The sequence below is a fragment of the Ambystoma mexicanum genome, chromosome 14 (assembly GCF_040938575.1).
Source record: "Ambystoma mexicanum isolate Mex_15411 chromosome 14, UKY_AmexF1_1, whole genome shotgun sequence".
Classification (NCBI taxonomy): domain Eukaryota; kingdom Metazoa; phylum Chordata; class Amphibia; order Caudata; family Ambystomatidae; genus Ambystoma; species Ambystoma mexicanum.
Window position 1 is genome coordinate 200,984,128 of NC_090940.1, and position 144,179 is coordinate 201,128,306.

The 144,179-nt window shown below is 44.6% G+C and overlaps 1 protein-coding gene across 2 annotated transcripts; it reads right to left on the reverse strand.

The window, feature by feature from the left end:
* Nucleotides 1-14,000: 14,000 nt before the first annotated feature.
* Nucleotides 14,001-117,443, reverse strand: SIX4 (SIX homeobox 4). Of its 2 annotated transcripts, none has more exons than XM_069638922.1 (3): nt 116,672-117,443; nt 92,605-93,239; nt 14,001-16,814 (listed from the first exon to the last, which is right to left on the reverse strand). In XM_069638922.1, the coding sequence occupies exons 1-3, from the start codon at nt 117,319-117,321 to the stop codon at nt 16,006-16,008; spliced, it is 2,094 nt and encodes a 697-aa protein (XP_069495023.1). In that variant the 5' UTR covers nt 117,322-117,443; the 3' UTR covers nt 14,001-16,005. The 2 variants fall into 2 exon arrangements, with proteins under 2 accessions (XP_069495023.1, XP_069495022.1); XM_069638921.1 differs by lacking the exon at nt 14,001-16,814 and adding an exon at nt 39,878-40,988.
* Nucleotides 117,444-144,179: the final 26,736 nt, after the last annotated feature.

Genomic DNA, 144,179 nt, shown 5'->3' on the forward strand with positions numbered 1-144,179 from the left:
TTCGACTGAAGGCTTACCGGAGCTGCTCCCTCTACCCTAGTGTCCAAAGGTCGAGCAACGCCCTGACCTGTTCAACTAGCGGTGAGTAACAGCACCTTGGGATTGGGTGTGCGTTGTCAGAGGATTGGGCTTCCGGATTTCGGTTGCAGCTTCGTAGGGGCAAGTGGTCTAGCTCTGGGGTGCAGGTGCTGGTTGCGTATTAACCATGGGGTTCTGTACCAGACCATAGAGGTAGTGAGACAGAGAATCGGGAGGGTGGCTTGCCCGTGACTCTGGATCAATTTCAGGGCTTTCTTGGCTGGTAATGCGGGCTGGGGCGGAGGCGAGGTTGGTGGGTCACGTAAGGGAGTATTTAGTATTTTAGCAAGTAATGCACTTTTTTCTTTTGACAGAATAAAGTGGCTTGCTTTGTTGTGGAACCCAAGTCGTCAGATCAAATAAAAAAAGAATGCTAATGCCTATGCCCAACAACAACCCCACACGACCTACACTAGCACACATCTGCTGTGCATCCACAATCTTGAAGTTATATGGGAAAGATATTTTTACATTTAAATTATAGGTTCTTATTAGGGTGACATGACTAATCATGTCCCTCGATATACAGTGACACCCCACAATTCTGGGCAAGAAAACAGATAGTGAGTTCTAAAAAATCTCTATTTAAATTTAAATAATTAAATTAAGCTATTTAAAGATGGTCTGCAGTTTTATACCAATTCAATCACTACAATGTTATATACTCAAACAATTAGTCAGCAAAACAAACTTTTACCAACCTACTTGAATCTTACTAATAATATCAATTCACACAAGCATTCATTTCCATAATCAATGATATGTAAATATCATCTATATTTATAAAAGTGAAAATGTGTGGGTTTGTGGCTTGGTGAAGCGTTGTTCCTTATACAATTCTACACTGGTTCACCAATCTGCACCAAATTATGCATAATTACCTGTTAGGTCCCTCTGGACAATACTGGCTAAATGGCAATTGGACACCCCACCCCATTCCCTGAATTTCAGCAAAAATGTGGCATGCTTGTTGGCATAAAGCAATTACAAGAGGGGTTTCCCTGCCACAACAAAGGAACTAAGGATTCTTTCAGAATGTCCAAGTAAATTAAAAGAGTCCACCGTTGTGTGTCAAAATGCCTTCTTCTGTCCCTAACGTAACTAACCGAAAGAAGTAGTGGATCTTCTTGGTCCAGAGGAATGGCTCGCTAGCAGTCTCACCTCCCTGGCCTCATGTGAAGGGGCTCTGCCTCGGGAGAAGTGACGACATCCAAGGATCCCTCGCGGCAGTTTTCAATGAACACGTGTACTTTTCATTTTATTCACCTTCAGCTCTACAAGTTTGAGCGGGAGATGTAATATTCTCCAGTAAGAGGTACCATGTTAAAGCACCCTTGCTCTTTCACATTACACACAAGTCTGCCTCTGCGTTTCAGGGTTTTAACACTTTGTAGAGTTTTCTTTGAATAGGATAAATTCTCTGTGCTTATTTTGATTGGACAAATACCAGACTCCCACTGCTGCAAACGTGCATGATGTCTCGTTACAAAATAGCATGCAATCATTCTATGTCAGCATGAGCCAAGGATTCCATTTTAAATGGTTTACAATAGCACTCTGCATTTTTGTAGCACCAAATGCATTGTGTTTCCCAATACAAAAAACAATGGGCTTTAAGCAAATAGCGTCTCTCTTGATTTTCAGTTTAAATGGGATCAATAGGGCACTATATTTACCATTGCACCTTTATTTTTGTTAGATTAACATTCCTCTTGGCTAAAGTACTCTATTCTCTAGATTTACTATTGACAGTATTATGGGCAATTTGGATTTATAGTGGGGTTTCTATACTTTCATTTTAAATGTTGCTTCTTATTTTTGGAGAATCAGCTGGGACCCAAACAGTCTGAAATTACTCCATCACAAGGTAGGTTTTCAGCTGCCAGTCTGAAAACCAATTTCCAATATTCATTTTGCATTTTTAAAGCGCACTGCAGCCCTTAGGCATTGAGGCGCTGTGAGAAGGCTTAGGAAGGCTTGATTCAGGGTTACATGAATGCGGCCCCAGAAGAAACTTGGAAACAGAAACTAGTTACGGTTAACAATGGACATTTTCATGACAGTTTCAAGACAATTAGGCAAAAAAACAGTACATTGTCAAAATCATGTTACAGTACACATAACATAAGTTGTTAGACAAAGAGTCTAGTTTTGATGGCCTTCCTGAAGGTTGCATGGGAGTCAATCCCCCTGATGGAAGGGAGTTCCAAAGCATGTCCGCCATGTTGGGGAAGCTTGAACCGCCCGCTCTCACTCTGCGGGTAGAAGGTACAATGATTCTGTTGGTATAGGCCGCTCTGGTGGGCCTAATGGAAGTGTGCAGGCTGATCCTTTGAGCTAGGTAAGGTGGAGCACGGCCGTGCAGGCACTTGTGCGCCAGGGCGAGTGTTTTGAAGGTAATTCTCTCCTTGATGGGGAGCCAGTGGACCTTCCTCCTGACCTCGGAGATGTGGTCACGTCTTGAGATGCCTGTTGCGGCCCTGAGGGCATTATTCTGTGCTAGTTGTAGTTTGGCCAGGTTTTTCTGGGAGGTGCCTACCAAGAGGGCATTGCAGTAGTTCAGCCTTGACCCAATTATTGCCGTAGCTATGGTGAGGCAGTTTGATTGGGAAAGATAAGGTCTGGCTGCATTGAGAAGTTTAGAGTGGTACGCTGCAGAAGAGGAAATTGCGTTGACCTGTGTATTCACGGATAGGTCAGGTTCAATGTATACGCCCAGCGTCTTGATGACTTTGGAAACAGCGATAGGGATGTCATCTACTGTGAAGGATTGGTATTGTTCATCTAGTTTCCCCAAGGTGGAGGGGGGCCCCAATAAGCAGGAGTTCTGTTTTCTCGCTGTTGAAGCAAAGCCAGTTTTTAGCCATCCAGGATTGGATTGTGGAGTAAATGGCATTGAGGGTTTTGAGGTCAGATATATAGTCACCAGAGAGGGGGATCAGCACCTGGGTGTCATCAGCATAATTAGTCTATGAGATGCCCAGTGCGTCAAGAATTTTGAATAGTGGCCTAGTGAATAGATTATAGAGTGTGGGAGCTATGCACGATCCCTGTGGGACCCCACACTTGATGAGGCTTGTATGGGCTAATAGTCTCACCCTGAATGGCTTCTGCCTCCTGCCTGCCTGGAAATCAGTAAATCAGATGTTTCAGCTCTGCTCCAGTTGTATCCAGAAATATTAATCTCCTAAAAGTAACAACTTGTTAATGGCAGATTTGGATACAGAATTGGAGAAGGCCTCCTTTGTCACCACTAGATTAGGTGGTCAGCATATTACTTGGATGTCAAACGCTAACGAGTTAATGATGTTTGATTGCACAAGAATAGGCATCCAAGTGATGCTTGTGGCCTTTGCTAATTATGCAAATAATAATGCCTACTGATAAATCCACAAAAACAAAATGTACAGTTTACAATCTCAAAGAAATCAGTCCGCTTTGTATGGACAGTGAATAATGAGCGATTAAAGTTGACAGATTAATATATTTTGGGTTACCAATACCGAGTATGCCGTTAAAATATAATCTCTGGAAAAGCAATTATGGTAGCTGTTCAATTAAGGAAAATGTATAATAAATATGGAAAATGTTCTCCGATTCCCCAGGTTAAATACTATGAAGGGACAATAGTGCCACAACTTATATATGGGTTTGAAATGTTGATGACTTGCGGTTTGGGCTGCCTGGATAAGTTGGAAGACCTAATTCGGAGAAGGGCTCTTGATGTACCAAACTCTACCCCAACAGCGTTCATAACATTTGAGTTGGGTCTGAAATCTTTGACAGCAAGAGTGAACTGGAAATTTCTGTCTTTGCTACAAAAAATAGCAGATTCTCTAGAGAAATCACTTTATGAGGATCTAAAGGTGCTCTTGAATACCTGCTGTAATGGTTCAATTAATCAATTGAAAGAATATTGATTGAATATATTAAATGAAATGGACTGTACGGTGAAGGATCTCATAGCTATTCCTAGTAGGATTAAAGTGGCTTTGTATAGAGCAGACCGGTCTTTAACAATGGAGGTGTTACATGGCTACAGCTCCGTATCTCACTTAAAGTTTCAACATAAAATATTAGGTGAGATAGCCTCTCATTTGGCTAGCTTTCCTATCCCCTTTGCTCATAACATCCTACTTAGATTTCATACACATGTATTGCCGGAAAGGGAAATCTTGACAAAGTTCTTATTCCAAGTGAGCACATTTCTTTCTGACATTGTAGGAACAAAGATGAAAAAGAAACTTGCCAACATAACATATGTTACTCACTTGTCCTGCAACTTTTTTCTTCTGTATGCTTTAGCTTAGAAAGTTTGTGCATAATATTTATTATATGGACGAGGATAGTTTGTGGCAAAAATGTATTGGTCTCGATTCCACATTAGTGTGTTTAGCCGTTTGGAATTCTATTAATAATTTGAAAGTCTATCATATTTGATGGAACTGGATTTTGTATCCTTTTAGCCAGGACATTAATGTATCCTGTGTGGTTATAATTGATAAAAAAAAAGTGTTTATATCCATGTTCTTGGTCTTATATGGCATATGTGAACTAATTGCATGATGAATTTCTTTTTATTTGATCATATGTTGCATATAAATGTATTTCGTTTTCTAAGAGTTGAACTTTCTTACGTTAATTGTAAAGGTTGTAGTAATTTAACCACATACAACAATAAAAAGTAATACTTTAGATCTGTGTGGCAGCTATTTCATAATCATCTACCCCTCACCATTGTTTAATTGCAATACATTTGGATTAAGATGTGCTAGTTTATTAAGAACACTATTCTGTAGATCAGAATACACAATTTTACATGCGGAATGCACCATGTACATGTGTATTGGCAGAGATTATTTGTTCCATTTACGTTTGTTTCTTCTTAATCAAGCATTTTATATAAGATAATTTTTTTTATGAACTGCATTGTGTTTCAAATTGATAGGAGCTTTCACTGTAAAGATATGAATTATTTAATGAATACATTTTGGGAGTAAAATACAACATATGTAAACTTTCCTATTGAGTTTATATGTGAAGAAATGCTAACTTTGTCCAACAGCGGTCACTGTTGATACATCCCATGTACATTCTCCTTCATGAGGTTACTACATTTCTAAGCTAGTTTCTTTTTTGCTTGTTCACGGAAATCCCATGACATTAGCTAGATGGATTTTAGGAGAGACCTGAATTTGATATATGTGACGGATCTTTTTGTACTTTTTCCATTAGCCAGTATCAGGGAAAGTTTATGGGCAAAACTAGTTTGATGAATCCGTGCCTTATCAGGCTTCATGGAGTAGAGAAATTAATACCCAGCCATCCATTTTACAAAAGTGTGAACCAATGCAATACTTTTTACAGCTCTGATGTCAAGTTAAATAAAACAAATATTCTTTATTTTTCAAGGTGAAGTGAACTGCATGGCAAGATACAATGGAACTTTGAATTATGTTCGATTATGATACACAAGCACTTCTGCTATTGCACATGTGGAAATACTGGAATTGTTCATTTTAGGTTTGTGGGTGGGACAAAGACTGATATGCAAATGGATAATTCTCCTCTATGAAGGATGCAGTGAACATAAACGTGGCTGTAGACCCTCCACCAAAGTGGTCAGTAGAGGGGCTCCGCACTCCTTTTCAAATTTGTAAAACGTGGCATTTCATCCTAAGTAACCAAGGGTAATCCAGACGTGGACCCCTTGCTCACTGTGCCTTAAAGAGGCTCAGCTTCACCTCAATAAAGCCCAACAAGGCCAAAACACATGTGTGGGGTTGCTGATGGTACTCTTGTTAAGAGGAGAGTTGACTAGCATTTGAGCGCTGGACTCCTCTTGCGGGTGGGAGAAAGACTGATAGGCAAATGGATATTTATCCTCTGAAGGGTTCAGTGAGCTAAAACGTGGTTGTAGACCATCCAGAGTGGTAGAAATTCCATAGAGCAGGGTATTTGACCCATGTCCATTCTCAGTAGAGGGGCTCCCACACTCCTTTGTAGGTCTTTAAACCCAGCTGGCTACAATAGTCACTGCATCTTAATGCAGTAGTGACTCCCAGGTTACTGCTTGCCTTGCCCAGCCCATTTCCTTTACTCCCTTCCCCTACTTGATTTGCGGTCCCTTCTCAGTTTCTCTCCTTTCCCATCCCTCACCCATAGGAAGGCCTTCCTCCCTTTAGTCCTGTGTCTTGTGCTCTTCTCCCCCATCCTGTTTCATGCCTGGACTCCTGTCACATCATTAGTCTCCTGGATCATCCCTGTGTCTTGTGCTCATCTCCTCCTTCCCGTTTCCTACCAGGATTCCTATGTCATGTCATTTGTCTCCTAGATCATCTTGGGCACCTGTGAAGACATCTTAGACCTCCCAAATCAGTGCTTGCACTGTACCTACACTAAGTAATTTGTGCGAGAGTGTTCCATTTTGTAGGGAGCATGTCCCTGTCATCCCTGGGTCTCAAACTCCCACTGGCAGTCTGGTTCTGTCCTCTGCACAGCTTGTTCAACTGGAAGAGAGCAGCACTCTGGATCCCAACAGGACCGTTACCCAGCGCAGCTGAGACACGCAGCTTGACAAATGCCTGCAAGCTCAAACACAGAAAATCCTTTTCTTGACAACCCAGGCCGAGAATCCACTCATCTGGTGTGCCAAGACCAACAGAACATGGCTTTCAACATCCTGGTATCTAATCACAACAATACTACATTTTAGGGCTGCATGTCCAACTTTTTTTTAAAAGCTTTCACGTGTCACTTTTTTGGTGCTGTACTTATTTGTCATGTTCTTTGCTTATGTTAAGTGTCGTACTTAAGGATTTGGGCTCATTTTTTTTATTTATGCCACATGTCTTCTCACATACTTTTGGGATTTAGTAAGCATGGGGTGGCTTATTATTGGTGCAGTTTCGGCAACATTTTGTCTAGGATTAGTGCCCCCCATCAAATGGGCCCTAGGATTGTTGTTTTGGGGAATCACATAAAACTTTTTTGTGTGATATAATCCACCTTCTGCAGTACTAATGTTTTCCCTTGCGTACGTTCATTGTCTTGGATCTAAAATTTCAGAATAGCGTGGCACTTGCTCTCCTCATGGCCCAGTGGGAGACCTCAGTTAGCAAGCCTAAACTGACAGAAAAAGATTACATAATTACTCATTCCACCCAGCCACAGTGACCAGAAGGTACCCAAACACTGCACGGAAAGGTTAAAGAAAATCACCTGACTTTTCCCTGCTCCTCCACTCAGTGACATACAGGGTTGGCAGAAAAAATAAAAACAACCCGAGTAAGATGTTGACAAGGAGCAATCTTTGGTCCCATGTACACGTCATACCTAAATCCTGCTACTGATTCACCCAGTCAACGCTGACATTTAATTTTCGGTAAATAAAGTAGAATTGTCTAGGGCAGCCACTAGAAGATAGACTATACAATGCATCTAAATAGAAAATGAATTCACACATTTCAAAAATATCGATCAATAGTGTAAACCGGGCTGATGAATGATGAATTTCCAGGGGGCTCGGAGTTCTGGGCTGTGGTGATGGATGGACACGATGTCAGGATTCACTGGATGATTGAGGCTGGTTTTCGTTGGAAAGGAACATTGGGTTCTCTCAAAGCAGTTGAAGGGGCAGAGGAGGTTTTGATCCAATATTGTATTACCATCTCTCCAAATTGCAAACTTATATGGTGGATATTTCAGATTCTGTGGTGCAAGCCAGGAAAAGCCTCTTTTCCCCCGAGATGGGCAAATTAAATCACCTCTGGTGTGGATCACCCTGCAATTGGTGCGTTAAGCATAGAGTTGAGATTTACTCTACTTTAAGAAACTCTGTCCTGTTGCACACAAATTCATGGACAAGTCATTTCTGCTTTTATTAGTAATCATGTGTTGGTTTGAAGGGTTAATACTACTTTTAGCACATCTCAGATGTATCTCCAGTGAAGACCCTAAAGATGGGTGACATGCAGTCTGGAAGAGGATGCCTTGATCTAGTTTTTTCAGGGATCACTTTAGGGTCGGAGTAGCAGCCCTGGCTTGGTTATACAGTTTGGAGTTCACTAAAATGGGAGCACTCCATGAGACAGATGTTTGGTTTATAAATCCCAGCCCTGCTACTAGTCAAAACACTAGGTTTAAGCTGTGGGCATAACAGGTTTTTCGGCTCAATTTATTTAAACCCAGGATGTGCTGGTTGTCAAGAATTCTGGAGGGAGCCTGTGGCCAGATTTTCATGTCTCGCATGATTAAATCCACTATGAGATGGGGAACAAGTTGTGCATGTTTGAAGAGCATACGCTTGGCGATATGCATGTTCCATTCTGGTTGGCGATAGAATGTGGCAAAGACAAAAGAGGACTACTCACCCGTGTGATTTCAAAAGTGGACATTGCGTTTGAGGTCAGGGACATAACTTTTGTAATAGAAGAGCTGGCTTACAAACCCCAAGTTCCACTGGCCTGCCTGACCACCTTCCTCTCTGATCGACCCTCCCAGGTCCAACTTGGGTCCTTCCTATCATCTATCTTCCTCTCTACCTGTCGTGTTCCCCAGGCGTCTAAACCTCTCGCCCTGGCTTTTCAACCAATACTTGGCAACTCTCGCCCACTGCAGTGCCATTTTCTGCTCAAATTTCCAGTGCTACGCTGATGACAACTCATTTTCAGGCTGCCCTCGGCCACCTCCTCTCCCTCTCTCATCTCAGACTGCCTAACTGCCATTCAAGATTGGTGTGCCGCCAATGATTTTTCTCTGAATGCCAGCAAGACAGAGATCCTCTTCATCGGCACACCTTCACCATCCTTTCCCCTCACTCTCTGGCCGGCCTCCCGTGGCCCCCCTCCTACCGCCACCTGTGAGGCTAAGAACCTCAGGGTCATCTTTGACTCCACACTTTCCTTCTCCGCCCACATCTCCTCAGAGGTACTCTGCCTTTCCTCTCCTTCCCCCAGAAGCTCACAGTCTCCCAAGCACTGGTTCTCTCTCTAGGTTCGACTACTGTAACAGCCTCTTTCTAAATCTACCTGCCTCTACTCTCCGCCCTCTGCAACTAATCCAGAACATGACTGCGAGACTTGTCCTTTGTCTCACGCCCTGGGATCGTATCTCTCCAGCTCTGAAATCTCGCCATTGGCTCCCAGTGGATGCAAGGATTAAATTCAAAACCCCATGCATTGCCCACAAGGCTTTCTGGGTTTTGGGTCCAAAATACCTTCAGCTATCCCTCCGCAAATACCTCCCCTCTCGAGCTCTTCGCCTCCTCTACCTCCAACTTCCTCAGGGTCAGTCGTTTTTCAAAGAAATGAGCTTGGGGTAGATCTCGGTCTTCGGCTGGGGCCTCCCTCTGGAACAGCCTCCCTGCCACCCTAAAACTTGAGAACCATCTCCGGTACCGGAAGCACCTCAAAACCTTCCTCTTTGCTTCGGCCTTCGCTCCCCCCCTCTTCCCCTGCTGATCTGCTCTCTCTTGGCACTGTGCACCCAACCACCCTCTGTCCCCTGGGCCCAGGTACCTGCTTACCCTGCCACCCGGCACTGCCTCCTGGTCACCTCTTGCACTGGGGACTGTATCTGTACCCATACAGTCCCCCATACCCACTTTTTTCTTCTTTTCTGCACTTATCAGACTTACCCAGTCTGCTGCCTTAAACACAGCACTTGCCACTTGCTGGCTGCACTACCACTGTTTATTGCCTCTATTATTTATTTGTATTTATTATTTATTTGTTCTCTCTGCTCCGCACTTCCACTCTCCCCCTTCCATGCACTTGTTCCCCTTTCCCAGTCCCATGCACTTGCGCGGTCTCAATGTCATTGGGAATAGTAAGATTGTTGTTTTTGTCTCCCTTGTTCCCACTCCCTTGCCTTGTCGCGCTCTGAAACACTTGTGTACGAGCGCAATACAAATAAATCATCATATCACTATCACATCATTTCAGTTTTGACATAAATTGAAGCTGGTTGGTTCCATGCTTGCAATCACATGCTTTCAAGGGTGAAGGTGAGCAATCTTTTCCAGTTGTGAATGTGTACAGCGTGTTTGCTGATCTTGTATAAGGGGGGGTTCCCACTAATGGGCCTTGTGCAACTGTGGTAATGTCAATATCTTGGATGGTCCCTGGGTCTAAGGCAGGAGATTATGGAGCATCAAGATGTATGAATGGAGGGGTGGGCATAAGGGTGATGGGTTACTGAGGGCAGGGTGTGACAGTGGACGCCATTCGAAACCTTGTTGATACACCCTTGATTATAGTTTTCAGGCCTTCGTGTGCTTGATGGGCCAGTTTATGGGTAGCAATGGGTCTGGAAGCCTTGGGGGTGATGAGATGATTTGAGTGGGAAAAAGAGACCCCATGGCAGGAAAACATCACATGGGAGAAGCAGTAGTGGGTGTTCATTCCTTTTCTTTTAGGTAATCAAATCATAGTCAAAGTCTGTGCTGGTATGGGTCATGATTTTTACGTTGACGGCAAGGAAAGCTTTCAGCATCTGCTGCCATTATGGCTAGCTTCAGTCCAGCAGGAGTTATTTGTAAGATTGACAGCTTATTTCTAAAGTGCAGGAGAAGTCGGTAATGAAACAGAAGGGGTCAGTTGTCTCATTTTAGTGATTAAGTAGGTGCCAGCTATCAAGCTTTCTGGTTTAAGGGTTAGTCTGGTCTTATCTCGTTACAGCGTTTGACATCATGGATGGTAGGCATTGTGAAGGGGAGATGCAAGGCTTCAGAATGAGTCAAGCTAAAGCACAGGGGTGAAAGGGATTGGAACAGATTAATGGCCGAAATTCCTGAAGTGGCAGAATTAGTGGCCAATTCCTGATAAGGGCAAAGATGCTGCTTTTAAATGAGAAATTCTCAGGACATCGTGGCATGAGACTTTAGCTTTCGGTGAGCAATGCAGGAGCTCTCCAATAACGTCCTTCATTGTGAAGAGACCAGCATTTTGTACACCGAAGTTGGTCAGCCAAGGCCCATTATCTTCAGTGATCAACCAGAGATCCTCCAGTCCAAAGCCCACTACAGGTGCGTCAGTTCCAACATTATCATTGTGGGAACCCTCCCAATATGAGAGCTAGAGTTCCATTCCAGTATGATTTCAGTCAGAACTATGCCTCTGAAAGGAATTTAAGCTTCTTATACAAACGGGACTGAATGCTTTGGCTGTGAATATCTATCTAGTATTGATATAGTGCAGCTTTCACCAAAGGCATCATGGCGCTTAAAGAACACCAACAGGCAGGATACAAGATTACATAAGCCAGGCTTTGAATTGATTAAAAATCAGAAATACCTTGAAGGGACACAGGAAGCAAGTTCCACAGTTTGAGGCCCGCCACGGAGAAGGAAAGGCCACCACAACTTTCCTGATTAAACAGCAAGAAGAAAAGCAGAATGCAGTGCCCGCCAAGGGTGGTAGGCTGAAATTTCTTCTGCAGAGAAAGACATAATTTTCCATGATAGGCACAATGAATGATAGAGAGATTTGAATTCAATGCGAGCTATGATGGGAAGCCAACGGGGGTCATGTCTAGCAGTTGTAACCCAAGAGCCATACAGAATAGCCTTGGCATGGCAGACAGCATTCTGCAACACCAGAATGCGGTTGAGTAGATGGGAAAGCTGTACCAACAACACTACGTTGCAGTAGTCAAGGCTGCCGTTAATGGAAGCAGCTATGACACAGGCATGAAAACTATTTGGAATGTATGGCATTATTTTCTTCAACTGTTTTGAAGAATCCAGCACTACAAATAGAACTAACCTGAGCCTGCATTAATAAAGAAGCCAAGATTTTAATGCTGATTTTTTTACTGTTTGAGATGGGATTGGTAAAGGCCCCAAGGTCGATGGCTAAAAGCAAGTTATCCAAGCGCTGAGGAACCCAATGGGCCTACCCACCAGGACTTCAGTCTTGCCAATTTTGGTTCATATAATCGCCCACGGCTTCAAGACAGGATCTTAAGCATACAGCTGTTCCTTCACGTTACAAATCGAGATGGAGTAAAAGCTGGGTGCAATCCGCATAGTGAAAAAAAAGCTGTGGAAAGGAATTAGGCACGCCAAAGGCTGAATATAGATGTAAAAGGTAACCAAGACAGAGCAGAGCACTGTGGACTCCACAAGAAACTGCAACTGGAGACTAAGAAACAGATTGGAAATGCGATGCCAAAAAGGCCTGGAACCATTTGAGTACCAAACCAGTAATACCTGCCTCCAAGAGTCTGGTTAAAAGTGTACTATGTACAATGGTATCAAAGGCGGTAAGATAGGTCTAACAAAAAAAAGACCCAGCACTATTGATACCAGCAGCGATTCAGGGCCCATAATAGGGCGAAAACCTAGTTGAAAAGGATCAAGAACATGACGGTCTTCTAAAACGGACCTAAGTTGAGGTGTAACCACTGCCTTTTTCAATTTCATAAAAAAGGAAGCAGGGAAATGGGGTGATAATTAGAAAGCTGGGAAGCATCTAGAATATGTATATATTTTTTAACAATGGCATCACCAGCACATGTTTTCAAGATGATGGAATTTGGCCATATTAAGAGATGTGTTTATCAACTCTGCTAGAATCGTAACAATAGAGTAGCTTATAGCAGAATATCATCAAGCGGAGAAGCTGATTTAAGCCCCATCGTAGCTAAAGCAGTATCCGAACCATTCCTCAACTGAAAGGAGTCAAAGGATAGTGAGTCAGGGCATTTTGCAGAAGGCGGTGAATGAGCAGAAACACAATCAACATAGCATGATTTGACCCAATGGTCTCAATTTTATTAACAAAGAAATTAGACAAATTATTGCAAATGTTTTGTGAGGTTGCAACTGTAGGGGCCAGTCGCGTAGAAGGAAATCTTTGACTGTTTGAAATAACTGCTTAGGAGTATTGGCTGCAGATTGAATGACTTCAGCGTGATAACACCGTTCCGCCTCTTTCAGCACATTATGATAAATGGCTAGCTATTGCTTGAACAATGCCAAAAGCGAGTGATCATTACGTTCCAAATTTACTATAGAACGTATGGCACGAAGTTCGGCATATCAGAGGTGTGCTGCTTTGGTTAATCAAGGTTAATTGTTACAATTCTGAAAACTGTCAATGTAGCTTTGTTATTCATTCAGACCTGTAGGTGCTGCTGGCCTTTAGTGCACTAGCTAGTTTTGCGCATTCAATATATTTAAATACGAATGCAAGGTCCGGTAAATTTAAGGATAAAAAGTGCTGCCATAAGACAAGTATGCAAACCAGTTCTGTGTGCATCTGTTTTTTAATTATTGTGCCGTCTGCCCTTTTTTGTAATTCTTTCCATCAGAGATTAGCATGCTCGCTGCATCATTATCCTTCAAGCTAGCACCACCTCCCCCCATGTCCTGTGCGGTCCTGTAGGAGAATTAAGACTCCTAATGAACGATATGATCAGCCTGCTAGAGAGGATGCGAACAGTGTAGGTCTGTAAGTAGAGGGAGAGAGATCATGTTCCAGTAAGGCCTGCGGATGGCGAATTGTGGGGTTGCGTGGGGGGTAGTAAGAATGGATGTAGGGGGATGTAAAGGACAAGTTAACTCTGTCTTTGGCTTGTAAGGGGAGGTAGCTCAAGGGTCAGCTTGTGTGTGTAAGTGAGTAGCCTGGAGCATGACTGAGCATCCTGGCTTTGGCAAAGGGACCACTGGCCATGCCTAGTTGTCCTGCCGCATATGGCCATCCTTTTGGGGGAAGGTGTACCCCAAAACAGTTAGATTCATTTTAAATTTGATGGGACGGCTAACACATAAAAACCTATAACATTAAAAGATCACACACAGGGTTTTTGCTTTGCAAATATTACACACTCAAACAAGCACAACAGCAATCTCACAAATTCAACCCTTGTGGCCTCCAGTCTAGTGTTTTTTTCACAAAAAGTATGACTTTATAAAAATGTACATTTCATACAGATATTTTTATTACATAATATTCACAGAGTCTCCAGAAAACCGTTGCATATCTGTACTACACAAGCTGTGTATAAATATAGTTTTATTTGATAGAGTTTAGAAAAATAAGTTCATTAAATTTCAGAATACAATAAAAACATTTGTCCAGTCACACAAAAGTAAATCTTACAGTACAAACAGACATACATACTTTAGATCTTTGGTTTGGGTAAGTAACCACGAGCATGTTTTGCAACATCCTGTGCTCGATTGTGTAACAGTGCAGCAATGTGTTCTGGATACGCATAATGAAACCAACCAATTCAGCTCAAATTGCTTTTCTGTTCTAAGGCACAATTAAATTTACAGTAGACAGAAAAAGACAAATAGGACTAATTCTAGACAAACATGCAACAAAATACGTCACTTCCCTTTTATTGTGAATCTCAAAAGATTGACATGCTATATAGATGCTATATAATAATTCTGAGTTTGGAAGTATTTTGTTCTTTTTCAGAAATATAAGATGTAATTGATTGTTTGCGAATGTCTATTAAACACTAGGTTCTGAAAGTGAATGTATATTGAAATCATCTCTACACCATCTAACTCCAATTGGGGTAAAAACAAAAGTAAAAGATCTTTGTTCGTGATAAAGATTATGAAGATAAACACCGTCTAAATTTCAAATATGCCCGCATGGGCTCAGGCCAAAATATTCAACATGGTGTTCAACACCTATAGACAACCACTTGCATACCAAAAGCTATGTGGTTACTTCATTTAAAGGATCAGAACATCAGTAGTGCAAAAGAAGAGATTAGTGTCACTTCAGATTTCTTACAACGGTATCGAGTATCAAAAATACGAATGGCAATAAAACGGGATAAAGGGGTTAAATGGAGTATGTTTTTCAAACTATAGACACAAAATATACGCCGAGCTTCCAAAGCAGTGTAAAGCATGAATGATTTCAAACACACGTCAGATGATACAACCACATCAAATACACTGGTTTTCAGTCTTAGCATTCCAGCATGAACTTGTGCAGCAACTCCTGTATACCTGAAAAGTTTTACTTGATCTGGTATTTGATCAAAAAGGTACATTGGTTTTGATTTTGTCATGCTTTTGGATTATGTGCTTTTTTGAACCAAGGACAAAAAAAAGGCCACTGGGAGGAAAGGCACAGGGAATTCATAAAATGTTTAACAATACAACTAAACTGACCTAACCAAATATATATTTTTTTAAAAAGACATCAAAGCTTCCAATACAAGCACATAATCTGCGCTCACGTGGTTTCAGTGTCAATGGCATTTAAAACCCAACTAGAATTGACCAGGCAAAATTATTTTCTTTTAAAAACAAGACAACACTTCCTTGTTCAAATATTGAAACAGACCTATGCATAAATAACAAATATAAATCAATGCTCACTTCAAAAAAATGCCAAATAAAATAACTGACCACGTACATTCATTTATTAATAAAAACTTCAGGGTTACTCAATAACTTTCACTGGTGGATGTTGGCAAAAGAAAATCCAAAATTTGCACAACAAAAAACTAAGTACCTACATCTTACACAAAGGAAAAAGGACTAGTACATTTGATATCTAAACAATGATTAAAAAATAAAGGGGTGCTTATGAGGTATTCTTGTACGTCATTGTAACTTTGCACTGCCTGCTGTGAGGACACATTATCAGTGTATTGCATATTAATTCTGTAGTGTTTATACCACAAGGATGCCTCTCACTGATACTTTAAGTGACTCTCGCATGGCATACTACTGGAGGTTTGCGCTGTATTCTTCATGCAACTACCTCCCATATAGTAAACAAATGGTGAATGGAGAAACTACAAATCATACGGTTTACTTTTGTAAATCACATTTTGTAATAAAGCATTAGAAAATAAAACATTTCTGATCATCCGCAAATGTTTTGCATCGAGTCATGTTCTAGAAGGACTTGGAAACGTACTCTGTTCCCAAATCCCAGAGCACTGTCACATCTCCTGCATTTCTTCGTCCATGTGAACATTATGGAGTTTGGCAAGCTTTTTTTTGTCGCTGTCCAGGTCTCCACAGACAGTGTTTACCATGCTACTGATAACATAAGAAGGCTTGGAATCGGATAGAACTAGGTTACCATTCGTAGATGTACACTGAGAAATGGTCGAGAAATCCTCCTTAAGACCGGGAGAGGACTGATGACCCAACATGTGGTGTCTGCCGACTTCCTGATGAATATGTCCAGGGGGGTGGCTGCCATCATCTCCAGAGGCAGAACCTATTTCACTAACTGTGGGTTGTCCCGTAGAAACTGACAGTGCATTCTGGCCGGTGATGAAAGAACAGTTTTGAAGAGCTGCATAGTTTGCGTTGCTGATGGATATCACAGTAGGTGCACTCGTTACAGGTACTGCAGGCATAGACTGATCAAGTGTCATGCAATGGTTTCCAGTAACAGAGTTCAGCTCCCCGATGCTGTTTAGCAAAGATGGTGGGCCTAACGAGAAGTTCTGCGACGTACCATTGACATAGGCTGCAGCCATGGATTGAAAGCTCCCGTCAGAAGATAGGTTAACATTCCCTTGTGCATGTTGGCTGACTGGCATCAACTGCGAAAAGAGGAGGCTTCTCTCCAACGCGTGTTGCTTGATTGATCCCAATGTCTGCCCTGGATTTGGAACGGTGTAAACCACTGTGTTGGATGGAAGCGTGCCGAGGAATACCTTTCCTTGCTGTGCTGTTGTCAAAGAGTCACTTGTATACGTTACCCCATCTGACGTGCCAGGATTAATTGAAATATTACCTGTGGAGGAAGGTAGATTTTGGTTAATATTGTGTTCAAGGCACAATGCAAACAGAGTCAACACAATACAGTGATTTTACTTCCAGGAACTCGCGTATGGTTGTATACATGAACAACAGACACATCAAAACACTGATAACAGCGTGTACAGATCAGGATCATCTTTATAGCTGGTTGATTAACAGAAGAAAACTTTAAAATCCTGTATCGAAAATAGAATGTCCATAGCTTCCACTTGAATCATATTTTTTGGGCATATTATTTCTGATTTCTAACCCCTAAATAGATCTAGAAATAAAGGCATGGATACCTCAACCTTTCGAGCTTAGTCCCAGTACCTAAGAGACTAGCAATGCCTGTTAATACAGCAAAAAAGCCAAATGAATCAAGAATTTAAAAAACGAAATGGTAGAAACAAATACATAGAATTTGTTTTTGACACTATGCCAGGATGAACAGCTTTAAAGTAAATTAAATGAGGTTCCTATATTGTGCTTCATGTTGGAGTCCAGTCTCTAAACACTGGTCTGCGATTCGAACCTTTGCTGCTTGCTTACTTGCTTCCTGAATGGCCAAGGGGACCCTGGTTGTTACCCAAATAAGAGCCAGAGACAGCCGCCACTCCTTGTAGATCATCCACAAGACTATAAGGCAAGGCCAGGATCCAGCACATGAAAATGGCCTGTTGCCTGACTGGGAACCAGGGGAGGACAAGGAGGGCGGGCGTGGTGTGCTCTCTGGGACCAAGGGCAGGCGGAGCCTAGCTGCTGTGTTTTGGGCCCGTCTGAGCTTTCCGAGTTGGTATGCAGGGGTGTCCAGGTCGAGTGAGTTAGCGTAGTCTAGGCGGGAGAGGACGATAGCTATTATTGCTGCGACTCTGTACGTGTAGGAGAGGTAATTTAAGATGAGTCTGAAAATACAAAAGGTGCAGATAGCAAGATTTGGATACAGAGTTGATGAGATGTTAAAGCATCAGATCAGCATCCATACTGCATACCAGGTACTTGACTAAGTTGGGTGCTGCAGGAGGAGAGCCTAGAGAGGACGACCAAGGGGTGGGTTGGGGAGGAGAGACATCCTTCAGATCATGATTTCAGTTTTTCCAGGGTTGTGTAGGGGGTGGTTAGTCGTCATCCATTGGTCAATTTCTGAGGTACAAGGCAAGGTAGGGAGGAGGGAAGGCAGAGGTCCTCAGGGTCTTGAAGTTGATCTGGATGTCATCTGCATACTTGTAGCAAGTTAGATCGTGAGCGAATAAGATAAGGGAGGGAGGCTCAGTTAGAGGTTGAAAAGTAGGTACACTGTTGGTGACTGGGTGGGTGAACAAGGTGAATCGAGGGAGAATGGTTATTTGTGACCGGTTAGCGAGGAAAGAGGAAATCCACCTTAATGCTGTCTCTCTAATGCCGAGCAAGTGCAGTTTGTCTGTGAGGATGCTGTGTTCAACGGTGTCAAGGGTGTGCAGCACAGCCTTCTGAGTCTGCGGCTCTTTTAAGGTCACCCCAGATGGAGCATAGGGACGATTCGGTTCCTCAGAGTGGAACATTAATTGCCACCAAGCTCACCACATTTAAGTCACATACTAGCCAATTTGCAGTATATGCTTCCATTTACCCCCAAAATACACAAATAGGACGTCCTATTTGCAAGATAGCTTCCAAACATGCATATCTTAACCAGCTGAAACACCCACCATGCCCTCCCCAAGACTGGCCCAGAATATCTTCAACACAAACTCACCAGTTACCAACCCAACAGAAACCTACGATCAGGCACTGAACTCTCCTCATGGTCCCACCCTTCAGGTCACTAGAGTAGGGGGATCCTCCGTCTACGGCCAAGCCCCATCAATCTGGAACTCAAATCCCCTTAGCATCTGTTTCTTAGAGGATCACCCCGCCTTCCTCAAGACCTGGCTTGCCCTCGACCCCCGCATGCTGACAAACCCATGCCACACTACGGTTTATTCAATCACTTGTCAGATAGGCAGAGGCAGCAAAAAACCCCTCATGAAATGTACTGAACGACGGAGAATAAACTCCAGCAGACCACAGGACACAGTCCGCCCCACATCTACGAAATCAAGAAACCACCCAGAACACACGGGTACGTATCGCACTCCATATTGATTGATGATAGCCGAAGGCACGGCCACCCACCCGCACACTTCTGCGATCGTACAATTTTCTAAGAGACAATGCACATCACCTCTGCAATAAGAATGCAGCTTTATCCCACGACAAACATTTGGTCTAGCTAGACACATTATGAGTCTTCTACTCTGTCGACTACCTCACAGCCTACATCCACATGCCAGCTCGACAGGAGTAGCTAACAGGGACTTGGCAACCCCTACCTACCTTAATATTGGCCAAAAAGAATACACACATTCTAAACTCCGCAGACGAATTTCCCACCCCTTGGATTTCTGTCCCCAGAGGGCATTCACCTGCATTGCTTTGAGACCATACCAATGGGGAAAGGTGCTATACAAATAACATCCATTACAAGCACTTTGCCCCTGAGCTATCTTAACGGCCGATTACCTCATTCATTGGTGAGAGCAAGGAGTATACAATATCTTTTTTAATGGTCAACAGAGCTGGTGGTCGAGACAACAATCAAAGGTCATCAAAAGACGAGGGACAAAGTCACAATAAAATGTCATTGGCTAGGAGTGCAGTAATTCAACAGGTAGCGCAGAGAATTGGTGATGTCACAGGACGGACATAATGAGTGTCTGGATGCTGTCCAATGCAGTTCACTTGGGCTAGAAGGTTTGTTTCTGCAGTTGGCCCTCCTCACCCATGTCACACAAATCCAGGTCTACCAACAAAGGACACAAACAAAAACCCATCTTTGCACTTAAGGTTTTATTGCAAGTGTAGCATATTTATTCCAAGTGTTAGCATACCAGACAATTCTCGTGCCCACATCCAGATCTTCTGAAAAAGGGAGAAATCAAGCACAATGGCCGCACTTTAAAGACACAGAAGAATTTAGTCTTGCTTAGGACCTGAAACCACACTGAATATGTACAGAGACACTTAATGTTGTCAAATTTGCAGCACATGTACCTATTTTTCAGTTTTACATCAATATGACATGACAAAAGTAGTATTTGGCATGGCAGCGGGTCTCCGTTTTATGTATCACACAAGCAGTGGCAATTCATCATGGGGTTACAATTTAGGCTGTGTTATGAAGTACTTGTTGTGTATGCTTGGAATACGGATGCGAGGCTGTGGAATGTTTGCTGTTGAAGGTAGTGTCAAGGTTCCAGCTCAGGTCAGTTGAGCCTGGGTGATGGGACCCAGTGGCTCTGCGTTATAACAGCTTGTTGTAACTTGTAATAAAGCTTATGTTAAGAAGCTACAGAAGTTACATTATTTCAGGTCCTTACTCTCCCACTTAGCCGAAGGAATGTATGAAAAGTGAATGTTTCTTACTGTTACAATAGAGTACTGGAAATCCAGACAACCAACATACAAAAATGTATTCAGGTTCAGATCACGGAAAGGTGGGTTCAAGGACATTTTTGATATCCAGGTTTTCTAGTTTTCTATATATATTTCCATAAAGGCCATAGAATGCTTCCCATCTGAACACATTAACAAATTCGCCAAAAATAGGAATGCTAAGAAAGGAGTCCAGGTCGGCTTCCCAAAAAGGTTGCAGACAGTTTTCCAAAGCAGCATGTGAGCTGCGCTGCACTTTACCCATAGGGATATCCCACTGATGAGCACTCTCCCTAGGCTGTAGCCTCCGACAGCATTCAAAATAGGTCAATGGAAGCCAACAGCAAGGAAGCTTATTATTAAGGAAAGGTCAAGAGAAATGTCTTTACGAGTAAAGAGGATGTGGGTAAAATACATACCAGGTGAAAATAGCCCGCATCAGAGTTGTGGTGGTGAGAGTGCATATAAAGAATATTTAACATTCCTTAACAGTCACCAGCACTGTTAAGCTATTAAGAACATTGCTTTTCAATGTTAGACACTCCCCTTCACTCTAGAGTTGGCATGTACTCCCAGGTGAGGACAGTCGGTCAGACCAGAGAACAATGTTATGCAGCGATGGGCTACAACCAGGTCACGAACGTTATACTCCTGGGCCCGACCAGCTCCTCTTCATCCCACTGTTACACGTATCCCATGATGCAACGTTGCCCCCGCCCTCCTTTCTTGGCAGGGTGGGAGAGAAGGGCTCTCTAAAGCTGTAGTGTTCATCTTCACCACGTAGCAGCCAATAGGTGCAAGATATGCAGGGACCATTCCTCTGCAAAGGGCCAGGGAGCGAATAAGTCAAGCCCCTCTACAGCACTTTTGGAGTCGGTGGGAGTGAAGTCTACACCGCCAAGAGCTGCATTGTAATCAGAGAAGTTCAGGATCCAAGGCTGCCAAGATTCCACCAGGTTTGGCTTTGTGCAACTGTATGTTGGCTTTACTCTGAAAAAAGTAATCTCATTAAGCACAGAAATGCGATAAAACGTTGACTTTCTCATAAAAAAACAGACCTTGTTCCTTACGAACAAAGAAATAAAATCAACAAGTACTGAAATCATAAAATGTTAAGTGCAAAGGCGATACCATCTCATTAACAAAGATTTAGTGCTGCATGCCTGGCAACCCCCGCACCTGGGGACTGTGTCTGTATCCCTACAGTCCTGTCTGCACTTACCCATGCACTTGCTGGCCGTTACTTCTTGTTATCATCTATTCCCTTGTACTGCACTGTCCCAGCCCCTTCCCATGCACTTGCACGATCTGAATGACACCTGGCCTAGTAGGGTCGTTGTCTGTCGTCCCTTTGTTCCCATCCCTTGCCTCGTCGCGCCTTGACACACTTGTGTATAGGCGTGTTATAAATGCCATATCATATCATGCATCTGCACCTGCCGGGTGTGCTTCAAAGCACCAGTGTGTGCTGGACCAGGAGTAAAAAGCCATGCTAATAGTTGGTAGCCAAATGGTTGCTGCAGAGGTCCAGCTTCCATTAAAGGGTTTCCCATTCCTGGTTTGTGTAAACTAAACAAATGAGACCTAGAACTGTCAAGGTTATTACATTTCTGCAGTTTCAACTTCTTGAGTTCCATACTGGCATTTTTCTTAGTCCAAAGGGAAGAATGGAAAACTCCCCAAAACGAAATATTTCATTTGAGGTGCCAAGTGCATTTCTGATCCATCCTCTCCTCGCAAAGACGAAACGAATGAGCCAAAAAAAGTAACCATCTCAGTCGTTTTGGGAAAGCATTTCATTTCAGGTTTTAAATCCAGTTAGAGTTTTACTGCAAAGCAGAAAGTGGCACTTGCGGCCCCAGATTTCCGTCTCATCACGAGAAGCGGGTAATCTTGTGTCACCGGAGCCCCGCAAGAGTCATTAACCCATCGGTTTTCCTGCAAAATAGTTGGTTTAAATAATATTTTGGTTTAAATAAAATACACTTGGTTAGATTGTACAATATCGGGCTTACACTTTAGTTAATCCCGTTGTTTTTAGGAAAGAATAAAAAAGGGAAATATGTATTTTCACTTTGCCAGCAATTGTGGATTTCTCCTAGACAAACATTATGCATTTAGTCTAGAAACGGGAGGAGTCGCACTAGACATCAGTGTTGATGCCAAACTTTTCACAGGGTTCGAGTACATCCTATGCAATATTTCAACCCATCCTCTACCCAATGACCATTTAAGAGGTCCTTGCTTCGTTTACATCCCGGCACAAATATCTTATGTTGGATCCTTATGTAATGCGGTGTACATTCCGTTGTCAACCACCTGCCCAATAATACAGGAAATGTTTGTATGGATTTTCATAGAGATGTAATTATAATTTGGATTTCTACTTAGACAACTCGTATCTCAAAATATGATTTTAAAATCATAGCAAATTAATGTTTTTGACAACTGGGATATATGTATTTAACTCCCAGAAATGGCAAATCCTGTATTGGGGTGAGACTAGATCATTTGCTTCCCTATAGCACGCCATGAGCGATTTTTCCCCAAGACGTGTAATAGCTGCTATGGGTACCCATTTCTGACCTTGGAAGTAGAAAAGAGTTCAATCGGCAGCCTTCATCCAGCAGCTCGTAATCAATTAAAACGTGGGTGGGCAAAATGCTGTCACAGCCATCTTGGCACCCTGAAACATGAAGTATTCTGAGAATCCATGGAGAAGACTCTTCAACCTCATCACCCAGAGGACTGGGCGATGGACCCTGTACCAGTAGCCATCATACCATTTGGCTGAATGTTTGTCCTTTCCGCACCTGAAAAACTGCTCTAAAATGTAGTATATTGACTCTAATTTAAAGAACGGCCTAATTAGACCCTTCAAGTCCCCTGCCGGTACTTCCCTTTTTTTGTCCCAAAAAAGAAAAACCAATGATCTCCGTCCTTGTCTAGATTACAGAGGCCTTAACCAGGTAACTAGAAAGGATAAATATCTGCTTCCTTTAATAGCAGACATTTAGGAGGTCTTACAAGGTGCTGTGCTGTGCTGTTCACTAAGTTGGATTTACAAGGGGTGTACCATCTCATCCAAATAAGATCCGGTCACGAGTGGATGGCGGCCTTCCGTATGCCTTTCGGACACTTCGAATACCTTGTTATGCCGTTTGGCCTAATGAACGCTCCTGCTGTATTCCCGCGGTTTAGGGACCAGGTTTCTTCTGATATGCTCTTTCATCATCTCATTGTTTATCTAGACTATATACTTATATTCTCCCGCAAAATAGAAGAACATCAAGAGCATGTCTAACATGCTCTTAACAGACCTTCGTGACAATCACCTATTGGCTAAACCCAAGAAATGTCAATTCCATTGCATCTCCATTCAGTACCTGGGTTTTGTAATTAGTCCACTTGGAATTGATATGGATCCAAGTAAGGTCTCTGCCATCACTTCCTGACAACAACCTATTTCAGTGAAACAAATAACCATTTTTGGGAATGTCAAATGTCTATGGGAAACGTATCCCCAATTTCTTCGATATAGCCCTACCCATCACCCATTTTATGAGAAAATACTTTCTGTATGTTTGGTCACTTGAGCAGGAAAAAGCCTTTCAACATCTTAAGAAACTGTTCACTGAAGCACCTATTCTATGTCAACTAGACACCTAAATACACTATAGTAGAAACAGACGCCTCAGAGGCGGCCAGTGGGGCAGTATTGAAACAGACCCAAGAAAATGATGAGGAACAAAGTTGCATATTAGTCTAGAACTCTTTCGGATAGCGAAAGACATTACTCCGTTCTAGAAAAGGAGTTGTTGGGCATTCGGCAGGCATTTCTTGATTGGCGTCACCTACTTCTTGGCTCCACTTATCCAGTTCAGATCAGGACAGACCACCGAAACCTGCAAGTAGTACATTCCATGGAGTGTTGCAATATTCAACAAGCCTGATGGGCATATTTCTTTTTGCCCAGTTTCAATTCAATCAACTGTATTCCTGGTTCATAGAACATTCTGTTGGATGCATTATCTAGACGACCCGATCATCTGGATACTCTACCTATTGCTTATCACACGATTCTGTAGAAAAAGGTTTTCATCCATCACACAGAACGATTTCTTCAACAAGTACGTGACGACTCAGTGCAGTCTTGAGAATGGCAAGATTTCCCTTTTTCGAATCGAGAAAAAAAGGTGGGGTTTTGTTCAAAGAAAGGCCACTCTACTTATCATTGACAGACACCTGGGAGGCTGCTCCTCATATGCATCATGATTCCTTGCTTACCGGTCACAAGGGCATTACAACAACCCTACAGACCCTTCATGCACAATTCTGGTGGCCTGACAGGTTACAATCTTAAAGCAATCACGTTAGTTCCTGTGCGTTATGTGCCTGGAACAAAACAACTACGGACAGACCTGTTGGCTTACTACATCAACCCCTACATCACACAAAACCCTGGGAAGCGATAGCCACAGATTCTATTGTAGATGTAACCATCCCCCCCCCCCCACCAAAGGTTGCACAACCATTATGATCACGATTGACTTTATCCAGAATGGCTCATTTCGCCGCACTAGCCTAAATACCATCCGCAGCTGAAATGGCAACAGTATTCTTCATGGAGATTTTTTGACTACATGGCCTGCCTTCTTCCATTATTTCGAACCGTGGCAATCAGTAGACCTCTAGATTGTGGTCACAAGTCTGCAGTCTGCTGGGAGTAAAAAGAGCTATGTCCTCAGTTTATCATCCTCAAAGAACAGCATCACAGAAAGAGTAAATCAGACTCTCAAGAAACGTATTCAATGTGTCACTAAAGTGCTTGATGACTGGGTGTCTGATACCCGTTGTGGAATTTGCAACAACACAATACATTCCTCTTTATAAACCAGTCCTTTCCATTGTTCCTATGGGTTCCACCTGTCTGTATTCCCTTCCGTAATACATACACAATGTGATGTTCCCACGGTGGACAAGTGAATAGATGATCGGACTTCAGTACACAAACAAGCCAAAGAAAAACTGGAACATTCCAGGGAATCAAGCAAGAGATTTGCTGATAACAAATGGAAGGACGGTCCTTCTTATGATGTCAGATTTGGTATGGCTTTCTTTTAAATATCTTGTCCGACATCTCGGTCCTAGCAAATTGCCTTCCAGTATTAAGGTCCGCTCACAATCAAGAAACAGATCAATCATGTTGCCTTTCGTCCGTTTGCCTCAGTCTTGGTAAAGGATCCATCCAGTCTTCCACATATCCCTTTTGAAACCATACCTCTCCACATCTACCTTGGCTCAAGCGCCGACTCTGGTGATTTCTAAACATCAGCAACTTGAATATGAGGGGTCTCGAATTTGTGATTTACGATACCGGAGGGGTCGTCTGAAATACCTGGTAGAGTGGAAAGGGTCCACACCCAGAGAACGATCTTGGAAGCCAGTCTCCTATATTCATGCTCCCATCCTTCAACAATTTCATATTTTACATCCTGGCAAGCCGGGTGGTTTTGCAGGGGGCATACTGTCATGTGCTACCGTCCTTGGTTGCTGTGGTCGTCCTGGAGAATAACACCACTGTTGTCAGGTGCCATTCCCTCCCTCCACCCCCCAAACATGGCACCCTCCCCTTCTATCTGGCAACGTACAGTGCGCTCTAGTCTTTGACTGCACACAAACGCTGAATTCTGCTTCCAGGTTTCGTAGGATATACTCTGCCTGCAAACACAAGACCTTGCGTCTCAAAGCATGGTAAACCTTTGCCTTGCTCAGCGCTATTGTGCCCTTTTCATGTTGGTTTCTTGTTCTAGTCCACTTTTCCCTGTCCGTGCCTTTTTCTTGCCCTGGAAACTTTCTGGATTTGAGATCGCCCTCCATCTTGCCATCCTGGTTTTCCCCCTCCTTTTCTACTCCTTTAGGATCCAGATTTGTACTTTTGGAAATACAGTGGATATTTAGACAGTGTTTTTTGTCAACCACATCATAATGGAGGTTCGGTCTGGACAACTACTTCTGAAGAGCTGCAAACTTGCACAGAGTTTCCATCCCCCCCACCCCCCAACAGGTGTTTTTTTCCCTGTATTCTGGCTTTCTACTCTGAAAGTCACCCAGCCTGGGTGTCCGGAGAGTCTCAGCCCTACCGGCACGACCCCCGTTCCAGACAAGTCTTGCCAAGGACTGCCTGCTAGTAGGTCATCGCAGAAGAAATCTCAGGTGAGATCTACGCTTGAATCGGACATCCTCTGGCAGCATCCTTGGTGGGTCTTAGGCCTGGCCGAACCCAGCTTGGACCGGTGGACCATGTAATGTAGTTATTATGGCCTTACTAACCACAAATGAATACAAACGAGAGTGCACAACATAAGGTACAAAATTCCCCTAAATTAAGGGCATAGTATTATCAACATATGTAGAAGATGCCAAGAAGCCAATATACCCAACACAAGATCATTGGTATATACTATAAATGTAATCAAACCGTAAATCTGTTGGAGGCTTCTTGCACTCCAATTGGGAATATTTTGTGAAAAGTTGTTAGTATATACACTCAATATCACAAACACAATTTTAGAACATTTGAAAAAAATAATCCTTTTAGAAATGTAACACGCATCTAGTAATCACAATATCAGGACAGATATACAGAATATAATTCTAAAAAGTGACAAATATTTCAATAACATTCCATATACAATACATAATCCCAAAACCAAATAGATTTAAAGTCTCTCAAACTCAGATGAAACTCACATTCCCTAGACTTCCAAGGCCACTGGCCTGAACAAAGTGGTTTGGGCAACGCTGTCCAGCTCTGCAGGGCTAGTGGTACACCATGGACCCACCAAGTCTACTTGAGATGGCCAGATTACAACCAAAAAAAGAAGCTCCTGCCCCAGGCCAACTGTGGGTGGCAGGGCGGGTGGAGATCGTCACAACGGGGCCAAACACCCTGCCTTCGGCAAAGAAGAAATTGGTGCACGGCTATGCCTGGTGGGCCCATAAGCCTACTTGTGGTCACTGGGGCATGGCCAAAGGACTTAACCTGGCTAAAGTAGTCAATGGGCACACCTTGTGACTGCAGGCCCAAACCAGTGTGCATATCCAGTAGCTTGGAGTGCTCACTGGTGCATGGCAACAGGTCATGCCCTGTGGTACTCTAGATATGAGTGTATAACATTTATACTGTAATACAATACAAAGTAAAATGCTGTCAAACATATGCTATGGCTGTAGCACAAAACAACAAAACCACCAATTTACCAGCCATGGTTCCTAATGCAATCACTAGAACAACTTGGTCACCATAGAACAACTATGTCAACACAAATAACTACATTGCTAACGGACCACATGGAACAAAAACAGCTAACGAAAAACAAGTCACTCCAGACAGCATAGGGCCCCCCACCTGAACTAATTAATGATGGCCATTTTCCAGTCAGTGACCCAATGCTCGGGGAGGACCCTTTGACAGTGATCCCAATGGCCCCCACCCTCCAAATGGGGTCAAAAGGTGCATATTGCAATCCTTTGGTGAGCTCCCTTGCCTTCCCTACAGTGCAGATGACCAGAAACAGACTTCAATTCAACCAGTGTGGCCTGCAGACACTATGGCGGAAGTGGCCCTTTTGGCCAATTTCCTGGGGGAGTGGGGGGATATTGTACCCCTCGGGGACCACATTACCTTGGCAAGGATTGTGGAGGGGCTATGGACAAACATATGCCCTTTAAAAATGGTTTGTGGCATAGCTGCCCATAATTGTTGCACTTCTGGTCATGTCTGTGATCTCAAATAGTACCATCAACCCCAACTGGACAGATTTACACCCAATCACCGAAGGATGAAAAGTCACATCAGATGCAAGGTGCTCAAAGTTTTGGCACAAATCCATCCAGCAATTTTGGCCATAAGATTAGCACAAAATCTGTCCTATGAGAAATTGCAAAGAAAGCGAGGCATTTGGAACTCACTCTCGTGTGCCCGTACCGTCCACCTTATCACACCTCCAACATTTAATCTCTGAATTGTTTTGACTCAAATTTTTGGGGAACGCATTGTGAACATTTGTCAAATGGCACTAAAATGATAAGCATCTCAACAGCACTGCTCCATGGGAAATCAAATGTGGCCATAACTACAGGGTTTACCCAGCAATCTTGAAAATATAAATTAGGTGGAGAAAATGTACTAAAAAGAAAGGTTATAGTTGCAGCTTAAAACAGAACCACACAAAAGCCCCATTTATGATTTCTAAAGCCAACACAACTAATCCACAGCCATTATGAAACAACCATAACTTGTCTATCAGTAGCAGAGTTAGGGGAGTTTTATATGCCAATGGAGAGAAGTTATGATTTATTTAGAAAACCTAGCACGCACATTTTGGGGGTTGGGGCAAAGTCTATTGAAGCAGGTATTCATCATCTTAACAATCAGGTTGTTACCAACGTCAAAATACTAATCCCACAAGTAAGGTGACTGAGAATGCACATTCTTTAATACAAAAGTGGTACCACCATGGGCTGCTGGATGATGAAGAAAGACCGTTTTAAATAGACAACAAAATTCGACGATTTACTTTCTTCCGAAAGTCCACAAACCATTTAACAAGTTACCTTAGATGAGACCGATTGTATCAGGAATATGATGGACCACAGAAACAATGTCAGAGTTCATTGATAAACATCTGATTGAATGCGTCACTAAATTGGAATCCTACACCAGAGACTCAATGCATATTTTGAATATTCTCAATTATATTAACTAATTGTTTATTAGTGACTTATGAGGTCAAGGCACTGTATACATCAATTCAACACGATTTGGCACTTATCACAGTTGGCTTTTGGCTTCAGCAGAAATCCACATCACACTTCACATTTTGTGAAATGATTATTGAAATGTTGGAATTTGCTTTGACCAATTACTGTTTTCTTTTTGATGGAGAATTATCAAGTGGGCGAGCGGAGACTCCTTAACATTTTATATGGAAAGAGATGCACACTGCATTATTCGAATCCATGATTTGGTTACAATACCACTAACAAGAAAACATTAGCGGATACTAATCTCTCAGTAACAATCTCTAGACCTGCACCTACGCTAAGGGTCCACCACATGCACCACTAATAACCAGGTTAAGTATAAAACACTGGCTTTACAGTAAACAGGAGTGCTCGCTATTCACTGCCACCCCTCCCCCCCATTACTGACAATGTTATTTGTATCCACAGCACATCTAGTCTGAAAAAGTACCCTTTGATACGAGGTACCTGTATTGTTACTGCTGCCATCATTTGGCATCGCTCACAACGTGGTTAGTTTTAATAGTGATTTCCTACACCCTGAGAAATGCAGATTAGAGACATGCTCTGTGGAGTTGAGCTCTAAAGGGCCTTGTTCTTACCCTATGATTTAGACACATATTTGGGTTACTGGACTATGACAAACATTGCATTTCTTATGGTGTCCCCATTCTAGAGTGTGTTTACACTGGTATTAGCGTCTGCATGCAGTCTGGGAGCAGTTTTGGGGAAATCGCACCAAGAAGTTGCCTGTTTCACCGTAGTGACGTTTGCATTTTCAGAAGCTGGGATAGCAGCCTCAATAGATAATAGGGACACTCCAATTGTAGTTTTTTTCTGTTCCCTGTGTCCGTTTGTCCTTCTCTCATACGCCTATGAACATGCATATTAATTTTATCATTTTTATTAATGAATTGATGTTACCGTATCATGGCCATTTTTTATATGTGGTGGACTTGTAACAGACTAATGTAAGAACAACATTTCCATAAAATTGATTACAACACATCGCATCAGTTAACAGATGTTATGATTTATGTTACGATTATGTAAGATCCATTATTTTCCGATGGATGACACCAACAGCCCCGAGGAAGGGGACCAATTCTCAAAACACGCGTCGGATCATTCAGTTTACTTGGTGTTAAGGTTGATATAGTTGCCCTTGATTCATTAATACAATTGGTTTCATTCATGGTTGAATTCTGGATATTTGATTGCATGTAACACTATTTGGGCATTGGCGCATTACAGATTTTAATACAATTCATTCATTTTGGCGGTTTGTTTTGCAATGCAACCAGAATGCTTAATAAAGTTGAATTTCATTTGTTTGTCAATTATATATAAATTATACTTCTGCAGTATGTTAGGCATGACTGCGGAACTCAAGCCAATAGAGGGGCCCACTCGGCATGGCCCACAGCCATGCCAAGTGCCTACTTTGATGAGGCAGGATTGCTGGTATGCCCCAATCACTCCACTTTGACTGGGGCAGGACGAGAGTCTGAGCCACCTAATAGGTCCACAGGGAAGCCCTAAGGCACCCAATGGGGCCCCTTGGTATGGCCCACAGGCCATGCCCTAGGGCATTATTTCAGGGTGTGGCCATTAGCCCTGCGCCAGAATGATGCACACTGGCCTGCAGCCAAGTTTGTTGCTTCAATGACTTGTGGCAAACCGACTACCAAGCAGGTCCATAGCCCACAGACCATTGCAGTGGTCTTAGGACCGCCACAAAAACTGCATTACAAAATATTGGAATATATTATATTCTCCTGGGGCCACTCTAACACTCCTTTGGTTCTGGGTGACACAAAGAGAGCAGCACCACTACTCTTTCCTTTTGCAACTCAGATTCTGACCAACACACACAACGCAAGAGTGCCCAAATGGACTCTGCCTAAAAATAGTTTGCCCTTGTACACAAACTAGATTGGCTATCATTCAAAGAACAAACCTGGTTGCTATTTACTGGTTCTGCTGACCAGGGTACTCCAACGAGGAAGACCATGGTCCCAGACCTAAAGTAGCCAAACTATGCGAGTCCAATGAATGCACCATTCGCCCTTTAAAATATTTGTGTTTTCTTAACAGTCTTATAACTCAGCCCCCACCCCCAAAAGCTACACAAAATGCTTTCCAAAAAAGCAAAATGTTCAGACTGGTCTACATTTTTTGGACCGTTTTTTGAAGTTTCAGTCAGCATGAGATAGAATCGTGTAGGCCACCCAAAAAAGAAAAAAAAACAGCGCTTTTCCTATGGGGAGTCCAACCAAGTCTATCACCGACCTGCAATACATTAATGTAGCTGTCTGTGGGTGGGTGTATGTGTGCATGTACATCGATCAATCACACTCGAAGAATAATTTTGATAGCACAAACCTAGGTCACAAACCTAGGTCGGGAGCAACGGAGCACTGTACAGGTGACAGAGCAAAGCGTTGGTAGAGTGATTTCAACAAGTCGTATGTATCATAATTGGTAATTTATAACGTGCTTAATACCAAAGAGGTTTCTGAGCGTGGACCCGGGGGCACAAACCTAGGTCGGGAGCAACAGAGCACTGTACAGGTGACAGAGCAAAGCGTTGGTAGAGTGATTTCAACAAGTCGTATGTATCATAATTGGTAATTTATAACGTGCTTAATACCAAAGAGGTTTCTAAGTGTGGACCCGGGATTCAAATCTGTGTTGCTCTGCATCGTCTTGCTTCCAAGGCGAGCATGTTGCCACTGAGCTATAGTCGTCAAGAAAATAGTAGTCAGAATTATCAGAGTACAATATAGCGATAGGGGTGTGCACAAGATGGCCAGAATCTAGGTTGCACCAGGGCAATCTAGGATGGAATTAGGGACTAGAGAGTAACAGTACAGTTTCCTAGTTCTCCTTTAAAGTCAGTCTAGTTTCCGGTCTGATAAGTCTTACTGCGAGAAGATGTGCCAATTGATGTTTTTATTCTGGCCGTCAGGTAGGCTGGCACATTTGTGTTGGTTGCTTGTAGGTGAGGCATGCAGTTTTCCGATCCCAATTGAGATGGGGAACCAGTGTAATTCTTGCAAGATGGGGTTGATGTGTCAAATTTCCTAGAGCCAGTGATGAGGCAAGCAGCAGTGTGATGGGCCACTTTTAAGGAGGGGGCAGGTGAACAGCCAATTACATTTCCTTTAGCATCAAGATAAATTCGGCAGGGTTAGTCTTTTTCACCAAAGAAATAAGAGTTGCAAATGGGGCAACTTTGAATATGTGCGGCCAACAAAACTAGGTAGGACTGACAAAAAGAAAATCTCACTTGGGAGTATGGAAATTCCCCCTCAGGACCATTTCAAGAACTTTAGTGCCTTTTATGGACATTCCATCAGTAACACTGGTCTGAGAAGGTCTTAATTCCCAGCACATGAAGACGGAGACCCATGTCGATTCACATAGTGGAAGGATTGGGATCACAGAATCCACAACCAAAATGGTCAAACGTCTGGCGAAATACACTGTGAAAGATGAAACTCCGAGCCTCATTTCACACAAATGATGAAACCAGATGAAAATGAGATATTCAAGAAGGGCACCAATATTCGAAACTCCCAAGTGATGCTAAAGGCCAGAAAAGAGCAAAAATCGCAGAAGTCACATGGCAGAGAAAAATGCACAATACAACTGCCTAAGGCAATACTCCAACTTTGGATGCTGAATCGTCCAGTAGGTGCGGGAGATACCCAACCAGAGACAGGTCCCTTTAGATTTCATCAATAAAATCAGATGCCTACATCGAGCCAAAAGGCAAATTACAGGGCAGTGATGCCTATTCCAAGGATGAGGAAAAAGAGGCGTCAAGAGGAAGGGATGCAGCGAACAGAGGTAAGGGAGGGATGAAAACAAAATCAAGTACACGCAAAAGGTTTGTCTGAGGATAAGACTGGAAGAACCCGCTACCAATGCCGCAATAGTGGAAGCACTTGTCACCGCGATATTTTTCATTTTTCCTCAAGAGTCATCACTCTGGAGAAAACGTCAGTGTTTACGTTGTGACTGTCATACTGGCCAGCAAAACCAGTTGATTATGAGGACACAGATTTTTCCAGGTCGGTCGTATGCTAAAGTTGAAAAATATTTTCCTGGAAGGACATTTGTGCAGAAGACAAAAACACCTAGTCAATGGATTTTACAAAGGTAGATCGTATCACATTGAAGGATACCATGAAACGAGATGCACTGATTTCTGGAATTCGTTCTTGTGATCGGTTTTAAGAAATAGAAACTAATCTAGCAACGGCAAGTCAGTTTAATAAAAAAGAGCCAAATAAATGTATGCCGGCTAATCCTAGGAGGCTATACTGACATTCTACAAAAATGTAGAAAGTGGTCTAAACGTTTGACAAAAAATATGATCTGCATTACATCTTGTCCCGATAAATAAGTTCAGCCGTAGCATTACCCAGTGAAGTGGAGAGCATAGGCTGATGAGCAGTGTTGGTAATCCTTAACATCTAGAATTTACGAGGAGGTGGAATGACAGGTCACTAAAGTAAACTAGGTCAGAATCCCAATCCTCACATCTCGGGAGATTAATATGATACCAATGGAAGGACTAAGAATACAATTCATTATCCAAGAAGAATTATTTCTCTGACACCCTCCTTATGCCACATGGCTTTCATGCCTGCAGATTATCCTTGTACCATCCTTTTGCCTCTTATTAGCAACACATTGAATTTGTCCTAGGATTCTTCCATTATATTCTTCACAATAATGTGTTAATGTAAAAAGTATACATTTCCAACAGCTACGATGGATGGAGATAAGGGCACAGTTTGCTCCCCTGTTTGCAAACATTATGTTGGGATAAGATGAGGAGATACACAGGAGGCAGACCTATATTAGTTTCCGGATAATTAGCCGGCACATATCTATAAATGATATCTTTATGATATAGTTGGCTTATTTTAAAGTTCTCATCTAATATTTAGACATCCTAAACAATGAATAGAACAATCATACAATAATTACATGCACGTCAACTTATGCTCTGTATATCATCTTGTGTCCTTGTGGAAAACAAGAAGTAGTATTTACCATCTGGCCTTTAAAGATTCTAACAGGAGAATACATTTGAGCCATTGAGAAAAGAAACAACACAAACAGTTGCTACACACAAGATCGTCACAGTGTAGTAACTGGATTCAAGTTTTTTTATGTTAACACTGAAATGTTAAACACCAATGTAAAGGAGCTGCTTTCAAGACAGATAGAAAACTGTTGGATATTGAGATTTTCTTTTGTTTTCATTGTGGCCAACATTTTTTTGATACTAATAATACTTACAATATTTTGGTCACTCTTGGTCTTCTGTCAATAGATGCCATTATGGTTCCACTCGCCAACTTTTGGTGGGGTTTGTCTTAAATTATGATCCCATGCACATTTTTCTGCAAGTAATATTTAAATATGCCCATTCAGGAGCAAGATTATCGGTGACCCATTTTGGTGACCGAATATTTTATACAGGCTTCTCTCGTTCTGGATGCAGACTTGTAATGTTCAATTCTTGATAATAAAACACAATAAGTAACTCCTTAAACACAGTTTCCAAGTAACACGAGGTGGGGGGAGGAGTTTAAGAGGGGGGTCTCTTCCCATTGTTCTTCTCTTCAACTCAAAAGATTATAGTGTCAAGTCTGGTGCACTATCCTGCCAGATTTGACTATAGACCTTGGAATCCCAGAAATGTTTTTTGTTTGGTAGTGGGTCCTCGACTCGTCGTCTAGCCGCTCGCAACTCTCTTTTTTACATAAGTCCCACGACCCTCTGGGTTGTCTCTTGGTCACCCCAACATGTTCTGTAGATTCTCTCTTTTATGTGGGTCCCTGACCCCTTTATCTTATCTCAGGCTCTCCCCGACTTGCTCGGCGCCCCAGCCCCTTGACTATAGTCCCTTCCATCTTGTAGGGGTCCTTGACCCATGTGTTTTGATTTTGCCCAACCTCATGTGGGCCCCAGACCCTACTATGCTTTATTTGCAGGCTCTCTCCCCTTGCTTCACTCAATGTCCAACAGATCTGGTGTACTCTCCTGCCAGATACCGGTCCACATAGGATATTTTGTAAAGTTCGTTCCAGCTTCTACAGTTGGTTTGTTACCCCTTTCTGCCTCCCTGGATATTGGTATGTGTAAATGTAATTGGTTATTTATAACGCGCTTAATACCCAGAGGTTCCTAAGCATGGAGCCGGGGATCGAACCTGTGTTGCTCCACGTCGTCATGCTTCCAAGGCGAGCGTGTTGCTCCTGGGCTATCCTCCTGAGACAAATGTGTCTTTCTTATGTGGTGCCCTCAGCATCCCACCAGCTGGCCTGACCCTTTCCCTACCATGGGGAAATGACGCGGTCTCCGAACTGTCCTGGGAGTGAAGTGGGGCTTCCGCATTCAGAGTCCTGCTCTCAATGGCTCTGCAGTGGTACGTGCGTCCTCGCCTGCGCATCTTTCTCTCGCTTAGGCTTTGCCGGTTGGGTTTCCTAACTCCCTGACACATTCCTGCTCCATGCTGCTGCTGGAGACACTCGTCCCTTCTCAACATTGCGTCTTGTTCTCTTCTCCTCGGGTCTTTCACCACGTGACCAGTGTCTGGTACCTCGCTCCTCCAGGGCTGGCTTGACAAGGTGCACATTCCTTCCTTGCTTTTTAATCACCAGAGTGGTCTTTAGTAGACTGTACCACACATGTTTTTTCCACAGTGAACTTTTGCCTCCTTGTCTGAGGATCTTCATGTGAGTGATTTTATGCACTACAACTGGGATAGCCACCCTCATCCTCGTCCCAGTATGATCTGTATGAATGGAATCCTCTAGTCTACAGAGAAACAGAGGTGTGGGGAACCACAGGGAATTGAGTGGGGTGAAAGGAAAGAGGGGACAGAAATGAAGGTGGTGAATACCACATTCTCCTAAGGCTATCGTCACAGGCCCCATGGAGGGCTTCCCTCCCCATGAGATCCACCCGCTGAGTAGCGGCCTCACCTCCCTAGCCTCATGGAAAGGGGCTTCCCCCATGGAAGCAGTGACAATACCCTGAGATTCGTCATAATACACATGCTGCTCTAGAAATTCATCACTGCATTTAAATCTGCAGCTTCATACTAATGCACCAGCGCCTTGCCTTTTTCTGGCTTTAGATTTGCGCTGCACTTTAGATTTCCCCATGATGAATAGCATGTTGAGCGTATCAGCGTGTAGTCCGGACGAGTGTGTAGACCAGATGAGTATCAAATGAGCGTACCGAACAGATGTGTATAGAGAGCGGTTAAGTATACAGAACAGATGAGTGCGTAGGCAGACAGGAGTACATGCACTGGGTAGACTGAAGTGCGTGCGCAAGAAGGACAGGAGTGCACACGTATGGAACACATGAGAGCATGCGTGAGACACACCGGAGAATGAAGGACAGTCTTGAGCACGCAAGGTGAACCAGAGTACATGAATATGTCGAGCAGGCATGAATGTGTAGGACAATCTTGAACGCCTGAAATGAACAAAAATGCATAGAACGGACCCGCCCGCACGGAACTGCGTGACATACATAATATGTTTTGGAATACAGGGTACATTCGAAAGAGCATACATCATAACACACCCCACGCTTACTCTCTCCCTTACACCACCACTCAACTAGAACACAGTGATACTATGACACCATTCGGTATAACTGTTCTCATAACTACATCTCCCGCTTACTCCACAGCACTCTAAGTAAACATTGCTGGTTTCACACCCCCCAGCCAGGCGTTCTCCTCAGGCCTAACGCAGCCACACTCGTCCTGGATAAAGCCGGCCTGAGCGAACACATACTCCTGATCTCTCAACCACCACACCTACCGCTAAGAAACAGCTACCACTTGAATTCCGCCCCAGCTGCACACATACCTGGTGCGCACACACACTTTTTGACTCTCTCTTCTCTCTCTACTGACCGAACTTCGGTTCCCAAGGGCGTTCAACCTACGAGCGCCTTCAGACCATACCAATGGTATATAAGGCGCTATATAAATGCAAAATAACATAACATGTGTCCATTAGAAGAGGGATTACCAACCATTTTTGGACAATGAGCAAAATGTGCATGTAAAAATGAAACTGTGAGCAACATCCAAACCTCAAAATGAACAGATAGATAGGTGTTCGGGTGTTTGCAAAAGGAGTTCAACAAACGCTATAAACGTAATAAGTTTAATTTAAAGAAAAAAAAAGGATATGTTCAGTTCAATAACTAAAATCTAGGACAGGTTTATTTGCAATGGTTTGTAAATTCATTTGCCATTAGGTTGATTTCTGTAGGGTTAGGATTTCTTCCTAAGTAAAGAATTGAAAATTGAATTTCAAATCAGCAATTTTGAATATGTGACCAGCAAAATTAACAGCGTTGGCTGAAAAAGCAGGTTATTGGGGAGTGTTTGGGTCCTCCCGAATAACATATGCAACTTTTGCTGCAAAGCCTGCATTGCTATATACATTTGGTCAGTCATATTAGGCACAATTTAATAGAATTAAAATAAAATCACTTTACGGGTTTCGTCACGCCCAAAGGAATTTACAGGGAACTTTAATGGCAAACCATGCATTTTCAGCCCATGATATTGAATTGAACCAGAATGCCAATATAGGGCAACATATATGCCTTTCATAAAAAAAAAACAAATAGCCACTATTAGGTGCATAATTTAATTTGGCATACCAACTTATCCCTCCACTCAGTTTTTAAAAACTGGTTTGCCCCTCTATCAACCCTGAATTGAAACAGCTTCCACATGAGTTGATTTTCATCTTGGACGGTCCGGGCTGAATTGCCACCTGGAAGCTAGCTATTAATAGCCTACATTTTCATAGAATATTCCCCTCATGGCATATTTCCACTCTTACTTAGATATGCATTGATCACATTGACCGCCATAGATTGTTTTAAGCAACTAGACATTATTGAATGTCCAACTATGAGAGAGAAACATTTGCTGTTCTTGCAAGTGCATTTATTAAATCTTAATCAAGAAGTTGCAAGCCTGCAACTAAACCTTGTTGAATTGCCAAATTTTGGTAAATATCAAAACATGTCATTTCTTTCAGCTACATGGATTCAATTTTTGTAAAAAAAAAAAAAAAAAAAATTGCAAGTCCATCTACTCTTAGGGCAATGCTTTAAGAAATCATTAGCACCCTCAGCGGGAAAGTCAGCCACTCGGCAGGTACGGATCGTGCGCTGAAAATGCTAATCTAAGCAAGCGTTCCAAGCCGCCTGATGGCCGGTTCCCCTGCCCGCTATCTCCCCCTCACCCCACCGACCCAGCTGTAATGTTTCCCCACACCCCCCAATCACCAATTACCCGATGGCGGCGGGTGCTACTGCAGCAGCTTCTGCAGCTTCTGTCCCTGCTTTGTTTGTCCACCATGGAAATGGAAGAGGGGCTCCGTATGGAGCCCCACCTTCCTATTCCATGGTGGCCATGTTTGTAAAGTATTTTCTCTGTGAACAGTATGCCCAGAGGCAAAACGTTCGCAGGAATAAAAAGCTTCCAATAAAAAAAAATATATACATTTGGATCTGTGTAGGTTTGCTAATGTCGATATGCCCTTCGGTGAGGGACCCCTCTCTGCACTCGGGCCCTTGACTTGGGCGGCTGCCGTTCCCTGTAGTGTCGGTACGCAAACGAGGGGTATATCGCCTCAATATTAATCAGACTGCCACCTCTGAAGGAGCAGACTAGGATTCAGTAAGTATCTGGGAGGAGATGCTGCAATTAATGGATCCAGTACATCTGACATTTTTCATGCTTTTGACCGTAATTCCTCAACAAGGGGAATGAACACCTTTTCAAAATGACAGTTATGATGTTTCTTATTACAATTAACTTTAACTTCTGGCAGACTTCCCCATAAATAAGTAATACTAGATCATGTATCTTACGTTACATTGTTTAGTAAGCATTACCCATTCTTGGGCTGTTTTGCAGATGGTCACTCCGTTCCAGAGACCCACTTCTTTGCTAAAGGCCAAACCGCATCTTCTGTCTGAACCCACCAGTGGGGGTTAAGCCAGGACTCAATGGTCTTTTTTTCAACAATCTAAGGTCATGGCACAATTCTGAAAATGTTACTGAACACTATTTTCCAAATTCTAAATGCGGGCAATTTAGCCTTTTGCTGCCTACACAAATCTTTCCTCCAACTTGTCAACTTCCTTGGAACCCTTCGAAAAGGAAACAGAAGAAAATGAAAGTAGGGCGGTTTAAATCCTTTGTAGCAGAAAATGTCCGAAGGATCCCTCTCTTTTACTTTCCCGCAGGATTCTAAATAGCTTGCTAAAATTGTATATCAAAGAGTGTGACAATGTTGCGGTAACTTCGAATAACAAAGAAACGTCAAAAAGCTGTCCAGGTCATACAAGCAACCTTCTGCTGCAGCCACATATATAAACGTTTCAATTGAACGGAAGGGGCCCTGCCAGGGACACCATCGTGGATCAAGGAGGAGGAAAGAATATTTGGACGGAGGGTAAGAAATTGAGCTATGAGGCAGCTGTTGGTGGTGGATAAAGGGTTGGGAGTTCTCCACTCTGCACTTTCTTTCCAGGATCCAGCTAATACACAACAGGGACTAGAAAACTTAATGGAAATGTATTGAGAGCCACATGTGCTACAAATACTAGCATTTGAATTACCAGCAGACCATGTAAACACATCTGATTAATGCTACACCTAGTGAGGCATTCAAATCACATATAATTCATAGTTAAAATTTAGTGAATACAGAAACATGATTTTAGATCAGTTCTAAATTTTATTAAAATGCTAAAAGTTATAACAGATGAAAAGAAATGGAGGCTGTCAGACATGCTACTCTTCAGCTCTCTGCATGAACGCTTCCTCTTGTTGTATTTTGCTCCGTGGAGTAGATTACAGGAGCACCAGTTTGAGTGGGCGTTAACACAGAGGGTAGACTTGGGTCACCTTTGCTCTCCCTTCATATCCCTCAATTGACAAGGTTTCAGACTCAGCTTCCCTCGGCACATGAGGGGGTTGGAGGCAGCGTGCCCACAGACGTCTCAAGCACTTGCAGCACTCTCCCTAAAACGTCACTGACATTGATCATCTCTCTATGGAGGCCGCGTAGGTCAGTTGCCATATTGCTGTGGAGGTCATTTAAACTCTTTAATCTTTCATCTATACAGCTCATCTGACTCGCAAACTGTTCTTGTTGCTGCCTTTGATTTTCTATTCTCTTTTCTTCCAACTCAAGAAGATCAGCAAGACCAATGGGACGAGAAGATCGGTGAATGCGGAAAGAGCGCCTTTTGTTCCTTCTACTTCCCTTTGAATGCCGTTTTGAAGCATAAGAAACTGGAGATACCTTGTTTGGAGCAAAGGAGTCTGGAGACGAAATGGACCATACACTACTATCAGAAAGTAGAGACATATCTTGTAATGGGGCATCTTTCAATGGTACCTGATGGGTTTGTACTTGCTCTGTGTCGAGTACAGTACCGCCAGTAAAATCCAATGTGAAACAAGGACTTCTTGATGTCTTGGTGTCCTGTAATTTGGCCCGAGAATGGTGATCATCCATCTTTACCAAATGTTGAATGGCAGGATTCCTGTTTGTGGTGCACGTTCTAACACATGCAGGACTTGAAGAGGTGTGGGTGTCATTTACAATGGATGGAGAGGATGCATTAGATGTGGCATTGGCCAACTTCATTTTCTTCTTGCTAGGACTTTCCTTGAAACTTATCTTTGAAGAGCATGCAGCAAATTCATTCCGTCGACTAGATTTATCTCGACCTGGGGACACAGCAAAGGCTTTACCGGGTAGGATTTGTTGCTGCTCTATAGGGGAGTTGGTCATTGATGAGGATACTGATCTTTGCAGTCCTATGAAGGAAAAGAAAATGGTTTAGAAATGAATACCACCATATATACTTGACCATTTAAAATCACAGTTACTGTACCCCAAGCACTTACTTAGAGGAGCAGAAGGTAGATCCCCCATAATGGCTCTGGACCCTGTAGACATCTGGGCTACTGCAGAGGGCCGGGGGAAGAAAACTGGACCATCTCGCGGATAGACGAGAAAGGGCGCGGTATGGAGGCTTCACTTACTTGTCCTCACCCAAATACGCGATTTTCCAACGTGCTCTAAAGGGTGAAAATTGGAAAAAAGGGGTGGGAATTTAAACGTCAGTCAAATACCATTGGTAATCTGGATTGAAAATGTTGGTTTGTAAAGTGAAGTATTGTAATGAACATTTAGTGTTCTTTTAAAGGAGGTTAGATGGACTCCTGTTGTCTTACCTTTATTTGTGGTGCCTCTTCCTTTTGTGCACCGATGCTATGAATCATCCATTTTGCCCTCCCCCTGAGGTGAGGACATGCCTCCTGGTTCTTGTTCATACCCTAGTTTATTCTTGTATGGTCACATCATCTTAACATTGCTGGGCTTCCCGGGTAAGATGTGCGGTCAATAGCTCCTGCAGTAGCCCAGAATATTTGTACGAGGATCCAGTTCCTTACGGGAGATTTAGTTTTTCTACCAAACTGCTCCCTTTGAGGACACTAAAAAAAGTAAAAAAAATACAATAACCCCTCACAAGTACATTCATTTCTCAAATATTTGCTCATTTTCCCTCCTCTGACTTTACGTGGAATGACTGAAAAGATGAACAAATCCAATTAGAAGATTGCTTATTGTTGTCATGTTATGGGCTGGTCCCGTTTTCAGATCTTTAGGCAAAGAAACACTTAAAATCCTCTTAACTTACTCCTGGGCACCAGAACAACTTGAGGTTCGACGTCTAGTATGCTGTGAAAGCAGCAATCGTACAGAAATCTCCCCCACGCCCCAGATCAAATGAAAAGACCAAGATGAGAAGAACATCGTGGCCTGCAACACATCAGACTAGAGGCAATGCCTTAAAATGAGCTGCCTCCAACAACATACTTAGGCGCATTTTAGAAACATGATGTGCTTCCCTACCCAGGCTCCAAATTATAAAAATAAAAAGTCCTATCCAGTTTCCAGGATATTTGAGTAAGAATGCATGCATGCCTTTCACATATAAAACATTTTTTTTCATTATTCGGACACACTTAACTTGCATACAAAAAAAGGATTTCATGGGCTCTACTACGCCAGTTTAAGGTGCACTATTACCTCTAAAAGGTCCACTGCAAAAGAAGATGCCAATTACCAATTGTTAAGGGTCAAGAGAACGAACTGGCAAAGTGGCATTTTCCCCATAGTAGCTAAAAATTGAGGTCTACACCAAAATGTGACTTATTAGCTCTGAATGGTATATGACCCAAATCAAAAAGAATCAAAGTTTTTAAAAAATTCACAAAAGCTTGTGACCATTAATTCGATTCAGAACAAAAAGCAGACCACTGAAACAAAAAAACAGTAACCACTTGACTGCATGGAATTAAAGAATTTATTGTGAACTTAAGGTAGGGATTTACCTGTGGGCTGGGAATAAAGGGCGTTTAGTTGGTTCTGAGCTACCCTCAAAATCATTACAATATTGTGCTGCAACATGCCGACTCAAGCCTAGCTTCTGTCGGAGTATATGCTCATTTTGTTTGAATCTTTTAGATGGTAACCTTGAGAGAACAACTACACGCCCCCGTAAATTGCATTTGCATGCAGTCAAATGGGGATCTGCCAACAGGGCCCCTCAAAGTACCAGGACACACACTGTCCTGGTTGTGAACAGACCCCGTACAGAAAACATTTGTAAAACCCCAGAAACAGTGAAGAGTCTGAGGGATGAAGCTTGTGGGCCTGCACATTTTTTAAAATATGGGGATAGCACAAATTAAAGTGAAAGGGTCTATAGAAAAGCACGTCCTGGCCACACCACCTAGGACCATGACCAAGTACATGAGTAAAGGACCTAAAGCCCTGCATATCTTCCCTTCTGCACCAATCAATACGCTCTGTCCCCATCACAGGTAAGGATGTTTAGGGACAACAAACATGCACAGGCCTTGAGAACTCAGGGGAAGGGAGAATTAAGCAGGATAAGTTATTGGACAATAATGAAAACGATCATAGCTTTGTTCCCCTCAATGGATCACTAAGCCACTAAACTATGAAGCCAGGGATTAAAAATGTCTGGGAACTATTTGGCTGCTGCTACTAAATCTCGGGTAGTTTCACTAGCTGGAGCTAATTTGACATCAAGATAACTGCTGCCATACAAATTACATATGTGGCACTACCTGTGTTGGTCATTTGGGATTCATGTAGACATGCATCATATTTTGAATTGAGCTTCGCTTGTTTAAATAACGTGATAGTCAACTTGTCTTATTTTGTTAATATTTACAATACTTCAAAGTCATTCATTGACCAAATGGATGATACTTAACAGATATCCATTTGGCCACTATGTTTTAACTGTGCATAATTTTAAAAACTATATTAGGAAGCTTTCACTTTTTTACAGAAATACATTTGGAGTCTTAGATGGTACTCAACAACAAAGATCAAAAGCTTAGTTCTGTTTGATGGAAAATGCAACATTGCTTTAATAACGTGGTAGCTACAGCTGTTATATATACATATATATCAAAATTGGTTTGTGGCTTGGCGAAGCGTTGTTCCTTGTACAATTCCACACAGTTTTACCAATCTGCACCAAATGTTCTGTAGTTACCAGTTAGGACCCTCCGGACATTACTGGCTACATGACATTTAGACACCCCACCTCTTTCCCTGGATTTCAGCACCTTCACACATAAGACAGTTGCCTGAAATCGGCAAAACATCAATGAGGTCGTACAAGGATCGGTCTCAACATGAAGAACAAACCTCAAAAAACATGTTTAAAGGCCCTAGGATGCACGGTTTCTGAGATATTTACACCACAATACACAGCAACGAACTGCACCATGCCAGCAGGGTGGGGAGAAAGCACAGACTGTCCCAGAATGCAGCAGCACGCAAACTCTCGGCATAACCCCCCCGCCCACACCCAACCCCCCCCCTCCACCATCTCCCCATCCGCAAACGTCTGCTCTGGGGTACATCAGCCAGCCACACGTGCCCATTTCCAGTGCAGTTTACTTCAGAGTGCAAAGCACATCAAGTGGTAAGCGAATCGGAACAGCGACCTAAAGGATCATTGATTTTCAACCATTGAGAGTGTTGTCGTGTCTGTCCACAGAACCCGTTTGGAGAACGGGTACTTTTTCCTCTTATGCATACACAAAATGGGTATTCTCCACTACCAATTGGCTAGCCATAATGGTCTCTTTGCAAGTAAGAAAAGATGAGTAAGTTTAGAAATGGCTAGTAGCTTGCTACTTGAAATTGGGATTGGGACAGATCCTTGAAGTTGCGTCAACTGGAAACAAAACTGATCATTCATTGACTTTGAAACTAAAGCCAAAAGAGAGAGGCCATAATATTGACGAGGAGATCTACACTTTTATGGGACTTGGACTATGAAATCTTCAAGATGGACATTTGCCTGTGCTTATTTTTCTTGGTTTTTACCTTAGAGTTTTCCTCCATTTTATTTTTTATCAATTCTTTTTTGAGGTTGTGATTGTTTTGGGGCATAGGTTATATGGTGGGTGCATTTTGTATCCACCATGATATACTTACAACTTTATGCATTTTCGCCCCTTGAATATGAATGCTATTAATAGCTACAGAATAACGTGTTTTGCCATATTGGCTCATCGGGAGGATTCATGTAAGTTTGTAGGGTATCCATAGGATTACTTTTATTTTAATTTCTTGGGTTGTCAATATTTCTATCACTACTGTTATGTCTTCATTGATGCGATTCTGGCCAATTATCATCGGGCATGAACTTATTTTGAGATTTAAGTGTTTCTCATAATGCTCTACCGTGTGCAGGTGCACCCCTGGTGGAATGTGGATAAAAGGTACTCCATCTGTGAATATTAAAACATGTATGTTGGAATTTATTGTGCGACAAGAAGTGATCAGGACAGAATCACGAGGATAAGATGTTTTGAGAAGTCAAACAAGTTAATCTTTCAAAAAATGTGATAAAGACACAAAGATAAACGAATGCTGATGCAAAGTTGAGAAATCGGGATTCATAACGGAATCCATAATAAAAATACATGAATAACTGTGCCTATAAAAGATAATGAAATATGGTTTCCTTTATAAGATGTGTGAATACAGATCTCTTTGGCTTGAAAGCTACTTGTATCTTAAAGCGGCAGGACTCTTGCTTTTCTTCATCAGATAATGAACGGTACAGATGGATTTCTGAGGCATGAACACGCAGCCACAGATCTGAATATCTGAGTTACAGCGCCTTTCATCCATTTAATCTTTAATTGAGAAAACTGAACTGCACCTACAGTTATGGACAGAATGGGAGAAAGAAAAAAGAAAGGATAAGCAAATCTCACCCATGGAAAGTTATTTAGCCCACATATCCTTATAAGTAGACCTCACAGGGCAAGTAGCGGTGCATCGCTGGCTTTGGCCATGCAAGATTGTTCCGCCAATTATTCTGCATAGTTGCACCACAAAGGATTCAAAAAAGTTAGCTCATTTTAACGAAAACATCACGCACCCCCACAAACTGTTACAGCATTCTAAGTTGAGCTAACAGGTCATGGCATATTAATTATAAGAAGACCCAATGTATTGGAAGTGGCAAGGGGTTGCCCTTGGTGGAGGAAACATTCACCAATTGCATATTTTTAAGGGTGGCTGAAAAAATAGAGAGACACCAAAAATGATTGATGGTAAGGAGTCGATCATAACCACTGGTGTTGGATTGGCAGCTTCCATTTCATCGTTTTTCAGCCATCTGCATCAGGAGAACAGAAATAGGCAAAACGAGTTGATGATGGCATCCACTCGAAGCAGTCCATCCAGGACTACAATGCTGCATCCCCTGCACACAGGAATACAAACATCCCCAGGCACGTATTAGGTTTCCTGAAGTCATCAGTTAGGAGCTACTATATTGTCGTGCAACACTAGCAGGATCCTATGCACCGCTAGTCTTCCGAAGGGTTGGCACCTCTACCCCTCATTGGCGCCTCAAGAGACACGTCCACATATCCGGGATCGCTGTCTTCGCCTACAACCGTGGACGTGGGCCACCATCATCTCATGAGACAACAGACACACGGAGCAACGCGTCCAACTCCACGCATGCGCACTACCCTCATTTCCTGGGCAACCACTGCTGCCGGCATCCAGCCTCACTCCGGCAGTGGTCTATAAGAACTACGCACTCACAATAGTCGCATCTTAACGCAGTAGCGACTTTCGGTTTTTCGCTGCCTTGGCCCTTCATCCCCTTGCTGCTCGTTCTTCTGCCTGTTACCTCCAGAATTGTGCCCTTCCTTCCTTTGGTGGGGGTTCCTCACGATGTTGGTCCCTGTATCTTGCTCCCCCATACCCCTCCTTGATTTCCTGCTCGACTCTTGCTTCTCGATTTACCCGGACACCTGTATAACAAGCTTGGACCGCCTAGACCATCGCTTGAACTGTCCCTATCCAACGTTAATTCTGGGAGGTAGTCCCATGGTGTAGGGAGCAGGCCCCGTCACCTCCGGGTTCCAATCTCCTGTGGGTCAATTGGGTCCAGCTCTTTGCACTGCACCGCCTATTTCACTAGAAGAAAGCACACCCTGGACCCCAACAAAAGAAGTATCCAGCACAGGCATGTGGCACACCTGGACATGTAGTCCTTAAGGCACACCAAGAAAAGGGCTCATATCTGGCCATGGAGCCTCCCACTTCGGAGGTGGAGGGGGTCAGAAACAGAGTAAATTTAGAAAACTTAGCACAGGTAACTATACAATGGGGTTTTATATTTAAAGGACGTATTAGGCTACCAAATACCACTGTATCATGTTGCCTGCCACCCCCAATCCCTGCCCACCCCCCGCACTCCCCAAGAGTTATCCCTCTTGAAGGCACAAACCGCCCTTAAGGCAATCCAAAAAGAGGTTACCTAGGCAGGGACAGTACTTTTAGTGAGGCTGCGATCCTTTATGGGCAATAATACACGGGTGCAGGTATTCTGGGGCCAGCTCCAAAAATTACCTTCCACTTCAATTTGGCAACATTGGGGTTCATAAGTGGTAGGCCGTACAAGGTGGTGAAGCCGGACAGTCGAGTTAATAGATCTAAGCCCATAATTTTCCTTTTACAAGGTCAGAAAGACAGTCTCGGGAGGATAGCTCAGGGGCAACGTGCTCGCCTTGGAAGCAAGACAAGGAGCACCACAGGTTCGATCCCCGGGTCCGCGCTTCGAAACCTCTGGGTATTAAGCGCGTTATAAATAACATAAATCTGGTCATTTAAGGCATAATTGCCATTAGCACCCAGAGAGAATGTCCGGGGGACAAACAGTCTTTTTTTGGAGTGGAAAGCTTGTTTACTCAAATCTGCAAGGCTTTTTTCCACTGCAAAAATATCTATATAATAAAAACTACAGAAAGGCTGTCACAGAAATGCCAGAGGGGAGCCCTTAGAAGAGTGGCATTTCCATATCCAAGGCAGGCTAGGATTAAGGCAGAGGTACCAATGGCAGGCGATTATGGACTAGAAGCAGGAAAAGCTACCAAAATGTGTTTCAATTCATGTTTTTGTTTTAAAGCACAGACCTAGCTCGAGAGTAGCAGAGCGTTTGGGCTGCCATCTTTTAACATTAGAGCAGTACTGCGAGTTGCAGGGACCAGTATGGGCGTCCAATGGAATGAGTACTTGCTCAGGCATTGTTGAAAGCCTTTTTTTGCGAAATTGGATAATTATGGGAGCATAGCCGACACCAGGATCGCGTTACAGAAATCCAGTTCGAGGTCAGTTTGGATAACGCGTGGTGTAGAGACCGGGTGGGTTGCAGGTTAACAAGGGCTGTGAGCAACCCAATTGGCTGCGCCACTAGTGCCAACTGCTAACATATGGGAGAAAGTGCTGCCCATTGTACGAGAAAGCTATTACAAGTCGCAGCGAAGTTGCTTTATAGTCCTGGAACGAGGCGAGTTGCAATGGTCTGTGTATGGGGTTCTTTCGCTCATGGGCGTGTTGCAGAAAGTTGCCGGTTTCATGGTTTAAAATAAATATGCAGACCGAGTCTTGCTCTCCCATGTTAAACACAATGCCACATAGAGTAAAGGTCTACTCCATGCTAGTAGCTTGCTACTTGCAATTGGGATGGGCACAGATCCAGAACGGAGCAGGTTCGCTTGGAAGGCTTATGCAGCATAATTCTCTAACCCCCTCCCCCACAACCTCCACCCCCCCCCCCCAAGCCCCTTTAACAGAGCATCCTATGTATGCATTCCTGATGTAGCTCCGCGTAACATGAGGAGAGTCTTTACCAGTCTGTATTTTATGCATATTCTTTATCAGGCACTGACTGTAACTAGCACCTAGATACCGGAGGGTTTTGGGGGCGCTGTAAATAAATGCCAAATAAATAAAATGAGTAACCGTCAAAAGTCAGAAAATAGGGAGCAAACAAAGTCATGCATTGTGGGAGAGTCAACCTTAATTTAAAATGCCTTAGATGTTGTCTCAAACTGGCATAGTTGATCCACTTTGAAGAAATAGGTTTTACTAACTTTCAAAAAATCACCAAAAGGAGGCTGCTATAGCAACATGCTGCCACCACGTCAGTTGCGTTTACTGGCTACTGTTCTTGCCATCGATTCTGGCTTGCCTGGCTGGCTTACAAGTCTTCTAGTCGCGCCTACTGCCATGTGCTGGCCATTCCACCCTCCCGGCCCTACGTCCTGGCGAAGCTGTGCGGTCATGTTCTAGTTTCGGCAATTTAAACAGCTGGCAACAGGGCAAACTTTCAGCGGCCGGCCGGCCGGCTCCACGGCAGGGTCAATGCGGGCATTTCACATCTTCAGTGCAAACGGCGAGGAGCCCGAGACAAAAGCCACAGTGTGTGGTGTGGTGAGGTGGGTGGGTGGGCGGGCGGACGGACGGTTATTCTTGGATCGAACAATCAGTGTAATGGGGACCAGACGAAGCCAAGGCCTCTCTGCTCGTGCCCTCCGCTCTGTTCCTGTCCAGAGTTTTGCTTTGCTGCCTTAGGTCATTTCGCGCTGGGACTGGAGTTTGGCTTCCATCTCTGCTGCACGAGCTGGTATGTTCACTTCTTCTCGACGCTTAAACGTGTGGGGCTGCATTTAACTTTGCACTTTTATCTGGGTCGAAGAGTACAAAAAAGTCGTTCATCTGCACCCAGGGCTCAAGTTCTAAAAAAAGAAGGGGGGGGGGAAAGTGGTTTTGACACGCATTGGGGAGTGATGTCATGTCAAAGTGAGCATATCCTAAGTGAAATGTGCAAATGTCATCCCACTTGCCCTTCACAGGACAAATGAGCATTCGCCAAGAGAAGAGATGTTCCCATTACATGGCTGCCCAAGTAGAATAGTTACGCACCTTGTAAATGCTAAAATCTTTAAAACATGCCCTGTGTGAATGTCATTGGATACTTTACTGCTCCTTTTTCCTGCATCTTGTGCCTAAATGTCTCCCTTGCAACTCCAGGACCACAGTGAGAATACCAGCCGGGGGACAGCCACTTCAAGCAGGAGTAATGTTTTTTTTTTAAATGTTTTAAAACATTAAACACTGGGGGGGAGGAAGTGCCGTACACCCATGTGGTCCCTCGACTTGTGCCCTCTCTGGACCTCACTGCCCTGATCAATACGCACCCACCCCTCCTCCGTAATATCAACCCCATACATGGGACCAGCCTTTCCTCATTCCACCCATCCCTGTGTGTTACAACTGTACTACAAAAGACTGAAACAGTGAAAGAAAATGCATCTAAACGACCACTATCACCTTCAGTCATTGTCCCCCACAGCATACAGTTTTACATGCCTCTCCTTTATGATCCCCAACAATTCATACCTCTGGAGACATGAAAGACTAAGCCACCTGTGATGAGCCGGATGGTGTCATCACTTCTTTCCAAGAGGTAGCCTCTCCTCATGTGGCCGGGGGACGGCAGCCTCTACCTGATCCTGACGTGAGACAGGGAGCAAGACAAGCGTATGCCAGAGCGGGGAGAGGAGCGGCGAGAGTTGGGGACACCAACGCTTACCAAAGCATGACCGATACAGAGTGGGGCACATACAGAGGTCACCAAAGCCACCTAATAACGGTGAGCCAGAGAAAGCAAAAAGGGGATACCGGGCGCTTCACGGCATGGACCGCATAGACACCCAGAAGGGAGAGCTCTACACCAAGGCAGTGAACAAGGGAGCTGGGACATCGTGAAAACCACAAAGTGGACGAAAGTGAATTTTGGGCAACCAAGTGTTGTACGAGTCTGGGACCCACACCTATTACCACATATGGTGTAAAAAGAATTCTCAACAAAGACTCATACCATTTGAGAGATTGTCCTGGCAGGAGAATACACCACGACAACAGTGAGAGTGAACAGTGCAATTAGACCTGGCAAAATATATCAAGCGTCCTGCAAGTCTGGGACCCGCAACCATAAGTGCAATTGTTGAACCATACTATCTCAAGGAAGAATCATACCCTTAAGAGATATTGTCCTGGAATGGGGAGTATACCAGGACATATGAGAGAGTGAAATAGACATTGGAGAAACCTGGCAGGAGGGTATACCAGGTGTTTTGCGAGTCAGAGAATCCGAAGGAAGATTCATGCCCTCAGGATTTTGAACTGCAATGAATGTGGAAAAGACCTGGGGAAGGGAGTCACTTTGCATGGAGTGATTTCCAACACCAAGAAGAGGGGGTTATCCTCTTGGGCTACAAAGAACATGGCTATTCTTTTTAACTTTTGTTTAGCTGGAGAGAAAACCTGGGAAAGGAAGTCATTCCCTGGAACTGTGAACATTGTCAGTTTTAAACCTTTGAATTATACCTTCCTTTTCATTGAACTTGAATATTTGTGCACTTTTCAAGCCAAAGAAAATACACAGATTACCTTTAGATTGAGAGGGCTAGCATAGGAGTTCCGATACATGACATTTTTGCTTAGGACATCTTGACACAGGACATGCCCTTAGTTTTTGGTTGAGGGAGGGAAATAGCTCCTAGATTAGGAACAATGAAGCATTTTCCAACCCCTTTATTATTTGAATAAACTAGGGGATTCCTACATTATTTATGCTTTTCTCTAGTGAAAGAGAACGTGGCCTCCACTGTGCCAACTTAGGTTGAAAGCATATTGGAAACATTTTTCAAAAAAAGGTAGCAGGCACCCCTCTCCAGCATGATAACCTGTTCTGAGATGAGAGTTTGCAGCACACACTTTTTGCTCACTGTACCTTTCACAGAGGAGAAATATCCATTTGCATATCAGTCTTTGTCCCGCTCACATGGGCAGTCCAGCACCGAAATGCTATGGCAATTCCCTTCTGAACAATAGTACCAACAGCAACCCCAGACATGCGTTTCAGCCTTGTTGGGCCTCATCAGTGAAGTGGAGCTGTGCCTCTCTGAGCACAGTGAGCAGGGAGTCCATGTCTTGGTTGCCCCAGGTAACTCAGTGTGACCAACCCCAAGTTCCTTGCTAACATTTTTCAAAAAAGGTAGCAGGCGCCCCTCTCCTGTCAGTTTGGAACCTTTGAATTATACCCTTTTGTTGAACTTGAATATTTGTGCACTTTTCAAGTAAAAGACAATACCCATATCACCTTGAGAATGAGAGGGCTAGGCTAGGTTTTCAGATAAAGGACATTTTTGTTTAGGACATCTTGACACAGGACAGGCCCTTAGTTTTTGGTTGAGCAGGAGAATACCTCCTAGATTAGGAACAGTGAATCATTTCCAACCCCTTTATTATTTAAATAAAACATTAATAGCAATCATCATGAGTCCTCTGTGTCCTTGTCTCATTCCTGGATCCTCACACACCCTCCCAACCCCCCTATTTATCCACAAACACAGCAGTGCCTGCAGCAATTTCATGTTAAGTGGTGGTTTAAATACAATAGAGACACGAGCTTTGAGGGGGCTCAGAAAAAAGCTTTTTGTCCCAAGCAGGCTACTGGAGTCAACAACTGCAATAAAGGTCAATTCCCCGCTCCGTAAGGGGGGGCCGCAAATATCACAGGTGTCCTTCAGCATGCCGCCCAGGAACGGTTCTCAGCCGACAAAAAGTAAAGGAACGGTGCATGATATTACCAAAACGTAGAGGAACATGAAACCCTTTAGTTCCTGCCCACTTCCACCTCTGATTTTAATTAACTTAACAGAACTGCTATGGGATCCCTACATTATTTCAGTTTATAAAGTCAAATTATGCTTTTCTCTAGTGAAAGAATGTGGCCTCCACTGTGCCAATCTAGGTTGAAAGCATATGGGAAGCATGTTTTATTGAACAGGCAAGTCAAATTTGGAATTAAAGTAGGCCCGATCATAATAAAAGTGCCTACCGCTATTAGATATAGTGCATTAGAATGTTTGTGGCTAAAAAAATAAAAATCAATGTGAGTCCTTATCCGTTAATTTGAGTTACACTAGAAGGTGAAAATTGAATTTCACCTGAAAGATATTAAAATATAAACCTTTTCCCATCAAACTGGTGCAAACAATATAACATCCACCATTATTCGACCAGGTTTAGGTAACAGAAGCGTGAAAGGGATAAAGATCATGTGACGGCCACTGCATATAACTTGACTCTCATGACGGATGTCTCTGATATTTTCCAAACAAAATGTGACGATGGACATGGCTAGTGAGCGGGAAAGAAAGATACAATTTTCTCTGATACAGTGGACATGGCCAAAGTTCTGTGCTCGCTGGCCAGAGATGAAGTCCCTGGCTAGTGGGACCGAAAGACTTTGGCTGTGCCCACTTAGTGGGCCCGAAAAGAAATATTGGGGGAACCTGTACAGTGGACACAGCAGAAGGCCATGGCTAGTGGCCTGTAAAAAAAAAAACCCAAAAAAACTACGGTATAACAAAAACCTTAACATTCACTGACAAATCCTTAGTTAAGGTGCACAGATTTGATACAACAAAACCCTTGAAATTCAACAAACGTGGGACGTTATGACCAGTTTAACATGGAGCGTTCCTGTTACAAAGCCCATGAGCACATACCTATTAGAAGAGAAGAGATTACCCAATGACCTTCAGAGTGACGCTATGGCAGACATCAACGTGATTGCACTGACTTAAGCTGGTCAGCACCTCTCACAGCCACTGAATTTCAAGGGTTTTGTTGCGTCCACCAGGGGGAGCCCTTTCCTGGGAGGCTAGGGAGATGAGGCTACCCAATGGTGCCACTAGAGGCAGAGAAATGTGGGACCTCAGGGGGATAAGACTGATCGTTTCTTCTAATAATGGTCTGCTAGAAACCACTTCAACACTTCTAGACATATGTTTGCAATTGTATGTTAAGACCTTGATTCCTAGATCAGAGACACATCAGAGTTACTAGAGAAATTGGGAGTCCTCATTTTTGTATAGTCTCTTTATACCAGCATTCTTCATAAATTTGGTCTATAAACCTGTAATTTCTTTATATTCAAGATCAGTGAGTTACAAATGGCAAAATGAGATGCTGCTGGTGAAGTTGAGATCTCGTCTAGAACATATCTTTCTTTCTGAAGGTAAATATTTTAGGCAAACATGCGGTACCAGCCATGGGATCCTGTAGGACACCAGTTTCTGCAAAATGTATAAATGGGATGGTGGGAGGAAACAGTGGCTTTTTCTGAGAAATTTGATAAATATATAAATCTTGGAAGTAACAGGTGCCTGGATTAACAGCCCCAGACCCACGCGTAAGTGCTGCCTTTGTGGCACCACTTTGATTGAATCTGCCAAATACTTGCTAGTCCACTGTGCAATGTTGGACACACTCCGATTCTCTGCCTTTACTTCCCGCCCTAGCAATATGGAAGTTGTATATGGGGGGGAAATCACAAACCCTGCATTGTGTTTTTCACTATCTTTTGGAAGATGGTTGTATGGATGTTGGAGACCTTTTCTTCTGTCGCCAGTCATTAACTTGTTTATTTGTGGTTTTCTTGGTCTTCTTAGGCCACTATTTTGCAGACTGTTTTTATGAGATGACTATTTATGTGGTGTTAAAAAGCTGGTTTTCACTGCTGTACAACACTGGTAAATATTTTTTTTTTAAAAAGATACATAAGTGTTCTTTTTTAATATACATATATATGTACATGTTTTACTCACCGTAATAGCATTTCTGATGGTTGTATTTGCTTAGTTTCACATGCTGTGCATATAGTCCGACATATAGTGGGAATCACAGAGTACTGCATCTTTCTTTTGAGGATCGAAAGGGAACGTTGACATGGGCGTGACTGTAACACTATCTGTAAGGCGATGTGTAGTGTACCCAAAATCCCTCACATGCCCAAACTAATGTATGAGCAAACAATACAGAACAAATATATGTATACAAAACATATTTGATTTAACATACCACAAGGCTTTCCTTAAAAAATAGTTAATAAGCAGCTAAAAATGAAGTCTTGATTACAAGTAACCTGTTGAAATACTATGATGAAGTCCATTAGGTCAGATACGAATTAAATTGAGCATTTTTATTTGCTTGCATATTCAAAAATTGATCACTGACCGAATTACCTTAACCATTGCGCCACCATGGCTTGTCCGACACTTTGATTACCCACAAAATGAATGGGTACGTTTCTTTTGGACAATATGACTAAGGACAGTCAGTTTCAACAATTTGCAATGCACAAGGCACTCCTGTGCCTGAATGTAAACATTTTTTTTAAATATTCATTTCCATTCCTAGGGTTTTGTGGTAAAAACTCGCCCTGAGGAAGACTGATTTATAAGCCCAGAAGGTGGCTTGTTCGCTGAAACGTACTTGGGTGTCTGCATTCTAGATAAAGATACCATTCAAACTAAACAGCAATAGTAATCATGATGTCTTTGCATACGTAGGCAGACCTGCTAGGAGAAAAAGTAAAACAGTGCAATTGCCAAAATAAGCTGGATACTTATTAGCTCAACTTTTTTAAATTTGTGTGCGTTTTGTACTAATCTGCTTGTATGTATTCTATCAAAAAATTTAATTTTAATTTGGCTTTTGGAACAATTGTTCATTTGCATTCTCTAATAACTACTTTGTTCTGTTTCTTTGGAATATACGGTTTTCTATTCACTACACACTTTATGCATTGAAATTTAACTTCCAAAAATAAATTCTCATTTTTGGATAAAACTAATGTTTACATTCAGACCCTTAATGGGATAACTGTTCAGTGATCGCTGTTTTTTTGCATACAGGCACTTGAATAAGGAAAATTAGATTCAAAAACAACTAATTAGCAGCTTTGGAAGTATTTGTTATTTTATTTCTGTGACCCCCACCAGTGTGGGAGCCTTATAGTCAGCGTGAGCGAGTACAGAAGAGAGAGAAGGTGTAAGATGTCCATGTTCCTTCTACTGCATGAGGGGAGGAAGGATGAGCAGATACAATTATCAGAAATACTATTACGGTGAGTAATGCATGTTTTCTGATGCTTGTTAATCTGCTTAGAATCACATGCTGTGCATAGACTAGCGAGCAGTACCCGGAGATGGTGGTGGGATGTGAGAAGGAACAGTAGCATGTCTTAGCACCGCTTGTCCCGCCTGAGAATCAGACCTACAGTGTGTATCTAGTCAGTAGTTGTGTAAATGTGTGAACAGAATTCCAGATTTCTGCCTTACAAATGGACTCAAGAGGAATATTTGCAATGAATGCTAAGGTAGCACCTGTGCCCCAAGTAGAGAGCACTTTGCCGTGAAGGGCAGATCTCTCTTGGCAAGAGTGTAGCATAGTGTGATGCAGTTTATCCACTGAATCGAAGTTGCCACTGAAACAAAAAACGTGTTTGTATAATAGATCACTGCTCTCCTCACATCTAGTGTGTTGAGGCTTCTTTCTGCCACGTTAGTGGTGTCCCGGAAAAAGGTGGTTAGTTCTATGGACTTGTCCACATGGAACTTTGAAATAAATGCAGGTGCAAATCGTGGGTGAGTGCGCAGGACCACCTTATCCTTGTGAATCGTGACGAATGGGTCCTGAATTGAAAGCGCTTGCAGTTCACCAAATCTCCTAATTGATGTGATCGCCACCAAGAAGGTGCTCTCGTAGGGAAGTGATTTAAGGCTAGCCCTGTGCATTGGTTCAAAGGGAGGCCCTATTAGTCTGGCAAGTACAAAATTCAGGTCCCACCCGGGAGCTGGGTTGGAAATAGGAGGATGAAGTATTTTTACCCCTTCCATAAACGCTTTAATTACTGGAATTTTCCACCACCAAACCTTTTTCTGAGACGTGGTGCATGCTGAAAGCGCAGCTAAGTGTACTTTCAGGGAATTGGAAACCAGGCCTGAATCTAGCAAGCGAGCTAGATACAGGACACCATGTGTTGGTGAGCATTCAATAGGATTGGTGCTCTTGCCATTGCACCAGATGACATGGCGCTTCCATTTGCTGGAGTAGCAGGGCCTGGTATAATGTTTTTGTGCTTCCCTAAGTATGTCCATACATCTTTGAGGGAGTTCGAGGTGCCCAAACTATGACCTCAGGAGCCAGGCTGCTACGTTGAGAGTTTGAGGGCATGGATGTAGTGTGTCTCCCTTGTTTTGTGACAGCATGTTGTAAGGACATGGCAACTTCCTGGGAGGGAAGACTGACATAGCCATTAGATGGGAGAACCAAGGTTGGCAGGCCCACATCAGGGCCACCAGAATCATCCTGACTGGTTCTTGGTGCATCTTATGCACTTTCCTGTTGAGCAGGGGAGTCTGCAGAAAAGCATAGACAATTTCCCTGACCGTGTTATCCAGAGATCGTTTCCCTTGGAGCGGTTCGGAGGGTGAATGTATGAGTAATCTGGGCATTGTGTGTTCTCCAGAGTTGCGAGCAAGTCCATCTCTGGGAAGCACCAGTCTACGAAGATGTTGAGAACAATGTCTTCATCCAAACACCACTTGTACTCTACGGGTAGTGGGAAGTCTCTGCTGAGTATGTCCGCCAGAAGATTGAGTTCCCCTGGAACGTGTTGTGACATGAGGAACATCTTGCATTTTAGAGCCCATTTCCATACATTCTGTGACAGTTTGGATAGCCCTGGAGAGGGAGTATCCCCTTGTTTGTGCAGGTAATACATGGCCGTAGTACTGTCCGTGAGGACTAGGACTGTCTTCCCCTGGAGGTGTGTTTGGAATGCCTTCAGGGCCTTGAACACTGCTAGCAGTTCCAACAGGTTTATGTGGTTGGTTGCTACCGCTAGGGACCACATGCCATCTGATGAAGTAGGTGGGCCCCCCCATCCCGGTCAGAGATGCATCTGTGGTAAGTGGCTTCTACTGCTGGGGTGGTAAAGGTTTTCCCCTGCAGAAGCTTTTCCCTTGACCACCACTGCAGAGACTGAATGAGGGCTGCCGAGACAACCACTAGATCGTCCCATAGTCCTCTGGCTTGACACCATTGGCTCGAGGGCCACTCTTGCATGGGGCGCATATGCAGACGTGCGTGTGGAACTAGGTAAATGCAGGAAGCCATCAGCCTTGTGTACAGTCACCTTGTGACTGGCTAGATAGTGAGGGATCTGGAACAGGATGTTTTGAACCCTCTCAGAGGGAAACAGAAGGCAGACTTTGGTCTGCATTAGAGCCCCCAGAAACTGACTTGGCTGGGGTCTAGGCTGGACTTTTTCTCGTTGATTGAGAACCCTAGACTGAAGGTCTACCTTTTTTGGGTATTTATTAGGCATGTTCCTTAAGAAATTAGGCTGTCGTCAAGCTAAGGGTAAACTGGATAGACTACCTGTGCAGGTGAACAGCTACTTCCGCCTTTACCTTCGTGAGCACCCGTGGAGCTGAGGCAATGCTGAAGGGAAGAAACTTGAACTGATAGTGCGTGTCCTCTATCATGAACCTTAGGTACTTTCTGCGCACTGGCAACATTGAAATATGAAAGTATGCATCTTTTATATCCAATGTTGCCATGTAATCCCCCTGCACCAGCAGTGGGATTACTTCCTGCAATGTTGTCATTCTTAACTTTTTTGCGGTTTGACATATTTGTTCGCTGGGTGCAAATCTAACACAGGGCGCACAATGAGATCCTTTTTGGGTACAATGAAGTACACTGAATAAATACCCTTGTTTACCTGGTGAATGGGGACGACTTCTATGGTGCCCTTTTCCTGAAGGATCTGCACCTCTTCCAGCAGAATTTGCAGGTGCACTGGTTATAGGAGTCTGCTCTTTGGTGGATGGTATCAAGATGGCTGGTGGAACTCGATGCAATAACTGTTGTGACTGTCTTCAGCACCCACTGGTCTGATGTGATCCCCTCCCATGCATGAATGAATGAATGATGACAACCATCCCCCGACCGGTGAGGCATGGGAGGGAACCCGGACTGGCAAGGCATTTTGATACGGAGCCCGGGGAGCCTCTTGGGGTGCATTTTCTGCCTCTAACCTTGCCTCGGTGCTGTCCTCTTTGCCGATACTGGCTGTTGCCAGCTGAACCTTGTTTGGAGGGCCATGGGGTATCGCCAGTGCCATATTGCCCAAGGGGAGATTGGGAGAAGGACTGACCTCGAAAGGACCAATGAGAGTTTGAACCTCCCTGCTGTTGGAAAGGCTTGGCTGTAATCTGAGCGATTTCAGCATCTCATGTTCTTTTTTAGCCGTTTCAAAGGCGTCATCTACAGCCTTAAGTTTGATTCTTCTACAAGCTTATTTATCAGGGAGGCCCAAGTCTCCGGCTTGAAGCATGAATTTTTCAGCCAGGTGTGTCTCTTGAGAAGAATAGCCTGACTAGTGGGAAGCTTTTCTTTAAGAATGTCCTCAACGAAGTCAGAGTCCTGGACAGTCTCCTGCGTAGCAATTTGAAAGTGATCTGTGGCTCTCTTTAGGATGGCATTAAATACCATCTGGTCATCTATTGGCAATGACTGTCTCTGTTGAGGGGAAGAAGGTGGGTACAGACAAATATTGTTTGGGTCTTGGGTATTAGTTGGTGAGAGCCAGGGCCCTTTATCTGCTGGCTGGTCTTGTTCCCAGTCTGGGCACTGGTCAGTTGTGTCCTGACCAAAAGGATTGTCCTCATAGGTTTCCTCTGGTTCTGAATACTCAAAAACGTCCTCCTTGTGATTGACTAGGAAGCTTCTGCAGCTTTGGTGGAATGGGACAGGAGTCCTCCTCCTCCCATGGTCTCCCTGGGGTAATGCATTTCTCTCAGAAGTCTATTAACTGGGACACCTTATCCATATAATTCTCAAACCTCTGTCTAGTCCTCGGGGATGAAGCAGAGAGGTCTGGAGGAGGGAAAGGCTGGTCAGAAGGGTGAGATTTGCCTGATCAAGCACTAGAGAGGGGATGGGGGTGTTCAGAGTACTCCTCTTAACAAGAGGCGGTGCTTCTACGCTGTTCAGCTGCTAAATAATATCCCCAAGACTCTCGCGTAATAGCCCCAAGACTATCAGCAGCTGAATGTTTCAACGCACCAGAAGTCATCGTGGCTGTCGACTCTGCCGAAGCCTTAGGTGCGAACACGCCCTTGGACAAATCTATGGGAACGCCCTTGTGAGAGGGAAGCACAGTCGCATGCAGAGAAGACTGTTGCGGGGAGTGCCGGACCGCGAGGTTCGGCAGGCACTGTCGAAGTCTTTGGTGGGCCTGTTGGCATTTGGCGCTTCTTCGACGTGTCCATCAAGAAGGCCCTGGAGGTTGTGCGTTTTTCCTTGGGTGGTGCGTGTGTGCCCCCGTCACTGTGGTGTGAGCTCCCCATAACTGAACCGGTGGTCTGTGTCGGGAACGGGCATCTGGGAACCGGAGGGTTCCGCCGAATGGTCTATGGCCTCCAGATCAGAGTCATGGCTGCTGCTGGAGTCCTCGTCACCTGAGGCAACGGCGCCAACAACTCTCGGCCAGCATTGCGTAGGTCACCCACCGATTTGTCTGCTTATATTTGAACGTCTTGGGATGAGAGTTTGCAGGACTTACAGGAACGCTTGTCGTGGTCACGAGGTAAGCACCTATTGCATTTGCGATGGGTGTCTTTCTAGGGGTTTTTTCCATTGCACAACGGACAAAATTTAAAACAGAGTACTCTCCATACTAGAGGTTAATAGTAGCCAGACCAGAAAGGGGAAGAGAAGGGAAAAGGAAATGCATTCTCGAAAAGAATCAACCCAGAGCCCCACTCTCCCTACTTTAAGAGCCTGGGTGGAGGGTCGAGGCCACACGGTTAAGAGGCCTCGATCAATGCACCAGTCCCTGAACCACAGTAGATGCCTTCGGCGTAGGAGTACACAAAACAGTCATCAAAGAGAAGAGGTGGAAGACTAGACGACCATTGGTCGTGGGACAAAGAAGTAACAATTGAGCAATGTCAACTCTTGCGAGCTCAGCATAAGGCGAGCAACTAGTTGGATGGAAAAAAAAATCTGAGTGACCTCGACACGTGAGGAATTTTGGGTACACTACACGTCACGTTCTGTTATGTTACAGTCACGCCCATGTCAACGTCACCTTTCGATTCTCAAAATAAAGCTGCAATACTCTGCGATTACCACTAGATGTCGGACTATATGCTGTATTATCTGCAATGGATCTTAAGAGCTTCTTCACAAATATGCTGTGCAACTTAATAAGAATTAGTTGAATTTAACCCTTACTGTGAGCCCAGTAGAAATTACTTTTCTGGATGTTAAATTTTAAATAACCGGTTCTAAATTTTAAAGAAAATCCACTTTGCCCAATTCACTGCTTCATTCCAAAAGTGATCATCCTAAACCACTTAAAAGACAGTTCTCCACCGGATTCAAAATAACAAACCCATGATAATATACAATTAATCTGTCATCTACTCAAAAAAAAGTGGTTAAAAAACAAGATGCAGCAGTACTAGTCTCATTAGATGCTGAAAAGGCATTCGACCGCATCAAATGGTGTTTTTTATTTAACACTTTGCCAGCCAGGGTTTTTGGTCCCAGGCATATAGCAATGGTACAAGCTAATTTTATCAACCCATCGGCTAGATTGCTCATAAACGGTCAATTGTCATCCCAGGTCTTCCTTCAGAGAGGCACGAAGCAGGGATGTCCACTGTCTCCTCTTCTGTATGCGTTACATATACAACCGTTGTTGACTGGGCTTCGCAAAGTGGAGGAGATAGAGGGCATACCAAATTGGGGGGGGACATTCACAAAGTGATGGCATATGCAGACGATCTGCCCCTTACAATTATTAACCCACGATCCTCGATACCCTCAGCAATTGCTCAATTGGAAACATTTGGCAGAGAAGCTGGTCTTAAGATTAATATCCCAAAATCAGAAATTTTAAATTTGGGGCTCAATCAGGAAGAACTAAAGCTATGGAGACGACAGCTTTGTTGGAAGCTGAACGACATCCGGGTGTTGGGAGTAAATATTACACGTTCGTTACGCGAGCTATAGTCCACTAACTTCCTTCCATTAATAGATGAGAATTGGAAACTTGACCAATCCTAAAGCCCTTTAATGGTATTGTGGCTTGGAAGGATTTACAGGATCAAAATGGAGATTTTACCTAAGGTTTTACATTTGTTTCAGGCCCTGCAAATCCGAATCCAGACTTCCTTTTTTCGTACACTTCACAAAATAATTTCCAAGTTTACATGGAAAAATAAACCTTCCTCCACTGATTTGAAAGCATGAATGCTCCCTTCAAATAGAGAGTTCCGGAGACACACATGACACCATCACCCCTCTGCATTCCAATTGGCTTGGACTAAGACCCTCGGGTTTATGCCTAAGGAAGAAGCATGGTCACGTTTATGGTCGGATTTCCCAAAATTGACCAGGTCCTTGCAGATCAGGGAATGTTTGTTAAAATTAATTTATCAGTGGCATTACACTCCCGAAAGGTTACATAAGGTAGCTCCTTCCATTTTAGACTCTTGCTGGGTTAGGCACGGGTGGGTGGGCTTGGTGAGTGCAGTGACTGGTTACATGTTTGGTGGTCATGTGCTAAATTGTCACATTTCTGCAGGGAGGTGAGGGAGAATATGAGGGTAATGTTTGTTTTCACAACAGACCGATCTTTTGGGAAAGCCTCTTAGGTTTGGCTCAACAAGATCGTGAACTCTGGCCGAAATCTAGGAGGAAGGCATTTTGTATTCTCCGGCTGGCAGCACTACTAGTAATCGCGCAGAAATGGAAATCTGTAGACCATACGCATATTAAAGATTGGTATTATAAACTCTGGAACTTTGTATCCGTGGAGTTGATTACTAAAACGATCCATGGGGAACAAGCCATCTTCCTAACGGAATGGGCACCAATATTGAACTTCCTTCACAGGGACTTTATGGAACACCACTGTGCTCAGAACTTATGAATACTGAACATTCTTTGATTTAATATAAGTCTGTCAACCTGTATACAGGATATGGGGAGGTCAACCTGTGTATAGGGTAAGGGGACATAAGAGGATTCTGGTGGGGACGATGGGGTAGGGAAGGATGAGAGGGAAATACAGGACATACTGTAATGGGGATTATGTTTTGAATTGTGTACATTTGAAAACCCAATAAATAAAATAAAAGAATTAAAATAAAAAAGAAATATAGCATTCCATTTGGTGAATTTTCGCAGGCCAAAAAGAAATTGTTCTCAAGAAGTAGATTTTAAGATGGAGGCTAGAGGAATTGGTCATTGCTGTTTAGCTAGACGCTACCCACATAATGTGATTGAGAGTTAACCTAAAAAATTATCTAATATACTAAATATTCACAGGGCTCGAAATTAGGATTCAATGATCAGGAGCTAAAACCAGCACCTGGGTGTTAAGCATCACCTAGTAGGCAGGAGCTACTGCTGGGCAACCAGGAGCGGGAACCCAACACACTGCAGACCTAAAGATCACATGAGATGCACCCTTTAGCCTTTTGCCCATTATGTATGCTCGATTCATTATGCTTCAATGTGCACTAGATGTGCCCCAATTTGTTGCCATTATCATTCTCAAATGAAGGTCTCATATGAATATTTGTAAAGGCACCAGTTGACCTGGGCTGGTAAAACTAGCTCCTGTTAGCTGTTGGTATCAAGACATCTCGGCTCTCCTAGGCATGAAGCAGGAGCTAAATAGCTCCCAGCAATTTCGAACCCTGTATTCAGTCCAATAAAGAGAATAGTATCACTAGAAGATAAAATTGCACCGGATAGGACTTTAAAGCGAGATAGCGAGCTGTTTTAGCGCATAAAAAAATACAATGGCTTCTATAGATTTAACAAAATGTGTGCTTATGCTACAACTTGTGATCAAGTCAAGTACAATGAACAGATAGTTTGGAAGATCCAACATGGTATAAACGGTATGCAGTGATTATATCGAATAGGAAATAACTAATGCAATTGTACAAACAAAAGAAAATCAAAACAAAAAAAATGCTAAATATATAGGGGATGGGGGTAAAAGGTTAAAAGTTGTGGTGGCGCCATGGGGTTAGAAGCATGGGTAAAAAAAGGGGTGTGTGTGTGTGGGGGCCCAATAAACAACATTTTACAAAATCACCCACCACTCCTCCCCCCGGTAAAATTGCATTAGTTATTTCTCAATTGGTTAAAATCACATGTAACCGTTATAACTGGTCTACATTTTTCGTTTTCCTGATAGAAGGTCCCTGCAAACTAATGGGTCTACTACAGGGCCTTTGAAACTACTGATCTTACAAGCCTACAGAGTCATAAAGGAGATGATGTTCGTTAGCCTTTAATGGTGCACTTTAAAGAAGTTCATAATGCTGGTGCAACAATGATTTTTACAGCTATTGCACACATTCCCATACATAAACGAAAAGGTAATGGAAAACTCAAATGGAGCCAATGGGAATCAAGACTTCCAGTAGAATTTGGCACAATGAAACCTAAATGGGTATAATGGTGACAAAAATAGCGCCCTGATGCGTGAGGGTTTGGTGCACTGCTATAAATGCAAAAATACATTTTACAAAAATTGCTGGTTTTCTTGAATTCATCAATTTAGTATTTAATCATGTGTTCCCCATTTTCCATCAGGCAGATATTCATAATTAAATAAGAATTGTATCATCCGTTCTTATTGATGCAGTCTGTCAACTTGGGATGAACTGCTTTGTCCTGATAAAATTGCACTTTATTTGTGGTAATGCATTGTGCTGTGCATTGTGTTTTGCTTGTAACCTACGATTGTGTCATACATTTGTTATATGATGCATATCATTTTTTTCAAAAAATGTACAAGCACTAGCTCTATATTGTTCGACAAAAAAGTAGCTTTAGAACAATTCTACTTTTTCTAATATTACATTGGCCTTTAATTAACCTCAGCGCAACGTTTAACACAGTTGATAGGGAAAGACTGAATGAAGCTGCGCATTTGGGCCATTCCTTTGGCCCTATTAAAAATGATCATTCTCTTACATGAAGAAACTAGAAGTACAGTCCTCCTGGACCAACAAAGAGCAATGTCGAGTTGGATTACTACTCAAAAAGGGGCTTAAGCCAGCCTAAGCAATGATCCATTTTAGCACTGAGAAACCTGAAGGTGTCTAACCCATTAGTCCCAGGGATCTGTCATCTAGCTGGCCAGGACATGGCCATCGCTATTGGATCCAGTTCCTAGGGGGGGACCAGTGCAGAAGGATCCCCTGGATAGGGGTCCTCGGGGAGTGGAGGTGGGACACTGACGGGTGAGATGCGGTACCTCCTTCCGTATAACACATTTTTCCCATCCTACCCTGTAGGATACTTAGAAACTCTTACCCCCCCCCTCATTTCCGACACAAACACTTTCATACACCGTGAAAGACAACGGACTAACACCAGAGCCGTTTACCTGACATGTCCCAACAAAGGGTCAGGCAGAGTTAGGCAATGGACCATAATTACGCACACCTGACACGCCTTTTCTTTCCCCACAGGGATAAAAGACGGAGCACAAGAGCACACTTTGAGCAAGGCCGAACGAACGAGGAAACAGATATACCGGGAGTTCAAACGGAGGATAAAGGTGATGAGACCTGGAGGGATGACAGGGGGCCAGGGGCGGCTGGGGAACTGCTGTTGCCCTTTTCAACTCACCTGCGAAACCTCCGAAGTCCAGCTGGTGTGAGGTTTGACAGGTATCAACGGCACACAAGGCTCCCTGTGCTGATGGCCAAAGCGGGAGGAAGCACTTGCCACCGTGGTGCCGTCCTTGACTCACAAGGACATGAAAAGTCCAACAGTTCAGCACAGCCGGTGAGTCAAAGAAGATAGAAGGTAAAACCGAACGGTGCTGGGCCCAAGGTTGCAGGAGGCGACATTGAACAACAAAAAAAGAAAAAGAATAAAAATAAACTTTAAATGAACTTGAATGAAACCCCAGTAAAACGTCCAGAAGTAGAGTGTTCAGGCGTTGCAAGGCGCACAACATTCAAAGCCATTTTTTGGGGTTGTGTTTGTTTTGTTGAAACTACGAAAGCCAAGAGGCCTTAAGAGAGGTTGGAGAGGAGTGTCAAAGTGGCCCTACGAGGGTAGAGCAAAACCCATTGTACACTCGAACGTCTGACATATTGGAGAAAGGTGAATGAACTGTGAAACTGGCAAATGGGAATCCGACAGAGGGATGCCTGCGAATGGAGGGTACAGTGATGTACCCATGAACATTGAGACGAAAAGTTTGAACCCGGTTGAGGGATGTCCACAATGGATAGCTGTTTAAAAAGACATTGAGACTTCTGAATGATACGTTTTTGAGTGAAAGGCAGTAGTGAAAGCAACTGAGGGAGGCCAAAATTGCAAGAGTGATCAGAGCCCGGCTGAGGGGAATACAAAAGGGGCGAAGAGCAATCACCCAACGTGAAAGATTATCAAAGGATTTTTTGTTTGTTTATTGTTTTGCTGAAGCTGGCCTTCTAAGGCAAGAGTGTCCTGGCATCGTTCTGTAACCTCGTGTTGGCGAGGCCCAAGAGTGTGCTGTGCTCAAAGGTCCTGCCTTGTCCTGTGCTAAAAACGTGGGGAAGGGCGACCCCAGCCCTACCATCCGGATTGTTTAGCGAAAGCTCCTTTCTTTTCTTGTGAACATCATCCCACGGTACTTTGTAATTTAGTTGTAAGGATTGGCAATAGTTTATTTTTTTTATTTTTTTTTAACATAGGCACTTTTTATTTGACAAGAAGCCACTAGGACTACCTTACGATTATTAGATGGTCTTAGCTTGCCTCCATCTTAGATTTAGAATAGGAGTTTTTCTCACCCATTATACAGTTTATTAAACACCCTTGAACTGTGATCACCTGTGTGTCTTTACTGTTCCCATCCTGGACTTCCTTACAGCACCTAGTTTAACCTGTATTCATCCGATTTGGGAGGTGCACTTGCTGATCCCAACATCCTCCAAAACCGGATGAAAAACCCCTGCAGTGACTGGCCTATGCAGACGACCTGGCCTCGTTAGATCTCATGCCAAGGGGCCTACAGGCAGCCTGGAGTCTTTTGAATTCTTACTTTAACATCAACCCACTAAAAGTTAACATCTCAAAAACCAAACTACTGGTCTTTAGCCCTCTCCATATTAAAAGGGAAGAGATTAAAATGGATGCTGAAGGGGGAATATATTGAGGTACTCTCTGAATATAAATATTTGGGGATCACTCTTGACACAAAACCTCAGGCGACAATTCATCTGGAGCAATTCAAAATAAAGACATCACAGGTAGTGGGCATTCTCTGCTCCTTTGCTCACAAGGGAGGGGGTTATTCAGTAAGGCAAGTGATAAAAGGTGCTTCGAGTCAAAATATTACCCATCATGTTATATGAGGCAGATGTTTGGGCTCTGAGGGAGCTTGCGGAAATTTCAAAATGGGAACATGCTACATTAAAGTGCCTGCTGAGACTACCTCCATACACTACCATTGAGACACGATCTAGAATTCAAAAGTCAGCTGTTCTGGTTAAAGTGGCTATGAGCTGTTTGATCACATACTGGAAGTTGGATAAACGCTCAGGCCAACTCACTGAACCAGTTGATGTGTGATACTTGATGTACAAGACAGATTTATGTCTGGCAGTTCCCATGTGCAGATTACACCTACTGCTAATATGTGGCTTAATATGGCTCCCAGGAACATAATCATGTTGCCACTTCTTTCTTACAAGTCTAATATGAAGACGAATTTGTATTTGCAGAGTAAAGAGCAAGTGATAGTAAATTTAGCTCCTCAATCAAATGCTTCCAAGCTTTATGAATATATAAGAGAATGAGAGGGCGCCCCAAGTTATATCAGTAATTTTTTGGGCAACACATTCATTTGGGAGTACTTGAAGCTGAAAACTAATTGTGCGAAGACGCACAAAATTACTGGCGGATGGGGCAACATCCCGAGGGAATGCAGACTTTGTCGTCTGTGTCGGGAGGACTGTGTAGAGTCTCTTCAACATGGACTGCTGTCACTCACTATTACATTTACGACTCCAGGAACAAGGGATATGCTGGTACAATAATTTAGCATTTATATAGCGCTACGAACCCTCGGGTATCTGAGCGCTGCTTATTATTACCCACGTTTGTGGTGCTCATTTATCGACCTCGGAAGGATGAAAGGCCGAGTTTGGCCCTGCCTGGATTCGAACCTGCGTCAGCAGGCTCTGCACGGATGTCCAAGGAGCACTCCGACTCGCTGTGCTAGCACCCCTACTCGCTGTGCTATCGGCCCGGCATGTCAGAAGGTTATTTTTCTATTTATTCTTAGAGCCTGAAATCAAACGACCAGCCTGATGAAGTGCTGTTGAGGATGGGACATGCGACAAACTTTTAAAAACCTCTTTGTAGGAGTTATGTCCATGGTGATATTGCAAAACAAGATGCTGGACTTTTATTTATATGCCCAATAAATTGCACTTTAAAAAGAACTTGTTCCTGGGTATCTTTCTTGGAACCATTTGTGGCATTTTTATTTAGTTCTGAATTTTTCATATCTACATGGAACTACTTGCGTCCTGGCGGAGGCACCCGGTACATTTGAAATAAGGCAGAGCACTTCTAGAAAGCAAATGTTGGAACGAAAATGAAAAGATAAATATAGGTGTGATCAAGCACCAGGAGCGGGGGCGAAACGCGTTGCTTTACATCCCTGCTTTGGGATATTTTATCCGAAATAAAGGCATTTATAATGGACTTATTTTGTCTGTGTTTGGTACCAGTGCGACCTTAATTTCTTTTGGAGTACTTTGATGTGGATAGCGGTTGATGTTCCGCTGTGGGCCTGCACCACCATGAAAATATTTCTACCTTAATGTGCCAAGGACGAGACTGCTCGTCCTTTTTGCATAGACTTACATAATAGCCGGGCACTTAAGGGGTTAAGTGCACACGGACATCCAGTGCACAGTTTTGTATATATATATATATATATATATATATATATATATATATATATATATATATATATATATATATATATGAAAGCCAAAAAATTAAATAAACGCTGTTTTTGGCCTGATCCCATAGAAAAAATATTACATTTCTGTGCATGGCAAAAACCACTGGACGGAATTGGACCAAATAGGAAACAACTTGGGCACAAAGCATTAACTCGATTTTCAGGAGGGGTCTGATGTTTTACTGTCAGTAGTTTTTAAAATATTTCATGGGGAAGGGGGTGCCCCCATTCTCCCCAAAGTGTAGCTATTTTTCCCATGGTGCATTGCAGCAGAGAGGCTTTTCAGAAATGTAAAGGGTGCTTGATGCAAATGATTATCGTGATAATTACTGCAGTAATGCTAAAACGAAAAGTGAAAAGCTATTTGGAGGCGAAAAAAGGATGAAATCACATCAGGCTAGAGGTGGGGAGGGGGGGGGGGGGGAGGACATCATGTGAAGTGGTGGTAGTCAGGGGAGCCAGTCACAGCTCAAACGTGTTTGCATCCCTGCGGTAATACCAAGATAATTACTGCAGTAATAATGGGGGATGAAATGCGTCGCAGATCAAAACAGGGTTATCGCAGTAATCGTAGCACGATTACCACTGGAATTATCGGGGGAACAGACGGTTGCAGAGACATCTGTAGTGATCACATCTACTAGGCAGGGGGGGGGGTCTTTGTGCCAGTGGCCCTGGCCAGAATGCCCCAAAGAATTGGTGCAACATGTGCAGCAGCCTTAAGCCAGGACGAGAAAAGTGTATTAACATACAATGGGCACGGTCAAATGCTGTGCTACCTAGCCAAGGCCAAAGGCCATGGCTTGTGGGTACTCAAGAAACCTATTGGTGCAACATGTACAGGGGCTGACTGAAATGAGAGCACCGAGTTTCACAGGTTTTGTTGCATTAAATCTGATCACCTTAGCTCTCTTAGCAAATTTTCTTTCACTGAATTTCAACGGTTTTGCTGTACCTTAGTTTCCTCAGGGCCCGACAGCCATGGCCTTCTGCCATCTCTACTGTACATGTTGTGCCAATAGTTTTCTTTTGGGCCCAGTAGCCAAGGACACTGGCCATGTCAAGCCATTAATTTGTTATCAAACACCCATTGCTCCCGGCCCAGTAATGTAGGCACTGCAGTTAAACCTATTTTTTGTAACTCCTTAGTCACTCAATAATTTCACATTTATCATTTCTAATAACAGAATGTTCTGCGTTACAGTAACGGTTCACTGATTCTCACGATAAGAAATATTGCTCCACGCCCGCTTAGGCTCTCAACATGTGTTCCCCTTCTTTTTTCCAGGTCCCCTCACTCAACTCTTCCCTTCCAAACACTGTCCCCGGGTGATGCAAATTTTTTTTTCCTGAGTGGGCGTTGCCACTGCAATCTTGTGAGGTTCACGTGGTTTTCCCCTCATAAACCAAAACATGTCTACCAGTTACTGCCTCCCCAACCAAACCCCAACTTCACATGGTGTGTTCTTTCCCACTAGCATTATGAAATTGCTATTTATGTAGCGCCTACGGCCAGGGCCTCGAAGCACGGTCGTTCAAAACAATCAGTGTTCCCCTGGGAGTGACTACATAAACAGGAGGGTTTTGAGTGTCTGATCTCTAGAAGGTTATTAGACACGAAGGTCGTGGGGAAGTTAATTCCAAAATGTAGTCAAAATCTGCCAAGCAGTTTTCATGCTACAGCTGTTCAATAAATGCATTTTTGTCTCAAGGGAAAATGAATGGAGTAGACTGAAAACTATGTTTTGATGTTTTTGTAATAACTTTTTTTTAAAATCACATTATCCCCTAAATGTTCAATTTTGGGAGTGGGGGGGGGACCTTAATCTTTGTTTACAAAATGTCATCCAAATTCCTCCAGCATGTCGAAGGCTATTAGACTCACCCTCTCAGTTGCAAAGCACCAAATGGTTTTAAGGAGCACCCCCCCCTTCTCTGTCGTATATTTTAAAAATTACTATATGGATTTACCCCAAACCAGTCAAGAAAATTAAGTCTTCTTATTTGGTCCAAATCTGCCCAATGGTTTGTGCACCAAGGCTGTTAAAAAACTGTACCTTTTCCCTCTATCGGAAAATGATACAGTAGGCTCTAAACCGTGGCGTTTTGTCTTCTTAATAACTTTTTCATTGGTTTATGTATGGTTCTCAAAATGTCCAGTTTAGGGGGCCTTTGACAAACCGTGGGCTTTGAAAATGTCATCCAGCAAGAGAAAACCTATCAGCAATAGAATTTTGGGGAAACATTACTGCTTTTTCATTTCTGAAAAGCCCCTCGGCCTCTGCTGCAAAGCACCATGGAAATAATGCACCTATAATTTTGGGAGAAGGTTCTCTTCTCTAGCAAATATTTCAAAAACTACGAGACCGTTTTTGCCCTGCACTGTGCAGGAATGTGGACTTTTTCTCTATGGGAAAACGACAACGAGCAACAGCATTTTTTTGGCTTTCTTAATAACGTACATTTTTTAACAAATGTCTCCCAACATTTCCAGTCAGCAGTGGGTGGGGGGGGCGTGACAAACGTTTCAGCCAAATCCACAATGCAAGGTTATTACCAATTAAACATTCGAGCTTCCTATGGCTCATGTTACTCACTTGACCTATAGTACATACGTACACCCCCCCCCCCACACACACACACACACACACACACTTCTGTTTGGATGTCCTCGCATTACGAACCAAGCAGGTGTACAGCCACTCTTGCACTGAGGCCCTTGCTAGAAAGTAGTCAGTAGCCCCAGGTGGCCCTGAACTGGAGTAGCTGCTGTCACAGCCACTCTCACCTCGCATCCAAATCCTTGAGCTTTCAGAATCAGCACAAAAGGCTACGCTACAAGCATTAAAAAAACTTCAGAAAACGTGCACCCGACAACGGAACAGGTAGGGAGAATGTGCAAAATACTAGCTGTATCAGGTGTATTTGTTAATCTGATAAATCTGTGACTGCAGCAAATAATTTCACAGTTAAAAACCGTGTGCCTGCCCATTTCCAATATGCTTTGTTTAGGCCTAACACGCCATACAAACTTCGTGCAGGCTTTAGGCTGAGAGGGCACTCGTCCAAACGGACTCCGCATTTCATCATACAGACACCACCCAGGAAAACATGCCACAATTCAAATAGCAAAACACGTGCCTAGAAATTGTCGTGGAATCCTTCCCTCCCCAACCACATTACACAGAATCAAGCACCGAAACTGGCAGTCCCTTAACAGAAGTAAATGCCCAGTAGAATAAGAACCAAAACACAGCAGCACAATGCTAGTTGGAGCAAAATCTGAACACATCGGCATAAGTATTGCCATAACAACCATGTAGAAGCAAACAATACAGATTCAAGGAACAAACAGAGCAATGTTGTGTATCCAGTTCAAGACAAGGAACACCAACAGAGGCAATGTGCAATGTAATCATGTAAAGGCATTCTGTGCAGAGCAACTTCTTTCATTTGGGTGGCATCTTGGCGGAGTATCCTGTAAATGGGTGAGGGGGTGGGGGGAGCTAAGGAGGAAGCGTACTCCAATGCGGGCAGAGGGAAAGCCTACATGCAAAACCTGAAATGTTTATCAGCATGACCAGAAGAACCAGTTTTTTGTTTGATGTATGTTCCTAGGCTTGTTGTGGTGGGGGCACTTGAGACATGTGTATCCAAAATGCGGCCCAAAGTGTAGGGAACCTGCCGACTTCTTCCCTTAGCCCAGGGAGGGGTCAAGTGCTGCTGCAGGATTGTGTGCTACAAGATGGGAGTGCTCTAGAGTTTGGATGGTAGTAGTGGGTGTATGTGCGCTTAGGTGTGTAGGGGTGTGTGCGTGCGCACATGCGCTTAGGGGTGTTTATGGTGTGTGCGTGCGCACATGCGCTTAGGGGTGTGCGTGTGCGTGTGTGCAGAAGCATTGAGGTTAGTGAGGGACCCTAATCAAAAACCCACATAATGCAAGTCACAACAGGACATAGCAAGGCATGACAAGACAAAACACAACACAGCCTCCTCCCAACCCCTTTGCAGACATCTACCATTTCCACTATGGCCCTATCACAGCCTCTCTTTCTCCCCCTCTATGAGAATGGGGAGAACTGAATTGTGAATGCCTCAAATTATTCTACGTGAAGCAATGGGGGGTCCAGGAAGGAAAGACTTTTGGTTCTTGGGTGAGCAGCCCAGGCTATGAAAACCACAGGCAGGGTCGGATTGGCCAGTCGGCCTTTCGGCCCGTGGTGTTACCTTTCTTTGATGTAAATGCGGCGGTCCGGTGGCAGGAGCACCGAGTACGTGGGGGCTCCTGGGCCCCCACCACTCTGAGCCCGTCAGCCTCAACAATCTCATACAATATCATTATTCATTAAACGTCTGTTACCTTGTTTGAACAGGTAGGAGCAGGTTTTTGCAAATTCCACGTGTGCAGTCATTGCAGTGCACTGACTGCAATTGCAAATGCAATGGCTTGAAGGCTGTGAGATATTGGGCTGGCGGTTTGCAGTTAGTGAGCCTGGGACTGTCGGAGGTGGAGTTTGCCCGGGCCCAGGCTGCTACTTCTAGAATATTCCAGACGCACGTGTGAAGTGAACCTCCTCCTAGCAAGGGGGCCCGAGCCCTGCGGGAGGACCTGGCAGCTGTAGGCGGCTGGCAGATCCAGTACACCCAGACCCACACGGAGTTTGGAAGTGAGATGGTAAGACGGTGGCGTCCACAAAGGCTCCCCGCAGCTGAAACTTTAGGCACGGGCTACGCGCCTCTTATTTTAAGGCTGAAAGTCATTTATTTTCCGGGGGTTTTGTGGTAACCATAGAAACAAATCAGTATCGAATCATGATGGTTAAAATGGTATTGATTTTGTTCTCCATGTTTGAGGCGACGTGAACGGCTCGTGGTACAGACACATATGTGCAATGTGAGTACATTCCCTTGCTCTGCTGAGAGTTCGTTGCTGAACCCGACTAATGTTGCGTCTCTGAAAGACTCACTGGTGGCCGGGGGAACAAGAATGCATTATTACGGGGGTCGGGAGGGGCACAGGATACAAGCATGGTTCTTTTTTACAAGGTGGGGTTGTGCAGAGACACTGTGCTGCACAGTGCACCAGACAGCCTGGTGCCCTCTTAGGCAGGTTGCATTCCAAATAGGCGAGACATATATAGCCACTATGGACAATGGTGGTGGCAATTCCAGCGAGGGCAAAGGGGAACATCTGCCTTTATATGGGGGTGGGGGTAAGTGGGGAGGGGGGGGTCGAGTTTCTATGCCCCAGTCACATAGTTAGCGCGCCCAGCAGCCTGAACCATTTCACGGCCCAGATTAGTTGGAGTCCTGCGCTGCGACACGCGGGTGTTGGTTGGTTCCATTGCCCTTCCCTTTGCCACTCTGACATATTGGTGCCAGACATTGCCACTGCCCTACCTAGACTGGATTCGAAATCTGATTGGGAGTGAGACCGAGCCTCACCTAGTCTGTGGTGTCATTGTGTTGTTACGGCTTGCGCGGCTCTGATGAGTTATGTCCTGCTCGTCGGATGTTCTCCTCCTCTGACTCTGTGGCTTATTTGAAGTTATTCTGTGGCTTGAAAGAAGCAACCTGGTTGGCTCGAGTGTTCAGTGAAAGGCAGCACCACATCCAGGTCAGACACCCAGTCTTTCACCTTAAAGGCGAGAGGCTTGGTACATAATGGTCCTGCCTAGTGCCCATATATCCTGCGTACATGTCAGACTGTAAGGGGAGGGGGATGTCAGTCATTAGGGCATTCCTTGTTGCAAGAAGAGGTGGGGTCCCGGGGGGGGGGGGGAATTGGAGGGGTTGACTCCAAGTGGGATCCCGGTTGCTGTCACCCTATGGAGGGTGTTGCGTAGAGGACCCACCTCCCCAGTCCTAAAGAGGGTGGCTTCCCCTTGGGTAGAATGGACGAACTCCCCGGATTCGTCATACATCCTATTCAGCTAGTCTTTCATGTGAAACTTAAGCTAACTCAGAAAGATATCATGACCTGTATCTTGGATATTTTTGCACCTGAAAACAAAAATCAGCAAAACAAAAACACTGCAATTTGCCATGGTTTACTGATTTACTGATGAACTCTTAAAAAAAGGCAACACTAAAACTGAAGTCCTAGAATCTCACTTGAGAAAAAAATACTTGTAACAAGCTAGTAGCTACAAAATCAGTTTGGCTAAATATCAAACTGATCAGATACTCTAAATAACTACCACATTAACACATCAACTAATGAACTTAAGAACAATAAACACCTTTTCAAAACTTAAACTTAACTCACCAATACCAGCCGACACAGCCGGTATCTGCTCACAAGAGCACTCTGGCAAGCGTTCCACATTTTGAGGATAAGATCCTCCATTAAAGGCAACTCTAAATGCAACTCATACGCAGGAGAGCCAGCACTGAATTGTCCTTACACTGCCAGCTAAGGTTATTATAAACTTTCAATTTTGTTGGCAGAGAGGGGGTGGGTGTGTGGAAAGAAAAGAGAAAGTTCTATTGGGCTCGGACCCCTTTAGCACAAAGTTCACACTCGGGTTTCCCTCGCTCGGGCTTGGATCATGTATTCTCACTTTCTACATTTTCCACTTTAAATTAAAAAAAAGTTTTTAAAAAAACAACGAAGACTTTTTGAATTTGCAATGGGTTTTACGGTTCCATGACATTTTGCCAACACCTGTTTTTATGACAGGTGTTTTGCCTGAGTTTTTACAAAAAACACTCTGAATTTTACATTCTGTTCCCACCAATCCTTTATTTGCCCCCCCCCCAAATCTTGATGAGTTTTTTCATAAAAACTGCCGCGGACAAACACATGTTGTAAAAATGGGTGTCAGTGAAAGGACGCCAGACCGGTTTTACTTAAACCTTTGCAGGACCACATTGATTCACTTCACACAATGTTCTTGCAAATCTTCTACTTTCGTTTCTGCCACTTCTTGGTTGGATACCTTACAGAGACCTTTGATCGAGCACACCTGCGGTGCCGGACCACTCTGTTACTTTATTTCGCACCTTTGTGATTTCACATTAGAAGTCAAACGTCCATCATCAATTGAGCTTTACTCGTGTCTTTCATCACATGCGTTAATTCTTTGCTCTTGTGTTCCTCATACAAGGTTGCTGCTTGCAACCTTGACTTTAACACACACTGGTCTTGTATCAGACTCCCCAACTCAATGTCTGTGTTGATTTCTCTGGTGCCGCGTTGATCCTGGAGCAATGGCGGCTGCAGCTCCTCCCTGACTCACTCAGTCACGCAGAAGGGCACACAATGCAGGACTCCTTAGTCTTGTTTCCTGGCCTTATGCTTTCCAATATGAAGGCTTCTGGAAATTAACGGTTTCTCGGTGGAACGGTCATGGGTATCTCCTTCCTTTTCCCTTCGTGGCTTGCCGCCTTTCTCCCCTCGTTCAGTTGCCATCTGGAAAACACTATTCCTCTGTATGCTTTGGCTTGCTCAGAGTGTGCTCTTGTGCTCAGCCTTTTATCCGTGTGGGGAAGCTTAATGGAAGTCAGGTGTGAGCCGTTAATAATTGCCAGACTCTGCCTGACCAAGGTATTGGGAAATGTCAGGTGTAATACTCATGTGTGAGAGTGTTTTTTGTGAGGCTGTCCTCGTGAAAATGTTTGTGTATGGAGGGGGTGTGGGGGTAAGTCCCTAGGTATCCTACCTGGTAGGACGGCGTAAAGGTGTTAAAGGGGGAGGGATATCGCGTCCCGCCATACAGTATCCCACTCGCACTCCCCGAAGACCCCTCACTGGTCAACACCCAGGGTCTGGATCCAAAGGTGATGCCCGTGCCCTGGCCAGCTGAGAGAGAGGCCCTGGATACTAGCGGGTGAGACACCTTCTGGTTTCTCAGAGTCCACTAGAAGGAACTGGATTGGGAAATTACCACAAACTATTTGAAATTAAGCTATTGAAGCAGACAAATTCTGACCAGGAGAAGGGGGGGGTCATTGTCCTGGATATCTTTTATTGTTTTGCTTAGCGGTAGGGTCGGGATAGACTAGTTTTGAACAGAGGACAGACTCTTGCTTTGGACTAAACTGTTGACTAAGAGCACCCTAGTTAGTTTTGTGTTAAGTAAGGAAAACCCGTAAAATAGGGACAGAAAGGCCTTTTCCTTATTTTAATAAAGAAACACATTTGAAATGCCACCATTTGATTAGTCTCCATCCCCTGACCTACCGCAGGAGGGAGAAAATTCCAGTACTGCGACGAGGAAATATAAACGACTCATTGGATGGAAGATCACTGCAAGGCAATAAGCGCATTGCGACTTTCACCACTAGTGTTTACAGTATGAGAATACACCAAGCGGTTCTAAGCCTTGAAAGGGAACTCCTCTGCATCACTCATGATCCAAGTAGAACACTCATTCAAACCCCGAAAATATGCAACCGGCAAGGAACATCAATTGAATAGCAGCAGAATAGCTTCCAACCTAACCTGTGAAAGGGAACTACATCACTGTACATCTGCAATAGACCAGTCTAGCTAATAGGTGGCAAAGATTTACATAAGTAGGAAGAGGGAAACCTCAGAGGAAAGTGCCTGGAACTACACCAAACTGATCAAGAGGAACCTCGCACCAGGGGCGCAACTCAGAAAGGCAGGGAGCCAATTGCTAAGACAAATGCGCTACAAGAAGGCACTGATGCACACAAAACAACAGAGGGCAGATCCAGAAACTAAAAATCAGACCCTGGAAACCAAACAGCATGTTATGTTATGTTAAAGGTACTTATATAGCGCACCGTCACCAACGGAATTGGTCCCCAGGCGCTCTGGCGGATCTGTAAACGAGAAGGTGGGAAGGGTTAGTAAGGTGAAGAGGGAGTAGGATAGTGAGAGGGGTGGTATACTGCTGGCAGTTTCAACTCGGTGGACACTGGGTGCTGAGCTTTGGTGCAAGTATTGGATCGGTGTCAGTCCGCGTGTGCTGTTGGTGCAGTTTATGTGTTTTGGTGTGGTGAAGTGTGTGCGGCTTGTTGTGCGAGAGATGGTTGTGTGAGTTTTTCAGTGATATAAGTATGCAGAGTGTTTGAGCTTATATTGGTTAGTGGGTTATATGCGGTTTAACATGATGACCTACATAGTTCCGTCTCAGTGTGGCACATGCTAACATTCACAGTCCTATCTAGATACGGAGCAGGCTAATGTTCTCAATTCTAAGTGTGGCACATGCTAACATTCACAGTCCTATCTAGATACGGAGCAGGCTAATGTTCTCAATTCTAAGTGTGGCACATGCTAACATTCACAGTCCTATCTAGATGTGGAGCAGGCTAATGTTCTCAATTCTAAGTGTGGCACATGCTAACATTCACAATTCTATCTAGATACGGCGCAGGCTAACATTCACAATCCTATCTAGATACGGCACAGGCTAATGTTCTCAATTCTAAGTGTGGCACATGCTAACATTCTAGTTCTATCTAAGTGTGGCAGATGCTAGCATAGCAAAACATTTGCAAAACACTCTAAAAGCCACAAGGAATTAGAACTCCGCTGGTTAACCCAGAAGAAAAACTCTCACTATACTAACAAAAGGGTCTGCAGCAGTTCGATCCCGGCAATACTTAGTGGACAGTTGGATTGTGGCAAATTCATTACTCGGTTACTCCCATAAGCGCCCCGCCCAAGAGGATGCCTGCCTCACACACACCGATATAACTATTGCCTTAAAAGGCCCAAGCAGGACTCTGCAACCTCCAGGTAGGAAAGGCTGGGGCTTCTGCCTGCAAGGAAGCCATGGTCAAAATCCCACTCGCAGTTCAAATAAAACCTGGCTTAGGGCATTAAGTAAAGGACTTTACATGCAGTGTTTTCTTGGGCATGGTTTCTGCATGCTTTGGCTCACCGGGACACTGTGGGAGGTTCAAAGGTCTGTTCATGGCTCTGCCATAGACAGGCTTTCTGTTCTTAAGCACTTTGCACACAAGCACAAGCCTAAAGGTTTTGTTAACCATGAAAAATGAGGGGGGAAAGAAAAAGGGTCTGGTTATTTTTGGCTCACTTTTTAATGGAGCTTTTGAAAACTTTGCACATTCAAATTTATGACATAAAACCCCTCCCCAATGCTGAGGGCCTGGGAAAGTAAGTAGAAGGGCTTTGGTATCAGTGTTTTCTTGGGCATGACTTCAACACGCCCAGGTTCACTATGCAGTGAGTACATTCCAGACTTACCCCCAAGGGCAGCAAACGGCACTCGTTCAGCTAGCTCTTTCCGTGCTTGGTCCCTACAGTTGAGTCCCATGATTAATTTGGTCCAATTGTACACACAGCTCCTCCACCTTTTCCTTCTCCGGCCTTCCTGAGCATCTGATCTACCCCTCGTCCTCATCCCAACCATCTACCCAAGCTTTCTTCTCCCTACCAACACTGAATGTTCCATCATAGCCCTCGTGTGCTGCTCTAACTGGCACTTCAACACCATAAACTATGACAAGAGGCAGTATAGGATTGCAAGATAACATAACAGCGTTATAATATAAATATATATGGGGAGTATGCATCGACGATTCAAAAGGTGGGTTTGTCAGGGCAGAGGGAAGGGGCCTCAGAGTATCTCCTCCCCAAAATAGGAATTAAAGGGATTCATAAAAACATTGGTGAATTTGCAACAAGCAGTACACTATAAAAAATGATGCAGGGATGAAACGGCCCAGCTCCCAAATTACTATCCCATGAAAATAAGATGGGCAAAAAGAGATGGTCGGTTGCACATTCCTGCAAAAGCAGAATCCTTACTGGTTACATTGTGCAGTAATCATTTTTTTTTTTATATTGGAAGTCTGGAAATGTAAAGAATAAATATTTTTTTTTATTCAGATCAACAATTTAAATAAGGATTCAAACATTGATAATATCGCAGAGGGAATGTGCCAATCATGGACAGAGAATCGAGATCCAAAGTAATAATCTCCTGTGAGGAAGCGGGACAGAGTAATCTCCTGTGAGGAAGCGGGACAGAGTAATCTCCTGTGAGGAAGCGGGACAGAGTAATCTCCTGTGAGGAAGCGGGACAGAGTAATCTCTTGTGAGGAAGCGGGACAGAGTAATCTCCTGTGAGGAAGTGGGACAGAGTAATCTCCTGTGAGGAAGCGGGACAGAGTAATCTCCTGTGAGGAAGCGGGACAGAGTAATCTCCTGTGAGGAAGCGGGACAGAGTAAAGTGTGTTCCTTCAAAGCAGGGCTTGCATTTTAACTTTCGGTTCTAATTATTCGCCCTTTGCCCTCGTCCAGTTTGGGATTTTCAAAGAATTGGCGTTATTCCTTTCTTTTGCTCTATGTGACATCATGTAATAGTCAACAGTGCCAATGGCATGCAATGGACACACAGATCTTGGTCTTCGTTTAAGGAGGCGCTGATGCAGCTTCGGTTTCAAAACAAGCTGCCTGGTTGAAGCGACCACTTGGATGGTATATTGGCTGAATCCCAACCCATACAACAGAAAATGGATGTCATGGATTCAGTGGGCAGCCAAAGACCAGATCCTCGCCACCGTGTACAGCCATTAATGGTGCGTGTCCACTCCACTCCCATTGACCCATTTGACTGAACTCTGTAAACGCATGCACCAATATTTGTGATGCCCAAGAACAATCCTTCTTACAGAGGATTACTTGGAATGAGGAAAGGGATTGAGGGTGGTGAGGGATCTTGGCACTACACACCTGAAATCGCTACTGTGTGTGTCAAAGTGTTCTGGGAATTACTTGTAAGCAACCCAAAGGTGGGTTTAGGATTCAATGCAATCAGCAAGGGTCTTGCCGAGTTGGAACGTATCCTGGCGCCAAATGAAGATCCTTGGTTGATACTGAAATAATTAGAAAAATTGATGGCTATCGCTGCAGAAGGATACTTGCAGGCATGCATTTCAACAATAAGTTCTAAGACCCTCAAGTGTGGGCTGAACTGTTTCCACAAGTAGCTGTGGTGGAGAAATAATGGCCATTTCAAAATGACACTGGTGCAGATATGGTCATTTTAGAAACCAGGGAATGTGTTTGAGGTTTTATTTTCTTGTGCTGCAACCATAGCTTTTCTTTAGAAAAATGTTTTACTACATTTAATATGGTTTTTAGTAGGCAAACTAGGCCAAAGGGTTACTTTAACTAAAAGGTTTTTCACTGAATATCAATGTTTTTTAATGGTCAAGAGTTTCATACATACAATGCCCTTAGGGGATGGAGGGCAATTTGCTATGCCCCAGGCCCAGTCAAGAGACCAGAAGCAGTCTCTTGGCATGGCCTGCAGCCAGGCCCAGTAGCTACTTTGCTAATACTTGCCCCTGGAATAGTTCTGCAAGTTGAGTCTTTCCTGAGAATCTGAGTCAGGTCCGAGAGTTGGCATTGGGCCACAGGTCTGACTGTGGATCTGTGGGCCAATGTGGACCCAAAAATCGCTTTTCGCAAGACACACACAACAATACTGCTTTTGTTTGGCATTTTGCGGTATATTGCACCTTTGTGAACTCCCACTCCCTGAACTTGCTTAAGGTGGCTGGGCATCCATATTGCCCTTTTCAAAAGATGTTCAGAACCAGGCAAAAAGGTCCATGGCTACCATCTAAAAGAAAAAAAACACCCCTTCCCCACTACCAAACACAGAGTCCATGTGAGACAGCTGGTTCTGTTGCTCCATACTAGGTCAGCAACCTCTGAAGAGATCCCATGCACCAGACACAAAACAAAATGTGGCAGCCATCTATAAATCCACGAATTGTACCAGACAAACCAATACAGCACTTTATGTTTGCTTACTTTGGGAAACTGGATGGATTTTCCCTAAACCACAAAATAATGGAGAGGCAGACTAGACAACAATCTTGTGACGGTTTGATGCAAATGCATCCAGTTTGGGTTGTAACATAGAATGTGTCTTGAGAGTGAATGTGGGGTTCAAATGCAGCCCCAAGAAAAAAAGGAAACAATTTGGCTGACGGAGGCCTACAAATGCAGAAATACTATCCTGGCGGCATCAAGGCGCTGTTACAATCAGTTAAACAATCTTGGCGCATGCAGCAGTTCAATAGTCAATGTCGGTAGGTTCGATTAGGCAAATAGCCAGGTTTTTAGGGACTTTCTGAAGGCCCAGTAGGAGGTCTCAGCTCTGAGAGCTTGGGGGGGAGCATGTTCCATTGTTTGGCAGCAAAGGTTGGGAAACTATTTTCCCTCCCACCCCCTGGCTTTAGCTCTGTGGTAGATAGGTTGCAACAGTTTGTTGCTCGGAGCCACTCTGCAAGGTCTGTTGGATTGGTCTCTGGTGATTTTCTGTGATAGATATCTAGGGGCAGGCAGAGTCGGAAAGGCATCTGTGTGTGATGGGCAGAGTCTTGAAGATTATGTGCTCTCCGATTGGAAGCAAGTGAGCGCTTTTCCAGGCAGTGGCGATATGATCTCATCTAGGGATGTCGAGGGCCGCTCGAATGGCATTGTTCTGGGTGACCTGCAGTTTTGCAATGTTCTGGGAGGAGGCGCCTGCATATAGGGCATTGCCGTAGTCTAGCCTTGATCCTATAATGGCTCGTGCAATTGTGAGGCAACTGTCTTTGGAGAGGAAAGATCTGGCAGAGTTGATCAGTTTGGTGGTGTGGGCTGCAGGTGAGGCAATGGCGCTCACTTGACGTGTGAGCAAGAGCAGAGGCGTTGCTAGGGGGGGACTAAGTGGGCTATAGCCCCTGGTCTTTTGGTTGTAGCCCCGGATAGAATCTCAGGAGCTACAACCAAAAGGATAGCTAGCCCCCAGTCCTGACAGTTCCGACATCAGCGTAGCCCCGGGTCTTTTCCAGACCTAGCAACACCCCTGAGCAAGAGTGTAGTGTCGAGGTGTTTTCACTGCAGCCGATACTGGGATTAGGTGAACATCAATACAGGAGGAGGTGAACTGTGGGTCTTAGTTTTGTATGCCCGACGGTGGTCCCACTAGGAGGAGCTCTGTCTTAATGTCATTGAGACAGACAGTGGGTTTCCATCCAAGTTTGAATGATGGAGTAAGCTTTGTTCAATGCTTGCGAGTTTTCGTTGTAATTGCCAGATAGGGGGAGAAGAATGAGGGTCATCAGCAAAGTTAGTGCAACTGATGCCGCTTGGGTCAAGTAGGTCAAAGAGGGGTTTACTAAAGAGGTTATATAATGTGGTGGACACGCAGGAGCCTTGAGGGACTCACAGGTTATGGGTACCAGTGTGGCGCTACAGTACTCTGCGAATACTCTCATGATCTGCCTTGGAGGAAGGATGCCACCCAGCCAGTGGCTTCACCGAGAATCGGACTCTATCCCCGAGATGATGGCAGAGAATCTGGTGGTCAACTAGATCAAAAGCATCTGAGAGATCCAGGAGCAGAAGATGGGCAGAATTTCCACATCAAGCTGATTTTTTAGGTCGACTATTGCTGATAGATGTGAAATCAAAATCACTAACCAATAAGATGGTGCCTGATCACTTGGGGAGTGGGTAAAGATTCACAAGGTGATGCACAATGGAAAAAGGAGAGAGCTGTCTGACATGATCTGAGTGGGACCATTGAAAAACTGCTGGAGAACCAAGATTACCTGGGCGGTGAACATAATCAGGAACAGAGACAGTGGCTGGACTCCATAACAGGTGAGGATAAATAGAGGGATTGAGGCTGGAGGATATCCATGATTTATGTTGAAGTCGGACCAGGCCCCTGTTCTTTTCTGTGGAGGCTTGATGTCTTCTTAGTGAGCACGAAATCCAGAATTATTCTAAGTAAACAAACCTGTCCATCCAACCCAAGTCTTGTGGGGATCGGTTTGATTTAATATCTTCCCTTATTGATTGGGTCGGCAGACTAAATAGAGCCTAGGTATTTTTACTAAATAATAATTTAATTCCCCTACAATCAACTGACACAGGTGATTTTGTTGAAATTCAAATTGAACAACATCGCTTCCAGTGTGGATAAAAGTATAGTCTGTTAAAGTTATTGGGTACCCCCATTTGTTTTGCCAACCCCACAATTTCCCTAAATGGAGGGTTGCACGAAAACGAAATTCCCCCATTGCCCAGGCCCTACTTAAAGCAGAGGGGTTCCAAATCATAAATATCTGGGTTTGTGGCATAGGAAAAGTGTCTTCCCAAAGTTAAACAAGGTGAAACCAGTTATTTAAAAGCACATCTCTACAGAAAGTGAGAAGTGACTCCTGATAGAAGAGAGATTGTTCATTGCATAGGGCAAGGAAGAAGGGTTCTATTTATAAATATGCAGTGATTTGTTCCGTTTGCTGCAATACAACACTAGTGCCGCGCCTGCAAAGTGCTCCGCGTGATTTAAGTTAAACCGTTTGGAAAGGATTGCCAAGCTTATGATCTTGTCATGTTTAAGGTGTTGCATCATTTTTGGAATGAAGAGATTTTTGTGCAATGGAAGAATTGAACGGTTTATTTTAACTGTTTATTTGGTCTGTCTTTTACTTACGAAACCCAAAAGTGAAAACGCACATGTGGTGTCATCTTAGATATTTTCTTAATGTCTATCTCCAAAAAGTGAGTTCTTGGTATTGAAGCTCTTTTTGGTATCCTGTGTTGTGTAAATATTAATTTTCCTGATTAAAAAATGTTTTCTTTCTATATGCTGGCCTGGTTTGTGGCTTACCAATTTTTTAAGGGCGAGGGATCTACGTGGTTCTAGAGTAGAATCTCAGACAAGACTAGATTTACATAAAACAGAATATTGGTGTGGCACTTTTGATTCGGGATGGTGAGGGAGAAGAACTCCCTGCATTCATTTTTGCCCCACAAATATCTCCAACATGAATGGTGAAAAAAAAGGTCCCCTTACAATGCTCCCATGTGACAAACTTCCCACAAAATATATGTACAATTATTTTTTTTAAACTACATTGCTGGGTCTGTCATTTTTTGATGGAAAGTTTGGGCCAAAGTTCTAAATCACACAAAATGTACTCTTCCTATGGGGAGTCCAACTTAACCATACCTAGAAAGCCGCCATCTCCGACCATCTAATTGGGATTAGTTGACGTCTAAAATACAAACAGCTTATTTCCTCACAAAGTTGCCCCAAGCTCCTTGAATCGATAGCTCTGTAGTACCCAGCCAAGAAGCCCAGTATTCTTTTGCAAGCCCATGGCTCACCTGGATTTCTCATTGCCTTGCGCCCAATCTCCAACAACGATTGTGCCCATTCAGCTTTAAAAGAAATCGAGACTGACAAACCCTTAGCTCCAAAACACGTACCCAGATGTGGGCTGTTCAGCGCTATTTATTTCCAGTATCTCACAACTTCATTGGTTGAAAGAAAAAAAAAGTCACTGCTCTCCCTGGGAAATCAGAAGACACTGGCCTTTGTAATCTGGTTTACTGCCTCCATTGCCCACCAGTGACCAACCACTTTCAGTGTGATATCCGAGATATATGTTGGGAGTGCACCCATTCAAATGGAGGTTAACTTTAATGCACTGGGGAGAGTGGAGTTGGGGGGGAAGGAGGGAGTGGGAGGGTTCCAGTTTACACCTACACCACCACTAATGGCACCAGCCATCACATGCTCACGCTTGCTAATTATACGTCCCTACAGGGGAGCATGGGAGCTCATGCAAATACAGGATAATCTGGAGCTTTCGGAACAGTTCATAGTAGAACTAGCATACTGTTCGTTGGCACCCAAACTTTAGCCTGCGGCAGCTCAGCGCCCAACAACAGCCCGCATTCTAAACTTCAGGGATTGTGATATGCATTTAAATACTAGTAAAAAAGTACACATACTCGGCACGGGTTCTGTAGACAGACATGATAACACATCAATTTTTGAAAATCAATGATCCTTTAGGTCGCTGTTCTGAGTCACTTGGTTGATGTGCTTTACACTCTGAAGTAAGCTGCACTGAGATTGGGCGTGTGTAGCTGGCCTACATACCCCAGAGCAGACTTGGAGGAGAGAGTTGGCGTGCTGCAGCATAGCCGGACCTTCTGTGCAGCCTCCCTACCTGTTGACGCAATCTGGCGCAGTGTTGTGTCTTGCGGAGCAAATATCTTCGAAACCGGTGCGTCTAGGGCCTTGAAAAGTGTTTGTCAAGCATCCGAGATTTGTTCGTCGCATCGAGACGCTTAAAAAGACAACCACCTTGTGGTTTCACTGCTTCCAGGCAACCGTCTCATGTGTGCAAAGGGCGACATCCAGGGAACAGGGAGGGGTATCGACATGCAATGTATCCAGTAACGTGCGGAGCGTCCTCACAGGTAACCAAGCAAAATCTGGTGCAGATTGGTGGAACAGTGTCAAATTGTATAACACATTGATTTTTATGTACATCTCTGAGAAAAGGGTCCTTTTCCTCGGCTCCAATAAGGCTTTTTGTAACCAGCAGACTTTTCAAAGTCTGGCCCGAATTAGTGAAGATCCTTTCTAGGAGCCAATAGACTTACACGAGGGGAATATTAAACGTGTTATGATGTATTCTATAATTCTGTCAAATGTTGGCTATAACATTTTGTTAATTTACCATATAAATATCTAGTAAAACATAATTAACAAAGAAACATGCCATGTTGTTCCCGTGAAAATGTGTAAGTGTTTATTTATATGTCGTCTTGCTTCCAAGGCAAGCGCATTGCCCCCGAGCTATCCTCCCTTTGCGTCGAACTGAATGGCAAGAAGCAGTCGCCTTTATTGACGGCAATATGCCGATTCATTGCAGACAGGCCGAAGAACCAAGCGAATTGTTAACCTTGACGCGTCCACCAATTTATCAAGCTACAGATATCCAAATTCAGTATTTGACCTGTGGTATTTAAGAGAAATTGTTGATCAGAGTATGCTACAACACATTTGCTATGAATAAGTTGCATTGTATGATCAGTTCCCCATCGGTGTCTCCTCCCCCTTTTGTGTGCGAATAAACAAACTTAGTTATAAGTGGTTTGATATAATTATGTTTTTGGGCTACACCGCATTGTTTTGGGAAGAGGTGGGGCACTCATCTGTAGGATCAGATAGAGTTACACCCTATCATAATCATTCACGTGCATTAGATTTCCTGACACACAACTATCATCCATTATTGGTACCAATACTGCAGGGCCCGTGGCCAGGGTTGCCAGAAAAGGAAGCCCACTTATAGCTCAAATGGAGCTCGCAACTCGCCCAAAAGTAGCCCAACCACATACTTTTGCATGTGCCTAACTTTCTTCATCCAAATAGGAGGAAGTGGTCGGGGGTGAGAGCCAGGGGGGTAAGCAAAACACTACCTTTTGACTGTGTGGTGCTGCGGCCTAAAATTGATTTTGCAAGCCCCAAATTCTAACAGAGGAGCAGGAGGGTACACGGGTCGGTCCCTAAAATCATTAGATCTGCACCATTGTTAAGGCATCTTAATCCCTTAAAGGATTGTGTGGGGGTGGTTAAAGCAGAGCGAAATTAAGTTTGCCTAGGCTCACACTAATGGGCTAAACAGTGAAGCAGGGATTTTAATCCACTAAGCAATTTAAGCACTGGACCCCATACACAGTCGTGGTTTTATTGGTACAAATATGTAAGGTTAGAATTTCAAAGCGTACAATAATTCTGTCGTATAAGGTTTACTTGTAAAAATACACCAGCTGCAGAAACCTAAAAACATGTACATCCTTATATAAAACATGTTAAGCTGTTAAACTACAACAACACTAATTTAATTGTTCACATCCTGAAAAGAACATTTGACAATTGACAAAGCAAACCACTGCTCCCACCCTCCCCCCCAACCCAACCAACCTAGTAGACTACATGGGTATAACAATCTGTAAAAGGAAGGGGGCTGGACTATTCACTTTAACTTATTTGGAAATTCGCACATGTTTTCTAGTTCGTTTGTGTCGTTTTGGGGCCTTCAGTTGGAAATGTGTGCATCAGGCATAATGCACGGTTTGCAAGAATGTTAAGAGGTGCTGAATGCAAGCCCCCCCCCCCGCCCTTAATGCTTTGTGTTGCACTTTCTACTCTTCACCAAGTATAGGAACAACATTTATTATTATCAAAGGATTGCCCTTCAGACTAGCCCAAAAATCCCCAACCCGCACACTAGCGTCATTTAACTCACAATTGGATGTTGAGTAGCCAAATTGTGTGGGAAATGGCCCAATCTAGCAACCCTGCCCATGGCCACCATAGCTGGTAGGGTACAGAAGTGATTTATGAGCTGGGACATCTGCGGCCTAAATAATCCGATAAATACCTGGGAGAGATATATATAGAGTGTCACAAAGTGCAGGCTATATTACTGCAGGAAACGCAGGCAAGACTATGCACGAGTCATTTGCTAGAAGGTGTGGTCCATGCAGGAACTATGCAAATTCATTCACAAAGGCTAGATGAGCTCACAATTACACACAAAACTCTGCATTTCAGATAGATTGACTCTATAAATGATACTTTGGATTGCATTTTGTACTCTGCAGATAGGAGGTACTGGTTGTCAATGGATACGGCCCCAAAATTGATGATCCCCAATAAAGACCCCGATTTCTCTGCACATGTGTTGTAAGTCTGTAACAAAACACCAAGAGTACAGGTTATATGGGGGGGGTGACTGGAACTTGAACGTTGGTGTCAACCACACAGATACTACAGACAAAGAAATTATACGAATCAGCGGCAACCATATGGAATACCATGACGGACAGAAATTGGGTGGATGTCAGAAGAGGTCTACACCCAAACTTCAGAGAATATTTCTATTATTCATCAGCGCACATGTTATCTTATACAGGCTGCTGGTTAACCTCTCAACACCTGCTAAGACAGGTAAAATATTGTGCTATGCCTTCCCGCACCCACCTATGCACCCGTTGTCCTCACACCATCCTTTAGGTTCTGATATTACGTGTAGGTCCCAAAGGAGATTGAAACTGGCATCTTTTCTAGATCTGGTGTTCAAGTCCAACATTCTTGAACATGTTCAGATTTTTTTATATATCACAAATATATTTTACTATCCACTCCACCCATACACTCCCAGTGACTGGTAAGTATGATAGTAAAAAATTGCCCAAGCCCACTAGACCAACCGTGGTGAAAAAGGTGCATTTATTTAATCTGTAAGAATACGACCATCAAACATAGTAAAACATTCTTACATCAATCTTCATGCAGACCAGGTTCCGCTCTGTTAGAGGAGCTTTGTCAGGCTAGTTGTTTGGATAACAACTAGCCTGACGAAGCTCTTCTAACAGAGCGGAACGCGTGGCAACCTCCGCCCGGTGGGGTGAGTTTCATGTTTCTTGACCTGGTCAGCATGAAGTTTGATGTAAAAATGTTTTACTATGTTTGATGCTCGTATTATTACAGAATAAATAAATACATATTTTTTCACCAAGGTTGGTCTAGTGGGCTTGGGCAATTTTGTACTATCATACTTCCCAGTCACTGAGAGTGTATGGGTGGAGTGGATAGTACAATATATTTGTGATAGGTTGTAAGCTTAACCAAGCTTTAGCCCAAAAGCACCAGCTATTTGAGAGAGGTTGAGAGCAGAGATTTTGGCTACAGTTGGATATGTGACTATCTCGTCCGTTTCCTCCATGCATAGGTTATGGCAAAGTTACAAAGTATATGTCCACATCGCATTGCCATTGCAACAGAATTTGGGGTGCCGAGTACAGAACATGGGGAAATCCGAGCTGCGACTGGAGCTTCTGGGATATCACGCACTTCTGCATGCACCCGAGCCACTAACAGATATTAAAAATTAGCTAGAAAAATACAGGGCTGTAACAGGGAGACAACCCCATTTTCCCACTCCATCGATGGTCCGGAGATACAGTGTGGCAGATAGACCTGGTTCATCATTGGCCAGGTTCATAGGACACGACACAGGTGAAATTATCTTGGCAATTGGAAATGATACACAGGAGATATGTACTGACTATTGAATTATAATAGACCTGTTCCTTCAGCGTTATAAAGATTTGCAATTTGTATGCTATTTGCACCGACAAATATAGAGCCCAAAATCAGTAGTTATTGAATGGCTCGACTAGATCGGCTTTCTCTGCAGAGGCCAGGGTGTTAGATGCGCCATTGTCTCTGGAGGACGGTACGGTCTGCAATTGAAACACTCCCAAATAAAAAGGACCCTGGAGTTGGTGGGCTAGTAGTCGAATTCTTCAAGAAGCAGATTGAGGCTTGGGCCATAGCAGCTTAGATGATAGGAGGAAGCATTAGATATGGGCTTTCTCTCTCCAACATTGCCTTACACAATCAATCATAACTCTTATTAAAACCCAACAAACCTTCAGAAGAGTTGAGTTTGCAGCACCCATTTTCGCAACTAAACGTACATACAAAAATCTTCTGCTGTACTCTAGTAAGCCGGCTTCAGCCATTATTGCCCCTATATATTCATGCAGACCAATCCGAGTTTCTCCCGGTTGATCTACAGCTTTGAATTTGCAACGTCTATTTAATATAATGTCCCTCATGGAATCTAGCAATTCAGCCGTCACTGTTGCTCCCGATGCGGGAAAAGATTTTAACTCAAGAGTCTTGGAATGTCCTCTTGATGCAGTAGAGAGTTATGGCCTTGGGGTATACTTTCTATTCTGTATTAAATTGCTATACTCCCAGCCAGTAGCAGCAAAGAAAATTGAGGATACATTTTTTCTAAGCCCTTTTCTTGTTGCCCACTTTCCCAGTTATTTTCTCCGGTTATTGAACTACTAGCTGATCTTCCAAGATACAAACACAGCCGCCATGGTATTCCTCGGCAGCCCCGGATGATGTACTATTATATACCAGAAAGCGTGAAGACAACAACAATCATGTCCAATAGTATTGATTTCTGAGCGTACTCTGGTTTAACTATTTATTGGTCCAAGTCAGAAGCATTCGCACTGACCAATGTTAACAAGCTCTCAACCGATATGCTGAAATGAAAAAGGCCCCTATAGCCATAACATATTTAGGGGTAACAGTGTCTAAAAACCGCTCTTCGCTTTATACTGACAATATAGGACCTACAGGAATTACAGAATTACCTATAGGAATTACAGTGCTATAAAATAACCGTAGAAGGCATTGCCATCTCGTTAATGGGCAGGTTGGCTTGATGGCAATACTACCTGAACTCATACCATTTCATTAATGTTCCTTCATTATTCAATCATTCTTTCCTTGATGTATTGAACAAAATGATCACACTGCTTTTATGGCATGCCGGGTTGGTAAGTGTGGAACTCATGTCTAAACCTCATACTATGGGTGGATAACATACCCCTGATTTTGAATTGCATTATCCAGTGGCTCAATCAAGATTAATCGCTTATAGGACGGAGATGGTAGGAACATGCTTCCTCACTTTAAGCTGGAACGTAAAGCTCTCGGCACAAAGATTCTCGTGCCCCTTATTTTTAACACCAAATACAAAGCCAATTTGACCATATAAAGACAACCACACTTGCTTGGAAGAGGATTATGAACTGCTCGAGTATTCGAAATCCGTACCACTGCAACGTGTAGACTTGGGGTATTTAAAATACTCATGCGACTTTGGATGAAACCATTGGAGCCCTATGGAAAAAGCAGGAATACGCTCATTAGGAAACCTTTTTGTGGCTGGTCCTTTAACATGATCTCACATACTTAATAAAAGGTGGCAAAGGACCGTTGATCACATTGCAATAGACATGGTCACATCTCTTCCCTCTGAATGGCCGTGTGCGAATGTTCTAATCCAATTCACGTGGCAAGCGGGGAAAAAGAACTCTACGTGGAAATGCATCATTATACATGGCTTAGGTCCTGTACCCTTACCAAAGAGGTTTACATTCCATTCTAAACTTCGATAATACAGGTTACGGTCCTACAAAGACTGCACTATACTGCAGCGCAATTAAGAAATTCGCAAAAAGAATAAAAGGAAACTGCAGAGGTGCAATTCTTCATAGGCGGGATATAGTCGTGCGTGCACCTGGTCATGCCCGGATCTTATTGCATTTGAGACAAATGTTTGTTCAAGCTTGTCCTCGATGATCGGTACCGCTGTCACTGATGTGGGACTTTCTCAGCCGTTACTCTAAGATGCTCAAGATCAAGCGCACGTTACTCTACTTCGGATATTTACTCGTCAAACGTCAATACTGTGGAGCTGGAAACAGCGTAGCCCACCACCGACTGGCAATTGATGGCATGGCTTATCATGGGATAATAGCAAATATGTTTATATTTCATTGCTGCCTTCCATTAGTCGCCCTAAGGATAGCTGGTGTTACTACTGATCATATTTATAACTCCAACTGAACGGAAATAAAGAACCCGGGAGTCAACATGGCACGGGGTCTGAGCCAGAAGTGGCGAGCAAAAGCTGTAATCAATGTTAAATTGATATAGGATTTGTGTATTGTACTGCTTTGCGTTTAACTCCAGGAATGTGTCTGTATTTTTGTTTGTTCTGTGTAAGGCAAATCATTTCAAGGAATTTGTTATAAAAAATAAAAAAAACCTCTCACCATCATTTACAGGACTAGGTATCAACTGGACAGATTATTCACCCACAGGGTGCAAGGGACATCCTGGAAAGCACAAGAGCAGAGCTCAAGCAGCCCATGGACTCCCTCACAACTCTGTAGTGAAAGACACTCCGTGCTCATTGAGTGAGCAATGTGACTTTGCAGTAGGAGTTTTTACTGCTACAGCCAATACAATCCATTGCTTTGCGCGGACAGGCTGGGCTACTACTATTGCTGGATATGAGACTGGACTCTTAACAAGATGACCGGTTCTTACTGAAGTGCAAATATCAGGCCGAGGGAGGCAGAGAGGGCCACAAACATACAGTAGCAGTGGAAGCAAGCAGCGTTCTGCCATAGTGATGTGGCTGCAGTGTACAGTGACTCTGGTTGTGCACTGCTGCAATGGCGGAGCAGTGCGCAACAGCTTCTACAGCTGGTTTTGACACAGCCCCTGGGTTTTACAAAATGGGTGTTGGGTGCATTTCATTCTAGTCATTGTGGTATATAAAGCTCGAGCAATTATAGATCTAAAAAAATTAAATAACAATCATACTGTTTGCAACGAGGAATAGCGAAGAAGAAAATGTTTTACCTTGTGGTGCGGCCATCGAAATGGACGGCAACTGGAGAGATGAAAAACCAAGGCTTCCGTTGAGTAGTTGTCCATTGGTCCCCGAATTGGGGATCTGAACGATGCCATACTGATTGATCTGCAGCGGGGTTGTAAACGTAAGAATGGAGCCCCCATCTTGGGAAGTAACCGCCTCCATGACTTCGGTTTTTACTTCAGTGCTTGGTATTAAGCCGGGAAACGTGGTCGGTGTATTGCTGCCGTACACTGTCGAATTAGACATGGCGGCCTGGAAAAGCTTGAAATCCTTCACGTCCTCCGTTGCAGACGTCAGGAGCCCGTTGCTTGAGGTGCTGCCGCTTGACACACTGGGAGTCATTTTGGGTTGATTCAGGGTCACCGACTGGGAATGTCCCAGATTAAGGCCATTGACAATGACTCCGTTAGGTCCCTGGATAAACGAGCTACCATTGAGGAACAAAGGTGGCGAATTTAAGGAGATCTTAGCATTTCCGAGCTGTTGCATGTACAGCGCATCGGTGTGTCCAAGGCCGAGGCCGGAAACGCCATCGGACGACATGGACTCAGGATGCGGTGATAAATCTTCATGTCCCTTACTGGATTCATCTTCAGTGCTGTGGTTACCATCTGACTCGCTGCAGAGAGAAAAAAGGGACATTCAATTAATAAGTAATTCTCTCAATGCATATAGAAGGTCTGTGGCTTGGGGGCAATCCACCCACAAATCCTCGTGGCCCAACCGGTGACACAGGGGAGGAGGATGTTGTCACTGTGCATGAAGGAACTGGAATACTGATCACAATGTGCTAATAAGTGAACACACTAGCCCGACACAAACAAAGTGCATTGGTTTATTCAACATAAATAACACAACATGATATTATATAGCGAGCTGCTAAGGAATGCTGTTTGGCTATGAGGACTACAAAGGTCTGAACTGGCCAATGTATATTGTAATGCATTCTGTGTTCCCTGTGGTACAAAGAGTTTGTGCATTCGCCATAGCAGAACTTGTGTAGCTTGCTCATCTTTTTCAGGGATTACATGAATTCACGTGCAATAACCAAATTTGAAATCTATGAGTCGAGTGCCAAGATGGTTCCGCATGTAGCTCAGTAGGTCAAGCACTTCTCTCAGAGATGTGTGGCGATTTGCCAGATCACAAATCTAAACAAGACATACCCTGCATTTCCACTCAATGAGCTTGATAAACTTGAGTACATAGCTTTGAGGATAGTAACGCAGGGTGTGCTACAAAACAACATACCAGCAACATAAAATGGCAATTATAAAAATGAATACAACATCAATGTGGTGCACGTCTGCAGCTTGGTCTCCCCAAATGAGGTCTGTAAAAACCAGATAGCACCCCCGCCCCCAATAAAGAGCATAATCATTTTGTTGGGAGATGTGCTTTGGTAGCTAATTGCAGACAGAGGCGTCACAGAGTCAAGGCCCATGGCCCGGTTTTGCTAATGGACGGTAGAGGACCAGTTGGCCCTTCGATCTCGGATAGATCATCTTATCTCACTGCACAGTAAGGTGCTGTCTCTGTTGAAAGGGTTTCGTTTTTCACAGTCTTGTAGCATTGTTTAGCCCATGGTCTGCCATTTCTTTTCATGTTCACCTTTTGATTGCAAAGACAACGGTCACAGGTCTCTAGCAAACTTATTTGACACAATAACATGTTGTTATTTTTTTATACAAATTCAAAATTTCTTCTTCACATCATGAATAACAATGGCCAAGTCTGTCAAACAATGACTATAAGCAAGTGAGCCTATCACATTTTCGTTTGCTGGGTGCATTTCAAATCCAGTCGACAACCCCAAAGAGCCCTTTTAGGTCCACACTAATTACTATTCTAATACTAGTAGTATTTAAACCATAATGGAGGAAACTAAGCTACAATCATTGTTCTTTTGCATACTGTGTTTCTACAGATGATGGTTATATCGGTTTATCCTGCGATTTCCATACTTTCCAAGTCTTTTCTACAAAACAGAGAAACAGTCACAAATAATTGCACCTTGATGTATGATAAGAACTAGAAAGAAATTGTGGCACAAAGACTGTAATTCTAGGCAACTCAATTATAGTCTGACCTGTCAAAATGTACAGTCTGTAATATTTCAATATCGTCAGCCCTTAAAATTAATTGAGTTCTCAGGGAGCACTGTTAGAATAATCCACACTCATGGTTCAAGTGGCTATTGTGTTGCTTTATATACAATAATAGCGACCAGTGGTGTATTGCTCAGCACAGTTGGTTTCTTGGCACGTTCATGGAAAATGGGCCTTCTCTAACCCCAGTCTGTGTGTGGGTTTGTGCACCTTCCTGGTAACTAGCAACCTGTAGCCGCCATCTAGGCCGTGGCATTGGTCCATTGCTCGTGGATAGCAATCTGTCCCTCTCACCCATACTCCAGTAGTTGCATATTCCCGCAGGCTGCTAATGAGTCCTGCAACTATCCTGGGGTATGTGTACCTTTCTCATAGGGATAGTTATACCTTAATCTATAGTACAGCCTTTACAGCTTCCATGTGGCAGTTACTAAAATGTGTCGTAAGCTTATGGTAGAACTTCAGCACCTTCTTCCCAGACAGATTATTTTGCCATTAAAAGGCCACTTGTTTATTACCCTGCGTATAAACGTCATACACCACAGATAAAGGGATTTTGAACGTGCATTAGAATAGCCATCAAGCTATGGGTTGGGACTGGGAAGAAGGGGTTGGGGGCGCTGGGGAGAGCGGTGGAGACCAGAGTGTCTTGGAGCCTATGTTTTTGATTCAAAGGTTGTTCCCCCGGAGTTGTCTGTCCCGGGACCTAAATAGGTTATGGTGGCCCCGACTTAAAAAGGGTCAAGCACAATCTCAGAGGGGACAGAAGAGAAATAAACCATCAGAGCCCGATCAGCACCAGGGCTCCACCTGCAGTTTTCTTTACTCCATTAGATAAACTAAAATAACGTCATAAATGCGTGGACCTTCTGTGGATGCAAGTGGCACCTGGGAGCAGGAGTAAATGCAAATCTATTTGGGGAGTACTACACTTCTCGGACTGCAGGATGTTGGATGGCCATGCTACAATGTACAATTACAGACAGGAACTTCACATTCGCATTAAGAGCTCTTCCTCACTATGGTGGACCAGAAGCAGGACACTGGGACATCATGTTCATGGATTTTTATTATGTTCTTTCACAATTAGTCTGACCTCTTGGCAGGCTTCAAAGAAAATAAACTATGAAAAATAACCAAGAGCTATAGTTCCTATTCTATGTTCAATGAAATGATGTTCTTGCCAGGGAGAATCTAAAACATACAAGATATGGAAAAACTAACACACAAATCTAAGTGTTTAACAGCTAAAAGATGCTTGACTGCTGCTTCGGTTTCAGGTTTTCTCCCCTCGATATAATGCTCAGGTGCCAATCTAATAGCTAAATGTTCCAAATAAAATCTTACTTGAGGTATTTCAGTCGTTTTTTCTCCTGACACCTTGGGATGATGTTTACACTTGTTCACCCCACCATGGGTGTGCGTTTCCCGCCTGGGTTTTCACACACTCCTTTATTCCATTCTGGGTATTACTCTTTCATCCCTGTTCCAGCGTGTCTTCTCACTCTATCCCACTTCTAGGGTCTCTTGACTCTCGTTCCCCTCTCTTGTGGTATCTTCATTCTCGCCCCATCTCTTGGGGCATCTTCTTCACTCTAATTAGCTTCACTCAGTAAGGGGACGAGCCTCTTAGGAAACTCCTTTGCACTGGGCTCACTCCTTCTTGCCCTCCAGGAGTAGTCAGGCTGCCCACAGTCCCCTCACTGGGGAACTGTAGGTTGTCTAGCCACTTCCACAGGCTAGCATGTGCTGCCTTTCTTCCAGGAATAGGAAGAAATGTCCAGAAAAAAAAATTACCGACACCACCAAAAGACCTAACACACACACCACGAAAAGTTCTAACTACCAAAAGTTCTAAAACATTTCTGTGGTATGTGTTTAGGTGTTTTGGTGGGGTCAGTGTGAAAATATTTTTTTTCAAAAGGCTGCGGGGGGCTGTGACCCCCGCAACACCCTGCTCACTACAGTGACCGGGGATTGCGGGAGACACCCCCGCAACTATCCCGACAGAACAAAAATGTAAAAAAAAAAAAAATTAAAATAAAAAAAGGGGGGGGGCTGCCGAGGTGTCCCCCGCAACATCCCGCTCACTATACTACACAGTATGGGAAACGTACCAACATTTTGTATTCGTGCATTTCCCATGCAAACATTTCCGTTGCAGCAAAATCAGCCGTGGAAAAATCACGTAGATCCTCCTTCCAGATCCTCTGGCTGCTAGATCAGAGGGGTGCGGGCCTCTTCACCCACCCTCTTGGTTCATCTGGGCTCTCTCAGGTTTCCCTCTTCAGCATAGCAGTGTAGCTTCCAGGCACAAGGCAGCCTTCCTTCCCCCTGCTTTAGGTTTCTTCTCCACTGTTTCCCCAAACCAGCCAGACAGGGAAACACTCCCCAGCCAAAATAACTTGCAACTGAACTGGCTCATCTTTTATTCAGTCCTTTCTCCCCCTAACAGAATACTGATTGGCAGACCTATCTGGCTTCACCATTGGTGGAAGTAGTGCTTACATCATAGCCTCAGAGGGAAAAGTCATTCCCTATTGGTCAGTTTGAATAACAGTTGAGTCAATTACCTGGGAAGAGAATCATCGGATGGCGGAGCCAGCCGTAGTCAAAGGCCTGTGGAACTCTCTGCCGCACTCCGCTGCTTGCCGCGGCTACCCGTTGAGAGTCTGATGCCTAACCCTCATCAGACCAAATAACTAAGGTAAGCCAGCTCGTTACCAATGCACGGCTGGCAAATATTGTTCTGTCACTGAAGTCAATACCCAATCCACCACCTAGCACCTTGCCCGACCTACTTCCTCCCCATAGTAGGGTCTGTCACTGGGCCACTTTGCGCTTTTCTGATAAAATTTTTTTTTTTTAAAAAAAAGACTACCGCTAGTCTTCCCATCACCCATACCAACGAACAGCCAGTGCACACAAAAGGGTAGCCCTACTCTGCAACCATGCCCAACGCAGTTAAAGGCTCTAAAGGAGAACATGCTCCACTCAAAACTTCAGGGACCCCAACTCCGACTGCTTCAAACCCATGCTTAGCAACCGGCCCACATCTAACTCTCTGGCCACCCAACACCCTAACCCCCAAAAGATTCCTAATCCTCCCGTTTCTTGTCACACAGAAATCCACTTCTCCAAGGTCGCTTCTCACACCACTAACCACCACCATACCCCCCTTCACCTAGTAACGGGATCCTCCTGCCACATAACCTAACACACGCTCTACTAGCTGCAAGACCCCATGACCTGAACCTACCAAACTAACTCGCGGTCAGAAATGTTAAAGGTATTTGTACTGCGCACCGTCACCAACGGAGTTGGTCCCCAGGCGCTCTGGCGGATCTGCAAATGAGAAGGTGGGACGGGTTAGTAGGTGAAGCGGGAGTAGGATAGTGAGAGGAGTGGTGTTCTGTTGGCAGCTTCAACTCGGTATACACTGGGTGCTGAGCTTCGGTGCAAGTATTGGATCTATGTCAGTCCTCGTGTGCTCTTGGTGTTGCTGTGTTGTGAAGTGCGTGCGGGTTGTTGTGCGAGAGATGGTTGTGTGAGATTTGTGAGTGAGATAAGTCTGCAGAAATGCTCAGCTTTTTTTGTTAGTCGGTTGTATGAAGTTTAACAGATGTTCAGAAATCTGTCTGAGTGTGGCACTCGCCAGTCCTCCCAATCTCATCAGGGTGGGCAAAGAGGTTATGTCTGGCAGGGTTTGGTTTGTGTGGGGCGCTCCCTGTGCTGTTCTAACGCGCTCTGTAAGTGTTCTGATTGCTCCTCGCCGTTCTATTCTAGTCAGCTCTGTAGGTGTTCTTATGCTGATGGATTGATTTATGTGGGTTGGGTATCTATTCTCCTCCTTGGGTGGTGGGGCTGGTGTAGTGGACTCCTCTCAGATTCTATCTAAATGATAGGCTACGTTACAGAACCCTAAACACTAGTCTTCCAGTCCTCACAGAAGACACACAACATGCTCCAATTAACAGCAGAAACAGCATCTTGAGTGAGAGGCCGCATACTAAGCACCCGCTCTCTACAAACCACAAATATATCCACCGTAAGGATTGAATGGCAAACAATCTAAGTAACAGTCCCCCATGGGAGACCAATCTAATCCGAAACTACACCGACCACCCCACACCCTTTCTCTCAACTTGCACCATCGCAATAGGCCCACTAACCTAATAGGAGAGCACCCAGCATCACTGTATGCAACAGCTTCCGCATCCCCACCTACGAGATCGCAAAGCCCCAAGTCTCAACACCTACCTCAAACACACACCAACAGTCTGAAATTCCCTCAAGGACAAACACTGAATAGTGCACTCATCAACACCAGATCCCTCACTGCACATGCCCTAGACATCCACGACCTCACTACAAAGCTTAATTTTTACTTTCTGTCCATCACAGAGACCAGTCTGTATCCGGCTTCCGGCCCAGCCCCATCTCTCATGATTACTGATGGGTATGCAATCCTTAGATGCGACAGAGTACGCTCCCGAGGAGGCGGTGTTGCCCTCATCCACCGGGCCTCACTCCTGATAAGACCTTATAGTCATTCTACTGAAAGAGACTGCGAACGCCTGTCCATTAAATGGTCCACTGCTCAGACGGACATCACCATTCACACATTTTACCGAGAACCAGGCCCTACTCCAACCTTTGAGGAGGAAGACCTTATACACACACCCTAGGAGAAAACACAAAACCCTCCTCTCGAGTCTTACTACCTGGAGACCTCAACTTAGGTTTCAACAACCCCGCTGACTCCCCCAGCTTAAACTTAGCAAATGCCCTAAATAACCTTGGCTTCAAACATTGTATGTTCTCTCCTACACATTGCAAAGGTAGACCTCAACAACCACATCAGTGTTACCTCCAACACCCCTTGGCCATTGTCTGACCATCACATACTGGCTGTCACCCTCCGAACCACTAAACCAGCTCCACCCCCTCACCCTCTCTCCTGCCCATTCTAGCAAGGAGCTCCAAGAAAATCTCAAAGTACCCCCACTACCTAGCCAACCTGTACTCAAGCACCCTAACAGCAATAAATGCAGTAGCCCCTCTCCTCCCAAGAAAGACTAAGTCCTACGATCACTGCAACCCTTAGTTTTCCAATGGTCTCCAACTACTTTGGGTCAAATAAAAGACGAGCAGAAGCAGTCTGGTGAAAAGACCCATCAGAAACCCACAGACTAGGCTTTAGCAACTTAGCTAAGAAATGCAAATAAGCCATCACTGCAAAGAAGCCCAAATACACAATGCTAGAATAGATAAAGCTATCTCAAACACACAAGAGCTATTCAAAATCCTTAGGGAGCTTGCACCACCGACCTCTCCACCTAGCTTAAATCACCAAAGACAAAGCTTGGTGCACCAGCATCCAAAACGCCATGCATGCCAAAATATGTAACCTGCAGCAGAAGATAGAGAAAAAACAAAGTCCTGTCCTCCAAACTCTCTCTCCCATGCAAAACACCATGCGCCTACCACCCCTCCCTTCCAGTTCAGAGAGAAATCTCTGAACAAGAAACCTCCAACATCATCAGAAACCTCAAACCATCATGGTGCAAAGGGGACATATGCCCAGCAACAGTCATCAAACACTGCTCAGATACCCTACTGTCACGTCCCCGGTCACACACCGCTTTGCCAACAGTCTTTCCCCACATTCCCACATGTCTTCATGTAACTCCCGACGGCGGCTAGGCTACAGCTATTGGCGGCACAGCAAACAAGAGAGACTCATGTCCGGTACGAACTCCTTACCTTCAGTGACAGTTACCATGGCGACTTTCCATGCCACATCATGGTCATCGGCTTAGTCTTGGGCCTCGCTGCGTTAAGCGACACGTGATTAGGAAGTAACATGCTCGAATGGGTACGCGAGATGAGGAGCACGCATCATGTGATCGGAGCGTAACTCACGGGACACGCTCACATGACCTTTCCTACCTTCAAAAGAATCGAGCGAACGCTCGCACATTGCTTCACAGCTGCTTACGGCAAGTTTCATTGAGCGTTGCCTTGTTTCTGCTTCCTGGAATCCTTGATCACGGACTGTTTCACGGACCCGCTCTTGCTTCTCCTTGGTACCTCTGCTTTGTCGATCACTTCCGGAAAAAAAAAAAAACTTGGCTTTTACCTGGACTTGCTTTGGATCATCCCTTGTTGATGTTACCAGCTGGCTTCCGACCACGGACTGTATCTTGGACTGATTACGAATTTCCCCATCACAGTACTTTGCTCACGTTTCTTGGCTGAAATCAGGTGTTAATCTCCATCAAGAGTGCCACCATATCACCATCTGCTGCCTGCCGTCGACCACCATTGTAGAACCCTGCCCAGTACTACACCCGGGGTATCTGACCACTGGCATTTGGGTAAGATTAAGTGTGATTTGTCCTTTTCAACCATTCACTGTCTTGCCTTCCTTTCCCTAATCTCGTTGCTTGCCTTACAGTGGTCAGGGGGTTTTCTTCCGGCGTTCCTGGTTCCAGGCTGACGGTACTCCACACCTGTGGCCTCAAAGACTGCACGGGTAGTTATAATACTATTCTTGCCCGTGTGGTACTTGGGGACGGAGGATTCATCTACACGACCATCAAGTCTTAACACCTACTTCCATTCATCACCAAATTCATCAATTCACCGTTCTCCACGCATCAGGTTCCTGCCTGCCTTAAGGAATCATGGGTCCTCCCACTCTTCATAAATCCTCCCTAGACCCAACCTCGCCCCATAACTATCGCCCAGTCACCACTGTCCCATTCCTGCTTAAGATCCTAGACAGGGCTGCACAGAATCAAATCCAACACTACCTAGAATCTCACCATATTTTAGGTATGTGGCAGTCAGGTTTCCGACCAGGCCATGGCACTGAGTCAGCTCTATTTGACCTGAAAATACAAATGGACGGCTTCAAGGATGAAGTCAAACCGGCACTCCTCCTACTTTTAGACCTTTCTGCAGCCTTTCATTTAGTAAACCTTCTGCCACCACCTCACATCGGCAGCCAATTTTTCACAGGAAGCTGCACTATGAATAGCCTCATTCCTGGAGAGCCAATCCATGAGAGTCTTCTGAGACGCCGCGGCTGCCCCCCCGACCGCCGCCATCCCCATACCCTGCAGGGACCCCAAGGCTCCTGTAGAACAGCTTTACAGAACCATTATTTGACCTCTTGGATACCCTCCTTCCCCTGGTGTGTATGAAGACTCCCATACGATCAACAAGATTTACGCTGCCATACAGTCCTGGATGGTGGCCAGTTACCTTATCTTATCTACTCTTATAAAGCACATTGTTCCCCCACTGGCATCATGGCGCTACAGCTGCATTGGTAAACATACAGCCGGACAAGTTACCGTTACCTGTGCCTTTACAATGATAAGACAGAGATCCTGCTTGTGAGCTCCCCAGCAATGCTAAAAAAAAACTCAGCCCTCAATTCTCATCATTCTGGATAGATGGCATCCAGACCAAGACCTCTGAGGCAGTAAAAACACTGGGGGTACACCTGGACTCAGCCCTCTCAAACAAGTCAACTCAATGGCCTGCCTCCTCAGCTGCATACACAGGTAAGCTGATAATGCAGCGAGACAATTCATCGCCACAGAAAGTTGCATGACCATCGCCAGAGCAATAACAGGCGTTAGACTTTTGACTACTGTAACTCTCTTTTTTGCCAGAACCTCCAAACAGAACTTAAATAAACTACAGATTATCCAGTACAATGCATTACGACCGGCACAGAACATCCCCCAAAAAGACCACATCACAACAGTGAGAAGAAAGGGGCACTGGCTCCCCATCCGGGAAACGATTATTTTCAAATCACTTTCCATCGTGCACAAATGCCTGAGCAACACTGCCCCTCATTATCTCTCACAGAAAATAGAAAGACTCAAGTCCAACAGACCAGTAAGGCCTATCCACGCCCATAGACTCATTGTGCCCAAAGGAGGGGGGGGGCTAGTTTCCCTTTTTTCATGGCAAGTACTTGGAATGCACTAACCACTGTGCTTAGACCAGAGGCCTCGTACTGGGCCTTCCACTAAACTTGGAAAACTTGGCTATTTGCCTAACTGATCTCCCCTAACCAGCTACTCAATGTAGTCACCCTTTGTGTTTGTTCCCACTCCGCTGAAGTGCTCACATATAACTGGTCAGTTATATGACCCTGACCACTGGCATTGGGGTTTAGGCGTTTATAAATGAATTAGGAGTTCTAATAAATCTATGTAAGAGCTCTGCTCCAGTTGATCTCGTTTGCTCCTCCTGGGTAGATCTGTGTTCCGCTAGCTTTATGTTGTAGATGTTATTTAATTAATTTAAATTCAGTTTACCCACAGTCCTTAAAATGGGATTTAACCCAGTCATCTACATGGTGGGGGGTAACATTCTATCACTGTGCTTTTCCAGCTGTGCTGCTATTCAGTGGTGAGGGAGGCTGAAGCCTTTTCCTAGCATCTAATGAGTGATTTTCCTCGCTCCATGGTGGTAGCATGACTCGCTACATGTTGCCGGCTTGACCGTTATTTGTGTGAGTCGAGGAAAAACCTTGATCCACCACAACACATTATGTCCTCAACCATGAGGGAAACCACTTGGAGCCTCTGTGGAAAGGTCCTATGGCTAAAGCAAACACAAATCAAGCAGTAATATATGCTATTTCCCAGCACCCACTCATGCAAACCGGCTGTGGCTGACCATCTGTTGCAAGGGATTTAACACCCCCAATTGTGCATTTACAAACGTTATGCACAGTACAAGGATACTTCCATGTGTCAAACTGTGACTGCAAGCAGACAGACTCTTTTGGGTTGTGTGCAAGTCTGAAAGGAGTGCACCCGTATGTAGTGTCTATGATATGGCATTTATAAGGCGCCAATACACAAGTGTTTCAAGGCGCGATGAAGAGGGCACTAGGTGTGCCATATCAGGTGTGAAATAATAAACCAGTTCTAGCTTTTAGGTTCACTTTGTATGGTCTTCTGGTACTGTTAGTTCTGCATGGCGTGCATACACCTCATTTTACCACCTCATTTTCCTGCCTCAAGCACCTGGACTCCTCCAACTGCACTTTCGAATACCCGCTCCCTCTGATGCTTTTGTCTCCTTCCGGGCCATCTCTCATCACTGGCCCCGAGTCCACCTTCGGCGCCATCCCGTACCTGGACTACTCCAACTGTAACTGTCACACTGGTGTCTGCCCCCCACATTCCTAACTCCTACAACAACGGCCCTTCTCTACTTGTCCTTCTCCATGTCCTTTGGTATGCGATATTCCATAACCCCCTTCCGCGTCACTCTTCCCCCCCTCTCTCCATCCTTCCACCTTCCCCTCCTCTCCTTACTCCTCCTAATGCCTAGTCCTCTTCACTATCCTGACCCCCACTCCTCCAGTTACCCTCCTTCCTTCTCTCACCGCCCGAACCTTCTTTACCCCCCCCCCCCAACTGCCAACCACTCTGCCCTCATAAACACTGCTCTCTGGAACGCCAGATCCATCTGTAATAAAACTGCAGCTACCCTTGATCTATTCTTTCGTCTCAACCTTCATTTCCACTGTCTTACTGAAACCTGGATTCCCCCTCATAACACCTCTGTCCCTGCCTCCTTGACGACCTCTTCTTCCTCCTTCATTCACACCCCCCGCCCCTCAGGCCGTGGTGGAGGCGTTGGTCTCCTGTACCACCCCAAATACATCTCCTCCTCCTCCTCTCCCCTCTTTCCCTTCCTTTGACTTCCTCTACAAGTCCTTCTCCTCTCTCCACCCTATTTCCTTCCTGATCATCTATCGTCCCCCTGGCCCTCTCTCTTCCTTCTATGAAGACCTTGATCACCTCCTCTCACTTATCTCTCCCTCCCCCTCTCCTCTATCTGTACTTGGCGACTTTAATATCCATCTGCCTCCTCCCCCTCAATGTTATCCCCACTCCTCCATCCTCGACTCCTACCTCCTCTCCCCCCTTCCCTCATCCCCTACTCACTCCTCTGGCTCCACTCTTGACCTCATCTTCAATTCCTCCTACCCCTCCTCCCCTGTCTCTTCTCTTCCTGTTGATCTCTCAGACCATGCCGTACTCTCATTCTCCCCATCTCCTCACTCACACTCCACTATTGCTAATCCCTCCCCTCCAATCTACTCGTGTCGTTACTTCAACGCTACCTTCTTTTCCGACACCTGTGCAGCTTCTCTTCCAACTCCCCATGACTTTGCTCTACTCTCTGCAGACGATGCTCTCTCTTCCCTTTCCTCTTCCATTTCCACTGCCCTAGATCAACTTTACCCTCTTTCGTCCTGCTCGGATGCCTTCTCAACCCTGGCTCACCTCCCATCTCTGTTCTATGCGGCGCCTTCTCCGGCGGTTAGAGAGACTCTGGCTCAAAACTCCCTCGCTTTCTAATCAAACCTCTTACTTTTCTTACCACGCACTTTACAACTCTTGTCTTGCAGCGGCCAAATCCTCCTACTACTCTAACCTTCTCCAGTCTCATGCCTCAGACCCTCGACGGATCTTCCAAACTCTCTCCCGTCTTCTTTCTCCTCCCACTCCTGATCCCTCAACCAATCCTACACTCTCTCCTTCTGACTTTGCCAACTTCTTCTCCTCCAAAATCCTCACACTCCGTCAAAAAATTAACTCCCTCTCTGACTCTCCCTCTCCTCCTCCCCCCTCTCCTCCCTCTTCTAATATGTCCATCTTCTCACCTGTTTCCCCCTCTGAAGTCTCCTCCCTTCTATCCTAAGCCCACCCCACATCCGCCCCCTCTATCCCTCTCCCCTCTGTTCTTATCCCCAAGATCTACCCTCTCCTTATCCCTTACTTTACCACCTTCTTCAACTCCTGCTTCTCCTCATCTACCTTTCCCGCTGCTTTCAAACATGCAACGATTATTCCTATTCTTAAGAAACCTTCTGCCGATCCACTTCTCACTGCCAACTACAGGCCTATCTCTCTTCTACCTTTCCTTTCTAAGCTTCTTGAACGCCTTGCCTACTCTCAACTCTCAGCCTTTGTTACTTCTTCCTGCCCTTCCTCCCTTCCAATCTGGCTTCCATCCCAAACATTCCACTGAAACTGCTCTCACCTCTATCCTTAACTCACTCCTCTCTGTTCGGCATTCCAAGCAATCCTCTATTCTTATTCTTCTTGATCTCTCTGCAGTTTTTGACACGGTCGATCACCCACTCCTGCTCCATACTTTCCTCCTTTGGGTTTAAAGGCCCTGTTCTAAAATGGTTCTCCTCCTCCCTCTCCTCCCGTTCCTTTTCAGTATCCTGGGGAGGCCAGTCCTCTCCTTACTTTCCTCTTATCTACGGTGTTCCTCAAGGCTCTGTACTTGGTCCTTTCCTTTTCTCTCTTTACACCTCCCTCATTGCCCCTGTCATCTCCTCATTTGGCATTTCCCACCACTTCTATGCTGACGATACTCAACTCTTTCTTTCTCCTCCTCGCCTGACCTCCACCTTAAGCTCTCCTCCTGCCTCACTGCTATCAAGAACTGTATGTCCTCCCGCTTTCTCTCTCTTAACACTGATAAAACTGAAGTCCTTTTCTTCCCCTCTAATTCTCTTCCCCCTCCCGGTCCTCCCCCTTTCATACACTTTCCTCCCTCCAATCTCCCTATCTCCCCCCCAAGCTCGTAATCTAGGCGTTCTTTTTGACTCCTCTCTCACCTTCTCACAACACATTTCGCCGCAACTGCCGTTACCACCTTTACAATATACGCCAAATCCGTTCCTCCCTCACGTCCCATGCCACCAAACTCTTAATTTCCTCTCTCATCTTTTCCTGCCTCTTCTACTGCTCTTCTCTAATCTTTGGACTTCCCGCATCACAGCTTGCCTCTCTTAAATCCGTATACCACTCTGCTGTTCGTACCCTCTGTCTCCTCTCCCCCGTGACTCCATCTCTTCCTCGCTCTCACCTTGGCTGGCTACCCTTCCACTTACAACTAAAATTTTACTTTCTCTGCCTCGTCTTCAAATCCCTCCATGGTCTTGCTCCTCCTCATCTCTCCTTCTCCCCCTCCCTTCGTTTCGCTGACCATTTCCTTCTCCCTTTACCTCCTTCCCCCTGTGCTTCCTCCCGTTTCCACTCCTTCCAACTCCTTGCACCTCTTCACTGGAACTCACTCCCTCTTACAATTCGCTCTACCACGACCTTCCCCTCATTTCGCACTTCCCTTAAATCCCTCCTCCTCCATTCTCCCCCTTGAAAACTTCCCCTCTGCCCTTTCCACTTCCCCTCCTCCCCGATTCCTCTCTCCCCTCTCCTACTCCTCTCCCTTCCATTTTCCCTCGCCCTGTCCATCTCCTACTCCCCCCACTCTCCCTTCCTCCCCCCTCAGTTAATTGCTCTTTGCACGGTTTTGTTGAATGATTCAAGATGTAAATTTTGCTCCCATTGTTAAGTGTTGTTGTTATACTGTATTCTGACGTTCCATTGTACGGCGCCTTGGTGTAAAGCGTTCTATAAATAAATAAATCAAATCAATCAATACAGGATTGCCAAGCTGCATGTGATACAAGTGCCAGCACTTCTAGAACATAATTTGAGAGTTCTGTTTCGGCATATTTTTAAACAGGAGAAGAATTGCTATGAAAACAAAAGTGGATGGGAGTGTTGGCTGCCTTTCTGCACTTAAAAGGCTTGGGACTTAATATTGATCAGTTGATGCGCATTGCATTTACCTGTTCTGTGCCACAGGAGAAAACATGCATACACTTGAATTCTGCCAGGGCCAACTCTTTATGCAGTTGGTAAAACCAAGAAGTTTCAACAGGTATTGTTTAAAAGGTTCTGAAGCCAACAGTAATCATTGTGATGCAAGGACTTTATTTGCCATGTGCAATTCTACATGGTAAATGTGAATGTCTCGGTCATTCATATTGCAAACGGTGCATCTCGACTCAAAGCTCTCCACCTCCTAGTTAGCAATCAAACCTGGGGAAAAACTGAATCGGAAAATAGATCCCCAACCCCAAGTTTTGTAGCTCTTGAAGCGTTTCCATAACATCACAAACTAAAAAGGAGCAGCTTGCCTTTGTCAAGGATTACAAGCAGATTACCACACAGTTTCTTTAGTTGTTGGTCAAGAATGAACAGCCATAAGACTTAGAGCAGATTATTTTGGGGTTCTTAGCAACTAATATTTTAGGACAATTAAAGAGGGTATTGTGCTGGATTGTATCTTAACCAGTTAAAATTATTCACACTGATTTGGTACGTAAATATTTGTATTTAATATACTATAGTCCGAACGGACATGTATACATTGCATAAGCGCATCAAGCCATCCTCAGGCATAAATACTGTCATAATTAAATAAACAATCATCCATAGTTAAAAGCATCAAATATTAAGATTTTATTTGAAAAAATTAGGTGCGCTCCCCCACCCACTCTTTCCATTTATTTTTTTATTAGTAAAACGTATTATGTACACACGCAAAAAGAAAATTTTAAAATACCAACAAACAATTGTTTGACCAACAAACAATTGTTTGATTTCAAGATGTATTATTTCATTTTGCAAAACGAGATTTGCAGAAATAGCATCTCCGAACCTGCTTTCGACCAATGCCCGATTTAAAGTTTTCGGTTTAAAAAAGGAAGAAAAAAATATAGTGTAAATCATCCTATCCAAAATAACATCCATTAGACGTTTAAGTGCGCATCCTAGATGTGTAGATGAGGGTTCTTCGTGAAAAGAGAACTCTTAAGCCGCAACCGTGAAGACCCGGGGCTTCTTGGCGAGCCGCCCCCCCCCCCTCCCTCCCGCCCCGCGGCAGGGGGTCTCCCGGAGAGCAGCGCCTCGCCGCCGGCTGTGTGAAGACGCCAAATGGCGGCCGCTCCCTCCCTTCCCGCCGCGCGCCGGGCCCACGTGCAGCTGCCGCTGCTGCTGCAGGCCAGTTGAATAAAGAGAGCTCAGGCGTTTGTTGACATGCGGCAAACCCTAAAATGGTGTCCTCGCCGGCCTCCCCGGGAGCCCATGAATGAGAGAGGACAATCGGCATTCTTCGGCTCTAATTGTATGTTTGTTTAAGACCCTCCCTTAATCCAGAAGCTCCTACTTTGAGTGGCCATGATGAGGTCTGGCTGCTCTTTTGGTCATTGGTGGAGGGAAGGGGGGCATTAAAGCCGCCCTTAGCTTTATAACTCCCGCTCCCCACGACTCTGGCGCCGGGAGGTCCACGCACTTGGTCTTAGTCTGGCCAAGAGAAATGAGGGGACAGGTTATAGGTCCATATACCTTCCTTAGTCAGTGAATGGGGGTTCCCTGCGGGGTGTGGAGCCCCTCGAGTCCCGCCCCCCCCCCACGTCTGTGCGCCTGTAGAGCCGCCACAAGGTACACGAGGCGCTGTAAGAAAAATACCCACTTCCGTGAACTTTCTCCACATGCCTCCTCTCACTAGTCACCATGCACGACCAAGGTCACTTTTTTGGGTTTAAAATGGTCACCAACGTTGCCATTCTGTCTCCACGTGATACCTTCAGCTATGGTGATCCTGACAAAATAATTGTTCATTCATCAACAATAGTCCTATCTAAAGGCACATTATACGAGCGCCGAAAGTTCAGCTACAGAGAGTTAAGCACATTTGCTCAACAAAGTAACCGATGGGCCCAAACTGAAGAAAAAGAATTGTAGGCCAGACTGGGTGAACCTGCTCCTTAACCACCGCCCCCTCCCCCAAATGGGCGAACTTTAAATTAGCAGTCCTTCAGGGACCAGCCCCACCACCCCAGGACAAATGATGCACACTGTAAACAAGGTCAGGCTGACTGGGGCGCGCCCCCCAGCAGAGGTCTGAATTGTAAACACCCATTCTACCACAGGTCGCAAGTTACTGTACACCAGGTCAGACTGGGTGCACCCCACTGGCAGAGGGACCCACACTGTAAACAAAAGCTCAGGGTCAGGCTCCCACGCCACAGCCACTGGTCACACTGCAAACAAGGTCCGGTCTAGTGCACCCCACCCCGGGGAGCGTCTGCAAGAAGCACACCTCAGGTGACATGGGGCCCACAGTAAGCAAGGCACATTGACCCATGGCTGTGCACTCAATGGGGGCAGACACAACAAAGATCCCATTCGGCATGCCCTCACTGCCATAGGGTTCACCTTGTAAACATGGGCAAGATGAAGTGCACCACCCCAGCGCCACAGGTCACAAAAGCTGCCCAGTAGACGTGGTCACATTGGGTCCCCACAAGAGGCCAGAAGCGGCACCGTAAAGAATGATTCAGGTGGGCACTCTTAAATGCTCCCAATACATCCAGATACATATCTACAGAGATCTAAAGTTGGCATGGCCTTAGAGCCAAGATGCCCCCAATTACATACACCACTAAAACACTGCAGCACCTCACCCACAAGCTGGTCTCCCATCTAAGCGATCATGGCCGTTGCAATCACTGGGTGAAAGTTGCAATGCCCCAACCCAGCCCCAAGTCTGGAGGACTGGGTCAGTGCAACACTGGTGCCTTTAGTCCAAGACCACCAGTCTACAAGAGAAGACAACATGAACCCCTCCATGTCACAGACCAATTGCAGTGGCTCGTCTAAGTCGCCATAGGAGACACCAGGAAGACCAGGCGCTGGCTCCCAGTCTCTAAAAATCGAGGAGTCCATAAAAAGTCAAGTGTTCGGTTAAACAATCCTTATATGTGGGCATCCTTACTTACTGGCAAATCGACGAACTAAGTCATGGTTCTGCAGCTCCACAGATGTTCTGTGCTGTGTCTCCCATGATCCATCGACTTTGCTGGCATGGGGAGATGGGAATTGTAGTTCTCATCCACAGAGCCAAATGTTGCAGGTCCATGATCTAAGTTATATCACTCTCTCTCATGGGGTGAGGTACTCGAGGACTCCCTATTCCACACAGAGCAAGAAAGGTGCGTGAACCGGCTTCAAATTGCAGTCCCTGCTGTGATGCGACAAGGCGAAAGTAGCTCATTTTAAAAATTCAAATAGAAAAATAGACTAGTGGCCCGATCCTTGCTATATACACTTGAACACTGTCACAGGGCCGTGCTGCAGACATGGCTTCATGGGCACGGGCACGGTCACAGAACAAGCAAGGAACAGGTCAGACTATATATATACCCGAACTAAATACCCCAGAGGAAGATCGGCATGCAAGAAGGACCCCAAGGTAAGCCAAGTCACACGGAACAGGGTACTGTTTTTGGCTACATAAACAACAGGGACTGTGGAGACCACGGAACAGGGCCCCGATCCATGGCACAAGCCATGGGCTGAGCGCCGCAGCAGAGGCACAGGTGCAGGATATAGTCCCAGGACCACAGAAGAAAGCCTTGGCCCATGCCACCAGGGTCTTGATCAGTTGCTCAGATTCTGGCGGTCGCAGGGTTCTCCTTTTAGGGCTCAGCTCGTGTGGCTTGAGAATTAGGGCTCCCTGGCCCCACAGAATGCTGCCGAGGTCCACCGAGGCCTGTACCATGTAAAGCCATTGCGCCCCTGATCGATACCCCTCGCCCGAAGCGACAGCAAAGTCAACTTTTGTTGAACCGCCATGGACTACACAATCAGCCCAAAAGGTACACCTAGAAACCCCCAAGGAACACGTCGTGGATGCTACAACCCATCCTTCGTCACCCTGTGCACAATCCCACTTCAGTACATTGAGGGACGAGGGCCTGGGGTCGCACCCCCCAAATTAAAAAAAAAACTCATTTGGGTATCAGCACGCCCGCAAAAATGCGTGCAAAAAAAAGCATCTAGCGAACGTCATCAGAGGTTATGTTCGTAGTTCTTTGGTAAGACTAGAATCCAGAGTTTTTCTTTTTTGGCGAGTGGTACTATTACTCCCCAAAGAGGGCATGCGCCAAGAGGCTGTGAACATGGAACTTTGTAAAACCACTTTACCTTATATTGCACTGTATTCCGTTACCCCGGAGAACTCGGTGCCTGTCCTTTCATATGGCAGGCTGGTACGATTGTTATTTGATCTCTGTATAGTGCCTACTGCCATAGTTCATGACATTGAAGCGCTTTTACCTGTCAGAGGCAAAGGAGGGGTATGATAGAACATCAGAAGTGGTGAGGAGGAGCAGAGTCGGGTAAATAGTTGGGATGAAGGAAAAAGGTGTAAGAGCCATGTGTGCAACCAGACCGAGTGTATTGTGGAACTCAACTGTACTCTATGGGGCGCAGCGCCGAAAGGAGCGATTGCCAGGGGGCAGGTCTAGAATCGACCCACTGCATGGTGAACTGGACATATTGAAGCCATGCTCAAGAAAACACAAAGCCATCCTACTTACTTCACTAGAGCCCAATGGGGCAGAATTCCCTATTGCATTGCAATCCTATTTGTTTTCACTAATAACTTCCACCACTGAGAACTCAGGAGAGTAAAATACTTTGAGGCCCTCGTTAACAGATGCGGCTGTCTGTCTGATTAATTTCTGTCTCGTCAAAGCCTAATCTCCATAGACTTCGAGTGCGGGGGAGGGGGCGGGTTGAGATAAAGGGGCAGCCCCCCCTCACTTCTGTAGGAACGGTGGTATAAATCACACGTTGCCCCGTACAGATGTTAACACTTTCAAGCTGCCGACTCTACCTCTAATGAGACTGCACAGATGTTCAATGCTACAGGAAGTACACCCCCATTGGCTGCTAAACCGTGTAGATGGACTGCACTGGTGCTGCTTCAGTGGCTGAGGAGCAGCATCAGGGACTCCCCTGCAGCACAATTCTTTAAAGTTGAGCAACAGTCCCCAACGCAGTAAGCTGAAAGGTGGCTCTGCAGGTTAGGTGCCTGTTGCTGACATTTTTTAATTTAACATTTACTTATCTAGCATTTGTAGCGCGCGCCAAACACGTAGGTATGTGGGCGCTGGAGAGCAGGCAATAAACATTATTGGGTTACCACAGGCAATAATGGAAAACAGTGGCTTGGCATAAATCATAATAAGAATATTTACAGATCAACCTAGAAGTCCTTTAGCTTTTTTTTGCGGAATACCACCTGTAAAAGGGGCTCTAAAATGCACTGTGTTCACCTGGGAACGGGTCGAGCTCTGTTACTTGTTCATATTCACAGAGGGAGAAAAGTCTGCTCCCGTGGTGAAATTCAAAAACCACACCCGCTGTTAGCAACCTATGAAGGGTGAAAGGCGGAGCGAGTTGAACATATTCAAACCTGTGAACTGCTGGCTTACCTAGCCGGCACGTGCTTTGAAGTTATACGTAAGCACAAGGTGAGGTGCGAACCCGCTGTTGTCAACCTATGACGGGTGAAAGGCTGAGCCCGTTGAAAATATTCAAACCTATCCGGCAAGTGCTTTGAAGTCATACGTTAGAATGAGGTGCGGTGCCGAAGAGTACCAGGACACAGAGCTGGGTGGCCGTGCATTTTGCCGAGCCGGACATCTGACCCTCCCCCCCACACACACCCCCATGCCGCGCGAGCTCTCCCTCTCTGGAAGACTGGAGTGAAAGCAGATCAGAACGGAGCTCCCGAATCAGGTTTCAAAACACGGAGCCTCGTGCGTGCCAGGCCCCAGCGTGGGCAATCATTAACTCTGTCACAGGAGACGGCGTGCGCGCTGCCCGGCCTTGGTGGTGTGCGTGCCAGGCGCGGGAGACACCGCAAAAACTGGGGAAGTCAGGAGAATCCTAACAAGGGGGGCGGGGCCCGAAGTCAGATAAAAGGAGGCACAACAAGTGCGGAAAAGGGTCAGAGGGAAAATTGATAAGTCACAAGAGTGCAGAAAGCATGGCAAAACACGCCACGGGAGCGCCGGGCTAAGGGGGGGGGGGGGGGGGGGGCACACCACGCACGAAAATGTGAAACGTATCAAGCCACTGCCGTAAATTGTGTACAATATTTACTTACCAGGAAGTGTGGAAATTACCATCCTGTCAAGTAAAGTACTACGCCACACCAAGCAGCGCGGGGCCCGCCTAGGGGCACTGTGCCCTCTGGGGGAGCTGGAGAGGAGGGCGCGCCCCACCTGACCGGTTGTGAGGGGTGGGAGTAGCTGTAAACGGAACATGCAAATCACACCTCCAAGAGCTGTGTGGGGGTGGGGGGCTCCAATGCCACTGGCCACCATAGACTGTGATCCCATGTTACACCCCCCTCTAAATGAGCTCTATTGCCATAAATGAATAGGAAACTGCTCGGCTTCATGTGGGAGACAGAGCAGAAACTGGGGAGGCAGCCGTGTGCAGTCCCATGGAACTTCTTCACTCACGAATCGCTACCTGCTGTAGTAATGAGTTGCTTTATTTATCAGCATTTGTTAGGCGCCTATGCAACACAATGATGTTTCCAAGCGCCACAAGGCAAAAAAAGGGAGGGAACAGGGGAGAAATAAACAAAAGTACGTAATCAAACAATAACGGTCCTACTAGGCCTTGTGGCACTCGGATTAGCTAAACGAATACATTATTTAGTAGTTTTCTAAAATAAACCTTTATGTAGTGTGACGAGAGAGCGCTACTCCCCTATTAAGTACCACTTATGCGTAATAATGCACCTTCTACAAAATGCAGTTTTTGGTGACTAAATATAATCAAAACAAATCCACGTAAACTGGATGTGTGCCCGTCAAAAGTTCTTGTAATAGATAACCGGATAGCCAATGCGGGTTTCGACCCGACACCACAGGTCTTCTTCAGGGCTTCTCCAGTTTTAAGTTGAGCAAATGCTCCGTTCCAATGTAACCAGTTGCGACGAGTCCTTCAGACCTCAATAGTCAATGCAGGCATCAGATCTTTCCATCTTATCCTTAAATCAGGTTCCTAGATACAGATGAGTCGGATTCGTCTAACTCCAAGATGTACCAAGGGATCTAGCCGAGTTAGGCAATCATGCAATAATGATACTTACCAGGGGAAGCTCTTAGATGAGAGAACAGAGCCGGTCTAGTGTTGTGTGACCGGTATTTGCGGGCCTTGGCTCCAGGGGTGTTGCTAGGTCTGGAAAACATCTGGGGCTATGGTAATGTCGGGACTCGGGGCTAGCTAGCCTTTTGGTTGTAGTTCCTGAGATTCTATCCGGGGCTTCAACCAAAAGACCCGGGGCTATAGCCCCCTAAGCCACCCCTAGCAACACCTCTGATTGGCTCCATTCTATTGCGTTACAGAAATGTGGCTCTGTTTAACACAGGACCGGCTCTGTTCGCTCATCTTAGAGCTCACTCTGAACGTTTAGGGATAATTATTGCATGACTGGCTAACTCGGCTAGATCACTTGGTACATCTTGGAGTTACACAAATCCGACTCATCAGCGCCTCGGATCCTGATTTAAGGATAAGGTGGAAAGATACAACACCACATTAAGTTACATTGGAACGGAGAATTTGCTCAACTTAAAACTGGATAAGTCCTGAAGAAGAACAGTGGCGTTAGGTCGGTTCTTGGCTATCCGGCTACAAATTAAAATAACTTTTAACGGGTACACATCCAGTTTACGAGGATTTGTTTTAATTATATTTGGTCACCAAAAAAAGTTGCATTTTGTATGAGCTGCACCATTACGCATAAGTGGTCATTACTAGGGGAGTAGCGCTCTCGTCACACTACGTAAAGGTTTATTAGTTTAGGGTGACATTGGGCAAAATTCACCTGGTGAGACCACTGCAGCTTCACAACCCAGTATACTAGTTTGATAGGGCAGTTCATAAAAAAAAAACGTCCTGCCTCTGTTTTTGCTACTGTTCCAGCCATACTTTGTATTTTTTTTGTTTATTTTAAATAATTTCCTTGTGCAACATTAAATAATTTTTTGTGACCTTTCTAGTGTTGTGCGCTGTGCTTTTTCCGTTCGGAAATTTGGGCATTCACGGTTCTATTTTGACTGCGGAGAGTGCGGTTCATTTTCCTCTTTTGGTTGAGATATATATATATATATATATATATATATATTAGTGGTCGCTCGATGGAGGTGCAGCCGCTCACCTACATGGTTTCTAAAAATACCCGACTGATTTTATCCCTAGGGCAGGTGCACGGTGGCCTGTCGGTATATTGTAAAGTAGGAGGGGGTGCTCACCTGTGGGCCCATAGACTGTACACAGAAGCAAATCGTGTCACAAGTCTGGGGTCAAAGGCACAGAACTTCCATGAGAAAGGGCCCCGTTGCTGGGCGGGGGTGCTCAGATCTTGGCACACGCGCGCTTGGGTAGGGGGTTCAACAGACAGTGTTGAGAGGACCTGGGCGCAGTGGACCGGAAGTGCGACACTGGTGCGTTGGCACCTCTTGGAATGCGTCTGCCCATGGTCCAGTGTATTGGGACAGCGTAAAGTGGGAGGGGTTTGTAAGATGCACACCTCCCTCCGGGTTCTGTGAATTGGGGGCGAACAACAGACGGGTAGGGGGCTCACCACAGAGTACGGGAAACTGGGATCGATAAACCTTTTGGAATAAGATATTGGGGTGGTCTTTTCACCCTTTGAAAGGGAGGATGTTGGGGAGTGTGAGTGAACTGTTGTGTATTGGCTGATCTGGTGGCCGCCTGGAGAGGCATATAAGGGGAGTGGTCTAGGTATCCTGGACGAGCTGGTCTGGACACATCTTTCCCAGCGAGCGATGAGGGGGTCGGGTCATTGGGGAGTGGTCTGCACACATTTTGGAATTACCTTACTGGGCAATGGAATGCTCACTAGACGGGAGTGCGGATTATTCTGTTGTCTCCGCCAAAGTCGGAGTGGAGTGTATTGGGGGGGGGGGGAGTGGGCTGCTTGCTCCCTGGAGTGGTATATTAGGAGAGCGGTGTATTGAGGGGGGCAAGGGGTCTACGCACACCTTCGATGGCCCTGTACTGGGTGGTGAGTCAGTCTGCAAACCCCGCTCGGGGTGCCGTTTAACGAGGGTTCGCTACATATATTGGGGAGCGGCCTCCGCAGCCCGTGCATTAGCCCGCTGAGCACCAGCGCCCAGTTCTTGCTTGCTCACCTCTTGGAGTGCGCCTCGCTCGGCGTGCGGTCCCGCTGGCGCCGGTTCTTGAACCAGTTGCTGACCTGCGTGAGCGACAGGCCGGTCAGGCCGGCCAGGCTGCGCTTGTCGGCGGGGGACGGGTAGCGGTTGGTGCGGTAGAGCTCCTTGAGCGCGGCCCGGGACTTCTCCTTGAAGCAGTAGACCGTCTCCTCGCCGTCCCAGATGGTGCGCGGCAGCGGGAACTTCCTGCGCAGCCGGTACTTGTCCACTGCGCCCAGCGGCCGGCCCCGTGCGCGCTCCGCCTCGCTGTAGCGCGCCCGGTACCAGAGGTCCTGCAGCAGCGGGTGGCTGGCGGCCGGGAAGGGGTGCGCCTCCAGCAGGCTGAAGAGCTCCGGGAAGCGGCCCTGGTGGAAGGCCACCAGCGCCCGGGCGCGCAGCAGGCTCTCCCCGCCACGTAGCAGCTGCGCCGGGGGCAGCGCGCAGAGGAAGCGGGCCAGGCGCTCCAGGTGCCCGCCCTGCTGCAGAGCCTCACACACGCAGGCGACGTGCTCCGGGGAGAGCGAGAGGGCGCCCACGGGGGAACCCGGGGGTCCCGGGAAGAGGAGCCCGCAGGCAGCCTCCTCCGCCACCGCCTCCTCTTGCTTGATCTCCCTGCCCGGGGAAGACATGTCCGCCTGATCGTGGATCAGGTTTCTGCGGGAACCATCCGATCTCGGGCCCCCACCCCGAGTGTAAAGGGATCCTGCGGCTGCCCTCCCGGCGAGCGAGCCTCCCCCGCAGCAGCACACCGTCCTGCACACCGAGCCCAGCCCTCACCCTCCCCATTGGAGGAGGGGCACGGGGGAGGGTCCTGCCCAGGCAAACCCAGCCGTTTCCATGGGAGCCGTCAATCACGGGCCGGAGCCGGCCAAGACAACACCTCCACCTGAGGGGAGCCTGCGACTCGGTGCGGCCATTGGGAGGCACGGCCCACACCTGGCCATGTCAGAGACGAGAGCAGCACTTGCAAAGTCCACCAACTCTGAGGCACAGACGGGCCCCTTCAGCGTCCTCCACTCGGGAACGGAGGGCCAATTATAGAGTGGCCCCAACTCTTGGACACACCACACACACGCGCACACCTACACTGTTCACAACTCTTTGGCATAGCTCAATCCTATATTGTCTTCATTTCTGGAGCACCTCATAGGACATAGTCGCAGCGTACATGTAGTGTCCACAAATCCTGGGCAAAACCCATGCCTAAGTAGCCTGTAGTGTCTCCAATACTTAACTAGAGGAGGATGATCACACGCACGGTGTCCCACATTCTTGGATAGGGCACACACAGGGTTCTCCATCCAGAGGCATATAGTAAACGCCTACAATGTCCCCCATTTTTAGATAGAGAACACACCTGCACTGTCCACGCTGAGGCTCATCTCGCCCTGTCCCCAGCATCGCACCAGAGCAGACACCTACCATAACTCCAACTATTAAATAGATTGCAGACGCACAGAGTAACCAATTCTCAGAGGTCAGGATTAGGGTCCTGCCATAACCCCAACCGGTGGTGCCAAATCCTCTGTTCTAAAATCGAGCAGACATGATACCTGACTGTCTACATGTCTGCGACAGAGATCACGCATGCAGCGTTTCCAACAGTGCGGAGGTCAGCAGTTCCTCACCCCCTGAGTAGGATCGGACTCCCACATTGTCCATAGCTTTGAGTGGGGTCAGCAGAGGCGTCGCTAGGGGCGTGGGGGCTGGAGGGGCTATAGCCCCGAGTCTTTTGGTTGTCGCCCTGCATAGTATCTCCAGGGGCTACAAACAAAAGGCTAGCTAGCCCTAAATCCTGACAGTCCCGTCATTAGCATAGCCACAGATGTGTTCAGACCTAGCAACACACGTGGGGATCAAGCATATAAGGTCCCTAATTCTGAGGGAGAGCAGAAACCCACACCTCTGAGTAAGAGCTGACACCTATAGTGTGCCTAGCTCCGAGCATCAGCCGTTTCCACAGTTCTGAGTAAGAGCTGACGCCTATAGTGTGCCTAGCTCCGAGCATCAGCCGTTTCCACAGTTCTGAGTAATAGGTGACGCCTATAGTGTCCTAGCTGCGAGCATCAGCCGTTTCCACAGTTCTGAGTAAGAGCTGACGCCTATAGTGGCCTAGCTCCGAGCATCAGCCGTCTCCACAGTTCTGAGTAAGAGCTGACGCCTATAGTGTGCCTAGCTCCGAGCATCAGCCGTTTCCACAGTTCTGAGTAAGAGCTGACGCCTATAGTGTGCCTAGCTCCGAGCATCAGCCGTTTCCACAGTTCTGAGAGCTGACACCTATAGTGTGCCTAGCTCCGAGCATCAGCCGTCTCCACAGTTCTGAGCAAGACGAGAGTAGACGCAGTGTCTGGAGGATATTTTTATGGGGCAGCCATTAATTCAAGGGGTTAATTTCCCCCCCTGTTGCCCCCCAACCAAGAGCGCCACACCAATTGAGCTCTGACTTAGAATCTTGACTAACTCTGCCTTTGATTCATATAACACTATTATGACTCCTCGCCCCTTCTACAATATAGAGCCAAGAACCAGGGCGGAGTGCAGAAAGAATACTCATTTATTGTTCTTTTAACGAATAGACAAAATCCTAATATTACACAATGATCATCAAGAGGCACTCCGCCTCACCAATTCGTTTTTCAAAATGAAAAATCACAGAATCTCCAAGACACAACACGTGCACTTTTCATTTCTTGACTTTAGTCCTCCCATGTCACATGTAAAGAGAAACACAGGTCTAGAGGCTACGTCAGATAATTCGGTCACTCACAAGGCCACTGCTAAGGTAAAGATAATCAATGCAGTACCCTAGAACATGACATGACAGCTGTGCTTTACTATGTAATTGGTATGTGGTCTAACTTAAATAAAAGGTAGTGCTTTTCTAACTGCAAAAAAATTGACATGGACAGGGTTCTTTATTTCTGACATTCCTGTGCACTTTCCAGCAATATTCTAGCCTAAGAAACATTGAATAAAACCCCTTTTCCCAGCATATAAGGAATACCTTTTCTTTTGCCGCTAAATAGTGAGAATGTTCCCCTTGAATTTGCAGTTCCTAGTTCCCTCTATATCTAAAATGTGCTTTTAAACCAGCTATACTCCCTTGGCGTAAGCATGAAAACACTTTTCTGCACAGCACAGACCCAGAGATTCAGTTTTCCATTTGAAACACACTTCTGCTTTTATGCAAGGTTCGGCAAGTGTTAAACAATTTGGAATTTTATTTTTAAATGCACCCATACCCATTTAGGGGATTTTTTTGGGGTTTGAAAAAGGGTAACAAGTGATCCACAATTACTTGAACACCTATATATTTATTTATATATGTATTGAGCATTTGTATGGCGCCAATACATTAAAAGTGTTTCCAGGCGCCATAAGACAAGGGGGGTACAGGTGAGAAAATAACAATAACGGTCCTACTAGGGCTTGTAACATTCGTATTGCGCAAGTGCAATAACAGGAAGTAGAGGGAGGAGTGCCAGCAGGCAGGGGGCTGGACAAGTGCTAAGTGGGGGGGGAGGGGGCAGGAGGGCAGGCGCTCAGGCAAGGAGGTAGGGGTCAAATAGTGCGAGGGTGGAGGACTAAACTCAGTAGGCTAGTCTGGGAAGGGAGCCAGAAGGCAAGTGCTGGAAGGGATAAGAAGAGACTGGCCAAAGGAGATCCTGCCCCAGAAAGGCTCATGAGGGTTACAGCCCCCCAGACATTAGAGGCAGGTGGAACTAGCAGAGGGGGAGGGGGAGAAGAAAAGGAAGGTCTTGAGAAGCTTCCGGAATTTAAGGAGATCCAGCTCAAGACAGAGAAGGGCAGGAAAGCCATACCAGAGGGAGGCTCCTGCTTAGGAAAGAGATCTCCCCCCCACTCTCTGCTTAGAGAAGTGCCTGACTTGAAGAGAGTTAGAGCTAAAAGACCGAAAAATTCTAGCAGGGAAGTATTTAGGGCGAGAGAGTTGGATGTAGTGTGGTCCCAGGCTGCAGAAAGCCTTGTGGATAATGCAGAGGGTCTTGAATTTGATCCTTGCAGCCACAGGGAGCCAGTGGAGATATTGTAGGAGGGCTGGAGAGACACGAACCCTAGGCTTGAGGCCAAGGATACATCTTGCAGTCCTATTCTGAATTATTAGAAGATGGCAGAAAAAGGCAAATTAAGGAAGAGGCTGTTGCAGTAGTGAAGCCTAGAGAGAACCAGAGCTCTGGAGAAATTGGGTTTCTGGGGGAAGAGGAGGAAAGGAAGAATGCCTCTGAGGAGGTGATGCTGAAATTGAGATTTCTGGCCAAGTGCGGCGATGTAAGGTGTGAAGGAGGGAGATGATTCAAAGATGACACCACGTTTTCTTTACCTCAAAGGAAGATGAGGGGAGGGGGCCCAAGGAGGGCGGCCAGAGTGTAGTGGGGAGAAGGGGGCAGGAGGCCCAATGAAAATGATTGCAGTCTTATTGGCATGAAGGCAGAGATCGTGAGAGGCACACCATGCCTGAATAGCAGTCAGCCAGTCGGGAATGTGAGAGGAGAAAGAGGGGGGAAGCTTAAAGGAGAGCTGAATGTCTTCAGCATAGCATTGAAAATGAGGAGAGAAGGAGGAGATCAGGTGGGTGAGAGGGGCAAGCTAAATGTTGGAAGATCCATAGCAAGAGGATAGAACCCTGAGGGACGCCGCAGGTGGAGAATGAGATGGACGAGAGGAACGGGCCCAGTAACCTGGGTATCACTGGTCAGGCTCTGGCATGGCTGACCTCCTTCCTCTCCCACAGACCCTCCCAGGTCCAACTTGGGCCTTTCCTCTCTGCTATCTTTTTCTCTACCTGTGGTGTCCCCCAGGGGTCTAACCTCTCTCCCTGGTTGTTCAAACATTACCTTGCACTCCTTGCAAACCGCATCGCCGCTCTCTGCCCCAACTTTCAGTGCTATGCGGATGACACCAAGCTCATTTTCAGGCTACCATCTACCTCCTCCTCTCCTTCCCTCATCTCCGACTGTCTGTCTGCTATCCAGGAGTAGTGTGCTGCCAACAACCTCTGCTTTAATGCCAGTAAAACTGAGATTCTCCTCATAGGCACACCCGCTCCCTCCTTTCCTGTAACTCTCTGGCCGGCCTCTCTTGGCCCTCTTCCAGCTTCCACCTGCAAGGCTAAGAACCTTGGGGTCATCTTCGACTCCACACTCTCCTCTTCCCTCACCTTCCCCAAGAAGCTCACCGTCTCCAGAGCTCTGGTCCTCTCTAGGTTGGACTATTGTAACAGCCTCTTTCTAAATCTGCCTGCTTCTACTCTCCGCCCTCTGCAACTTATCCAGAACAGGACTGCAAGACTTGTCCTTGGCCTCAAGCCCAGGGATCGTATCTCTCCAGGACCTGAAATCCCTGCACTGGCTCCAAGTGGCTGCAAGGATTAAGTTCAAAACCCTCTGCATCGTTCACAAGGCCTTCTGGGGGCCTGGGGCATCAATACCTTCAACTCTCTCTTCCTAAATATCTTCCCCCTCAAGCTCTTCGCTCATCCGCCTCCAACTCCCTCAGGGTCAGTTGCTTCTCTAAGCAACGAGTTGGTGGTAGATCTCGTTCTTTGGCTGGTGCCTCCCTCTGGAACAGCCTGCCTGCCTCCCTCAAACTTGAGGAGAACCATCTCCGGTTCCGGAAACGCCTCAAAACCTTTCTCTTTGCTTCTGCTTTTTCTCCTCCTCTCCTCTGCTGACCTCCTGGCTGTAACCTGAACTGCACTGGCTACCTGGACACCCTCTGATCTCGGACCCAGGTCCTTCCCCTGCCAGCGTCACACACCTGCACTGCCCAGCTGGCACCCCCACACTTGGGTCTGTTCCTGTATCCCTACAGTCCTCCTACCAACCCTTGACACCTGATGTCTGCACTTACCCTGCACTTACCACTTGCTGGCCGCTACGTACTTATTGTTATCATCTTCCCATGTACAGCACTGTCCCTTCCCATGCACTTGCGCGATCTGAATCACACCTGGCCTAGTAGGATCGTTGTCCGTCCTTCCTCTGTTCCCCTCCCTGCGCCTCAAAACACTTGTGTATAGGCACGTTATAAATGCCATATCATATCATATCAGTTGAACCTGAGAGGGCCTATTCGACTGGAAGGCGATTGAGCAATCCACAGCTTGGCCAGTGATGCCTAGGTTATCATGAAGCTGATTTATGAGGGTGGAATGATTGACGTGTCGAAGGCAGAAGAAAGATTGGGGAGAATAAAAGCAGAGGGAGATTTGGAATCAAGGTTTGAGAGCATGTCTTCACAGGTGTTCAGGAGAGCAGTTTCTGTGTCTCTGGCTGCTCTGAAGCCAGACTGATGGTCGTGAAGGCAGCCAGCAGATTCAGTGTGATGGATTAGTTGGCAGATGACCAGCTTCTCCAAGTGTTTATCCAAGAAAGGGGGGGTGGAGATAGCTGTGGGATATATTGACCCACTCAGCAGAATTCCCATCCATAACCAAGCTGCACTTCAGCAGTTAACAGCAAACAGCAAAATGGCTGTGCTGGCTCCTTTGAACACCATTGCCCCGCATCAAAACTGTGTTTGCAGCTACAAAATGATGGCTGCACTGTCTTGCCAAGCACCTATTGGACAAGTTGGAACAGGGGGCACACTGAGAAAGGCTGCCAGTGTGTGTTCTTGTGTACACCAAAGAAGCAAATTGAAAAGCAGCGCTGCTCTGCTGCTTGCTAAAAAGTTCCCATTGAAAAGGGAATATTTTACATAGAAAAGGATGCTTCCCTGACGCTCTTTTCATCTGTTCAACATCACACTGCTTTTATCAATGAGACCCTGCTTTGCACATGCATATTCAGATTGTGCTCCAGCAGAAGAGAGCATTATCCCCGAATGAGAGGCTGAGTCAGACCAGATCGGGGAAATCAACAAAGTTTACTCTCAGCCGCACGGAAAATGCTTGACTTTTGGGCTACAAAACAAAGTTGGGAATTCAGATGGAAGAGAAAACCTTTTGAAAGTGACATCCCAGCAGACTTCACCACGTGTTAAAATGTGCTTTTACAAATAAGAAAAATATCTGTTTTAAAAGTGTAATGTTGAATAAGGCCGTGTCCTTGCCCAGCAATGTAAAGGGGGTTTTGCTGGGAAACATATATGGGATATTTTATTTCAACAGGCAGGCTTGCTTTTGATTCAGAATAAAATAAAATGAAGAAATAAATGTATTGGCTGGACTGGGGAATCAGCCCAAACAGGTTTTCTGCCATGGCTCAAGGGACATTTGGGTGCTGACAACAGGAGTGGCCTACCCCCAAGAGAAGCCACAATGGATTTCTGGGACGCCTATGTGTTAATTGTGCCCTTTGAAACTCTGAATGGACCAGGAGGCAGAATATCACACGCAGCTCAGACTTCTGTCTGTGCTCCAGGTTGACACAATAGATTGTGGGACCCCTACGTGTGACTTTTGGAAAATCACCTCCCCTCCACTTCTACTGGGGAGCTTCAAAACAGACTCCAGAGCAGCCTTGGCAGTTATGCCCTTATTTGGTAGACAATGCTGGCCATCTGGCTCCAAAGGCTATTTTATTAATACATTTCAAGACTTTTTATCCTCGAAATTGGACAACACAGTAATGTGAAAGTTTCACAATTTAGATGCAATTTTGGTGGCTTTAATTTAAGACGTGGTAGCCTTCACTGGCATATTGGGGACAGAAATGGCAGAGAATTGGATATTCTGAGAAAGTGTATATGTTGCCACTTTGAAATTCAATACTTACATTCCTTATGATAATATATACATATGTATAACGTTATGGAATTTTAGGTAAAATAATTTGCTTCCATGTGTTAAAATAGCGGCAAAAATGGGCGTGGACACAAAATATTGTGACAAAAAGGCTGTGGTTTTGCCGCTGCAATCCATGTAAAGTTTGCGGGGGTATCCCCCGCAACCCCTGGACTCATTATACAATTTAAGGGATTTAAGGGGAGGGCAGGAGCTCACAGGACAGGACACTCTCTCCTGAATTTCCAGCGCCTGCGTATCCAGACATTCCAGATCCACCTTTGCAAGATTCCAGACTCTACTGCCAGGCCAAAGCATAACTGATCCTATCCCAGCAAGGCCATTGATCCACAAACCCCACTAAAAATCCCATTTACAAAGGGGAAAAAGCTGTGGTACCCTTTTGGGAGTATCCTGTGACCAGACCAGCTTTTTATCCACTACCTGCTTGCCCACTGTATCTTTGCCATCCATTGACCAGACTTGCCCAGCTGTTTGCTGTAAGGGGCACCCACCGTGCTGTGATCAGAGTCTTTGAGTACAGAACCCGGCTGGCTGTCCCAAATCCCAAACTCAAGTGCAGATTGTGAGTATTTCCCCATCCAATAGCAACACATAGCCTATCCCATCTTGACCCTTTGTCTTTGTCCAACTCTCTAAGTAATCCTATTCATACCCTGGTAACTTGTGTAAAACTGTTAGAATTCTCTGTGCATCTTGTCCTTGATTTCCTAGTGTTAGCACCATCCATCCTTTCATTCACCCCATCTTGTAACTCCTTAGCAATATTTTGAATATTGTAATTAATTTCCACATAAAGAGACACACAGCGTGAAGGGGGTTAATGCAGCCGCTTAACCTGTTTCATGGGCAGCGCTATCTTCTTGATAATCTAGTTTAAGTAAAACTTGTCTTTTTGTTCTTACTAAACCGATTTTCTCTTTTTAACTGCTTTATTTGACCAAAACCGAATTTCTTTCACCTTGAAAATCTCATCCAAGCCTTCAGCTATAGTCACTCTTTCACTTCTATATTGTCCCTGTGATGTGCATCTATTCCCCATCATAAAAACTTCATTCCAATTCTGTATATTTCACCCGTTTAAGAAAAGAAAAATGTTTTGACATTTAAAACTGCCAAAAGTGTAAATTGCAACTTTTCCATGTGTGATTTTGACTACACTATGTTCTCCATTTCAAGTTGTTTTTTAACTGTATGCCTTTTGTGATAACTTACCTTATACCTTACCTTATAGTTGGTAGTGATATAACATCCCTGATACTGTGATAAAACATATGTACATCATTATTTAATCACACATATAATTAATTATTTGTCAAATACTTAGTGTCATTTTATGGCATTGCAAAGGGTTTTTGCCTCTTATTTTGTGACGGAAGGTCGGATTTTGATTCTGTTTGCTGCCTCATATCCCTGACTCCCTGCTGATTCAATTGATTGGGGTTTGAGGGAAAATTGCAGGGGGAAACCGGGGAAACCTTAACTCGGGTGCTATCTACCCGAATAGAAAAATTGCTCCTATTCATGTGTGCTTTGGATATGTTCTTGTAGAAGGTTACCCAAGTGTATTTCAGTAATCACCCCATTGGTGATTGCTGCCCAATATAAAAATTGTGTGATTTCTTTTGAAATTAAAATAAATAAATATTGTATTACCACCTACCGTCTTGGTTCATGGTCCATTGTGACCTTGGGTACTTGTAAAAGGTGGTGTGAGACGGGTTGGGTATCAACTCAATTCGAATTTGTAGACAATAAAGAAAAAGTATTCTCATTGAGCGCTACATCCTAAGCTAAGACCAAGGGTCCTGGTCCGGTGTGTGACACCCGATTGGAATCCTTCACAAATTGGGGGCTTGTGTTGGGAATTGGGTTTGGTTATTCACCCATAGCAGCTTAACACAACAGGCTAACCTTCAAGGTAGTGAAGGTGTAGATGGAACACTGTGTTGCGCCGCCCAAACAAAAATACTAAGTATCAGGCCTGTGTATAAAATTAAAGCTAAATCAACCCCAAAAATAAACAAAAAGCAACAGAATACAGATTACCCATACATAAATAAATTAATAAAGAAAGGACACTTTCCAAAATGGCCACAGTAGAGATCAATATGGCTAGGGACCACCTTCTGCACAAATTATTTGTCAGAGGGGAATGACCAGAGCAAGATGAAAAAGTCTGGCTAGAAGAAATGATGCAACAGGTCACCGCCATGGACATGGACATGTGGCAGGACGGTGGCCTATTACATCAAGCTTTGAGTGAGTTGTACATGACTCAGAAAATAAAAGAGCAGCAGATTAAAATTGTCAGAATCACGGCCTACATGTATCTCCATATGGGAGTGATGCAAGAAAAGCATGAAGAAAATACAGCTCTTGCACAAAATCAATCTGAACTCGTAACTAAAGTCCAGACTGAACTAAAATTAGCGGAACAAAAATTGCAAAAGAGCCAAGATTCTGAGGCAGAATCTGGAAATTACAGCTAAAAGAGGACTTGGGCCTACAACGACAGAATAATTCAGACAATGAGGCCCAATTAAATGCCTTAAGAATGGAGGGTCAGGAAAAGGGTGACTCTCTGAAAGAGAGTCAACAGAAACTAAACCAACAACTAAAATATAATAAAGTTTGCTCAGAACAAATAATCATGTTACAGAAGCAGATTGAGAAGGTGGAAGAAGAAAATAATAAATTAATTATGAGAGAACTCCACTCTCAATCTGAATTTGATGAAGAGTGCCAGAAGTTAGGCGCCATAACACAACAAAGGAATGACCTGGCTGAACAAAGGGGTGCTCTGTATCAGGAGAAAGAGACCCTATACCAGGAAATGTGCAGTTTAAAAACTAACTCGGAGAGAAGGGAGTCAGACCTTCAGGTACTGACTGGCATAAAAGAAGAATGTGATACATTAATGGGGAGGGAGAGTCTGTATTGCCTGTGGAGCAGGTGGCAGGCCAGTTTGTCAGATGATGTGCTAGAAGCTAGCTATTTTCATTCCCTGACCTTGCACTTGTGTTTAAGCAAGGGTAGGTCTGAATCATACCAGCATGTCAGAATATATTATGCAGCACCAGCAAGCCAGGGATCTCTTCCCTTGCAAATGAAGGTGGCGTGCAATAAAACGTTTTTTATTATTACACAGAATTCTTTTTGAGGAGGCCTCCAACCCGTCTCACACCCAACCTACACTAGCACTCCTTTTCCCAATAGACCAGGAACCTGGCCGGTGTGTTGTCAATTCATAATTTATTAATGTAATATTTTAATATCCAATCAGAACAAAGAGATGGCAGCAGCCACTAATGTGGTGGCAACACAAAGCACAGACCTCTAGAAAGTAACCAGGGTAAGAGATACTGTGATACCACTCTGATTTTGTTTTATGAAAAGCAATACCAAACAATTCCAGTTAAATGATGGCAGGAAGGTTAAGCACCCCCCCTGCGAAAAATGGAAACATGGGTTTTCACTGATTTAATACTACTGCTATGGGACAACACACATGGATACTCTGGGCTGCTTACACTAGAAGACCAATAGGGCTTCAAAACAGACTAGCTGGCACACATAGGAAATTCGATTTTAACACAGGCAACCCATGAGAAAGAACAATCAAAAAATAAAAGGAATGCAATTCAAAATCAGTGATCAGGGTACAGTAGGGGAAGAGAGATCAACTAAGAAAAACAGGTTTAAACAGGTGAAGTACAATTTTTGAAAAACGAAAATGGAAATCACCCTAATTTTGCTGCGGCTGGGAATGACAGATAAGCTCTGAGATATTAAAAAGGAAGGAAATTCAATTCAAAATCCACGCTCAGAATATGATAGCGTAAGGAGGATAGAGTAGGAAAAACGCTTTTTAAAGGATAAAAAGAAATGTTTAGAAAAATGAAAATGGATATCACATTCATTTTGTTTTCTTTATTTGATTGGCTGAAGACTTCAACCTTTCAAAAAACAACTTTGTTACAACATATTTTAGACAATGACAAACAGAGGTACAATTACAGATTGTTTACATAATTAAATCAGTTATCTCCAGTTATACAAAAACATCATTATTATACAGAAAAAAGAAAAGTTTTTTTCAAACCAAAACTATGCCAATACAGCTAAAATATATAAAATAGTTAACATAGCATATTACATTTAACAAGATAAATGTTAAAAGAAACCTAAACCACACAAATGTAAAATTCTCTTATGGCAAGGAAACATGTGGCAGAATTGTTTTTATGAACTGCGTAAGTGCAATGTGAATAGCAGTTCGATTGCTCGTGATTAATATAGTCCAAATTTCAATGGAGGAACGATTACACGATAATTGTAGTAAATTGCCAAAATAAAGTTCTCGCAAACTAGAGAGAGCGAGGCAGTCGACTACTAAGTGAGCTAGTGTTTCCACTTGTTCACAGTTTCTTACAGAACCGGCAAAATTGTTGATCTTTTGGAATTAATCCGCGTCTAGCTAAGATTTGATTAGTCGGATGCAGATTTAGACGTACTCTTAGCATTTCTGCACGGACAAAATGTGATGGAGACTTTATGAGATAATTGGCCATTTGTTTAAACTTTTTAAGATATTTAAATCAAAATCCACATAATTAGTACACAGTTGCTGCGTCAGCACCCAATCATGCCAATACATTTATTTCTTCGCTTTGTCTGGATTAGTTAGCAACAAATCAATTGAAATGTCAGCATCAACCAACAGCCTTAAGATAACTTTTATCCACAATTTAGGAAGAACATCATGAGATGAGCACAAATACATTGCCAGAGACCCCATAATGTTCGTGTGGTTAAATCCGAGCAAGCATTTACGATAAAAGTTACACAACTTCCACATAACCAATGCAGATAACGAAATCAAACCCAATTCGTACCTTAATAAACAAATCGTGGTGCACATCGGTAAGCAGAAAACTGTTTTCCAAAATTTGCCTTCCAGGAGATCCCAGAAGGTTCTTGGATGAGGTGTGAAAGTCTCAGCTCCGTACTTGGCTGAAAAAAGTGACTACACGAGTTGATGTGAATTTTCCATATTTATACAGAATTATCTTTGCTTGCGACGTTATAGTCAAAGTTCTTGCCCTTAGTGTATCTTCATAAATTTGATTTTTTACAGAGCCTGAGAAAGGAAGTCCTAGATATTTATAATTGGCTACAATTTTTAAGGGTGATTTCTAGAAAAACCACTGATAATTAGACATTTTTGTGTTCTTTTTTCTTTGACAGATCACTATCTGCGTTTTGCTCACGTTGATGTTTAGGTTGTTGTTACCAACATAAACATCCATTTTATTTAGTAGATCTTGCAGACCTTTTGGGGTTTGCGAAATTAAGACTAGATCGTCGGCATAGAGAAGCCATATGATCTTTTGGGACCCTAGCTTAGGTGCATCAGAGATTGCTTCTTCGAAGGAAGTTCCAAAATCTAATAAGAAAAGGTTAAATAAAGTTGACGCTAAGATGCACCCTTGTTTTAGGCCTCTTAATGTCTCATTAAGGACATTAATAGTTGACTTGCATAGTTGTATTTGAGTGTAGCTTTTTAATTATGGTTAGCACTGAGGTTGGACAACCATACTTTTGCAATTTGTGAAAAAGTAACATTCTATCAACCGAATCAAACGCTAACCGAAAGTCTACGAATGCCATATACAGTGGTTGATTGAGTTTGGCATATTTTGACTTAATATGTTTAGCGTGATTAAATTCACCGAAGTTCCTAAACCCGCCACAAAGCCGGTTTGAAACGGATCTCGTTTGAGGTCAGCTGCTGTCCATCTATTCAGTTCTTGTAATATGATGCGACTATATAACTTCCCCGGAGCATCTAATAAGGCTATGGGTCTGTAGTTCTCAGGCAGACACTGATCACCTTTTTTATGGATAGGGACAATTAAAGAGTGTTTCCAAGAGGCAAGAATCTCTTGCGTATCATTAATATGCTCAAAAATTTGATACAGGATCGATGACCATAGTTCAGGATGCTGTTTGAAGATTTTGTTAGACAGGCCATCAGGACCCGGGGCTCTGGAATGACTTATTTTGTTGATGAAATACAATATATCGGCCTTCGAGATATCAATGTGAAAAGGTTTGTGAGAGAATGTACTAGAAGTTTGCACAGAATTAGGCGGAAGCGCATACATTTTGGAGAAGTAACTGATCCATCTCTCTTCCGGAACACTCTGAATTTGGGACATTGTTTGCACCGGAGATAAAGCATCAGTTAAAACCTTCCAAATTTGAGCTGTGTTCCTGTCACGAGTGAATGTTAACATTAATTCACCATCTTGCTGGAGTAATTTACTGCGGTGTTGTCGCTGCCAATTTCTGTATGAGGTTTTAATTTTGGTTAGAGCTTCATATCTCATGCTCGATGGGAGCTTTAAGGCCTCTCTTTTTAGAAGTCGAAATTCTGTTTTTTTGTTTTGGGCTTCCCTATCAAACATGTGAGTGCACTTAGGGGCCAGAGTTTTACGAGCCCTTTTGTCTGGAAAGTATTGCATAAGATCATAGTAAGGAGTAACAGTGAATAGTGGGCTGTCTCGCAAGTGGCGGAAGGCTGCTCGCAAGGAGTTGTCAAAATTATTAAGACTGGTTTCATTCCACAGTATGCAGTTTAACTAATTGGAGACAGACATTTGACCAGACACCACCATAGTACTACGCTTGGGGTGAGAAGCATCAACTAACCATTTGATAGAAAGAATAGAATGGTCACTATTAACATTTGAGACAATATTAAAAGCTTGAATTTTGGAAAAAAAAAGCCTGTCATCTTTGTAGATATAATCAATTGTGGCTTTTTGAGAACCTTGTTGCCATGTGTAATTAGAGTCACCAATGTCAAGTCTACTCCCATTCAACATACAAAACCCTCTATTTGACATAAGTTGTTCCCACATTCGTTGTCTTGAATTTCCTATCACAAACTTTTCATGGAGGTAGTGTAGATTGAGATCAGCAGCAACAATTGTATGCTGAATATTCGGGACTAGTACAATAAAGTCCAACATGGTAGACAGATCAAAGAGAAACCTCCGAATTTCAATGCCTTTGGGATTCCAGTATAAGTTTACAATCGCGTACAAGATTTTTTCAATTGATATGATTGTTAGTTGCGCAAAGGAATTTGGAGCATATGTAAATATTATGCTTATATTTGAAGTCAATTTGGCACCTGTCAGAAGACCAGACATCGGCCGACCTTTCTCTCCTTTCATTGCTGGCAGAAAATGTAAACCGTGATTATCCCATGAGGGGACAGATATCAGCCAGGTTTCTTGTAAAAGGATCACATCATAATTAATGAAGGGATCTTGTGTGTTGTTAATTAGATGGCGAAACCCACGCATATTCCATGAGGCAAGAGTAACAAGCCGTTCATTTTTAACCTTGTACGGAAGTTAACTTCTGGAGTCACAATTACAGCAGCATTGGGAGGGTACGTCAACAACTGTATTAGCTTAAATTGACCTTTTGGAATTCATAAGCTCCTTTGAAGCTGTTTCAATCCAGGCTTCTGCACTGTGGGGTCCACTAGGTGGATTGATGGGTCCCAATAGGAGTATGGACCCTAGCTCTAGCAATTGGTCTTTAGCTTCCCATATAAGATTTCTAACAACTCGGGACGTCAGCCAAATACACGCTGTACTCACTAGGTTGTCATTGAAGAACTCCACCTGAGCTATGTCTGCTGACCCAACGTCCTGTAGGAATGGAATATCAGAGAACACCTGTAAAATGCTATGACGATTTAACACGTATTGAGGATGCAGCGCTGGCCGACATCCCAAAACTAAAGCAATATGATGTTCTTTTTTTGCTTTTGTTTTCAAGATGGACTTTGAGGCTGGGTTCTTCAGAGGAGCTGATGGCGGGGGGGAGTCAGAGTTAATTGGCACTGGGCGTAAAGAATTTAACAAAGAGGGCAATTTCAGCCTTGTGAGTTGGCAAAGATGGTGCAGAAGCTAACACTTTCTTATCATGGTCACATTTAAAGGTAACTGACCGTCTAGGCACAGGCGATTGGGTTATTGGAGTTTTACACTGGCTTAACTCAACCGTTGAAGCTTTAAGTGTCGGTAGAGCTACAAAGGCACTCATGTATGAGTCAACTTCCTTTCTGATTTCTGCTTTACGAGCCGCTAGCATCTCTTGTGCGTGATCAGAGGGTGTGTTAGGTAGGGAGGTCAAAACTTGTCTCGTTTTGGGACTCTTAATGATTCTCTTATTGGTTCCCCTTGGTACAGTCTTCAGAGATTTGGTACTAACAGCCTCCAATGGAGGCTGAATCTCTGAACAAGCTTTCTGTTTTCCAAAAGTTTCAAAGTCTTGAACTGCTTGAACTAAGTGGTCCAAAGGCGCGTAAGGAGTCGCTGCAGCAACATTTTTGTTAACGCAATCAATCTTTATTTTGCGTATTTGGTTCAATTGCGTCTACTTTTTCATAATAGCACATGAGGTTAACTGACTGTGCTTTTTAGGAAGAGTAAGCATATTAAAGAATGGTTTGGAGCTTACCGGAGCAATTACTTCTGATTTTTTTACATTTTTAGATTTTTTAGAAGCAGCCGGCACCTTTATTTTTTGTTTGGGTTTCCCAGAAGAGGCAGGTTTTATTCCTATAGTGTGGAATTTTTACAAAATATTGTATAAGGTTCTTGTAAAGGAGCGTTGTTAGTCGTACCAACTGGGCACTTGTTATTGTCTGAATCAACTTCTCTGATAATTTGGCCAATATAGGGAAGAGAGCACAAAATGCCTGAGGTGTCTACAGTAATTGGCAACAGTTGACTCCCCACATGTTGATGCAGGTTTGAATTTTCCACCGAGTTCGGCAGTACTATTGGAAGGGCAGAATTCGGATCCAAGGTTAAATCAACAACAGGAGTAGATTTTATTGGTGATAAACACTGGTCGACTGTCATCTTTGGGGGCAAGGAAATTTCGTTTGTAAAATGTCGTTTGTTAGCCCAAAGTATGTCTTATTTAGCCTGCAAGGCTAAAACAGATAATAATTGCACACTTTGTACGTCCAGTGTAGTATTCAGCGTATTAAACAGAGTGGTAATTGTTTGCATGGTTAAATTCATTGCTCCCAAAGTTAATTCCACTACCTTTGACACATTTTGTGGGAGCTGAGGTTTTTCTACATGAGAGCATTTGCGCGGAGTAGGATGTAAAAAGGAAGATGTTAAGTTTGATCTTGTGCAACCACCATTAGAAAATAGCTTTGGCGAAAAAGACAAATTTCCAAGAGTTTGTTGTAACATAAAATCAGATTCAGGGGAAGGCAAATCAATCCCCGCTACATCTTCAGGAGTTTTTGCTGACGATGAGCTGTGTTTGGTTTCTGAGTTTGGAGCCAATGAGTCCCCTCTTAAAACTGTGCTGTCAGATAAAGAGACATGCACAGTCGTACAACGCTCCTCTTGCTTGTTTGTATTTGTGTTAGGAACAACCTGAGAATTGTCTTTGGGATTCTGTAAAGTCGGATTTAGAGTAACACAATCCGGATAGAAGAAACGTATATCATCCTGTGTACTTGTGGATTGTTTCTTACAATTAGTAGCGTGAGCAGTAACTCGCTTTTTTAGTTTAGAAAAGGGGTGAGCTTCAACCCCTGAGCCTACCGCACGAGGAGTCGATACACAGGGGACTGCTTTAACCTGCATACAGCTTGAATTCGAGGTCGTGAGATCAGAGGAGGCATTCCAGTACGTAAAGTATATAAATTTCGTTTCATGGTGCCTCAAAGGAATGAAAACCGGGGACACTTGACCAGAGGAGCCCAACTTCTGAAAATTTTAAAGCAGCAGCAGCCGCAAGACTCACGAAACTCAGGGCTACTATCCAGAAAGTGAGCGAGCAGGTTTGCGCAACTAGCGAAATCAACCCCGAGACTCGCTTAGCTTGCGACGCCGCGGCGAAGCGGCAAAGCGGGACTTGACAGGACTTCGCCGGTGCACGCGCGCAGTGCGCGCGCAAGTCTTCTTAAATAGGCACGCCCACACAGGGAAACAGAGTGCCTACAAGCAAGTAAATATAGAGTTAATATATATATGCATATATATGTTCTTAAAATGTAGATGCTGGGACTTCAGAATGCTTCACCTTGTGGATATTAAAGTCTGTAGTGAAGAATGGATGGTGAGAGCATCCTCGTTCAAGAGACGATTTCAGAGCACAGAGAGCAGCGGGCAAAGCGGGACTTGACGGGACTTCGCCGGTGCGAATGACAGCTGGGAATGACACACACACTTTCAACCATGAGAAAGGCACATAGGAACCATGGTTTTCAGTGAAAACGACAGGGGCAACTAACAGGTAGGTTTTGGGCAAATGTATTACTCACAATGGGAACAACGGTTTGGGCTCAATATGACAGATGCAAATGTGGATTTGTTTGGAAACACCCTTTAACACATGGAAAAATTGGTTTTCAGCTCTTAACGAACTGACTTTTTGGGGAACTATTTATATTTATAATGACTCGCAAGACACAGAAAAGGGAGAGGTAGTTTCAAATGCTACCCTTCCCTATTCTGTGAAGTAATATGGGAATTAATTGATTTAATATGCCAAATATGCTAGCAGATAAGATAGGGGATTTTCCCCATAGGAATCTCTAGGGTAGTGCTTAAGAAGATAGGACTTGTTTAATCTATGGCTGGGGAGGTCTATACTTACAAGAGAAAAGGACTTTATGGTCATCAAGGGGTGCCAGGGCTTCACTGCAGAGACCATAAAGGGGTCAGTCAAGGCATCTCTTTGTTCTCCAAATCAGCTACTCCAGCTCCCTGCTTCACTCCCACATTAGGCCCAATTCTACAAGGGTAACTCCAGATTTTGTTTCAGCTGCACACCTCGGATTTTGTAGAGAGAATCCCCAGTTGAGGTGGAGTAACCTATTCATAAGTCAAATGATATCACTAATGTGTCATCCTTCTCTAGCCACTGATAGGGCGTGGTCAAGGATTCCCTCCCCCTCTGCAAGCCGGTAGATCCAGAGAATGGGGGAGTGATTTGAGAAGCCATGGGAGGATACCCCATCAATCATGACAAAGACAGGGGGTTGGATCTGGCTTCTGAACCTAGAAATCTCACATTTTGATAAATGCCCTTTCTCATCAGATTACGCCACATATGCCAGCATATTCAGACAGTACATTTTCTTGTGAATCAAATGATCTGACCTAGGAGTTTGTAGGTTATTTTATGGCAGCGTCACGTTTTTTCCTTGTTTACGCCTAAACTATATTACTGAAAAATCTGGCAATCGAGGGCGGAATACCTATCACCTGTTACATATTTTCTCAAATGTTTATGACTGTCATATTTATGCAGAGGACACAATTAATTTTCTTCTTATAACTTTTGATAGGTTGGTGTCACCAAAATCGTTTTTTGGTCCGCCAAAAGCGGCACAGTGACAGCTTTTCATAAATCTGAACATGAATAGTATACGATTAATATTTCCCAAGTTATCCCTAAAATAGCATATCTCCTATTGTGTGCAATGGGTGTGAAGCTCCGCCTTCACTCTGCCCCCTCTCATAGCAGAGATTTGTTTTTTAGCTCCGACATCAAGAGGCACCCTTTTGTTTAGGTTAGCCTACAGCTTCAAAGGCTAATGGCCATGTTTACGAGGGTCTAAGTGCTTTTGGTCATAAAACTTGGGGATCCAGAGAATTCCTCAGCTCATTGCCTTGGCAACACAGCTTTGAAATCCAGTTTCACTCGTGGGGGAGTCACAGCCAGGATTTGAAACTTACTGGCAAAGAATTCTCCTTCCTTTCTTCAGCTGACATTGCCCTTTTAGCTTGCATTTTAATTCAACATGAACTCTGAAATGCAACCCATTAATATGTTGAAATATCACTGCAACGCTGTTCCCTGCATACAAAGGTTACATGTGTGCAAAATAATTACACTTTTCAAGACTTTGATGCACGTCTGGTTTTACATAGTGTTACTTAAGGCAAAATCGAAATGTCTTTTGCAGTCCCTGCTGTGGAAAGGCCTTCAATTGTCTCCAGCTTTTTAACACAGTTCAATTGACTCCAGCTTTTTAACACAGTTCAGGCTCCCAACATGACAGGAACCAAACTCTTACGTTGAAAGTTTTGCACACATTTTGAGGAGCGTGTCGTTAACTGAAAAGGAAAAAGGACTTTGAAGGCATTGATGTTGGTCATAGTGAAAACTCCATTCTGCAGTGCAAACTTGCACACACTCTGGTTATTTTATTAACACGCTGGCTGACGCAGTTTCTGCCGATATGGTCTAAGCCTTTGCAGACCTTTTTTCAAAAGTATTATAAGGTCTTCCCCTCATGTGTGGCAAGGAACATCTTCAGGCAGCTCCCAGCTTAGATGCCTAAATCTGCTGCTTTTTGTTTGGCAAAGGCCCCCTTTTGCACATTACTCCAGGGCCGGCATTTTCCTGAGGGGCATGCCCCCCCCACTGACTTCAGCCTTTCGCTATGGTATTCAGGGTAATTTCACCCCACAAGTTATTGCACTTGGAAGCGGGCTTTAAGCGGATCACATTGTGTATAGGTGCTATATAAATAAACTATCATATCCTATCCTCATAGCAGGGGCAAGGATATCAAGAGTGTTGGAGATGGAGGAGTGAAGGTTAGCAAGGGAAGAGTGAACTGTGGGAGTGGAAGGCAGGAGTGGGCGGAGGAATGAAGGAGGTGGCATAAGCAGCTACTGACTCTTGCTTCAACGGTCGAAAGACAGAGAAGGAGACTGGCAGTGAGGGCAGAGGCTTAGCCGGGGAGCACAATATGGAAGGAGAGCAAAGCTTGGCCAGACCAGGAGAGTGGGGTAGTGAGAGGGTAGAGAGGGGGATATCAGCAGTGATGAGCACATCCAGGGTATTCCCAGTTGAGTGGGTTGGCCCAGAGAGAAGAATAGTGAGGGAAAGAGAGTCTCAGAGGTTGCAGAAAAGTAGAGTGGCTGCATCAGAAGAGTCTAGGTGAATATTGAAATCTCCAAAGAAGAGAAGCTTAGCTGGTAGTGGTCAGAAGAGAGGAGGTGAGCCGGTAGTGGTCAGAAGAGAGGAGGTGAGCTCGGCCTAGTCTGAGCTGAAGAGTGATGTCGGCCGGGGGACATGGTAGCAAGAGTGAGAGAGAGGGAAGGGGAGATGCAGAGTTTACAGACAAGGCATTCAAAGGAGGAGTAGGAGTGAGGGGGAATGACAGATTCAGTGATCCATTCAAGGAAGACAAGAGCCATTCCACCTCCAGGCTGATTAGGCCTGGTTTTGGGGAGGATCTTGTAGCCCTCAGGAAGGAGTGTGTCAAAATCAGTGACACAGCTGATATTTGAACCACGTCTCGGTGAGAGCCAGGACCTCAAGGTCAAAGTCTTCAAGGAGGTGGCAGATATAATAGGAGGGTTTGACAGCAGAGCAAGAATTGAGGGTAGAGATGTGAAGAAGGTTGCAAACTTCTAAAGGTCTTCCGAGGTAGGGTACAGGTACAGGGTACATCTTTCGGAGGGGGGGGGAGGCCAGAGGGGTGGAAGAAAGGATAACAGAAGGGGGAGCAGAAAGGCAAGTGGCAGGAGGAAGGAGGAAGTTAGTGAGAGAGGGAAGATGCCTGTCAAGAAGGAGGAGGTTGGGCAGAGAGCCCTGGGCCATGATAGTGAAAAGGGATTGTCCAGTAAGGCTAAAAGCCTCTGTGTGCTGTGAGAAACGTGAAGGTGTCTCACCCGCTAGTCCCTGTGTATCTGTCATCCAGGTGGCCAGGACACAGCCATCGCTTTTGGATCCAGCTCCTGGGGGTGGACCAGCATGGCCATTTTAAGCACGTTTGGGGCCCTGGGCACAGACATCTTTGGGGCCCCCTCCACCAAACCAAAGGAATTAAGGGATCAAGAATACTGGTAGCGCCTTCCACTCCCTCCCGTTGTGCTTACAACCTATAGGTTGATATGCTGTCTCACAGCATAATAAGCATGTTTACTCCCTTCAAGTCCCCTTACCTTCTTCATTCTGTCTAATCAGAATGATAAATAAGTAGCATTTGAAGCCCAACACTAGCAGTGTACGAAGAGGTTACTGTTGTAGTGCATACAGGATACATTTTTATCAATAACATCCAGGAAGGTATGCAGCCTGTAGTATTAATGCAGGACTGTATGTAAAAGGTACATGTAACCCATAATAGACAGATAACTCACATTAGCTGCCTCGCAGAATGCAAAAGTGCTCATGCATGGATAGAGGAGACCAGTTGAAAGAAAGAAGAAAGCTATACATACGGTAGCAGGGGTAGTGGATGCAGATTAGACGATACCAGGAAGGTGTTCTTTATCCAGATAGACTGATATTAGAAGTGGGATATGGTTTTCAAATAGTGTTGCCATTAGATATCAAAAGGAACAAATGTCTGTGGTGTGCAATATAAATATGCTCACTATTAAAGTGGAAGCAACCCTAAAGCCAGTGAAACCAGGAATAAGTCTTTTATGAAGATCATACCATGAGAAGGCAATCCCTCTGAAGGGCTGACAATTTTGAAAGGTTTAGGGACTGGCAATGTAAGATTAAATGAGATGTCCAGGATCACACATTGGTTAAGGGCTGAAGGGGTGAAGCTGGAATTTGTCCCAACGCTGCAATTTCTGCATTTGAACCCTTTCTTTTCCAGTTCTTACCATGAACTAAAAGAATCTCTTTTTATAAAAACAGACTTGGAAAGTACACAAATCACATTACCAAGCATGACAAATATTTAACAAAATATTATAGAAGGGTATTATGCTAAATGGGAATGGTCGTAGCTTCCTTCTCTCCATCATCAAGGGAAGAATGTACGTCCGAGCATACCAATCGTTATGATTTACCAAATGTAATCTGGGAAGCCAAGGTTGCAACCAGCAACATTGTATAGTGAAAACTGAAGAGAACAGTGTTTGAAGTGTATGTTGCAAGCGACGTGATAAATTAAGCAGCAGTGAGTGATTGAACTTTGAAGCCAAAGTCCAATACCATAAACAGAGTGGTCCAGCACCACGTGGGTGCTTATTCGATAGTCTCACTTAGGTGTCCAGCTGAAATGTGGCAAAAGTGAAGAGTGATAAAGAATTGTGAAATCGAAGGGGTCCGCATTATAAATATCATATCAAATCATATCCTGCAACAGGTCAAGCAAACCCCTATGCAAATTCGAAAGTCTTCGATAGTTGATGAAAACGTATATGAAGTTGGTCTGAGCCTGCGGAGGTAGATCAGCTCAACGCTTTTGGTTAAAGCAAGTTTGTGTAAAGTTATATTGGAAATTGGAATTAGTCCAAGCCTGGCAGAGGGAGACTCATTTAACTTTGTGTTAAAAGGGATCTCAGCCCGACTGAGGGGGATCTGAGATCTGAGCACGGTTGAGGTGGATCCAAGGTGAACCTTGAGTCCCGTGAGAAACAATATCCTATGAGAAATTGGATGCATAAATAATTTACGAACATTGTATTGTGGGGATCTGAGCCCGGCTGAGGGAGATCCGAGGTGAATAGTGAATCGCCTAATAAATTGAGTACTTGAGAAAATCTGAAAGAGGAAAATAACTTATTGTTTGTATGTTGCATCAGGCCCTCTGAATGAAGAGACTTTGAAAGGCAAAGAGATTTGGACACCGAAGGCCCTGATGCTAATGATTGAACCTTATCCTTGTGCTAGGGAAGTCAGAGACTGTGCTAAGCTCGAGTGTACCGCCTTGTCCTGTGCTGAAAACGTGGAGAAGGAAGGCAAACGGCCTGAATATCTTGACATATCATTTTGTGAACACTTCTTTCTTTTTCGTAACATTGTTTCCCACACTATTTGTATTTAGAGTTAAGCACTGGCAATAGGTTTATTAGTATAGGCCCTTTTATTTTGACAAGACACCACTAGGACTGTGTTATTATTATTTGCTGGTCGTAGCTTGCTCCAATCTATAGATTTAGGATTAGATAGGCGTTTTTCCAACCCTTTTTTGAAGTTCAATAAATACCCTTGAACTGTGGTTCCTTGTGTCTGTCTTACTGTTGATACCATGCCTTCCTTACAGTGCCTTTGCTGCTACTTTTAACTTTTTACATTTTATTTATTTAATTGAGTTCATTTGCACATCATTATTTTCCTTTCAGGCCTCAGGCATATACCCAGGCCTTGGCGTGTGACTGGGCGCTGCTGACTTTCACTCACGATACATTTTAGTGCTTCATTGTTATAACCGTATATTATTTCAATTTAATTTCTTTTTCTTTTCCGTTCCTTGTAGGCCAGGCAACCCTGGTGGAGGGTGCCTGGCCTCCGAGCCGTCTGAGGCTTGCGCTTGGTAATGCTGGTTCTTTCTTTTTTTCAGACACGCAGGCACCTGCGGCAAAGTCTGTTGTTACTTCTTACTGCAGTGAGGCAGGATTGGCAACCTCAGAGCTATAGGTTCCTTCCCTCTGGACTGCTGTTGATTGCACAGTAAGGCTAACAGACTCTTTGTGCCTTTGCTGCTTTTACATTTTCTTTATTTAATTATTGAGTTCATTTGCACATCATTATTTTCCTTTCAGGCCTCAGGCATATACCCGGGCTGTGGCGTGTGAATGGGCACCACTGACTTTCACTCGCGCTACATTTTAGCGCTTCATTGTTTTAACCTTATATTATTCTAAATGTAATGTATTTTTATTTTTCGTTCCTTATATGCCAGGCAGCCCTGGTGGAGCGTTCCTGGCCTCCGAGCAGTCCGAGGCTTGTGCTTGGTAACGCTGGTTCTTTCTTTGTTCAGACACTCAGGCACGTGGGGCGAAGTCTGTTGTCACTGCTTACTGCAGTGAGGCGGGATTGGCTATGGCCTCACGTCTTCATTTATGCTTCCTACTCTTCTAACTCCTGCCAATAGGGTATTTCCTTTTCATTGTATTGTGAATAATTTGATGCACTGCCCTAACATAAGTCCAGTATTGAGTCCTTATTTGCTTAAGACTCGCTCGCTCGTTGCCCATGCTGATCATGGGCACGATTTTCCGTGCATCGCCGAACGTGGCTTTGTGACACCTCAGCTCCTGTGTTTCCACAACCGCTCCCCAAGGATTATAAAATGATCAGTCAGGATATAGTGGCTTCTCATCTGGGTGGCGGGATAACTATTATTTTCAAAGCATCTCTTAATGTTTCTCTTATTTCTTTAGCCCATGACTTGGCCATGGAGGCTTTTCTTGGTGCGTTTGGCAGTTTCAGCCTCCCCTTCTATTCACTTTGTATTAGTCTATCGACCCCCTGGACTAGCTTTCTGGACCCTTTGTTGGAATTAGCTGCTTCTCTTCAGGTGAAATCTTGTAATCCAGTATTATAAGGCGAGTTTAATATTAGATATCATTCTCCCCACGCTCCAGTGCTATGTTACTTTTATGAAGCACTTTTTGATCTAGGTTTGACCCAATGTGTCCCTGAGCCTACCCATCAGCAAGGAGGCATTTTGGACCTGATTTCTTTCTGCTAACCTTAGCCTTTTAGATTCACTGTTGAGGCAGGTCATTTGTTCCGACCATTATTTAGTCCCCTTCTTGGTGTCTAGCTTATCCCCTGTATCTGCGCCATGTCAAGCAGCTGTACTGAAGAGAAATTGTTGGGGGCTGGATGCAGCATATATGGTGACACTGGTTAAGGCCAAGTGCCCACAGGCTCTCCTGTGGACTTTACCATCTTGTGCAAGGCACTTCTTGATGCCGGCAATCAGTTGGCACCACTTAAACCTACCTAGCCATGCAAATGTCCCTCCCAGCCATGGTTCTCTGCGGAACTTAGAGAGACTCGACTGGAGTTGAGGCAAGCTGAACGCAAGTGGCGTTCATCTTATAGCCTCAATGAAAAAACAACCTTTGGTATACTCTCTAGGAACTATCACAGGATTATCCAGCTGGCTAAGCAGAATTCTTTCACGCTTAAGGTTCAAACTGCCCTCAACCGCTCTAGGGAGCTATTTGCGGTGGTTAAATCCTTTGCATCCACTGCACAGTTTCTGCCGGTAGCAGCTCTTTCTCAGTCACTTTGTGATGTCCTAGCAGACCTTTTTCATACTAAGATTGCGGATACACGTCACCATATCCAATTGAGTCAGGCTACCACCACTTTGACCTTGGACAACCTTTCCTGTGTTTGCCAACAAGGCTTTGTCAACAGCCATATGTCAGCTGAAGCCTGCAGCTCCTTCTGACCCTGTTCCACTTAATGTCCTGAAGGACATTCTGCCTGACATGGCTTCTTGGGTCACGCAAGCTGTTAACCTATCCTCCAAATAGGGATATACCACGAGAGAGCTTAAGCAAGCTTCTGTGGTTCCTCTTTTAAAAAAGCCGTCACTGGACGCTTCTGTTCTGGTCGAAACTTCGTCCTATCTCATTGCTTCCTTCCTTCCTTTTATGCTTTCTTGTGGTGTTCCTCAGGGCTCCACCTTGTCCCCAATGTTATCTAACATTTATGTTCAGCCTTTAGTTGGGAACATTTGCTCCCACGGCTTCAGGTGTTACTCTTACGTGGACCAATCTCAGATCCCGGTCCATTTAGATCTTGACCAGAGAGATGTGTTGTCCCGTTTGCATGAGAGCCTGGAGGCCATGAAGGGCTGGATGAGCAACAAATGACTCGAACTTAATGGTGACAAGACTGAGGTCCTGGTGGTGGGTGCTGCTTCCAATCTAGGTTCTTGGTCTTCTTCTTTCTGGCCGTCCTCATTGGTTGATTTTCCTATTCCAGTGACGCTAGTGAAAAATCTTGGTGTTTACCTTTCATCCTCTTTCGATGACTCCTCAGGTGAGCGCAGTGTGTAAAGCAGGCCATTTGCTGCTGAAGGTACTTCGCACGGTCCTGCCTTTTCTGCCTGCTCACCTTCATCCGGCAGTAGTTGCCTCGCTTTTCACTAGTTGTTTAAATTACTACAACACCCTTTATTTGCCTGATTCACCTTCTTCAGTTATTGCCAGCCCTTATGTTTCGCACATTAGTCTGGTCCTAAAATTCTGCATTGGCTTCCAGAAGAAAAAAAGGATAGCCTTTAAATCTTTGTGTTTGGTTCATCTGGCCTACTGTCAGGTGGGAGCAGAATTTCTTCAGGAGATGTGTGCACCCTACATTCCAGGCAGGGCTTTCCACTCCAGTAATGAGTGTCTAGTTGTGGTACCTGAATTTCACCTCTGTATGGTTGGGGGATGGGCTTTTTCGGTGGCTGCTAGCAGACTTTGGAATGGTCTCCCGTCTAGTTTGAGGCATATTAAAAATCAGCTGCAGTTCCGTCGTCACCTTAAAACTCTGCTATTCGGAGCTCAGGTTGGTGGTTGTTATCTTGTGTGCTATCCTTGCGCCAAGATGCCTTTGGGTGTACGTGCGCCCTACAAATGTCTCTAACATAACACAACATAGTGCCATTCTGATATATATTAATGATACACCTGGATGATGAGAAGTGTGCCAAAAGCACTTCCCATCTGGTACAGCCATTAATGGGTAAAATGGAAAAAGGGGAGAGGATGGAGACCATGGGGGAGTCCTTAGGTCGGGAGAGGGGACAGCAAAGAGGAAGTCACTTATAGTCTGTCTGGGGGAAGCGTTGATATAGGTTTGGCAATGGGCAATCCAGAGTTGGAGACAAGTATTGCTTTCTTAAATGTGTCCCTTCCAGACTTCGAGAGAGGGGTAGGAAAGGTGATA

Bases quoted from the DNA above. Each gene is read 5' to 3' on its own strand.
- SIX4 (XM_069638921.1), bottom strand. From the start codon at position 117,321: ATGTCTTCCCCGGGCAGGGAGATCAAGCAAGAGGAGGCGGTGGCGGAG. The intron at 93,240-116,671 runs GTGAGCAAGCAA...TTCTCTCTGCAG, and splicing joins AGCGAGGCGCACTCCAAGAG to CGAGTCAGATGGTAACCACA. The intron at 40,989-92,604 runs GTAAAACATTTT...TTTCCTTCATAG, and splicing joins TTCGATGGCCGCACCACAAG to GACTGCAAAGATCAGTATCC.